Source organism: Epinephelus lanceolatus, chromosome 12 (assembly GCF_041903045.1).
Source record: "Epinephelus lanceolatus isolate andai-2023 chromosome 12, ASM4190304v1, whole genome shotgun sequence".
In the NCBI taxonomy this organism is placed as follows: domain Eukaryota; kingdom Metazoa; phylum Chordata; class Actinopteri; order Perciformes; family Serranidae; genus Epinephelus; species Epinephelus lanceolatus.
Genome location: NC_135745.1, coordinates 7126973 through 7245661, shown reverse-complemented (window position 1 = coordinate 7245661; position 118689 = coordinate 7126973). Strand labels below are relative to the sequence as shown.

The following is a 118689-nucleotide window of genomic DNA, read 5'->3' as shown; positions in this document are numbered from 1 at the left end:
TATTTGGCTTATTTACTTCGAACGAGTAAAAAAGGAAGAAAAAAGAACAGCAACCCTTTTAATATACAAAATCTCATAAACAACATCAATTTGTATTAATAGATAATTACATGTAAGGAAAATGTATATTGTCCTACCCCTTCTCTATAAATCACACAGTTTACTCATCATATTTACAACAGACACATTTTTGTCTTTTTATTTATAAACAAATATTTTTAAATAAGGACATATTAATTATTATTGATAAACAATTATTATTATTGTTATTATTATTATCATCATCATCATCATCATCAGCTTTCTAAGAAGGCACAAGACTCTATTAAATAGTTTTCAGTACTAAAATCCCAAAAAAAACAGACATCTGTTTTTTGGAGCAGGTTTTTCTTTGATCATTCATTAAAAATTATTGGGGAAGCAACTGGGGTAGTATAGGAAGTTTTAGACTTTCCAATTCACAGTCTAACTACAGGCTTCTCAGGCTTTAGACAATGTTGCTTGACCCAGGACTGATCAACAGTTCCCTGGTGAAGTCCATTGTCATTTTTGGCTAAAGTATGTGTAAAATAAAGAAATAAATGAGATGAACAAAATACAACAATACACAAAACTTCACTTATGTGTGGACAACAGAAAGGAGACCATGACCATCAGGATATCTATTATCATCTGAATATGATATCATGCACATGGAGTTTTTGGTATTGCTGTAATCTTTACTCTAAAGTAAAAGATTTTGCACATTAAGAATATTAATTTATTCATCACAGGGAATATTACTCAGGCTGTTTTTTTGCTGTATCACAAATATTATCTTATTTTTATTCTTCATATTACTCGTTTTTCAAACCAGACAGCTGCAGTACACTCCAGTCCAGATGGCGGCACTGGTGCGCTTATAACCGCTCTGCAAAGCGCAGAAGCAGAACACCTCTCGGGCTCAGGGTGCAGACGGAGGGGAAAGTCAGTTCTTACAGTTTGTGTGAAGTTCCTCTGTGTGTGTGCAGTCATGTCGGGCAGCAAGCTCATGAGAGCCATCAGAGTGAGTGAGTTTGGAGCTCCGTCAGTGCTCAGACTGTGCTCAGATGTGCCTGTCCCACAGCCTGGACACAGACAGGTGAGACACACTCAAGCTGTTCTCAAGAGGAAGTTCAGCCAAGATTAAAAAGTAACGTTTACCATATTGTGCAAGAGTAGCACCACAGCAGAGCTGCCAGTGGCTGTAATCCACGGTGGTATCTTGAAGTTGATACAACATTAAAAGCCAAAATCTATTGTCACTTGTGTTCATATGTGTAAAACACATGCCTTACTTTACAGCTAAGCTAATCAGACAGAGCTTCAGCTTTGGAGTTTGAAAGATTAGTCGTGTATGAGGAAACTTTATATATTAATGCTGTTAATAATTTGTCGCACAGTACAGTGTATTGCCCACAAACGTAAAAAAGCCAACAGTGTGCATGTGAAAGTATGACATAGTGAAAACTTTATATACACTACTCAAAAAAGGGAACAGCTTAATCACACATCAGATCTTGATCAAGGAACAATTCAAGTTGAAAATCTTTACCGATGTACACGATAGGCTATAATTTATTGTGAACGAAATGACACAACAACAGTCAACGGACACTAAAATCATCAACCCACTGAGGCCTGCATTCAAAATCACACCAAAAATCAAAGTAAAAAATCAAAATCACAGGCTGATCCAATTTGTGTAAATTTTATCATGGCAGCTCATAATGTGACTCTGTAGTGCCTGTATGCACTCCCGACAACATCTGGGCATGCTCCTGATGAGTTGCTGGATGGTGTCCTGGGGGATCTCCTCCCAGATCTGGATCAGGGCATCAGTGAGCTCCTGGACAGTCTGTGGTGGTAGGTGGTGGCGTCGGATGCACAGATACATAATGTCTCATAAGTGCTTAGTTGGATTTAGGTCAGGAGAACGAGAGGGCCTGTCAATGGCATCAATGCCTCCGTGATCCAGGAGCTGCCTACACACTCTGACCACATGAGGGCAGGCACTGTCCTGCACCAGGAGCAACCCAGGGCCCACTCTACCAGCGTAAGGTCTGACAATGGCTCTGAGGATTTCACCCCAGTACTTAACAGCAGTCAGGGTACTGCTGGCTATGATATGGAGGTCTGTGCAACCCTCCAAGGATATGCCTCCCCAGATCATCACTGACCCACGGCCAAACTGATCATGCTGGATGATGTTGGATGACAGAATCATGCACACCAGTAGCCCGCTGGAGGTTATTTTGTAGGGCTGTGGTAGTGCTCCTCCTGTTCCTCCTTACTCAAAGGAGCAGATACTGGTCCTGCTGCTGGGTTGATGCCCTGCTACCACCCTATTCAGCTCTCCTTGTGTAACAGCTGGTCTCCATGCTCTTGAGACTGTGCTGGGAGACACAGCAAACCTTCTTGTGATTGCACATATGGATGTGTTATCCTGGAGGGGTTGTACTATCTGTGCAACCTGGTTGGGCTACAGGTACCGCCTCATGCTACCAGTAGTGACAAGGACACTAGCAGAAAACAAAACTAGAGAAGAATCAGTCAGGAAGGATAAGGAGAGAGCAACTGTCTGTGGCCACCACATGTAAAACCATTCCTTTTTTGGGGGTTGTCTTGCTTTTCCCTCTCCATTGCACCTGTTGTCACTTTCATTTGCATCAAAGCAGGTGAAACTGATTCTTAGTCACTTGTGCTTTCTAAATGGACAGATTGATAACTGAAGTTAACTGACTTGGTGTGAAACAATGACAGTTAGATGTTCCCTTAATGTTTTTGAGCGATGTATTATCATGTATAAGGATTAAACTAGAGACCATCTTGCAGTGGGATCACGCCAGTTGGATACAGCAATCAGCCACTTGTGCCCCACGGGTGTAACGTAGGGGTGTGGAAGGAGCACTGGCCCCTTCCCTACTTCTGGCGCTCTTGCTCGAACCACACCCATCTTCAATTTTAGCTTTCATTTTGATTTGAACTGCACACCTGTAGAGTTTCGTGACTGCATCTTGTAAAGTTTTGATGCTATGGCAGTGACATACAGGCCCCTACGAAAGCAGTTCAGCCTCAGACTCAGAAACAGACTCAGGTCAAAATAATACCAGCTGTTGGGACGTTGTCTTGGCTGGTAAGGCCGGTAAAAATAGAGCTACTGAGCAATTGCAATAGACCAATAGTGCAGGAATGAGCCCTAAAACCTGAAAATGAGTTAGCATTTTAACACTCCAAGTTCCCTCATCCTGAAGGCAATGGGCTTTATCAATGGGTTTGTGGTGAGATGCCTGAAAAAGGTCTGTGGTTAACACAAGCTGAAGAGATATTTGTGTTTCGTTCTGCGATATAAAACACACCAGTAAATATCACACTCTGAAATTTTTAGCCTTTATATGTCTTATAAAAGGTGGTTGCTAACAAGTGGGTAAATGAGAGTATGGGATGTCATCATGCTGAACACAGCTTGACAACTTCACTGTGTTGGCGGTGTTGAAATCATGCACCTGTAGTGTAATTTATAGCCTAATGTGAGCTTTTTTACTCCTGGCAGCTTCTTTTATGCTATAATAATCATAAAAGTGGTGTTTATTTGTGATCTTGAAGCTGAAGAAAACATGTAAATATCATAAAATGTTGTTTGCCGTAGAGCTAATTTTCTGCATTGATCCAAAATCCCATGGATAAACTCCATTGTTAGGCCAGCCAGGGTGATGCTAACTTCCATATCAGCCTAAAAAGAGAAATCTTCTCTGAGCACTCTATTGAACAGTGGTAATGAACAGTATGGGAACTTGTGTATTGTTTGTTGTGCCTGGCCTTTGGCTGTTGGCATGTTTTTCAATGTCTCATATCCCTATAAAAACCTTTGCATATTCATATGTCTCTCTGCTGTAGGTGTTGATTCGTGTCCATGCCTGTGGAGTGAACCCTGTGGAAACTTACATCCGGGCTGGGACCTACGCCCGTAAGCCCTCCCTGCCATACACACCAGGCACAGACGTAGCTGGAGTGGTGGAAACTGTTGGAGAAGGAGTCACTGCAGTAAAGGTCTGAATTTCAATAAATCTGAAATGTGGTTTAGTGTTTCACATGCCTTGTGCCAAGAGCGTAGAGGAGAGGAGGAGCACAAAGCTGCAGCCGCTGTAGACATCTGTTCTGTTTCTTGGATTGTTTAAGAAACTTTAAAGCTTATTGAGAGTATAATATTAACAATTAGTACATATGCGACTATTTAATGAAATCTTTTTTTTAATGTACATTGTGTAGTTTGTGGACAACAAAATGACATAACAACAGTCAATGGAAACTAAAATCATCATCCCATTGAGGGCAAGATTCAAAATCACACCTGAAATCAAAGTTAAAAAAAAAAAAAAAAATGAAGTCCCAGGCTGATTCAACTTGTGTAGATTTTATTATGGCAACTCATAATGTGACTCCGTAGTGCCTGTATGCACTCCTGACAACATCTGGGCATGCTCCTGATGAGTTGCTGGATGGTGTCCTGGGGGATCTCCTACCAGACCTGGATCAGGGTGGCAGTGAGCTCCTGCACAGCCTGTAGCGGTACTTGGCAGCATCGGATGCACCAATACATAACACCCCATAGGTGCTCATTTGGATTAAGGTCAGAGGAACGAGAGGGCCAGTCAATGGCATTAATGCCTCCGTCATCTAGGAGCTGCCTACACATTCTGACCACATGAGGGCAGGCACTGTCCTGCACAAGGAGGAATCCACGGCCCAGTTCACCAGTGTAAGGTCTGACAGTGGCTCTGAGGATTTCATCCTGATACCTAACATCAGTCAGAGTACCGTTGGCTATGATATGGAGGTCTGTGCAACCCTCCAAGGATATACCTCCCCAGACCATCACTGACCCACGGCCAAACCGATCATGCTGGATGATGTGACAGGCAGCGTAACATTCACCACAGAGTCTCCAGACTCTTGCACGCCTGTCACATGTGCTCAGTGTGAACCTGCTCTCATCTGTAAGAGAATGGGACACCAGTGGTGGACCTGCCAATTTTGGTGTTCTCTGGCGAATGCCAGTTAAGCTGTACAGTGCTAAACTGTGAGCACAGGTCACACTAGAGGACATCAGGCCCTCATGCCACCCTCATGGAGTCTGTTTCTACAGCCCTGTCCAGCTCTCCTCATGTAACAGCCGGTCTCCTGGTATCTCCTCCATGCTCTTGAGACTGTGCTGCGAGACACTGCAAACCTTCTTGCGACCACGCATATGGACACCCAGTGCAACCTGATTGGGCTGCAGGTACTGCCTCATGCATCAGTAGTGACAAGGACACTAGCAGTGAGCAGTGTAAATTACGCTATATATATATGTATACCAAATTTGGTGCTTTTAGTCACAAAATGAACAATTGGTCAGTTATGCCACCCAACCAAAAGCATTTATAGATGAAAAGCCAAGTCAGTAATCATGATGAATAAGTGGCTGATCACTATTCCATCTATCTATTCCACTCCTTATCTGTAGTCTCTAAAGGTGCTTTCACACCTGTAGTTTGGTTCATTTGGTCCACACCACAGGGAAAAAATAATATGGTGTTGCATTTAAGTTTTAGTTCGGTTCCTGTTCACACTGACTTTTTGCAAAGGAACCAAGATAAGAATACATTAAGTTTTACAGATTGACAGAAATCTGGTTGTTTGGGCAGTTTTTATGTTTGTCATCCTACGTCATCAGGACCCACATGGGGAAATCAAATTCCAGTGACTGACAGAAGTTTCTGCAGCAGCACTTTAATGTTCTTAAATGTTTATATTTATGTTTCCTGATGTCACAAAGAGCTCATAGAGAAATAGCTGATTGTAAGCTAGCTAACTAATTAGTAGGCTATTATTAGACTGCAAATTAATGGCATGTTATGAATAATGACTAACATAGTAAGAGTAAGAGTAAGATACCATGATGGCAGTTTTAACAGTTTTTTAATTAGTGAAAATAGCCTTACTGATGTTCATATCTGTTACCATGGTTACATGTATGCATTAACATAAACAGATAATGCGTTATACATGTGGTGTCTCTGAAGCATGGGTGTAGTGTGCCAGAGCAAACTAGAGTGACGTTCTGCCATTTTTTCCCCAAGTGAGGAAATAGCTTAGTCACAGTTTGCATAATTATTTCAAAATTCATCAAAATGTTCTAAGCACATAAAGATCCAGTTACTGTAATGCAGTGAGTCAGTATAAACATATGGAATGGTCAAAGATGTTAAGTTGACATTTAAGTTGTGTCAATTGATTCATTACTTCAAGTTGTGCATTGAGTAACATGCAACATTCCACCTTTAAAGTTTTCGGTAGCCTTTGAGTGGTACAGTGCATTATATATTGTTCTTAGTCTATAGCTAGCTAACTGTATACAAAATATGCATCACACTTTTAACAGTTTCTTTGTTTGTGATGTATTTTATTTAAACATGTCGCTGTAACCTCAGAGTGTTGACGCTAATTTCTCACTTATTTACATGTAAATAATTCTATATGTGTGTTTTTCAGGCAGGAGATCGTGTGTTCACCACAGCCACAGAGTCTGGAGCTTATGCAGAGTACACTGTAGCAGCTGACGACTGTGTCCACAAACTGCCCAGTGCTTTAGACTTCAACCAGGGCGCAGCCATAGGGATTCCTTACTTCACCGCCTACAGAGCTCTGATTCACAAGTAAGACCATGCAACCACAACAGTTTTATTAACCGCAGTGGTGGATAAAATGTCACCTCTTAAAGTAGAGGCGAAACACTGGACGCTGGTGACGTCACGAGAATGATTGTTTTACTAGGAGTGCTGCGTACAACACTGTACTTCAGATTAGATAAGTGTTGATACAAAGAGTTACTGAGTTTTGACAAAAAAGAAAGAGCTAGGGAGAAAGTAAGAAACAAATTGCCATTGTTATTTTAGGCAGTAATACCAAATATGGCAGTTGGAGCTGTTACCATGGAGTTAGACAACAGTGGCGAAATTGAAATTGAAAAGCTGCCTTAACTTGACTGACTTTAAATTTCAGGTTGTTACAGCTTACAAACCACTCCAAACACTTCTCTACAGCAAATCTACCATTGTCTCCATCAAGCTGTCAGAACACACGAACACAAAATGCTTACAATGTTATGTTAATGTTATCATGTTTATAGCCAGTCCATTTTCACAGGGTGATGCAATTCTAACCCATGACTCAGAGGTAGGAGACAACTTCTGTATGCTGCTTCTGTGAACTAAAATGGGTTTTTTTCCCTTAATTTCTTTTTGGTTACACTATTCCAAATTGAGAATGCAGTTGAGAGTGTACTTACTCTGATATAGTTTTGATTACTCACTGATGTCCAATGATCAATGATGGGCGGCTGTGGCTCAGAGGTAGAGCAAATCGTCTACCAATTGGAAGATCAGAGGTTCAATCCCTGGCTCCTCCAGTCTGCATGTTGAAGTATTCTTTAGGGAGATATTGAACCCCAAATTGCTCCCGATGAGTGTGAGTGTGTTAAAAACTGAGTAGCAGGTGGCACCTTTTATGGCTACCTGTGTGTGAATGGGTGAATGTGACTTGTAGTGTAAAAAGCACTTTGAGTGGTCGGATGACTAGAAAGGCACTATACAAGTGCAGGTCCATTTACCATATACCATATACCATATGACTCCTCATCAGAAGAACTGTCGACATTGAGTAACGCTTGAACTTGTCCCATTTCCCTTTGTGTGCCTGGTTAGATAGTTGGTAGTAGCAGTTTGGTCCTACATTCATGGGCCCATCCTCTTCTTGGTGTACATAATAGACATTTATCCCTGACATGGAGACACCTGCAAGATCTTGCTGTCTCTTTGTAAATGAAGAGCTCCCTCCTCAGTGATAGAATCGGCTTATAACGATAGGCTTCGCTTTTGATCACAAACCAAAAGTTTTACTCTGTTTACCCCTCACTGCGTTTGTAATGGCTCCTCTCTAGGTTTCATATATCCATATAGTAGCCCCAAACTCCAATTCTTCCATGAAACAGCAAATAAGGTGGACCTGCACCAGCAATGCAACATGTATTCCATCTGTCAGATGCTACGTGCGTTTCTGCACATTCCTGCACTACTCTTCTCAAAACATCCTATACGCTGGCTATAAAAAACACTGACAAACCAGCAGACAATAGGGACAAATCATTCTCGTGACCAGTGTTTGGTAAGGGTTACTTTAAAAGTAATCAAAGTACGTTACTGCGTTACTTTCTAAAAAAGTAACCAGTTACTTTACTGCGTTACTCCCTGGGTAAAGTAACTCAATTACTTTAAAAGTACTTCCAGCGTTACTCCCTGAGAAAAGTAACTCAAGCACTTTTAAAGTACTTTTGAGTATTCTACATTTCCTACTGGGCAATGGACCACAGGGCGCTAAGCCTACATTTTTTTGTCTCCAAAATTAAAGTTATGGACCACTTGCCCTTCACTGAGATCCAGTTCTCCCATCACAGCCGTCACTTTGACCAGTAGAAACACAGAATGATCTGCTGCCGTAGACAACTGTATGACAACAACACCCCAGCATTTTTAATATTTCCTCTAGGGATGTTACCACACAGAGTAAAAGGGGGAAATGATGGTGTGAAACAGCAGAGGCACTTTGTCAACCTGCTGAGTTAACATTAGTCATTAGCATCAAGCTAGCAAACAATGGTACATCTTCACGGTCGGACATAAAGTAATAACATTAACAAATAGCGGCGGGGCTTTTACTCATCACAACTGCAGAGGCTCCCAGCTTCATTTGAAACAAACTACATTATAGACGGTCCGTTATTTATTAATCCCTCTGTGTGTTTATATATTTACTTTTTATCCGCTCTGTTGTCTTTGTAAAGTTAACATATCGCACCGTCATTTCAAACTCAACACTTGTTTCAAATTAAAAGCCCTTTATAACCTCGGCTGAGAGAATCCCTCCATTTTCTAAATAGACTTTTATTCTGAAACATTTGTCAGAACTTCCTGTGGAAGATATAGTAGCTTGACAGTTTACGTATGACGCTTCAAATGTCGCTCCTGCCATCTGCTGAGCTTTTAGGTGACTACAACAACATGTCGGCTGGCACATGAACAGACAGTTCTGGCAGTGACTCAAATAATAGTAAAATAAAAATAGGACAAGAATAACCCGATGACATCACACACGCCGTGAAAGATGACCGGGGATAATTGGTGAGTACCAGCGTGTAGCGTGTATCAGGCATAATGCAAGTCCTGAGTCTGACTAACTGATGTCTTGTTTGAAAATGTATTTAAGTATTTGATTACTCAAACAGCAAACTAACGCGTTAGGTTACTCGGGTTTTGGGCAGAATTGGGTGTAACGCGTTACTTTGTAATGCGTTACTTTGTAACTTTGTACTTACTTTGTAACACGTTATACCCAATTCTACTCGTGACGTTACCAGCAAGCTTGTTCAAAGATGGCAATGCCCTGCTGGTGAAAACATGAAATACAAATTGGTTCTCTGCATTAAAAAAATTAAAGACACTGTATGTAAGAATGTGGCCAAAACGGTTACTGCACTCAAATTCAAAATACTGCCGCAAGTCGTGTCCGATGATTTTTGTAGGATGATTTTATGACTATTTGCTTTAGATTTCTTACATATAGCTCCTTTTAATATTAAATTTTAATTTTCCAGAACACTAAAGGTGAAAAATACCTACAGGCTCTGAAATGATCTTGACAATGAACATATTCACAATATTTTAGACCCTGTCTTGATCCCAAACAGTGCCAACAGGTGAAATGTTAGCACAAATAAGTTGTCGAACATTTGTGACAACCATGTTATGGAAGCATTAATGTAATGTAGCATCACACTGATGATTCACTGTTGTCTTCCTTAAACACTGTCAGTGTCATGCTACTGTACAGAAAAGGTTTATATTTTTCATGTCTATCTTAATTAGAGTTTGACAAATTGGGTGGTCTTCCTTTGCTGAGGATATGTGGTGTGTAGTAACAATAATATTTTGCACTAAAACCACTTGATTCGTGTAGACTTTGTACACCTCATATTATCTTCAGCTGAACACCTGTGGAATCCGTCACCATCACTTACACTGAAACCACTTTAGGAAGGGATCCCTTTGGTGCCAATACGGACAGCAGGAACAATTACAGCAATCAGTAATCCTTTCAATGTACACGTGGGAATATTTGTATTGTATAAAGATACATTTGAAAAGGTGTGAGCCTTTACCTGAAATGCCCAAATGTCAGTGCAGTTTAACACTTTCTCTTCTATTTTACTCTAATAATTTCATGGCTGCTCCTGTAGCACCCCTCTCGGGACAAACTATATTTTTAGGCCCGTTTGGACGTTTGCACCGTAAGTTTATGCCCACTAAAAATGCTTGGTTTTGCCACTGATGTGCTGACGGGCTCAGATTGTTGAGTTTATAATTGTCTAACAACTTGTAGAAAGGATCCCTACATAGATAGATCTTTTTGTTCAAGAGTAAGATCCTTTTTCTTTCAACCAGAAAGAGCCCCAAAATCACCATTTCCAAACCCACCAGGCGCTATATAAGATAAACAATAATTTTATTGTTGTAAAACACACTTCATTAAAGGTCATAAGCATGTTCACAGCCTGGTGCAAAAAAATTATTTTGGTCTCTATAGCTAGTTTCTCCCTTCATATACAGGGGGTGATTTTCATATAACTCACCCGTTTACATCTTATGAAGTTGGGCATAATTATGGACAAGCTGCTTTAAGTGAAAGGCTGTCTGCGATAGTGCCCTTTGGGGTTTTCAGTCAGATCCGCGACTCGCTCCTCCACAGTGCCAGCCTCTCACCCAGATGGTCACTTCTGGCTCCAAAACACCAAGATGGTGATGACTGAAATGCCAAACTAGAGGCTTCAAAACAGTAGTCCACAAAGTAATTAGTGATGCCACAGTGGCTACATCCTTTATTTTATACAATATATGGAAAATATTCTGGCTCTACGCACGCTGAAATCATTGTTCATTTAAATGGAGTCTAAAGGAATAGGCAATAGCGATTTTGGGGCTGTTATATGGTTAACAAAGAGGATCTCACTCTTAATCATAAAGGCCTATCTCTGTAGGAATTCTTGCCATCAGACACTTAGAATAATAATCTGAGCACGTCACAAGCACTTTTAATGGATGTAAATTCACAATGTAACCATGCCCAGGGTGGTTAGCCTGTTTCGCCGTTGATTGCTGCAGCCCTCTCTCTGAGCAATGGACCAATTTTGAATGAGTTCTTCCTATTAATCACTTAGACACATAAAACATGGGAAAATATGGTCCTAAATGAAAAATATTGAACTAACCCATTAAGAAACAGACTAAAGCATTGTTGATTTCTGCCTTTCCATTAGATTTGTTTGCAATAAGGAAATTATAGAACAACACTAGTTAATGGGGAATGTTAGAAATAAATATGTTGTTACTGATGTGTTGCAGAGCCCACACCAAACCTGGAGAGACTGTCCTCATCCATGGAGCCAGCGGAGGGGTACAATATTTTTGTCTTTTTTTTGTCTTCCTTTTTTCGTATCATATTAAAATTAGATGCCTTCTACATCCACATTGTGTGTATGTGTGTGTGTGTGTGTGTGTGTGTTTAGGTTGGTGTGGCAGCGTGCCAGTTGTCCCGTGCTCTGGGTCTCAAGGTGTTGGGGACAGCAGGGACATCAGAGGGAATGAAGCTGGTTCTCAGCAATGGAGCTCACCAAGCCTTTAATCACAGAGAAGAGGGTTACACACACAAAATCATGGTACACACACACACACATGCAAGGGAACACAAGAATTAGAGAAACCAAAAAGAAATGAAATTCACTAAGCTTTCAAACATTTAATATTTTTAATTTGTTGTCTTTCATCCTTGAAGCAAAAGCTTATCTTGATTTTATCGGGTGAGTAAGTTAGTTAGGTTAGTAATGGTTATAGAAATATGAACTCTGTGTTGATGTGTGTGTGTCTGTCTGTTTGTCTGTTCCAGGAAGCCACAGAAGGCAAAGGCATTGATGTGATAGTAGAGATGCTGTCAAATGTCAACCTCAGTAAAGACCTCCAGATGTTGGCCTTTGGAGGACGTGTTACGGTCAGTTGGATTACAGTACAGGAGCTGTATTCACAAAGGATCTTCTGTTAACACTTGCAGTCCTAAATTTCACAAAAAGTTCTGAACTGAGAGTTTCCTCTTCAGATCTTTTTCACAAAACTGCTGAGGGATGTTCTTACGAAGGACCTTAGAGAGAACCTAAGCTAAGAGAAGGGGTAGGGCTGACCCTGTTGCATTAGATGACATCACGTCGTCATCACTGCAAACTGTATCTTCCCAGGGTCCAAGTAGCATAAAGTTGCACATGTCCGCTGCTTCAATTTGTTAAAGAGCCGATTGAATCCTTTTTAAATGGTTGCTCAAATATGGATTAAAGTTCAGTATCATTCACTTTTAACAATACACTAACATGATAAGGAACATTACCTGCTATATATTACTGACTGTGAGCAGGTCTCAGTTACCTTTGGACTTTCTCTAACTTCTCCAGGGCTGAGAAGCTACTTTTACAGCTAAAAAGCTTTGTGAATTGCTCTCAGAACTAAAAGTCAGGAAAAATTAGGAATACAACAGGTGCTTTTCTTTTAGTCTGGCACTTGATTCAGTGAGGTTTAGCGGCACATTTTGAAGCACTGGCCCTTTAGAGGTGGTGAAATTTTAATGTTTTGTGATGTAAGCGTATTGCCTGTTATTTTATTTTTCATTGGCTTTTCTGACAGACAGCCGGCTAGCTGCGCTAAGATGCAGAAACATGTTGCCTATTTCCTACCCTCCAGTTTCCATGGGTTAGCTTGTTGCTATGCGCTTCGCACCTGTGGGGCAGGAGCTAGCCTGCTCATTCTTCAGTTACCACTGGCAATACTGGTTGCTGCATGGGCCACCCTCTGGTGACCCTTCAGGTTGCCCCAGTGTGTAAGCCACTTAATGTTAGCCACAAAACCCCTTTAGAATTGTTAGTTAATTGTGTTAGCACCACACTCAGCTAACAGGGCTAGCAGTGATGTAGTTAAAAATACAAAAGGGGTTTTGTAGAGAGTGGGATTAATGTTTCCGCAGCAATGCCACCATGGGTCAAAACGGCATTGCCAGTGGTAATTGCCACAACACCGGTGATGCTTTAGCTCCCACCTGATCACTTAAAGCACTTATACACATGTCATACATGTCATATTCAGCCATTACCCTTGCAGCAGAGACTACCATGCAAGGTGCCACCTGATGCTCGATGTTGAAAGAACAAAGCTTTTTTGGGGGGGCTTTTTGCCTTTGTTGGATCAAATAGTTCAAGTGTGAAAGAGAGAGAGAATGACATGCAATAAAGGGCCGCAAGCTGGAATCGAACCTCTGGCCATTGCGGCAAGGATATTGCCTTTGTATATGGCATGCTTTTTCTATCCACTAAACAACTGGGCGCCCTGAATAAAGCATATTTACTGTGCACAAGCAAACATTAACATAACATTACAAACTGTTTCTGCCTAATATAACATGTTTGTCTTGATCTCACTCCTCCTTGACTTTAGCCGTTTGCTTTCCTCACTTCTGTTTCTCTTCTCATGCACTGATTTACACTGACAATAAGAGTGATTCCTCTAACTGGTGGGCTCTGCCATTTACGATGCCAATTCAATATGCTAAATCAGCCGGAAAAAAAAAAAAAGCCAACAAGGGCTGACTAGTGCCAACAGTACAAGACTCACTGCAAAAACTAAGGTATAACAGACACTCACCGACATCCTTAGCTAGGCATGTCTGTCCTTAGTCAGAACTGTTAGGAGCAGCTGAATACTGCCTCAGATTTCTGTTGCTCTGTAGTAGGCTACAGCCCACCACCACTGCTATGCTTAGCTATCTAGAGTAGTGGTTGTATCCCAGTGTAGCTCATTCCTGTACATTCCTATATACACCTTCATCTCTCTTTCTATTTTATTTTAGGTCGTTGGCTGCAGAGGCTCCATAGAGATCAACCCCAGAGACACCATGGCTAAAGAGAGCAGCATCATAGGAGTGGCACTTTTCTTTTCTAAACCGGTACAAAGCAATGACATCACACAAGCCATGTTTGACACACACATATAGTAGTGATTGGATTTTATACACACTTTGGATGATTATATATGTGAGCATATGTAGCCAAGAAAAACAAATTCTTTTACAGGTTAAAGTACATGTTTTCTTCCATCCTCCTCTCTCAGGAGGAGACGAAGGAGTGTGCAGCGCTGCTCTACGCAGGGATGGAAGCTGGTTGGCTACGTCCAGTCGTCGGTTCCCAGTATCCACTTGAGAAGGCCGCCCAGGCCCACCATGACATCATTGAGTGTCCCGGAGCTGCTGGGAAGACAGTCCTGATTATGTGATGATATGATCGCGTCACAGGTCTAAGGTCACCCAGTAGGGTTTTGGCTGTTCCTAAAAGGGAGGCTCTTGCTACAACAAAGCAAACAATGATTCATATGGTCACATTAAGCTTTAAATGATTACTGAAAATGACCATGAAAATTAGAATACCAATGTGCTTATTTATCATCACTGCCAATATGCAAATCATGGATACAACAATATATGAAGGAAATAATGTTGAACTTATTGCTGATGACTGCTTGAGAGTTATGAACTATGACTATCTGTATTTGATCAGAAATTTTGCAAATCTTTCTGACTCTTTCTATGCCTTCAGCTACCTTTGTCGGTCACATGACCTTTGCCATGTTCGCCAGAGCAGTTCCTTGTTTAGCTGTGGCTGGGCCTTCAAGTCATTAAGGACTTAAATTCAGCTTAAAAGCTTTTTTCTTCATTTATAACTTGCAGTGCACCTTTAAAGCTACATTAATTGATTTTTTAGCCACTTGGGGGCAGCAGAACAAGCTGAAACCACAACATTAACATATTTTCACCTTGTAAAGTTGGTAGGTCAGCAAACAGTTACTTATTTCCATCCAGACACAGAGCAACATTAGCATTCATTTGGAATCATATTTGTGTCCACCAGTGTTGGTGGTGTTATTAAAAAGTGAGTATTACACATTACTCAGTACTTTTAAAGAGTAATGCATTACTAAACTCAATCACTCCTGTAGAAAGTAATTTGTTATACTATTAATTACTAAACTTTTGCAGTACTCCGCAGCATCATCTGAGACCAGTGTTACCAGTGTACAACAGTAATAATAACACTTTTTTCAGTAACAAGTAGTGTAATTAATTACTAATACAATTTCAGTTATAATAGTACAGTTACCAAATAACATATTACATTACTTTTGTAAACACGGCACTACTGACTTGAAATATGACAGTCACATCAGTGGTTTCATTTTTGTAATCATCACGCTGTGCTTGCACATCACAACACAGTATGCTAGTTTGGAAGATGGAAACACTTACCTTTAGCAGCTGGCAATATTCTCATTACTTTGGTTTTGTTGGGATGATAGATGACAAGAAGACTGCTGCTGCAGGTAGTTTTACTTAAACTCTTTCCCCATGAAAAACATGACCTGAAACCTTTGGTCTGAAACACCTACTAACAGCACAACAACATGAAGCTCCAGGAAATACACTCCACAAAAGGGGAGCCCTCCTTGGCAGCGGAGGATGTATCTAGCCCTACACTGTCTAAACAACCCAAAACTTGATTTTAATTGTGGCAGCTGCAGGGTACCAAGAACTAATGAGGCATGTGGCTGGATATGTTGTGGATGAAATGTTGCTCAAGGATTGACTGTCCGTCTTTTATGCAGAGCCTTGGGAAAATACCAGTTGCAGGCAACAGGAGGTTGAAAAAAAAAAAAAAAAAAATCTAGCCATAGCTACACTTACCGGTGATTACCCTGACATTAACATGGAGGCACAAGTGGAGTCTGAATTTGGAGGGGACACAATTCCAATTTTGTGGGGTGTAGCAGAAAAGTAATATAACAAGTAGTTACACGAATGACTGTTGGCAGAGAGTAGTAAGTAAAGAAATAATATTACTTTGAAAAGAGTAACAAGTAGTGAGTAATATATTACATTTTTAGAGTAACAAGCCCAACACTGCCTGAGACACAGTGTCACATACTTGCAAGTTAACAATACAAAGTTAAACCTGACATATGCCCACATATCAGAACAAAACAAGGCTCAAAAAGGCTACAACTGCCTAAAAAAGAAATTTAATAAGTATATTAAAGAGGTTGGCCTTCCTAACACTGCATAATACAAATATTAAGTGCCTTATAAGTCTTATTAAAAACATATAAGAAACTATTCTGGTGATGATAACATACTCAAAGAAAATGGTATGTGAATGAATTTTAATTGTCCAAACACACTCAAACAAACTCACTTGAGTCGATTGCTCACCAAACCATAGCTTTATAGTAGACTAGTCCAGCTTGACATATTCAATACTAAAGCAGCGTTTTTACCTCGTGAGTGTTCATGACAACCTGTTCCTCCATGGAGTCAGCACAGACTACCAAGGCTGAGGAGCCTCTCCACGGGTGCGCTACACAGCATCGCTATTGTCAGTATGTTTGATGATTTTTCTATCCGCCAACCATGCAGGTAATTGAAGAACTTCTGTAATGCAAGCTGCAACATAATTGTTTGATTAGTAGCTGTAATTTGATTACTGAATTTAGAACAGTGGTGCATTACACTACTGACAAAGGTAATGTGATTACAATAACACATTACTTTATAATGTGTTACATCCAACAATGGTGCCCAACTCATGGATTTAAGTCCAGCATTCACTCCCCCTTTAGTTCTGTTTTTGTCTCTACCTGAGGGAGTATCTGACTCTTGAGCTTCTAAATCCTCCACTATGTTCACCAGCAAGTCTTTTACTTATCCTGATAGTAGAACATAACAGAGATATTCGTTGTTCCTCTGGCTGCTCCTAATGGCATTTGCATTTAGAACAGCCAATCAGAGCTGAGGAGACTAACACAGTGTCAATCAGAATCAGTCAAATTACCTTCTGTAGCTTTAAGTGAATGTCTAAACTGGATAAGTATACACTGTGCATGATTTCCTTGATTGGGTCTTATGTAATCATGAAGGTGCTAAAGTATTTTTCAAGCTGACTGATGGTGACAAACACAAGCACTTGAGTTGTGGAATGAGAATATGGAATAAATTGTATTGCTGAATTAAATGATTCCACATTCATTTAGTATGTGTTACACTCACTGTTGATTTATAGAAGATTAGCAGTAAAAATACAGGCAAGCCTTTAAGCAAGTAATTCTAATATTGTCCTCGTTTGGTCACTACACAGACCAAAATCCGCAGTGTGATCTGTGCTCAAGAGTCCCCTGCTGCAGCTAAACTCAGTCATCTGGTGATATTATTGATTTCCTGCTGGCAGTGGACGATGTTGCAAACATGTATTCTTGCTTTGACATAACATATTTTCTACATTTTTGGTTTTAAACACACTTAGAAGCTGGCAACTATGCATACGTTTGATATCAAAATAATTCTGAAATAAATTGTGGATGAAAATAAAATGCATTTATAAAAACGACAATTTTTCAGAATCTTTGTGACAATCCTAATAAACAATATTGACATTTGGGGAAAAGGCAGTAAGGTGAGAGAGTAAAGTTAAATGCTAATTTCTGACACCAAACTGAGTCAGACGTGACATCTGTGCTTCTCAGGTGACAGCCGGCTCTATTGAGCATGCGCCAGAGAAGGTCAGGTAACTTAAGCCAGACACACACAGTTACACAGTATTTGCTACAGCACTGTGGCAACCAGTAAATGATGGAGCTCAGCTGAACTCCCCCAGCTCTAGAGAGTCTCACAGTGGTACGGATCATTCTTATGGATTAACATGTCAGTGGAGTGTGCCATACCATCAGCACGGGTGGATCTTTGGGTTCAACAGGTAAGCAGTGTGTAATGGGTTTTTAAATGATCTTGCACTCTAATCATTTTTACTTTGCTTTAGGTGTGCAGATGTTTATAAACTAAACTCAGGCAGGAAGCACAAAAATGACATTGCAGGAAAAAAAGTCCTCACAGGCAGCTGGTGCTCTCTTTGGTATGGTGAATGTTAATCAGCTGTGGGTATAGTTGCTCCTCTTAAACTATTTTAACTGTCTAGTCACTGATTCACAATGAATCACAGAGTGAGGCAATAGTTTTTGATGGGCAAAAGACTGAAAATATGGAGGAGAAAAATAACATTTAAATCTTATGGCTTATAGATTAAGATGACATCTAAAACATCTCATGGCTCACACAGTAAGTGCCTGAGTGAAATCTACTGTAATGAAATGGTTTGAGGTGAGTTATTAGTTTATTAACTGACAAGGATTTCTCAGCTCAGACCAAACCTGGATTACCAACCAGGCAAAGTAAGTAGGTAAAATAATATAGGTAAGGGCCCAGACCCTCAGGGGCTTGAAAGTTTGTTTGTGTGGAAATCACTTTGTTTGTATGGTATTACGCATACGAAAGCATGATTAAACATAAAAATGCTAATCACTTTAAGGTGGGTCATGCATTTTTACCCCATCTCCTAATACCTTAAATATAATTTTATATTATGTGTGCCTGTCCTTAAACAAATGGGGTGGCCTCCCTAGTTGGCTAAGTCAGCCTTGATGTAAACCAGTCAGAACAGACACATTGATGAACTACAGTCAAATAGGCTCCCAGGAAGTGTGCTGAGCTTTGAGGCCAATTTTTGAAGTGATCCAACAGTGTAAATTGTCATGTAATGCCATTAGGCCCTGAAAGACTTTTCCCCCTAGACTTACATTGTGAAAGAGACGTCTGTAAATCAGTGGATACCTTTATTGAGTGGTACAACCCCTGTGAAATGACTAGTTTCACTTTTAGGATTGAATCCATTCAGTCTGATAACATTTGGAAAGTCTAGAAAACCTGCAAGATCGAATCATTTTGTGTCCATTCAAGTTAATGGAGCTTTCAATAAGAGGTAGCTGGCTCAGGCGGCAGGAGTCTCTAATGCGTCTGCTCAATGGACCACACAGTGTGAAAGCAATGCTTATCATCTGAGCGATTTTACAAGCAGTAGTTCAACTTTTTTGGCTCCACTTGAGCCCCCAGGACATGCACCAGGCTTTGAAGCTAATTTTCATAGTGGTCAAACAGGGTAATTACCCCGTCACGTGATGCCCTGTGCCCCTCCTCCAGGATGACTCGTTTCACAATCAGGGTTTGATCCATTCAGTCAAATAACATTTGGAAAGTCTAGAAGAGCCACACAATCTAATCATTTTGTCCTTATTCAAGTTAGCGAAGTGCTAAACTGGAAGTAGCCAGCTCAGCCAGCGGAAGTCCGTAGTGTGCCCGCTTTATGGGCCACACAGTGCAGAGGCAGTGCAGATCATCTGGGAAATGTTATACGTGTCAGTTGAACCATTGGTCTCATGCTCTACTGAGCAACTTTCATAGGAATAAATGGGGCCTTGCCTCCAACACTGTATCCAGTGGCTCAGGTTTGGTCTCAGCTCCTGAGTAAAATTTCTATCTCTTTAGCTTCACTATAGTGCGGTGCCCATTTGTCCTCTGGTATTGCTGTTCGCAGCTTCTTGAGAACCACTCATCAAAACAACTTTTGGTTGGACACTGCACTTCCTTGGGTCTTAAGCAATACAATTACTATTACATAGTGTCGTTCCCTAACAATGGTAGAGCATATGCATTATTTGGGTGCTAAAGCCCGCACAAACATTTTATGGACTCAATAAAGTCGAGGACGGCTATTTGCGGTGACAAAAGCATTAATTCCTTAAGTTACACCACTAAAGCTTGAAATGTTTGAGTTTGCTACAATGTACCATCAGGGGTCTCTTTCATCATCTGTTGCTGGATGTACCTTAGTGAACGACAGAGAGTGCGTTGGATTCCAGGATGCATTACAGACATAGACATAGACACAGACACATTACTAATAAATATGTCTTGTAGATCTTAAGAACTTGCACTGCATTTCCTTAGGTCCTCAGAAATACAACCACCAAGTGTGAAGTTCCACTTTCTTCACATCTAGTTGCTAACTTTCTGTCATTCGGAGCTAAGCAGAGCTATCAGAGATTTTTTTGTTGGAAACTGCTGATTATGATTTTATATTGAGGGCTGATGAGAGCATAAACACACAGTCATGCAGTCTTGGCTCAAACGCTGTACAGGCACAGGCCCAGGGGCCCATGGGGCTCCTGGACTTCACCTGCAAAATGTCTGACAGAAACACAAACTGATAAAAAAAGACATGCAATTCACAAATATGTAAAAAAAAAAAAAAAAAAAATTGCTTAAAATGCTCTCAAATACTTAACTACTTAGTGCTGCAGGTTTAAGTGCAAGCTGTATGTAGCAATTATTACTCATATTTTTCTTGTCATTTGAGGTGAAATGGCTCAAAGTCTGTCAGCATACAACATCATCATACTCTGTTCTCAGGTCAGTCATGTTCACATTCTGTTGACCTACTCTGATTTATGGACTCTACGAAAACATTACCATTGTGGAGCGACTCATATTTGTTCATCGGAGGACAGCTCACCAGAGGAAAGTCCATTAGGAAAAGAGCTTTAGCAGAAACATGATAGGCCTCATTCTGCTACAAAGTCTGGCTGTCATCCATCAGTCAGCATCCTCTTGGGACAACCTTCACCTCCCCTAATGATACCACACACACACGCACACACACATGCGTCACGTCAGTTCATTGCCAACACATTTATCATTGTTTGTTTGCCTAGCAACTCAGAATAAACAGTGAACAAACATGACAACTGGCTCACTGGCGAGTCATCAGAGAGGTTCGCAAACTTTGGTGCAAGGACACAGTGAGGTTTCTGATTGGCCTAAGCAATCTGATGAAGAGTTAAATTCAGTTTCTTTTAATCTTTACAAACTAAATTCACATGTCCAAATGACAGTCATCACAATCTTTTCTTCAGTGTTACTGCACTTGTGCCTATTCTGAGCCAAGATTATTTATGATAATGGCCCGTGACATGTTTTGTAAACATGGAACATAGATGTATAATCTTCTGGACAAAAACACCCCTGTCACAAAATTAGAGGGCTTGAAGAAAAAGAAGAAAAAATTGGTTATTGTAACAATTTTGGGCAAGAGAGGTTTTTGCAAATCACTTGCAACCAAATGTCACTGTGGTCAGGAGGACAGAACCCAAAGCCCAAAGCACCAGCAGTGCCACTGGTGATAATGTTATTAAGTGCTGCTTTCAATCTATGAACAAAGGACATGTATATAGGGTCCTGGGGGGCTGGAGTCTACTCTCACCTGCACAGAGCTGAAGAGACGTGATACATGATTATGATGTAATTCCAAAAATGTGATGATATGTTTTAATTGGCCTAACAGATGATGATCATGACAGTGATGCAGCTGTATCAAGTTACTGCCCTATGAAAGAGATGCTACCTCATCACCATGTTACCTCGACTGTAACACAACATGACCAGTAAGTACCACACACAATGGATTCCCATTATCAGTTTCACGATAAACAAATAAGACTGTAAGACACTAAATGTGAAATAATATTGTGGGACATATTGTAAGGTGGAATATGTAAGATATGGCCAGATTTTTTGTTTAAAACATTCAAATCATGAACTAACATTATCAAGAGGATTTTAAGAAGTAACAATCAAATCAGCCAACCCAGGCCTGTTCTGTCTTATAGGCTAATACCATGTGTACCTCGAGAGGCAACAGTGAGTCATTGTAGCTTCCAGTATGCCCTCATTCCAACATGAAAGGACAAAGAAGTCAAGTCCAGCATTAGTTTTTGTTTCGAGACACCTGTCTTTTCCCTAGACATAAAGTTCAATGATCTTTTTATGTCCTAGACTTTTTCCTCCAAAGTTCACAGTTGCTACCCATTTCAACAGAGGTGGGGGCCAGATGCAGCCAAACCAAGCTAACCAGGCCTAGCTAGCCAGCAGGCTCACCAGTCCTGTTTGGTCAAGGTTTGTGTTCACGATCCAGACCAAGAATATATCCCAGTTCAGACGATCAGAGATCAGAAATCCACAACAGAGTGCTCCAGGAATGATGTTTTTCTGTAGGCCAATGCATTGGTTCTCCCATCAAAAAGCCTATGGAATTTTTCCATTGGACTCTGGATTATTGCAGAAAATCAGCTCTTTGGCAAACAAACATTCATGATACTTACACATTTTGTTCAGCAAGATAATCTTCACAAATGAACTCCACTTTTATGATTTTTGAATCCTAAATGCCACCCCCAGAAGTAAAAAACCATTGCCACCATAACAAGACTGTAAAGCCATATTTGGTGTGGCGCGATGTGATGATGTCTTGTAGTCTCATTTAGCCCTTCTTAGTAACTGCCGAGTGGGGTATTTACTGACATTTTTTATGTCATTCAAAAAAAGTGAAAGTCTCTTGCTTGTGTGAACCACATACATTATTTCAGGCATCTAACCATAAATCCATTCAAAAAAATTATTTGCCTCAAGATGAGGAAACCGTCAGTGGTAAAATGCTACATCATTTCTGGGTTTTAGGACTCAATCCTGGTGCACTCTACACTGGTGTGGTTGTGTCACTTCAAGCTTGTATACAGCCAAGCTAAGATAGCTAGACTAAGCTGGCTTGCAGGTTTACCTTTCATCATTCACTCAAGTCTGATCTTAAATCGTCTCAGTCCAGGTGCTGGTCAAAGCCAAAATATGTCCAGAACCAGATAATCCAAGGTTATATAATCTGTAAACCCAATATCTATTGTTTTCAGGCAAAGACCGTTGAAGAGGCAGAGAAACACAAAGCACAGACGGTGCAACTAATGACAACACAAACCACACAGAAAAACGTTCCAAATGGTTTTGATGTGGTTGTTTCTTGCTACTATGGTCTTGCCCAAACTGAGCAAAGCAAGTTATAAGGTAAACTATAGGCCGATGCCGCATGTGAAGATTATTAGATAGCAGTGTTATTTAACTGGATCTCAGAGTTTCAGCTGTTTGGTCAAATTTTGCATATTCTTGCCCTGCAGTTGGCTCGGAGGTGAAATGCTGCCCCCCCCATTAGTCTGAAGCATGTGGCCTGGCATTACAAGTTGCACCTTTAACAGTGACGTATGTTGCTTGACGTAGTTGAGAAACTGAAGATTTAGACAGAAGAAGAGCTTTAAGTGAGAACGAGTGTTGTTGCTGTTGCTAGCCAGTCATGTTGTGTGTAAATTGAGAGGAATGGCACATAAAGTTCCAGAAGGCTTATCTTTGACTCCCATGGTTTTCTGTACTGTTGTTTAACAGAAAAAGAGTGTACCCAGTGTTTAGGGACATTAATATACAGTAATTACCTGAAGTAACACTGCAAACTAGTTCGGTGCATTGACACCATTAAGAAGGTTTTCTTTTGCTAATTTCCAATCTGTCATTTTTCAAACAGTTTTAATTTGCAGAAATTGTGAATTTGTCTGCAGGTATTTTGCTGATGTTGCTGGTGACAGTCATCAGAGCCCAGCGTGTGACCCCTGTCCCATCATGCCCTGCTTCCTGCGTAGTTTGTTCTGAAGATGCCCTCATCTGTCACAGACTGGCTCATATTATTGGTAACACTCAAACTTACAGTAAAAGACAGCTTTTGTGTTTCATGCATCCTGTCTAAACAACCCCTGCACACATTGCAGTAATATGACAACCTTTAAAGCATATTACCCATGAGACTTCATGTTCAGCACTGTACTGTATGTGTTGACTGTGTGTGTGACCAGAGGCTCCAGACACGACCCAGGCCCTGCTGCTAACAGAAGGTTCCATCTCCACAGTTCAGCCTGCCTCCCTGTCTGACCTCAGCAACATTACAGTCATAGGTCAGTCACTACCTCTGCGTGTTAGTGTCTGTGTGTGTGCTCGCCAGTGTGCAGGGTTGTTGATTTTACAGTTATTCTTAGGAAGAGGAGAATGGGCAGATAACAACAAGGTAGCTGCTTGCCAGATTTACCCACCAGGAGGGAAATTCTACACATAGTGGTTTTATAAGGCTGCAAGTGGAAACTAAAAATATGTCTGTCTATCTTCCAGGTTTGAGTCATAACCATATCTCAGTTCTGGGCGAACAGTCCTTCAGAAACCTGCTGTTCCTCCATACCTTACTGCTGGACCACAACCTCCTGACCAGTCAGGCCCTACAGGGGGGAGCTCTGACCAATCTAGCCCGGCTAGAAGTCCTTGCCCTTGGTCACAACCTCATCAGCATGGTGGGTACATCTTCAGGGGAAAGAATTTAGGAAGATATTTGAAGTAGACTTTTTTTAGTAGGTTGCTGTATTTTTGGTTTAAAGAATTTAGGTGATCCAATGGGTGACATATTATTCTTTTACCACAGTCATGATGAGTGAAACCCACACAGGAGATGTTAAGTTTAGCTTCTTGTACTGAGAAAGAACCAACCCAGTCGCTGGAATAAACGTTGGCTTTGTACATATCTGTTACATTTCTACGTTTCATATCTGCTGTTTCATATTTGTTTAAACTTAATGTTTTAATTAAGGTTTAGGCACATAAGGTTAGGTTTAGGAAAACATCCTATTTTGGCTTAAAATACCAGTTTTGTTGTTAAAAAATACAGCTGGACATGTCCCAGATTGTTAAAAACACCTGCTTATGGGGCACCCTCTGGCCTAATTGGTAGATTGTGCACCCCATATAGGCCTTTGCAGCGCTTCAGTTCCAACACGTGGCCCTTTGCTGGGTGTTATATAATTACTGCAAAAAGTCCAAAGAATAATCTTAAAACACACACACACACACACACTCACACACACACACACACAACTTGTTGGTCTCAAGCAGTTGTCTGCTGCTCTCTGCAGCTTGGCAGCTGTCATATCACGCCACCCACCATCCCCTCCTCTACATCGTCAGAAACTATGCTCACATACATGTAATCTGAACTATACATCATACATATGAATTGTGCAATGCCAACATTGGCTACTGAGTTGAAAGAACTACATGCATTTGTATATAAAGCAGCTTTGAGTACTCTATGGGACTGAATAATATCTGTACCTTTTCCTATGTGCAGGTCCAAGGTGGCTGGTTTAAAGGTAGCAAGGCCTTGCGGAGCCTGAAACTGGAGGGAAATCTGCTCACCAGTTTGGACTCTGCTTCCTTCCCTCTGAATGATCTCGGAGATCTGGAGAGTCTGGATCTGTCAGATAACCTGATACATCATCTGCATAGAACCAGGTTAGTGTTCTATATAATCTTCCTTTTTACACCTTGTTTTTCATAATATATTGCACAGAGTGCACAGTTTACACATCACAGTTTTATATACAGTACATAATACAATAAATATCCTGATCTTAGCTTCAGTGGGTTGGCGAGCCTGCAGACTCTGGATCTGTCCAGAAACCGTTTGAGTTCTGCTCCTGCCGAGGCTTTTTCCTACCTCAGCTGGCTGACAAACCTAAACCTGGACCTCAACTCATGGAACTGCTCCTGTCAGCTGCTGGAACTGGCTGCCTTCCTGTCTACCTTCATACAACAACCCGACAAGGTGAGCAAGTTCTTTTTCAACGTGTACACATCTCCAGGTTTCAGGAACTGCTGTATTAAAATAAAAGACTGAAGTCATAAAAAAAGAGCAGAAACATATTTTATGTGGTGACTGCGAATTATACCAGTACTATATTCCCCAGGTGGAAAAAAATGTAAAATGATATTATGTGAAAAAGTGATTACAGTACATTCTATTTTGAATCAAGTGACAGTTTTCTTATACTGGCGTACTGTTCAGTCTTTTCAAAGTTCTGTCATTTGTTTCTTAAAAAAAAATCCTCAAACTTGGTAAAACTGTATAGGAAACAATTGAAAATAGACCTGCAACTTAAGAGATCTTACAGGACATATCTTTCAGTTGTTTTAAGGAGAAAATGATCAGTTCAAGACCAGCTAACTTAAACCAGACCTCTTCCCCTTCGCTGCTCTCAGACCCTCTATAATGGTCGTAGGATGGTGTGTGTGAGCGCTGACAACCCAGCAGTAACCACAGTGCTGGAGCTGACTGAGGCCAACTGTGTCCCATCCAATCAGAACATCACAGTGCAGATAGAGGCAAGAGGCAGCGTGACACCTCAACGGTATGCTCAAGATCTGGCCATCACTGCAGTCATCTGCTTCATTGGTGAGAATGATATAAAACACTTGAAGTTGTGCCGTGATGTCACTGATGAATTAATCTGAAAAAAAGTTGAAGAAAATTGGATTAGTAGATTAGAAATAACATCAGCCCAGAAAACTTTGAAGACATAATTTTTTGCTATCCTCTCTTTCACCATATTAGTCTATGGGAAAAAGAAAGAAAACGGCATCACATTACAGTTTAAATACACTGTTTGCCCATTAACAAAAAATTGGCTTCAAAGCCTGGCACACTTCCTGGGGCCTGAGACACGTGGGTTGTGCGGTGGTTAACATTTGTGTTTGCAGTTGCTAGCTGTTATGTGTGACCATAACATTGGCTTATAATGTCAACGGTGGCTGCAATAAACAGGTTAAAGTTGCATGGGATATAAACATATGGTGCAGATAACTGTATATACTGTATTGTTTAACTGGTCAACAAGCTGGTTGGTGAGCTAGCAGGGGTGCTGAATAGTAACATACAAGTTAGCTTATAAAACAAAGCACCTTGCTGAGCCAGCTAACTTGCTAACCACCAATTAGCAGGCTAGCCAGCTCAGATACTAATGATTAAATTGATTTAATTTAGGGAAACCTATTGCTCACTCATATCTCACAACTGACTTTACACTACGTCACCTATGTGGAGCTACTCGTAGTCTTGTAGGACAGGGTTAAGTGGAGTAAGATGCTGGTACACAGTTGATATGATTGATGCAATACCTCTGCAGATTTACTTTGCTGTTGTGAATGAACCATCTGACTGCTACAATTTCATTCCTATGAAGTGAATTTGATGCAAAATGACAAAGAAATGCTGCTCTCCCCAGGCTCTTAGAAGAAAATCTTGAATTGATCGGACTGGATATGATCTCAATCAATATGTAATGTAAAACATGCTACACAACACTACTTAACACTGTGAATATGGTTAATTAAAATCCTCTCCGTCCTGTGGTGCTTCAGGTGGCATTGGAGTGACCCTGCTGGTGGTCTTGATCTACTATCAAGTTTCGCGGAGGAAAAGACTGAAAGAAAATGAAAGACGAAGTGAAGTGGAAGAGGGGAGCGGCACAGTGGTGAATCACCACGTCAATCACATAGATGTTAGTGAAAAGAGGAGGGACCTCTTCCTGCAAGCACCTAGAAGCCAGCCTTGGGACAGGGAAGCCATGATGTTGGATATGAGGACAGATGGCCATGGGGGCCAGTTTGGGTCCAGAACTGATGAAAATGGCCATTTTAGGTGCCCAGACTGTAGCACCAAAGGACAGAGAGAGATGAATCCGATGAGATGGAACAACAGGATGAACGGAGGGATGGAGATAGAGGAAAGAGAGAAGGGGAGAATGAGGATGATGAATGAGGAGGAAAGGAGGAGGCTAAGGACTCAGCAGGGAATACTGAGCAGGGACATTCCTAACAAGCTTCTTTCTCATGGCAACACTAACTCTTCCTCTCATCCACGGAAAGAAACCTTCAGTCAAAGAACAGACACTCTGGCTGCTTATAGGACAAACCGAGAAATGGGTGAGAGCTACAGAACTGACATGGAAGGCAAGAGCATAGGACATGAGACTCTACACTGCGAGAGCTGCCACAGGACATACAGACCACCAGAGCAGAACACAAGACAAGGTAGGATTCATACCAACATGAAAGACTCTGCTCTGTGTGATGGCTTCCCTTCTCAGTACAGACCGAATGACACAGGTAGGAATATTAACCGCAACCAATTTGACATGATGATAAACACAGAGTTGAGAAGAGAAACAAGAAACGTAACTTTTGACCTGGAGAGTTTAGGAACCCTAGAGCAAGGACGCAGTCAAGGCGAGGACAAGAGGGAGGAAAAGGCAAAGAGCTCCGGAGACAAGGAGAGAGGAAGAGTAAGAAAACACAAAGCTAAAGTCCAGTCAAGCCGGTTACTGAAGGTTAAACTAAACTTGAACCCGCTACTAAAAAGCAAAGTCCATCCTAAAAGGAAAACTGAGCAGGGCCACTCAGAGAAAAGCAGCTCAAAGAAGAGTAAAGATAAAAGGCAGGATGGACAAGAAAGAGGAGAGAGGGAAGGGAAAGGAAAGTCTGGTAAGAAAACAAAGGATAGCAGTGAGAAAATGAAGAAATCGTCCAAGACTAAAGGATCGACTGAGGATGGTGAGGAAGAGAGGAAAGACGAAGATGAAGGAGGACAGAAAAACAAAACATCCTCTAAGCAGCAAAAAGGCAAGCAGGAAAGTACAGAAGGTGAGGGAGAGAATACACACCTTGAAAACTCCCAATCTGGTGATGTAACCAATACTGCCGACCAATCAGCCTCTGCCCTTGTCATTGGACAGGGACAAAACTTGCAGGGTATCCCATATCAGGGAGCTGGACTGGTTCTGGGGAATGCTCAGTTTTCCTCGCACCATCCCTTATCCCTCTCTGCCACTGACAGGAATCGCACTGCCAACCTCTCGTTGCTTGGTTCAGCAGGCTCACAGCTGACTGGCAGCAGCCTTTCTCTTCAAGGAGGGAATTTTTTGCTCAGCTCCATGGCTCCAGGATCTAATGCACTGTTCCCCAGTGGTCCAGCTGCTTCTAGCATAGCCATCAGTGGGCCCAACATGGCACCAAGGGGTGTCCCAGACAACTTCAGCAGGCAACCAGGGGTAGGCCTCACTTCTCCTGCTGCATCTCTTCTGACTAATACTGTACATGCCAACCCTTTGCAAGCAAGTGCAATACATACCTCTCCTCTTCATACCTCCCTACCTGTAGGAGTAACCTCAAGTTTAGCAGCAAACCCACCTGTTAATTCTGCACCTGTGCAGTCCTTTTCACAGAGCAAGCCACCCCCTGATAGCTCTCATCTTGTAGCAACACTGAAATCTGATCCAGCCCAAGGACCGGGCCTTCAGACTGGGGAAGTTCTACATCAGAGCCTCACTATTCCAACCCAGGCACATCCAAGTGTGGATGGTTTGTCTGGGGTGACCCCTCAGGCTGGACTAGTGACTACCGTGGAGAATCTGTCTAACAATAACAGCCAGACAGAGACCAGGCGTGTGTATGGTGGGCCCACAGTCAATATGTCAGCTGGGGGTGGTGCTTCAACTGAGGGACTTGCAGCAGGGCTGTCAGGAGGCAGCATGCAGGCGGCAGATGTGTCTGTATCAGGTGTCACTGCCCCCAGCATGTCTACACAGAGTGGATCCTCCACAGGGGATGCAGTTGCAGCTGCTGCACTGTTGCAGCAGGAGTACCTGTCAGAGGAAGGAGGATCCTCCCCCAGGAGGAAGCTGAGGCTAGTGCTTCCTGAGAAGACGTCCAGCCGACCACCCACAGCACTGGAGAGGAAAATACGCTAGCTACTCATATCATATTCGATTAATGACATTGTATTGATCGAAGTGTTTTAATTAAGTTAAAGTAAATGTCATTTTTGGGTGTTTTACAAATATTTGGTATAGTTTTATTTTTCTAATTATAAACACTGAGTAAAAAGAGTTTGGTGTTATTTTTGGGTTTTAAAGATTATTGTTGACTTTTGTAACAGCAGTTGAAAAAAATCTCACCTCACCTCAGGGATTTAGGAGCTGTGCTGGGGCTTTGAACTAAACACATGCCCTTCATCAGCAGATGAAGTGCAGTGAAATTAACAGTTTTAAGATGACTTAATTTGCTGAAGATCATATGGTAAGAAAGCTCAAGAACAGCCACTAAATGGACCTTGATGACAGTGTTTGTCAGGTGCTGTTATTTAGTATGATGTAAAAATTCCCACAGAGAGATAAAATTGGACTTAACTGGACTAAAATGTTTAAAATTGAATTTTTGGATCCAAGTGTTCAATCTTGAGTATAGTATATTAAGTACCAGTGCTGACACACCTAAGTCCTTAACACCAAAAAACTGAGACAAAATTAAAAAAGAGTTGTGAAATACACTTACAGTCCGAGTTTTAAGAAATAATCCTTACAGTTCAGTAATCAAGGCAGCACATGAACCTGAGCAGGAGACAAACTGAAACAGCAGAAACTTTGATCTCTGTGCTGATTGTAGCAGGTTTCCAAGGCTTCTTCGTGTCGCTGCTGGATTGGGTTTCAGTTTTGGCACCAGGGTGGCTGTTTGCAGTGTGTTGGGTTTCACTGGTCACACTGCTGACCTCTAAATGCTGCCAACAAGCAGTTCGGTTTACATGTACCAAACCTTTACTGTCTGAGCGTCTTCACCAGAGCTGGTGTTTCCTCAACCCTCTGCTGTCAGAACCCTGAGTCATCGTTATTTGTTACACTGACCCTTCTTTTATTGTTTCAGGGTGCTGTGTGCAGTATTCCTAACATCAGTGTATCATTGTCAAATCAATGGTGCCACCTTGGTAGAATTTAATGAGATCATAAGGAAGATATTTTCCACCAGGAGTGCTCCCAATTCTCAGAGTTGAGACCACATTTCTCAGAAGCTGAGTTGTTACATGTTGCAAAGTGTGCAAACAAATAAAAGAACATCAATCTCTTTCTGCTTTGTGCCATAAGCAATCCAAGAGGTTTCCATTCATCAAATACACAAAGTAGTCAACCATCATTTAATTGATTGATTTATTGATGACAAAATGCTACGGACAGCTACTCAAAGCTGCATCAATAGATTTTTTGGCCACTAGGGGGAAGCAAAACTTATGTAAAACCAACAGACTGTGACCTGAAGTTCTTTGAACAGTCACTTGAGGTTGGTTCCAATAACGAGTCAGTCCTCACAGACCCTCTTGTTAAAATGCCCACCTTTACAGCATGTTTACAGCCTGGTACAAAAGCTGGTACAAATTTCCCTGCTCATGACAACTGTATGGGGGTAAGTTTTTATATAACTCACCCGTTTACATGTTTATTAAAATTATGCATATTTAAGGGCAGACAGCTTTGAGTGACAGGCTGTCTGAAGATAGTGTCCTTGACTTCTCTGTCAGTTACACCCGTCACTCTTCCACAACTCTAGCCTCTCACCCACATATGGTCACTTCTGGCTCCAAAAAAACAAGGTGGTGACAGTCAAAATGGCAAACTTGAGGCTTCAGAACGGGATTCCATGAACCAATGGGTGATGTCACAATAGCTAAATCCATTACTTTTACAGTCTATGGGTTCCACCAATGTTTTCTTAGGACAGAAGTCTGATACAGATTCTTTTGTACTGAAGCTCCTGATTAACAATATTTTGCACAGTGTTTAATATCTTTAAATATGACCACGATAAGTATTCATTGTTAATCAGAGAGCTGTACTCTGGTCAGAGGGGAAAAGCCTTGGAAGCAGCATTTTACATGAAGTAGGCTACTCACTGTTTAACCTGCTCCTAAGACCTTGCACCTCTTAACCTTCACATAAGCATCAATACTGGGCCAGATTGGACCCTTTGGCGGGCTCGTTCTGGCCCCTGGGTCGTACATTTGACACCACTGATCTGTAATGAGTTGGATTGAGGAGCATGTACTATAGCTGCAGTTCTCACTTGTTGCCATTGGGGGGCAGTGTGTACCTGCTGACACACAGGCAGACTGTTCATTATAACTGAAAGCTTTGACATGAACAGAACTGAAATGGCACTCTCTGGACACAAAATGTAATTAAAGCAGAAAATAATCAAATTCTGCTTAAACACATTATTTTTACAAAATGGCTGATATATTAATTTCATTGTATTTAAGAAAGGCTGACAGAATAGAATGAAACCAGATATTTTTTATATTTGGTATCATCTTTCAAACATCAGAATGTCAAATGTATACAGCTGTCACTGAGGAAAAACAGAAAAGTGCTATATTTTGCAGAGCACAAGGTTTTCCTGAACAGTTGAATATTAACGTTTAACCATACCGACTGTGGTGCTGGTCAGCATGTGACTGTGACTGTTGAGAATAGACACACTTAAAGTATGGAGCTCCTTTTTATCAGAGAAAAAAAACATAGATAAATAAAGTTAGGCAATATGAGTGATTGATGTAACTAAATACCAGCCTGCACTGACATCAGGACAGCAACACCTTGTATTGTTAGCAATAATGTAACTGTGTCCCCAGGCATGTGTGTGTGAAATGCTAATGTTGAATGCAGGAGAAGAAAGGCCTGGTGGGCTCTGACTCGCCCCCACACCCATGCTCGCCTTGTTTCCACTGAAAAATGGAAATAAAGAACTTGCGATTTATACACACGTCAGAACCAGAAGTGTCCCCTCACCTCTGGTGCAGTCTTGGCTCTTCATTATGCACCAGATGTGTCTGATTATTAATCATAATGGCTGATAGTGTCAATCAGACCAACAACCATCAAGAAGAGGATTGCTGTAAGAAAGGAGCTCCTGTTGTTTAAAGTATAAACATATGGATACATCACAGTGGCTCTTAATCTTAATAACGGCAATAACAAGAGACATGACACTGATGCTCATGTTACCTGACATTTGGCGTTTCCCAAAGTAACAGATAGTTGAGTCTTTAAGGAATCTGGAAATACCTTTGAAGAAGTGCTAGGTGCTGTTAAACGACCTCCTGGGTTTTCATTTTGGATTTATCTTTCAGTTAAACGAATGGTGAGCTCTGTAACTCGAATGGAATGCTAACATATGAGGCACAAAGTGGGGCTAGACCAAATTTAGCCAACATTTTTCATGAGGACTCACAATCAAAACAAGACTTGGAGCCCACTGCTAGTGAGGCTGTAGGGGAGAACAGGGTTGGTTGTCACATTCATCAGATCTCGCTCCATAGAGGGCGCTGTCTGAAATATTGAGAATTGGGGTCAGAGGTAATCTACAGGATCATTTCAGGAATAAAGGCCTAACACACCAAGCCGACTGCTTGGCTTTTTCGGCTGATTCAGCATGATAAACTGGCAAACCTGTGGGTGAATGCAATCACTGACTGGCAGGTCAGCTCAGTGTATAAGAAGAGAAACAGAAGTGAGGAAAGTAAACAAACCTTAAAAGGAATTGAGATGGAAAAAAACCTTTTTAGATGAGGTAAGATTATTTTTCTTCAGCCATTGAGCTCCTCGGCAGAAACATTCAATGATGGTTTTGTCTTTGCTCACTGACGTGCAGTAAATATTCTATTTTTAACTCTGGATAGTGTTTTAAATGTGCTAACTGGCTAACTAGCATCAACAATGTCTTCTAGTTTCCCTTATTGAATGACGAATACAGATGACCACCGTCTGCTGTGAAGAATATTTTCTCTCACACAGGCGCTTAACAGTGTGTTCATGTGTAACTTTTGGGGGAGACACAGGCGATGTTAGGCCGTTACTTCTTTCATGTTGGTTTGGTGTGTCTGGACCTTAACACACTTGGCACTAAGATAAGAGGACTTGTAATGATTTTCATGTCAAAATATAGCTCTGTCAAAATATAGCAGATCCAGCTCTTCTGTGTTTCTCTTCTGGTTACCACATCTGGTGTCATGACCTTGTCCAGCTGTGCAGATGGGAATGCTTGTCACATGTATTGTTCTTTGTAATGTTTATATTATTAGGATAAAAAATCACTTATAGGCATAATTCCTGTTTATCTTCTCTCGATGTAGAAGATGTTAGGTTATTGCATTTCAGTTTCAAATTAAATGAATTTAAACTTTTAAAGTTAATCTTTTTTAAATTGCCATCCCTTTTGTTTTATTTCCCCATTAGAATAACTTAGGAACAAGCAACCAGATAGTGTGTGACACAAGTGCACAAAACATATTTGACAGTCCAGATCTTTTAAACTGATAAAGCTTAAGGAGAATAATATCACTCCACTCCTACCTGACACTTGAGGTTTCCATTACACATTGAAAGGTAATCTATTAAGGACATAATTTTTGAGGGATTCAAATTAAAGTAAAAAATGAAAGGACAAAGTGACCTGGTGAAGGTGCTAAATGAAAAGTCTAATGGTCACCAACAATTTACCTGTACATTAGTTTTTGCTACTAAATTGCAATCAAAACTCACCACAGTCAGTAGGATTAATTTCCACCTCTAGCACAGACACATGGCATACATAGCAAACAAAGTGTTGAGAACAACCGTAATGAAATTTCTGTTAAAACTATTTTGACAAGGTCCAATCTCAGCTAACAGGAGGTTAAAAATACATATCTTCAGCGACTTCAAAGACATTTGTTTTGCAATTACAGCTTAGCTACTTTGCATAAATGCAAAGGCCGGGATTCAAGAACAGGGTGTACTGTGTCACAGGAGCGGTAAAGGTTTACATTATTATGTGCAGTTAATTAGAGCGCCTGTCACAAACTGTTCAGAAATAAACAAAGGACAAAGGAGGCAGGTAATGACTGCACATCAATGCAGCACTGACTTTATTCTCAAACACATTATTAGAATCTAAAAATAAGAAAATCTTCATGGTTGTTGTTGCCCAGGGTCCTTTCATCTGCCAAAAAACACATTAATACAAAGAGATACAGAGCGAGAGCGATGTGTCTCTCATCATCATCATCAACACTAAAACAAAACTTGATTTGATTAAAAAAACAACATTAAAACACAGCCAACCCAGCAACAGTTATAGATTCTTAAATAGCCTCTGTGCACAGGGAAATAGAGATGACAAAAGAGACCATGCAACCCAATCAACCACTCTGCCTTCTCATTAACACTTCACTCTCTTTCTCTCTCTCTCTCTCTCTCTCTCACACACACACACACACACACACACACACACACACGCAGTTTGGATCCAAATCAATATTATCAACAGACATATGCCAGGAGGAGGAGCTGTCATTGTACAAAGGAGTATTTTTGTTTCTTTTTTTTCTCAACAAAGAATTATTTGACATTTCATCATTTCAAGGACTAAAATACACTGAATTTCTACCCTGCAGATCTGAGCCTCACTGCAAGAGAACAATGAAAGTTCTTTAATCGTACACACAATTATTCACAGCCAGCGCCTGGTTAAAGAGGCGACAAGCAGCTTCAGGTGCTGTTCCACCTCTTTCTCTTATTTATCTTCAGCTGGATCAAGCAGTGTGAGCTCAGTCGTTACTACTCTGTTCAACACTGCTAAGTCTTCTGTCTCTACAGTGTGTGGGACTTCAGACCATACTGCATGAAATTAAAAGCTTATATTCATATAATTAAAGAACCAGCGGGGAAATGATTTGTGTATTATTTGGTGATCAACCTGTGTGCTGTGTTCTCTTGACTTTGGCCATAGAAGGATACAGCAACTAAAAGGTCAAAGACCAAAAATCAATTGGCTTTAAATTGACAGCTCAACTATTATGTTACAGCAATTTACACTTGCTCTTCAGAGCCTTTTGGAACTGACGGTTAACACCATCTTTACAAAATGAGGAACTATATATGAACTTTTTAGGGCAGACAGGAAATTAGACAGAATATCCCTTACTGAGGGAGGTTGGAGTATATACACCTACTATCATGGTTCACAGCACAGGACCCGCCCACCTCTCCTCACTGGTATACACAACTTCAATTCAAAGCATTGCATGTCTTATGCTGTAAATGGTCAGTAGAAAAGATACAGCCATAACAGACATCAGCCCAGCCATGGGACCCGCAGAAACTGGAGGAAAATATTCCTTCATGTTTTTAACACTGGCCTATTGTTTCTGTGGTAGTTATACACAGAAATGTCCCATTATTCTACTGATTGGGCTTTTGTTAGAAGTGCTGAACCCAAGTTTAGTTCAAGTGTAGGTGGTCTGTTGGTTAAGTCCTTGGTTGGTCATGGTTGGACGAGGCTGGCCTGGGTTCATGTAGAGATGAGGTTAGAGGTTCCATGGTGTGGCAGTAGAAGGGCTTGGTTGAAGTTTGGTGTCACGTTGTCCTGAGATTAGCTCAGATAGAGAGGTTTGTCTCTCTGCAGACCGCTGCGGGTGGAGAGGAGAGACAGAATGTGATGATGAAGATAGCAAAACAACCTGCCACAGGAACCAGTACAATGCTACTTACTGGATCTGACAGGCGCTGACAGGAAAGGCATTCTTTTGTGACATATTAAAATGCTGATGAGCTACTTTAGACAAGACACAAGTAACTGAAGCTTTGTCCAACTTATTAAAGTGTTTGTTTATTAGTAGTAGTATCATGGGCATCAGAGGCTGTACTCAAACAGAAATTCTGGGAGAAACACTGACTGAATTATTAACCCCTCAACTATTGGCCATTGCACCTAGAAGCTAAATCCACATTAGTCTGATAGCCAGTGGGTTTGGAGATTGTTCCGGGTAACTTCATAGTGGGTTAAAAAGCAGTGTTTTGCTGCCCTCTATGGCTGCAAGTTTCAAGCCTGTTTTATGCTTTATCACACACCCAACAGTGATGTCACAGTGTTCCCAAGTACACCTGTACAAGACTGTAACCGAGGAATTAACATCTGGGGGACCCAATCTGCCAGGGGTCCCAATGAAATTATAGACTGACTACAACTGATGGGAACGGATCCTAACTTCACACAAAGCTAGTGAGTGCACAGACCCTTTTAGAGCCGACATCATGATGACCTCATTTTATTAGCTGGAGGCAAAACACAACTCGCCACCACAGGGCTGTAGGCTATATAGGAATCTTAAAATGTTGTCTTGTTGTGTTATTGGGAGCCAGAATAAAGGAGTTATGACTCAACTAACTAACTAACTAACTATGGTTAAAAAGACAAAAGGACTGGATGGAACATCATCAAGATGCTCACATGTGCAGTGTTCACTTCATGTCAAGTTAGGGAAAAATTATTTACTGTTGTAGGGATGAATAACATTATGTGTATTAAGGGTTATCGTGTCCACCTAATCAATACTGTGGAGGTGTTAAGAGGAATATTGAATTTCTCTGTAACGCTAACTTGTGGCACATTAGCTCACGTTAGCTGCGACAGCAAAACAAATCAGTGTTGTCCTTTGTAAGACTGGCATAGTAATCAACCACAAAGCCTGCCATCCCACCTTCAGCAATCGTGTCAAATCATCCAGCCACTGACTGAAAGCATACAGGTCAGCCAGTCTGGTCCCATTGGTTGGTGTTTACTTATTCAAGTAACACTCACGGTCCCAGAGAGCGAGTGACCTGGCATGGTGTATTCGTAAATTCAGTCTGATGTGCTACACTAAAATGAGAGCCCTGTTGGTGGTAGAAATGGAGCCTTATATTTCTATATGAATTAAGAAGTTAATCACACATTCACTCCACTCGGTGCTCTGCTGCACCGAGAGTGCGGTTCTCTAATAGAGCATAAAGATAATGATTCACAAAATTATAATTTTACAAAGACAATCACCATAAACACTGATATAGCCTTCATAACAAACCACATGCAGAACTGCAGTACAACGTAATACCACAACTAGCAGGAATGATAATTTATTAAGTTTATGATTATGATTACATTTACTAATGATTACTGCAGACAGTGGTGTGTGGTTGCCTGTCCTAGCATAGCAAGCTTTTTTATATATTTATATTTTTTTGAATATATATTGCACCTGTACATAATGACATCAAGGTGAGAAAGGGGAGGTCAGAAAAAACAAGGTTTTCAACGTGTGTTCAGTAGGGATGCACCGAATATTTGGTAACCGAATATATTCGGCTGAATATTGCAAAAAAACACACATTCGGTATTCGGTGGAATAAGTGAAAAGCAAGGCCGAATAGTAGCGGCGTGTTTTGATAACGCAATCAAACAGCGTGCGGTGACGGACGGAGTAAAATGTCGGCAGTGTGGTGATATTTTACTCCATCCGTCACCGCACTCACATTTGCGACTAAAAATAGTTTTGTGCAAGCAAAATACATCATTCAGCACGCTTTGTGAGTACAGATTTCAAGCAGCAGCAGCAATACGGCGGCCATAGTGCTCTGCAGCGCAAGATAAGCCTTACCGGCGACGGAGAAGTCTGGCTCCAATAATGTCCTCTTCTTGGCGTCATGACTGCCCTAGTCTGAGTGGGCGGAAGTCCGCTGCATAGATCAGCCTCTCATTGGGCGGAACGAGCCACCCGCTGAAGTCCCGTCCTACCACCTCCGGTTGTGTAGCAGTTTTCAACCGTTTTCAACACGTCCTTTACTAACTTTTGCAGTGTTTGATCTTGCGGGGATGTAGCCATTTTTCTGCCATGGTTCGCGTCCTGTAGGCGGTATTTTTGTGGGCATGTTACACCAAAACCTGTTTTCCCCCGGCAATATTTTTGCAAGCGCACCGTTGCTGTGGCATCGCCCAGAACGATTGTGATTGGTTGAAAGAAATAAAAGCAGTCGGGGCATTTTTTCCTCCAATCTTAAAGTGAGAGTTGGCCCAGCCAGACCTTTCTTTTCTTGAGAAAGGTCTGGTGAGCGAGACTATGATTGCCCAAAAGTACCTGGACAGCCAAGCCGTGGCAGCACACAGGTATGTGACGTGTCAGAGGAGAAACGAGCTGTTCACATTACTCTTTGTGGCAGGTAACGGCCCACAAACCTCACCGCACTTTAGGGACTGTTCTTTACTTGTCAGGGGAGGAGGGTGGCTGGTTGATTTTTATTTTATTAATTTATTTCATTTCAATCCCCCCCTATGTTAATCACTGATTGATGCTGTTTTTGAAGTATAAATAAGTCAATAAGTAATTTATTCCATTGAAATATCATTGATGTATTACAGAAAAGTGATTTATCTTTTTATAAATGACAAAAGGCACATCTGCCTCATTTTCGCTGTGGTATCATGATACTACTCAGAACCATGATATTTTCATTGGTATCGTACAGTGGGTCCCAATTTTGGTACCGTGACAACACTAATCTGGAGGGGGTTCATCTGCAAAAACTAATGAAAAACTAAACAACAGTATTCGGTATTTGGCCAAGCATTTCATTTTATTCGGCCACAAATTTTCATTTCAGTGCATCCCTAGTGTTGAATTACTCTTTGAAAAACTTTAACAAACAAACCCTAATACCTACCCATTGCCATGGTAATCAGTGCTCCAGTCCAGAGACGGGTGGTGGTGGTTAGGCGTGTGTCGACCCATCTGATGGTAGTCCACTGATGATGACATCACTGCTCCACTATTAATCATACCTCCTCCCATTGACTGGTAGTCAGACTGGAGAGAGGGGTGGTAGCCCTAAAATAAAAAAACAAACAAACCAACCAACATAGTAAATAAAAAGAGAAAATACATAATAATTCATCATGGATGCAGAGTGTGTAAACAGCTGATCACACTGAGAAAATGAAAATGAAAACGAAAGAGGATGGCTGGTCAGTTATGTACAGATATGCACTCTGCCAACATGAGCTTGGAAAATCCAGACAAATATTATTCCAGTTGCTGTTGACTTAGATACCAGATCAGCAATACTACAGCAGTGGCAAGATGCATTTGTGTGTCCTTGTAATATTAGTGATACTGTTGAGGCAGTAAAGTTGTGGAGCAGCTGATCGTAGCATGGAAATAAAAGGGCGGTTTTGTGATGTGCAGGTCTATCTTTAGATTAGAGGTTTTCAAACTGTGAGGCGAAAGATGAAGTGTGCTGAGTGATGGGAGGCAAAAATGCTGTGTGAGGTTAAAGGATCTTGTGGCGTTCAAAAACAACTGAAAGTTCGTTACTGTAGTGTGACGCACTGATTTTGCACGTTTGCACCAGTGATACTCAACTTATAGCCCAGACAGGATACCACTGGTCTGCTGACCATTATTGTTTGTTTATTGATTAGCCCCAACCTCCTGTCATTTTGCAAAAGTGGCCCCTGGCAAAGCAAGTTGAGTATCCCTGACCTACACAGTTGGCAGTTGGAGCTTAAAAGAGCCGTGTGTACAATTTAGTGGCATCTAGCTGTGAGCACTGCAGACTGCAACCAGTTGAAACTTTTCATACGTGCTAAGCGTGAAATCCTGGTTAGAATTCCTTCACTGTTCATTTTTAAGGAGGTTTTAACCAGGAGCTGACATGTCTGAAGAGGTCTTTTCCTCTCTAACACAAATGGGACAGCAGCCAGCCCATCACCTGCTAATGTGTCACCTTTTTTCTCTGATAATTTAAGATCTAGATGTTCAGGAGGTTTTCACTGGGAGACAAATTATCAGCAGAAGTATCTCCCAAAACAAACGGAAACAGTGATTGAAATGTAAAAACACTGAACAAAGTAGTTGCACATTAAAAATAAAAATCTGTGTTTTTTCAAGGCTGTTCTGCGCATCTTGAAGAGGCTGCGAACTAGTGAAAGGCCCCATCTAGAAAATGCAGATTAACATGCCAGTCTTTAAGGATGAGGACATGTCAATTCTTATATCACATTACTTATATTATATTCCATTGTATTTCCCTAAATCCTGCACACTGAACATTTAAAGTTCTTTAAACTTAGTGCCCGATTGCCCCAATGAAAAATCACTTTCTAGGAGTCATAACCACACAGACATGATACACATATGTTTAAATTTAGTGTGACGTACTCTTTATGAGGACCAATTTGAAATCATAGAAAAAATAATCTAATCTTTTAAAGTTTTCCTCGGTATCAAAGTAATCCAGTGATAGCTGTCTGCACATTTGTGGGTTCATTGTAAATAGGAACTGCTAATAGCTAATTCAACTTTAAATTTGCCAAAATGTAAATACAGTATTAGACTTAGAAAACCCGTTTTACTTTTTAACCTTTCTCTAAATTGAATTTTGTGGGCTATATTTTCGACTTATAAAAAGTCATGTTTCTTGGCAAAAGTGGCTAAGAAGTTAAATCCTTTACATTCATCACAGAGCTATGGTGCAAGTTTGAATGTGAGATGCCGTTGCAGTGATGGTGGCTTGTTTATGTCCTCCTTCAACATGAATCAGCCTATAGACTGCTGATGGTTTTATCAAACCAACCTTTAGCACTTGTTTGGCAAAATGGTTTCTGATGAACAGGGACATGAATGAATGCAGCTGAAGTGAAAAGGAGACAGACATCAGTCACAGGTTCATCAGCACTAATTATAGAGTTCTGAGTATCTTGCTGATTTTAACATCTGCCAGGGGGGAGACGCAGAGCTGTGGACGAGTGAAGAGGAGATGAAAAGGTAAGATGGGAGGAGGAGGAAAAGGAGGTGAGTGTGTCTCTAACCATAAGATATCTAAGGGAGAAGAGAGAGAGATGGAAAGAGAGAAAAATGAGTGAGTGCAGTGACAAAGTGCAGGAGTGTGTGTGCCTGTGAGACACACACACACACACACACCCACACACACACACACACAAACAGAGAGAGGCTGAAAGGGAAGTTAATCTGAGTGTTGTGAGTGAAAGAGGAGAAAGAGGAGGACAGCAGGTGGTTGGGTTCTCCCCCCCTCCTCCCCCCCTCCTCCTCTACCTCACCTATTCATCCATTGTTGAGCAAATTCTTCTCCTTCACTCCTTCACAAAGACCCCATCTGCCTCTTTTGTCTCTCTCTCTCTCTCTCCCCTCTCTTTCCCTCTCTCTCTCTCCCTTCCCCCATCATTTCTCACTCTTCACTCAGAAAAAAAGTTTAGAGCTCTGTCACTGTTTCCTTTCCTTTTTTTCTGTCACTTTTTCTTTTGTTTTTTTTTGTTCTTTCTCATTTTTTCTGCTAAAAATATGCAGAATGGAGGAGAGAGGATTATGGGAGAGTGGGATTTAAAAATGCTCTATAAAAAGGGGGATAAAATGGGAAGTGAGAGTGAGTGGCGATCTAGCCTCCCATTTGAACTATTTGGAGGAGAGACACTCACAATCACACCGACTCACATCAGATGTAACACAAATTCATATCTCAGCCACTTGTCTTCCTCTTCCTCTTGTTCTGATAGAGCAGCAGACACTGACAGTGACAAATGGATTGATGGATTGATTGACTGTATTTACTCATTCTTGAGAAGTGGGACAAATCATGTCCTGCCAAAAAAACACTAAAATGATGACTTACCAACACACTAATTAAGGTTCTGGGTCAAACATTATTTTTAAATGATTTAATTCTATGAAGTAAATATGATTTATAAAATATTTTCATCTGCTTTCATTTTATTTTACTTTTAAACTTGCCCTTTGCTGGGGAAAAAAGTGTCATACCGGACAAGAATTCCCAAATAACTTCAAACATTTAAAAATGTGTTAAAAGTGCCTTTAAAATCTAAAACTAAAAGTAAGTACTGATAACATCGGTGTAAAAATGTACTGTGATATTCATCATTGTTTTAAAATATATTTTAAATCAAATAGACGTTGGCCCGTTAAAGATGTGTCCAAGATTTTTTGCAGCTCCATCAGATTTCTACAAAAACATCATTAAATCATCGTGAGGACTCCTGTCTCACTTTCTGGTTTCCAAAAAGGCAGGAACGCTGCTCAAGTGCTGATAAGCTTCCTATTTTATGATAAATTCACTAAAGGTGAAGTGTGTAAGATTTTGGGGGAAATTGGTGGCATCTAGCGGTGAGGACTGTAGATTGCAACCAGCTGAAACTTCCCCTAGTTAGGATTCCTTCAGCGTTCATTGTTCAGGAGGTTTTTACTGGAAGCTGATATATCCGCAGAAGTCTCCTCCTCGCCAAAACAAACAGACCAGGTGATTAAAACTGCTTAAAACACAGAGTAAAGCAGTTTCATTTTAGAAATTAGTGGTCCTCCAACACTGTTCAGCATCTCAGAGACGGGTAGTTTGCCCACGTTATTGTGTGCTCACCCCTTTTCTCTCACATATTACTTTGTGCTCACCTTTGTCTGATCCAAACATTTAGAAGTTTTTTACCGTGAGCTGAATTACCCCCTGAGGTCTCTTCCTTTCCAAAACAAACAGACCAGGTGATTTAAACCACTGAAAACACAGATTAAGGCAGTTTCACTTCACAAATCAGTGGAACTCCGGCTCTGCTCATTGCAGTTGGGCTTTTTACTACAGTGGCAGATACGAAAACAGGAAAATGCAAATGGCCTTATCTAGAGACAGTGTTTGATTTGTACATTCTGAGTTACTGTAAAAACATGGCAATCTCCGTAAACGAAGACAGGCTTCCTATGTTGATATAAACAACTCATTCTAAGGTAATGAAAACTCAACTATTCTTATTTTCAGGTCATTATCCACTAAAGAAAACATTAGAATATATTCCATTTCTGCCAACATATCCCTCTAAATCCTACACACTGGACCTTTAAATAATATTGCTATTGGGTGTGTCTCAACCATGACAGGTCAACTCCGTAGCCCTTTTAAATCAAAACTAAGTAAGGACTCTGGTTTATAAATGAGTATTTGATTAGCATTAAGAGAACTTCGAAAAATAAAATGGCTCCTCACTGTGACTGCTGTTAAATGAATAATTACATATTTTTGTCAACTCTGTAGGACATCAACTCTGACATCCATCATATATACCACTCAAGAAAAAACTGAATCACTGGGAGGTTGGCCCAATACAAGGTTTAATAGTCGGGACACTGATCTTTGAAAATATATTTTCCCAGCATAACTGAAGAGTTAAACCCTAAAAATAAAGTTTTGTCCCATTTCTCAAGAATGAATGGTTACATGAGAGACAGGTAGATGGAGAAAGACAGAAGACGAGAAACAGACAAGTCAGAGCAAAAACTGAATAAAATATTATTAAAAATTGATTTTCCATGAGAAGATTCAAAACTTTACTATTATTATTGGTTGATATTGTAACATCCAATGTCTTTCTACTAGTCTGTATGTTATGATGACACTTCCATTCCATAGGCACACAGCAAAACACTAATCCAACAGCATAGCATAGCATGATTAATGGAGTTAGGAAAGGCTGGATTTCACATCTCAGTTCAATACCTTTATTGTATATTCAGTACTATGGTCCTCAAGGAGATGCTGATGCATTCTCTCCCTCTCTAGCACCCATCTCATCTCCACTGTGAGTGTGTGAGTTTTGTCTCTGCTGATATATTCATCAATCTCCATTCACCTCTGTGCAGCTTTTAAATCAGCAACATGCTGTTACCTCGAGGAAATGGGAAAGCTGACTCTAGAGTGTGTTTAAAAAATGGTTTGATGACCCAGAGAGGAAAATACAAATTGAAGACTACTGAGGAAACAATAGCTGTGTCCCAACTCCAAACTAAAGTATTCACACTGGAGGAGTGACATAATAAAGTAAACTCCAAAGGGTCTGTCTACATGCAGAAATATGGTAGAGCTGAATGGAAATGGAAATTTATATTAAACAGTAAATAGTGAATAGCTGTGAGGCAGCTCCTGAAAGATAAGGGAGACCTGTGATCGATATGAGACAATATCTGTAAATATCCTCAGTGTCTTCTTGGCTGCTTACCATAATCTGTGTTTGGATGTTTAGGTGGGAGGTTTGCTTGGAAAGAAATGGTGACACAAACACGCCATGGGAATTTCAAAATAAAGGCATATCTTACAAATGATCCAGATTGATGCATTGTTACACCCTTAACAGTTAGTTTTCCAAATGGATTTTTTTTGGACACAGCAGAATCTCAATAGTAGTATATAAAAAATAAGGTTGGTGAATATTCTACATTATTTAATATTGTCAACAAATCCCAAACCAAGTCCAAAACCAATGAAGTTTTTTATGTTTATCAGAGCCAGGTATATCTTCTTCCTCTGTGAGCTCCATAGTTGTCCACAAACTATTAAAAACACATCTGTGTGCCACACTATCGCACTGGGTGACATGTTTTTTCATTACCATGAAAACACACACACACACACACACACTGGGGTTTATTCTGACTAGTGTTGTCAAAAGTATCGATTTATGGATACATATCGCTACTGAACATTTGAAATGGTTTCAATACTCATCCTCTGCAGTATGGATACACCATGCAGTACCAGCTGTGCTTTCTTGCTCTCTCTTATTGTTAATGTTTCCTACAGTCATTCTACTGTTCTCTGCTACTAACTAAGAAAAGAAAAGGTATTGCTGATACATGTGCCAAAACAGTACTTTTAAAATGGTACTGGTGCTCAAATGGCACATACATTTTTTATTTCTATTTTTTCAAAATAAAGCACAAAACGATGATCAATGACATGAAAGAAAGTTGTCATATTTATTCACTAACTAAAAGTCTAAACTGTAACTTTTTTAAGGCATTATATTTAAGAAATTCCAGTATCCTGACAAGACTAATTATGACTCAATCCAACATACCATATGTGGATTAAACCGCAGCTAAAAGCAGTCCCCAACAAATGCACTTGCTGTTTAATTAACGTTTTCTGAAAACTACAGTGTCCAGTTTAGTCCAAACTAAATATTTGGGCTTGGGGTTGAGTGATACAGACAGTGCAGGGAAGTCTTAAAGTATTCAGAGACGGACTAATGCATTATTGGTTTTGGTCTTTTCATAGTATTTATCCTTTCAGACTTCTTGTCTAACTTGCTGAATACTATGAACTAGGGTTGTCATGAGAACCGATACTTCGGTACCAACTCGATGCCAACAGGCAAAAAATACGTCGGTACCTGTTTTTTTTTCTTTTTTCTGTACCGTAAGTACCGGATACAACTTTGCCCTCAGTGGGCCGTGTCGATTCCTGTTGGAACTGACAGGGGCAGTATACGCGCGTCAGTCTGTGCCAAGGACAAGCGCCGAAGAAGAACGCCTGTTCTCCAAAAATCCAAACTGACCCGACCTGAGCCCGTGCATGTTCTGTCTGAGCCCAGCCTGGCCCGTCCCTTTAACTGTAATTATGAGCCCGAGCCCAGTTTAAACCCGACTTTTTTTAAGGATACGAACGTGGACATTGAAGGCTGACTTGTCTTTCTCTCTATGGCAAGCCTTCGTCATGTACCTCTTAAGTGTCGAGGTCCCCGTCTTTTTGCTGTCACATACCAGCACCGTGCTGCACTTGGTACACTCGACGAAGCCAACGCACACGTGGTCACCGTTAACAACTCACATGTGCACAACCAGTGGGGCCGTCAAGGGGGGGCCTGATTTTTATCGTGGTATCAAATGAGTATCGAGAATCGTGGAAATTCACTGGTAATGGTACGGACTACTAAAATTCTGGTATCGTGACAAGCCTACTATGAACAATTAAACAAAGTTTACAAAGTTATGAAATGTACATTCAGTGTGTGACTGACCTGTGTGATAGCAGGGGAGTGTGTCATTCCCAGTGAGTGTCCACTGAGCTGCTGGTGCTGATGGTGTGGACTGTGCAGCCCACCCAGGTGTGCCTGGCTGTGGAGGGGAGGGCTGACCTGGAGAGGAGGGGTGGATGCCGCTGCCATGTTGCCAAGGGACAGAGCTCCCTGGTGGGGGACGCTGGGCCGAGGCACGGTCCCTCTGGAAGACAGAGCCTGGAGCTGGGGGTGGATCTGGGTGTGAGGAGGGGGCAGGTGTGGGCTGAGGCCAGGGCTTGAGGCGTGGGAAGGGTGTGATGGGTGAGGGTACGGCATGTACATGCTCGGGTGCTGGTGGGGAGGGAGAGGGTGAGGGTGGGCAAGTGAGCTGGAGGAATGGTGCTGGCCTGGGTGACCGGAGTACACTGAAGGTTTGGGTGTGAACATTGAGGTAGAGGAAGAGGAAGATGTGGAGGAAGAGTGGGGTGGCTTCATTTCAGATGGATCGTTGTAACTCTGTGGAACAAGAAAAAACATAACAAAAAGAAATCATTTTGCAAGTTTCAGATTGACCCATTCACTCCTTTAAGATTGGAGTTAAATGCCAAGAACTTGAATTATAACACAAAAACAATGTGTATGTGTGTGTGTGTGTGTGTGTGTGTGTGTGTAGTACCTGTGAGACCAGGCTGGCTCTGTATGCAGCCAGTTGTTTCAGATACTCCTTCTTAGCTGTCTCTGTCCTCTTCTTGTACACCTGAAGCATAAAAAACATTTGACTTCTCTACCAGCTACCAGACTATCAACCTCTATTGCAGTTCACAGCAACTGAAAAATAATTTCTACAAATTATTTATGACATTTATTAGCGGTACATTATTTGTCAACTATTTGTAAACAGTTAATATTCATCTTCAGTGAAGTGTAGCTGTGGATAAGCAACAATGTGCTGTGAGAATTTTTCACAGCATTTAATCATAGCAATAACGTAACATGCACTCAGGTTTAACTATTGTGGGGCTCATATTTCCCTCTGCTGACACATTTATCTAATAACACATAACCATAATAATGAATTCCCAAGGTATCTACTACAACTCTTCTCTAAATCTGAACTTCTCAAAATTCTGTTGACATGCCACTTCAGGCAATTTTGGGAGCCCAGTAATGATTGGTAGTCTCAGCGGTATTGTTAGAGCTTATGTTTCACTGCAGAACTTTTGATTCCTGTCACAAAGATAGCAAAGCTGCTTGCTGCCCCTCTCACTCACCCTATAAGGTTTTACTGAAGAGGATAAACATGTTATTTCTTTTTTTTCCTTTCATCTGCCATTGCCAAAATTCAGAGACAAGACTAAGGATTTAAAGCCATTTTAGCTTTTCTGTGAGGCTGTACTTGTACTTTGTATTTTGATTACTCACCCCAACTTTTTTTCTCGCATGCCTATGATGAACGAAGAATCCATAAATTAACTGAAGTAAAAGGGGGCTGCTTAAACGTATATTGTTTTATTGTTAAACCTACAGTACAGGCCAAAAGTTTGGACACACCTTCTCATTCAATGCGTTTTCTTTATTTTCATGACTATTTATATTGTAGATTCTCACTGAAGGCATCAAAACTATGAATGAACACATGTGGAGTTATGTACTTAACAAAAAAAGGTGAAATAACTGAAAACATGTTTTATATTCTAGTTTCTTCAAAATAGCCACCCTTTGCTCTGATTACTGCTTTGCACACTCTTGGCATTCTCTCCATGAGCTTCAAGAGGTAGTCACCTGAAATGGTTTCCACTTCACAGGTGTGCCTTATCAGGGTTAATTAGTGGAATTTCTTGCTTTATCAATGGGGTTGGGACCATCAGTTGTGTTGTGCAGAAGTCAGGTTAATACACAGCCGACAGCCCTATTGGACAACTGTTAAAATTCATATTATGGCAAGAACCAATCAGCTAACTAAAGAAAAACGAGTGGCCATCATTTCTTTAAGAAATGAAGGTCAGTCAGTCCGGAAAATTGCAAAAACTTTAAATGTGTCCCCAAGTGGAGTCGCAAAAACCATCAAGCGCTACAACCAAACTGGCACACATGAGGACCGACCCAGGAAAGGAAGACCAAGAGTCACCTCTGCTTCTGAGGATAAGTTCATCCGAGTCACCAGCCTCAGAAATGGCAAGTTAACAGCAGCTCAGATCAGAGACCAGATGAATGCCACACAGAGTTCTAGCAGCAGACCCATCTCTAGAACAACTGTTAAGAGGAGACTGCGCCAATCAGGCCTTCATGGTCAAATAGCTGCTAGGAAACCACTGCTAAGGAGAGGCAACAAGCAGAAGAGATTTGTTTGGGCCAAGAAACACAAGGAATGGACATTAGACCAGTGGAAATCTGTGCTTTGGTCTGATGAGTCCAAATTTGAGATCTTTGGTTCCAACCGCCGTGTCTTTGTGAGACGCAGAAAAGGTGAATGGATGGATTCCACATGCCTGGTTCCCACTGTGAAGCATGGAGGAGGAGGTGTGATGGTGTGGGGGTGTTTTGCTGGTGACACTGTTGGGGATTTATTCAAAATTGAAGGCACACTGAACCAGCATAGCTACCACAGCATCCTGCAGCGACATGCCATCCCATCCGGTTTGCGTTTAGTTGGACGATCATTTATTTTTCAACAGGACAATGACCCCAAACACACCTCCAGGCTGTGTAAGGGCTATTTGACCAAGAAGGAGAGTGATGGAGTGCTGCGGCAGATGACCTGGCCTCCACAGTCACCGGACCTGAACCCAATCGAGATGGTCTGGGGTGAGCTGGACCGCAGAGTGAAGGCAAAGGGGCCAACAAGTGCTAAACACCTCTGGGAACTCCTTCAAGACTGTTGGAAAACCATTTCAGGTGACTACCTCTTGAAGCTCATGGAGAGAATGCCAAGAGTGTGCAAAGCAGTAATCAGAGCAAAGGGGTGGCTATTTTGAAGAAACTAGAATATAAAACACGTTTTCAGTTATTTCACCTTTTTTTGTTAAGTACATAACTCCACGTGTTCATTCATAGTTTTGATGCCTTCAGTGAGATTCTACAATGTAAATAGTCATGAAAATAAAGAAAACGCATTGAATGAGAAGGTGTGTACTGTACTGTATATCCAAACATCCGTTTACAAACTCTCACACAACTCATGCAGTATGCTCCAAGTCTCATTTATCTAGTCGTATAATGCTTCCCTGAGCAGACAGTTCTTTCCTACAGGGTACTGAACTAAAAGTGAAACCTATCTATGCTCTCTTCAAAGCCAGACTCCACTGATAAAAGGAGTAATTCTACCTTGCAGAACATGGAAGCTGCTGGTCTACCGCTACCTTAGTCTTTTACTTAGTTTGTATTATTGTGTGACCTTGATGTTTTTAAGGGTTAGTTTGGGTTCACCAAAGTCACAAAATAACACAAACGTATTACCAATACAAGCACTGGTAGACCAACAGCTCCTGTGTGTGGTTAAATTACTATTTAGTTCAGCTCCCTGGGTTTAAGTTTGGGAAGTGGACTGGATAACTGAAACTTGGATTATACTTAGGGCTTGAAATTAACTTTTTTACATGGTAGCACTGGTGCTCCTAACTTCAAAAAGTTAGGGGCACCAGCAAAATTTTGGGAGCACCCACCATAATGGAAGAAGCACCAACAGTGTAATCAATTTTTTTAATGCAACAAAAAGTAGACATTATACTGTATACATTGCATTGTATGTGTATAGTACACTTATCATGAACAACTTTTTCAGTTGAAGACATTTTTAGAAAAAACACCACGAACACCACTGTGAATGAAGGAGATGATGATAATACTGATCATCATCAGTATTATCATCGTCATCTAAGGTTTCCAAAACGGTCGCAATTTCGAGCCCTGATTATACTGCATGACTTGTGTGAAAGTTTGTAACGATTTTTTTTATATAGTTTTCTTGTTATTAATTCAGACCCCAGTGACTTCAATTCAATCAAGAATGTTTTCTGGTTTTGGATGCTGTTTCAGCATTTGTATGCGAGAAATACAGTTATCATCACTAATTCAAAATAACATGCATTGAGTAATTGATATACAAATGGTCATTTAGGGGACAAAGCATTCCTTTAAGCAGGTGTAATGTTTACCATATTCACCATCTTAGTTTAGTGTGTTTCGTGCTCACATTTGATACTAAACACACAGTGCAGCTGAAGCTGGAATAGAATAGTTTTGGGTATTTGGTCATAAACCACCACATTTTTCAAGTATCAGCACACACATTGAGTTGGTGGTGGTGCTAAATGAAAATTTATGTGGTTTCCAAAGTTATTACAATTCTTGCTGTGGGGATGAAGAATACATAAACCAAATTTCACTGCAAGCCGTCAAATTTTTGATGCAGAATAGACACTAAAGTCTGGATCTTGATCTGGTCAGATGTGGACCGACCAACTCTGCCAACTTTAGAGGCATGCCGCTATCGTGGCCAAAAACTTTGTGTTTCTACGTGTCACATTTTACAATTAGTGAATCATTACTAATTAATATAAATTCATTTGCATAACTTCCATAGAGATTGGCAAGAAACCTGGTATTTTCTATCATCATATTTATATTTATACCACATCAGTTTTGGCAGGAAACTTGGAGAATCACTTTCAGGTCCTGGTCAGTTTGATTGTAACAATTAAGATGTTGATTTAATTTCACAACTATTCATTATGAACAGTTACAGGCCAGCAGAAAGGCACATAGCCATGCTTAATTACACATAGAGCACCTACCTGTTTCTGTTCCTCTCCCAGACCGTCCCACATGGAGGCCACAATCTTTGACACCTCCCCAAAGGTGGCGTTGGGGTTCTGGGCCTTGATGTTGGCTTGGGTGTCCCTGAAGAACAAGGCATAGGCAGACACTGGCTTCACTGGCTCATTAGGGTCCTTTCGCTTCTTCTTCTTTGGTGTTTTGGGTTTCTTGGAGATGTCCACTGTTGCTGGCCTCTTCTCTCCTCCACTGCCCAGCTAAGAGGAATACAAGAGGTTGAGTAGGACACTGGTAGGAATGATAAGGATGAATTTATGGATGGACAGAGAATGGAGTTCAGTTTTGTAGTTTGGTTGCTAATATTAAAAAAAAACAGTATTCTTTTAAAAGTAATTATTCCCTTCAATTACAACTTATCTCAATTTAACAATTCACACCTCTAGTCGTGTCTTTGATCACCTCAACCTTTTCTTGTTTGATGTCAAGCTGTGACTCAACCACAGAGATCAGATATGGGGAAACTCAGTCAGTCTGAGAAGTGATGAAGCCTCTCAGATGACTGGTTCAAAACCACCAAACAGTGTCTACATCAGCCACACAGCAAAAGCAACAGCCTATCAGTGTCAGATTCTTTCAGCCAGAGTACTGTTTAGAAATAAAGTAAGCAGTCATAACCGAATACAAAATCAATGCAGTTTCATGGATGTAGTATATTCAAAAAATTGTTTTGACACCAACCAAGAGAGACACACAAAAAGAGCGAGTGAAATGAAAGTAATTCCCTAATGATTTCACAGGATGTTTTCTCAAATGAACCATGTCATTTGGCACTAATTGCCAGTAAAATAGAGACAACGTTCAACTGGTGCACCTGCTTACCAATTAATATATTCCAATTAAATGCTAAATTAATCCATCAGTAGTGTTTAAGTGCACAGCTGGTCAGCTGACCAGGCAGAAATGTGAAAAATGTCTACAGACAACATATGATTCAATAAATGAAGAATAAAGTTTCCAATCCTAGAAATAAATGATGAATACATTGTGGAAATCAACAACAAATGACAAAGTTCTTTACAGGATATTTTCTAGCAATCATGAGGAAATATTATACCTGTAAAATAAGACACCAAGATTTGCATTGATTAAAACTGTAAAAAACCCAGCTGTTTATGACTTAATAAACTAGATATCCATGCCCTGCAGGACTGAGACTTGCACATTCTCCTGATTTTCACCTTTATTAGTCATAGGGATAATGTGTCTAATGTATTGTCGACTATTCTTACCAGTGCACTGTATCAACAGCTTAGTTTACCTCCACCACCCACTCGTGTTTTAAAGCTATGTAATAGATGCTGAATTATAGCTCAGCTTGCTATCGGAGCTTATAAAGGCATGTTAGTCACAATGACATTCTTGTATAAAACACAGTCTGGATTTCTTGACCTTTTACAACATGATATCATGCAGAGAACAGTTTTAGGAGTTCACTGCTAAAGAAATTCAACAAAGTGCAGCTGAGGCTTCACTTTGCTAACTGTGAGGATAGATACTGAAACATGATGGTAGGAAATATATATATATATATATACATACATATATGTGTTTTTAAATGTGAGTGCAGCTTATACTACATGTTGTGTAACTCCATAAAGCAGCCATTGTTTAGGTGTGTAGAAGTTTAATGTAAAGGTATATGCAATGCCTATTTTGTATGCTATTCCCCACCGTTCCTGAAGCAAGTACTACCTGTGTACCTGCTTATAATGTTGCCCATATGCAAGTCATTCTTCTATACATAACCAATGAGAATGATAAGTTTGCTAAATGTTTTTCAGCAGTACTGCGATGGTTTCATTTCTTCAGAATATGAACAGTCAGATTGGTCCAGACTGCTTTTTTCATAACTAATTGATACGCAGGGAGAATGGGTCTACTATGACACATAACATTAACATAACTATACACTGTCTACCCACCCACACACACACACACACATACATACATTCAGCAGCCAAGCAAGATATGACTCAGTAACTCATAAAAACAGGAGGTACAGTGTGACTGTGTGTTTTGCTTTTTTACCCTGAGTCCATCATCATTCTCGTCCTCATGTGCTGAACTGGAAGGGGATGGCGTGGCGGATTTACTTCCAGGCGGTGAAGGAGAATTATGGGTAACAGAGTTCCCGCTCAGCCCCAGCTGGGATTGGTTGATGGTGGACAACTGACTTTGTTGGTTCATGCCTGATTGGCTCCTCGGTCCAAGCGCAGCTTCAATTGGCTGTTGGCTGCTGGTAAACCGAGAATCAGAATTCACCATCTGCTGCATCTGTGCAAAGACACAGGTGATAATGACAATTAGTCATGAGGGCAATAACCACATTTCATTTGGAGTTTGATGACTTGATGGGTATGTTTGTTTTTGCAACATCTACAGACATCTACAGTCTATGCTGTCCATTGACCTTGATTATTCCACCTGGGGTTTCATATCATTTACAAAAAGCTATTTGGTGCCATTATTTCTTGTAGATTTTGATAAAGCAACTTGCACAGACTTTTTTTTCTGATATTAGCATGCCAGTCCTACCCCGCTGCCCAGGTCCTCCTGAGTCAAACACAGTATTTGTCTTGATAAGCCATGTCACACTCAAACAACAGTCTGCAAAGGCTGAGGTAACTGCCACCTGCACCTATAAGATCTTAACCAGCTATGTGTAACTCTCAGTTGATTTAAATGGGCTCAGAAATTACCCCATGCCCCATGCTTCCAGTATTTCCCTCTATTTATCTCAAACTAGTCTCGCCACCAGACAATCAGAGATCTCCGCCTTCTGATAGTCTGGGGACACTCCTTTCTAAAGTGTGTTTAACACACCGACGAAAACGGCTGGCAACAAAGCAACACCTCTTGCATTTTTGAAAAGGACACGCACTCCCGGAAATGTGCACTCCCCCTTTTCTCGTCCGCAAGGAAACAAACACACAGAGAGCTTTTTTTTTTATCAAACGTGTGCTCATCCGTGAAGAAAATGTCTTAGTTACAACAAGATTGAGCTAACTGGAGTAGTTTCATGTCGTATCCGACAACGGGAGGCTTTTAACAGATGACGTCCTGATGTTAGCTTTGCTGCTGCTGTTAGCTATCCCTGTCAGCTGATCGTGATTTCCCAAAACTGAATAAATACCACACATAGCAACACATAACTGCTTTGCTAGCTCAATCATGTTGTAACTAAGATATCTGCTGGAAAAAATATTTTTTTCACGGACCGTTTAATGAGTTATTACCTATTACAGACACGGCTAACGGCTAAGAAATAGTAATGTTTGTTTAATCATTGTGTTTATAGACTTAACAAACATCGGATTAGTCTAAATGGTGATACAGTGATGTGAAAAATGTGATATATCGTTTTATATATATATATATACATATATATATATATATATATATATATATAGCTAAAAGCTCTGCTGGTTTTCTACTCAGAAGTATTTGTAAACAACAAGGCCTTGTAAAAGATTATGTTTGTTTCTTTTAGTTGGCGAGAATGTGTCGCCGCAAACGCGACAAACATTCACTAACTTTGACGGAGTTTTCTGCGAGCGCGGCTGAGCCATTTTGTACCGCTACACGTTTTTCTAGTCGGACTATGTTTACAAGAGTTCAGCGAGCCACCAAAGGACCGCCCTGCGGATTTACTATTGGTTCTGCAACGTAGGTAGTTTTTTTAAACTCTGAAATTGTATCCGCCCATCTAAACACAAAATCAGGGAGAAAGTCATCAGTCTTTAGTTAAGCAAAGCATCTAAAGACTGACTTGTGAGTCTAATCTCAAACTGATTCTGGCAAAAACAAACAAACAAACAAACAAACAGTGGCATGTCACATCATCTACACACCAGTAGATTACATCAGTGGGAATAATGATACATGTGAACTAATTTACATCGACATCACACCAGTGTGTGAAACTAGATGAAACCAAGGGGCAACAAAAACGCTACACGCTAACACAGCATTTAGGTAGCCATTCCCAACTGACTCACACAGAGCAAAATAAATTGCCAAGGCAGTTGTTACATCTACAGCCGCAGATATGAGACTCGACTCTGTAGTAGAAAACGTAGGCTGTACAAAAATGTTCAATGTAATTGAGCCCCATTACACTTTTCCTTCACAAGACCATTTCAGCCAGACTGTAATTCCTCCTTTGTACAAAAAAGCAAATTATCAAATTATGATGTTAGTTTTATGATTAGGGTTAGGGTTAGGGTTTAAAACAACACGGAGATTTCTCTAGTAGATCATACTTTATGATGTAAGATTTGATAAACAAATGAATTAAAGCAACCCTTACCTTTCTGGAAATTTTACACTTTTCTTTGTTTAGATTAAAATGCTATTAATAAGCTGATGGCACACTAAAATGTAAGTGAATTCCACCAGAGATGAAAACTCATCATTATACCATTCTCACATGGTTCTAAGAAAACTCCGACCAATCATTGCATTTGGACGCAATGATTGGTTGGAGTTTTCTCCTGTCCTGTCTGTCTTCCCCACATGGAGGCCTCCGACAGACGTAACCACTCGCGTAACATCCTCCCCACACCCTCCACCCCTGAGTCTGTGAGACAACAAATATGTTAGAAACAGGCTTGTGGATATAAACTAGAAACAGGGAGGCTTGTGGATATAAACTAGTAACAGGGATGCTTGTGGATATAAACTAGTAACCTGAGGTGACCATGGTTTCGCCTGGAGCTGTCACGAAGGGAAGATGCCAGCAGCGCTGTGACAGGACACAGGAGCGGGGGGAGCGCCAGAGGGGTTAGCTCTATGCTAACAGTTAACCCCGTCAAACCAGCTGTTCCCAGCAGCCTTCTGGCGAACGTCCGCTCGCTGGACACGAAATGGATTACATCCGACAATGGAAATCCACTAACTGAGGAGTGAGGGACTGTTGTGTCCTTGTGTTCACTGAGACATGGATGAATGGTAACATATAAGACGCCGGTGTTGAGCTAAGGAGGCTAACACTACATATAGAGCAGACAGGGAGGCTGCATGACCTGGTAAGCTCCGTGGTGTATACACAAACAATTCATGGTGCTGTGATGTGTCTTTCTTATATGTTGCACAAATTGTTTTTAAATGTTTTGTTTCTTTATGCTTGTGGATGTTCAGATTTTTTTCTAAGTGCTGTGTGAAATGCAAGAAAGGTAAGGGTTGCTTTAAGATAATATAAAATTTTTAAAAAATGTCAAGGAAAATTTTCTGGCATTTCTACTTTTTTGCTGTATTCATTTTTAATTTAATTTTATATACTTTATTAATCCCCCTGAAGGGAAATTCAATTTTTTCACTCCGTTGTCATTAACACACAGGTCTGAAAGACACACACATGCACAAACAGGACCTATACTGTACATGCACAAAGTAGAGAGATGTCAGAGTGAGGGGGCTGCCTTGGTCAGGCGCCCCGAGCAGCTGGGGGGTTCAGTGCCTTGCTCAAGGGCACCGGGCAGTGCCCTGGATGTGAACTGGCATCTCTCCAGCCACCAGTCCACGCTCTGCATTTGGTCCGGACGGGGACTTGAACCGGCGACCCTCCGGTTCCCAACCCAAGTCTCTATGGACTGAGCTAGTGTCGCCAAACATACAAAAGTACTGTGCTGTGACACCACTGTGTTGTATCAAATCGAACCAAGAATTTTATAAACCGTTACACCCCTTTGAGTACCCATAATGCTAGTCACTCAATAGTTTATTTTGAAAATGATCTGCTGTATTACATTTCTGAACTTAGATTTGATATGTCATTTAATGTCATTGTAGCCAGTTCACCAAAATTTTTCAAAGTGTGAATAAATCCAACATTTCACTTGTTTGCTCTGACTAGCTCCTTATTTAAAATTACACTGATCAACAGTTTATTGTTCAACTAACAATGAATCAAATGAATACAAATAATCTGAAAAGAGACACTTGTATTAACAAACCCACAGAGCATTATCACCATGCCTGCAGTTCCTCTCAGTCGTGGAGTGTTTTAGAGTATTTCAGCTAACTGTTTTGGTTTTCTGGCCTGTATGTGACTGTTCTGGTTCAGTCTCATAGCTCTCATCATCGTCCTTCACATCGGCTGCTTTTAACAACTAGAACTGCAACAGCAGGAGTCTCATGAGTGGCTGGAGGCAAAACAGAGCTAAAAGGAGAGTGAACATGGAAACAAGAACGCTTACAGTATGTTGCTATGTGTCTGCTGGATGTCTCAACAGACAGCTGTTTGCTAACACGTTCATCAGACCAACTTTATGAGAGGACTAGCTTGTGAGCATAGTGGTGCATTTATTAGCTAGAGAGCCAGATATTTGGCTGGGAGGTGGTGGGGGACAAAACAGCCTTAAACCTAATGATAAAAAAATATATAATATAATGATAATATAATATAGACATATATAATATAATAAAATTATTCTTAATGTAAAGTTTCATTTAATAAAAAAAATGAATGAATAAATAATGTGTGTTTAAGCAACTGTTTGCCAACACGTTAATACAACATAACAACTTTATAAAATGATAAAATGTCAAATGTTGAATTCACAGCTTGTTCCACAAATTAAAAGAATTATCAATGCTGCTTTAAGAATCACTGACAGAGCTTGTACTTTGCTCTAAAACCAGGTTGGTGTGCCGAAACAGTATCTGTGCTACATAAGTCTGCCTTTGCTTGACAGGTTTTGTACAGTGTGCAGCAGTCCAGGATTCACTAATAATGAAATCTGATAGTAACCGTGGCAACAAGCAATACAGGTCAGACAGTAGATGGGATCAGAAGTCATAAAACATCAATTCCCGCTCACGTGTAAATACATCAATAGAGATTCTAAACTCCATTTACTACACTCTGCAGAAGTTGCTACCTAACTTTATCTGGAGGAGACGTTATGGTGTCCACAGGTGCCTGAGATACAAGCACTGCTTTATTTCCTCGTGCATCCCATGTCCTCAATAATGTGTCCGAAAGCTGATGTACTGCAGGATATAAAGTGACCAGACTGTTTTACTGTCACACCTGTGTCACGACTGCATAATGTTTCATTGTGCATTGTTGTCTTTCAAAACAAATGTCTCCCAAGAGACACTGACTACGCTTACATGCACAAAATATTCCAGACAATATTCCTACTAAACTGTTTACATGGCTATGAAAAATGAATATTACACTAATATTCCCATTTTCATGCAGCTGTGCAGACTTTGATTAACGTGCCCTTATGTCATTAATCACATCAAAATATAGAAAAGTGGAACGGCTGTCACTTGTACCAGGATTTTTCAAAGTTTTACACTGGTGGCGGACTTGTTCAACCAAGCACAGCCTCCCTCTTTCATTCCTTCAGCCACCTTCTTGAGAAGGTCAGCACTTTGATATTGTGCATATCCAAAAACCTGCTGATATTTAGTCTTTTATAATGTTCAAAAGTAGCCATGTTTCTCCTTCTAGGGGCGGCACAGTGGTGTGGTGGTTAGCACTGTCGCCTCACAGCAAGAGGGTTCCCAGTTCGATCCCGGGTGTGGGAGCCCTTCTGTGCAGAGTTTGCATGTTCTCCCTGTGTCAGCGTGTGTTCTGTCCGGGCACTCCAGCTTCCTCCCACAGTCCAAAGACATGCAGATTGGGGATTAGGTTAACTGATAAGTCTAAATTGACTGTAGGTGTGAATGGTTGTCTGTCTCTGTGTGTCAGCCCTGCAATAGTCTGGCGACCTGTCCAGGGTGTGCCCTGCCTCTCGCCCGATGTCACCTGGGATAGGCTCCAGCCCCCCCGCGACCCTCAAGAGGATGAAGCGGTTAGAAGATGAATGGATGGATGTTTCTCCTTCTCACCAGAAATCCTGGCTTTTTTTTTTTTTGGGCATCTCTATCCCAGCCTTGCAAACTGTTGGCTAGTTGGTTTGTGTGCAATGCAAAGAGCCGACTGTAAACAGGCAAAAGAATTCTCCTAAAACCCAAATGGAATATGATGTTTATAAATTCAGAATATTGACACATTCGGAATAACAGTGGAATACTGGTGCACATGTAAATGTAACCATTGAGGTAATGATAAATCTCATATGAATAAAATGTCAATATGCCTGAATTATTCCGTATACAATCAAACAAAGTGAATGGCATCTTATACAAAATGTTCATTTATGTCACATTTTAATGTCACATCAAAATGCTTGTTAACATAAAGCAGCTTCTCTGCCACAAAGCAAGCAGCTATTTATGTGTAAAGTTTAACGTAGCGTTGGCCAAATAGGAGAATGTTACTTCATGGCATATTTTGGTGTTTGATCTTTCCTTTTTATGAGTCCCTTCTGTCATCCCCTGTGTAGAATAGTTCAGTCTTAACTGGCATTACCAAAATATGAGCTGTCTCATAGTGAGTCAGTCAACAGTGATATTCTATCCATTTCTCAGGAAAACAAAAGCTAAACAAAAATGTTTGCTTACACCGTCAGCATGGGAACTTTGACACCTATTATGACAAACATGAAGACGGGACTCGCTTGATGATGTGTATTTAGAGTTTCCTCTTAGTAAGCATCGAATAATAGCGGATGTGGTCTGGTGCGCTTTGCCCATCTTGGGAACATATTACCTGAACTCTGAACTCTGTTACTGGCAGCAGCTTCTGAATAGTCCTGTGGTATTCAGATAGAACACTGAGTGACATTTGTCTAACACGGGAAGAAGTTTCAGACTGACGTACATGCAGGTTGAAAGGCTGAAAAATAACAGTTGTGGTTCGGCATTGGTTGGGTTGGGACTGCAATAAATGTCATATTAGTACCGTCACAATTTTCCAAAGAGCTTCTACTCCTTGTCAAATTTCTACGACAGCTTGTCTTGTTTAGATTAAACTGTTTAAATAGGAACTGTTTGACGACCTGAGGATCAAGCTCAGCTGTTGATGATGCAATGTTAACTAAGAAAAATACTTCAAAACTTTTTTTTCCTTTTTACTAAAAAAAATTTGGAAAAATGTTTTTGACATTACATGTTGTATTATTAATATGATTGTATGTATTTTATGATAAAACTGCCTGGCTTAGAATGTCAGATTGATACTAAAAATTGTTGACTTAACAAAATTAAAATGCACTAAAGAAAAATACGGAGTAACAAATGGAAAGAATGGAAAGAACGTGCCAATAAAACTTAGCAAAGGTTTTCAACTTCTGGAACTAATAATATTACAAATGGAATTAGGGGGGGAGTCAGACAAATGTTTGTAGCAATGGCCGAACAGAGGGGGAACCCCTGACAAAATCAGGGTGAGTATTGAGTGACTCATGTCACAAGAAGGGAAAAAGCTTTGGCTACAAACAGAACTCTCACATCTTCACATAGGTGTGGTTGATGACAAGATTTCAATATGAAAAGTACAGCAGTACAAATCTGAATCAGTTATTGCTTCTTTTTAATTTATTTTTTTATTTCTGGAAAATAAGCGTTTGCATTTTGTGTGTGTTTGTGTGTGTGTGTGTGTGTGTGTGTGTGTGTGTATGTCTTTATGTCTATGTGAGAATTTTGCTGATCATAAGAAACTACATATGTATATTTTCTAAAACTAAAATCAGTATTCAAACATTGATACATTGCAAAACTATATGGCTAGTCAAGGCTTAAAGGGCAGAACAGCCATCTCTATGTCCTGTAATGTAAAACCAAGAAAAGCAGCAAATACTTGTCATTTTTGCTGAAAAAACTATTTAAACCATTAATGGATTATCAAAATAGTTGTTAACTAATTTTCCACTGATAGATTTGTTATTGCAGCTCTAATTAGGATGGTGACTTTAAGTTGAGTTGTTTTATGGTTGACTAATTTGACAGATATTACACTAAAAAAAAGAAAAATCAGAGTGTGTTCAGAATAGGGGTGTCACGATATGCCGGTATTAACTTTAACTGTGATATTTAAACATGAAATATTGATATCATGTCAGTAATACATGTATAAAAAAATACTGTGTCAATAATCCTAAACCTTTTAAAACTTTTCCGTTTCTTTCCTTTGTCACTTTGTCTCCCTCCCCTGACACTATCTGCTTGCCTTTTAACTATCCCTTTGTACAATATTGTACAGTAATGGTTATAGACTCTCTCTCCCTACACTCATATTTTGTGTGCTGAAAAAACAATAAACAGAGTTAAAAATGGGTTTGACTAAAGCATTATTATTACTTCTTTTTTCTTCCAGGTTTATAGGTATCGCAAAAAAATCTTTATTGTGAACTCTTTCGGCTACAATAATTGTGTAGTGACAATCTGATATCGTGCCAGCTCTTGTGAGACCTGGTAAGACCATCTTGGTGACTTGAGCTCAACATTCTGTATCAGTCTGGCCCTGCTGCCGCCCCAAACACGTTCAGTGAGAGGAAGTACTTGCCTTGACAGACAGACTCCTTCAGCCAATCAGTGGCAAAATAACAATGAACATTGGATTTGAACCGGAGAACAGTTTAGCAACGAATTTATTCACACCATCAGGGTAAAAGCAAGAAACGTATTTAATTATATTATATTTTATTCACATGCATGCTGCGCAGAATAACAACAGTCCACAGCTCCTCTGCTAAGTCTCCCCCTCTCCTTTTGTGCAGCAGCACTGAGCAGGTACCAGCTGGGCCTGGGGCAGACACTGGGTGAGCATTGGGGAAATGTCCTTCGTGACTGAGCCTGAGCAAACTAACTAAGAGTGCTTACTCTTGTTCTTGTTTAATTGTAGTTATTGCTGCAATAACTTTACTTATTGCTGTGTTCACTCAACTAAAGTTAAAATTAGGGACGCACCGATATGGATTTTTCCAACCAATACCATAACCGATAATTTCACATTTTTGTATTTTTAAAAAAGGTGTATAAGGTCATTTATGTACACGTGAGGGTAAGAGAGACTAAGATGTAGTGAGAAAATATGGTTTATTTAATATTCCATAGCCCTGGAACTGGAATGTCTGTTGGTAGCTAATCTATCAAATGAAATACCTGTAATATTAAGATCCTTCATCACATTGACACAGATGGCAATATTTCCATAAAGCACCTCTGTGATTTGCTATACTGCCAACAATAGCCTAATAAAACTAGAGATATTAAAGCGATAGTAAACTTGGTCTACAAGATATAGAAAAATCTCTGACACCAGTCTCACAGTAAACAGTCATATTGCGAAACCATACTGTAATGTATTTGTCCTTGCATTTTTAACAATGAATTTTGCATTTCTGTAGGGCTGTGCTCTTTCCTTTGTTCATCCATCCATACCACTGCTCATGAAAACTTCTAACACTCAGTTCTTCTGTTTGTTTCAAACAGAAGAACTGAGTGTTAGTAAGTTAATCCCATAAACCAGGAAACTTCTTGTTACATCGTTACATGTAACATCAGTACATGACAGACAAAGAAAAACTGTCACTGCCTATAGTTTAATGTAATCATCAATGATTATGACTGTGAACCAGGTAAGGACAAAATCACCAAAAGCACAAAATGGAGTTCTCTAAATGTGTCATTTTAGACATTAACCTTCATTCAGATGGAAGCCAAAATAAAAAAGTCTCTCTTAGTATTAACTGCAACTGAGTAGTCTTGCCTCTTCTTGGAATAATGCACACACACATTGACTTGAATCTTTTTAGCCCCCCACCCACCCCGATTAGGCTGAGCCAAGCACGGTTGCTAGGCAACCATCATTCATGGACTGGCAGTAAATGAATGTTAGTATGAGAATATAAAAGCAAGGTGGAGAGATGGCGAGAGAGGGAAAAGGTAGGACTGAGACAGACTGAGATGGAAAATAAGACCTTCCCTTCAGGCCACTGAAATAATTACCTCCACTGTCACACAGTTAACACACAGGTTAGTCACAATCAAAGAAAAAGAGAAAAAATATATCTGGATTTAATTAAGTTATTGAAAACAGTCTCTTTTATGGTGTTTTATAATCATTCTAATTCAGCCACATTCAGGGTTGAGAGCTTCATCATGAGGTTTCAAATTGACACTTCATATTATAGCAGGCAGATTTAATATGGAGATGGAGACAACAGACAGAAAGATTGAAAGATCAAGAGTGGGAGGTGACAAGTTTCATTCTTAATAAAATGGGAGAAATCTTTATTACAGATACTGACACATGTATACCTCTGTCACCCCGCTGAACACTCCGTTTCTATGACAGTTGAGGTAACTCCGGGTCTGTGAAGGTGAAACTTTCATTTCTTTACTGTATGACAGTCAGCCACATCTGAATGTCACAGCTAAAAGCAAGATTTTCACTTTACTGTGAAATGGAGACTTAAAATATGAAGAAAAATGTCACATCGACCAGCTGCCACGATTCAAATAACACTGCCCCAGGCAATATCCCATTCCACACAGTTAAACTGAACAAAATATGAAAGAATATAGTTAAAATATATCAGCTGGCTGTCAGTTCAAATCTTAAGACTCACTGAGATCCTCAGCTTTCTTCCATTAGGTAAAGTCAAAGTATCTCTGAGCAAGATACAAAGTGATAGTCCATCCTAAAATATGTCTTTTGAGTATCGAGCATCATCCAAGGTGAGTGTTCAAAGTGGTGACTGTTAGGGAGCATCAGCTGGTCAGTTTGAATTCATCTCAGCTTCAATGGTTTCATTAGTGAAAGGTTTTTACAGTAATCTAAACCTTCATAGAAATGTCTGAAATCACTCCTACAACATCATGCACCTCTCCGCTGTCTATGATCCGTATGGACAGTATGTTCCTAACAAACCAAATATTTCCTAACAGACTGCCTCTGGCAGTTTTGATATTTCACTATCATCCTTCAGCTGATCTGTGACCTGTGATGGTGGGGCTGTTATCTGGGCAACTCCCAGTTAATGTGTGAAAAAGGGTGTTATTGAAAAACAAGAAGCTTGAGGACAACCACACACAACTGACAAATCCATGACGGAATACTCCATTTGAAATTCCACCAGCCAAATATACTTAACAATCTGTTCTTCTGTGTCCTTGATTAATTTCTCTTCCACAATTATTTCCTTTCTTAAATCTGAGACATCTAATTACTGCCCTCTAACTAGGGCTGAGAATCTTTGTAACCTCACGATTCAACTCTGATTCTTTGGCTCAAAATTGATTCCTGATTTAATGAATAGAAAAGGGGGGCAAACTTTTCAGTCTCTTGCTCCAGTATACTGTGTGCCAAACCATTCGCTGGTGTCCTTATTACAATAAAGTACAATATGAAACATAACAGGCAATTAAGATACATGGTTTGCTGCCTTTCTATTTAAGGAACTTAACTGTTGTATATGTATATATATATATGTATATATATATATATATATATATATATATATATATATATGTATATATACATATAATTATTGTTAATGTTTCTGCAGATCACTGCTCTACTCTGTTAACTTTAGTTTCTACTGCTTCTGCCATGACCCCCACCCTTAAGGTTATTGAGTTCCACCTTTTTTGTTCCGTCAACATCTTGTTATTAACTAGCATTTAGAAAATACATTTTTGACATTAGTGTACTAATGCCAACTCATTTACACCTGCTTCGTAATGCATGTAAAAATATATTTTCTCCCCACACCAACCTCTAACTGCACTAATACCATATCTCTTTACTGTTCTTTTTGTGCAATCGTATCTTGTTTTTTCTTTCTATTTAAATTTTATTTTACTCCTCACTGTCTTTTTTCAACTGTTGTTCTTATGTTTTTCTTCTTTACCTAAGCACTTTGATTTGTCTCTTTGAATTTGAAAGGTTATATACAAAATAACTTTACTGCCCACTGACTAACTTGCTGTTCCCGCTAAACAAAAAATTAAGCAATCTTAATTTTAGAGAACATTTACATTACAATGGTTCATCACCTGTCAAAGTGCATTCTCACCGCCTGTCTCTCATCTAAGCTACAATTTATAAACATTTCTTTCGAATAAATGTGAAAAAAACCTTCATCCAATGAAAGTAAGTTTTCACATATCGTAATAAGACATAAATGAACTTGTCACCATGCAAAACCTGTTGCTATGTCAAAAGTTTTGTGCATTTAAACATTTTTTATGGATTCAAAATGTTTAATTAAATGATAAATTCATACTACAAAGTTGAGAGGGATGTTTTGTATTATGTAGAATTTTTAAGCTTCCACACACCCATGTCTGTCAGTTAAACAGAGATTTCATGTATTTCTCTGAAGGACTGTGTGGACATGCACAGACTGACTGAGTCTTTCTCTCTGTCTTTTGAAGCCCCCCTCCACTCAACTGTTTTTTTACTAATTATTGTCCCTTCACTTAGATGTTTGACCTTCACTGAATAATGTATGTGCAACTTGCACAAGTGTGATGTGGAAACTTCAAACCTCCAGTGCATATACTGCACATTATGACTGGACTTTTCATTGACGTACGAGAAAATATACACCCACTACACACGTGAACCGTATAACCACGCAGAAGGAAGCATGCATCTACTGCTAGCTCACCAAACATCACCAAGCTGGTTAACCTTACAGCTCATCCGCAGGATGCCATTCATGTTTACATCTCGCACTGTCACAAGTTTCTCGTCAATGAGTAGTACACTTTATTCTGTGCGGTGATTCGATTGGCGGGTATAGTTCAGTACAAAGAAAAGAGTTCCTACATGACACTGCTCACAACAAGGTCTGTGGATTATCTTGAGTAGCCAGGTCATGATTTATGGAAAGAGACATTGCTGTAAAGTTTTTTAAATGTATTTTTTGGTGCTGTGAGCACTACAAGCTTAGTGCCATCTAGTTACGTTATACTGGAGAGAAGACAGACATCTCTACGGCCAATATCTCCAACACTCAGTAACTCACACCAAAACTATCTTGGTTAATAAATAGCACTACAGGTTAGGGTTGCAGCAGTATACTGGTTTCAAGTTATACTGTGATATGCAAACTGACGGTTATCATACTGTGTTCATTTGCTTATCTGCGGTATTAATAAAATGCAACTGGATGGAGAATCTCACCTTCACCTTTAGTTATTTTCAAAAGAGAGACTGTTTACACATACTTCCATTAAAAAGAATGATTTCAGGTTTCATTTGTAGCAATAAAACATTTGTTCAACCCAGGTAAAAACCTTCTGTGTTCATTCCTTTAAGGGTCACTGTAACTGATAGTAATAATAATTCTGTAATACCATGACACTGCAATATTTTCAGAGACAGTTATCATACTATGAAAATCTCATACTGTTGCAACCCTTAGTTAAGAGAGACAAATATGTATTTTTGATTCTGGAGTGAAATATCCTTAAATTTTAATTGCACTCACTCATGTAGTGGTTTAACAGACAAAAGGTCATGTTTTCTAATGTCATGTATATAAATCCAACTTCCAAATTTTACTTAATACCAAATCATTCATTACTAAAGCAAACTTATCATTAATATGTGTAATTATTTATGTTTGGCACTCACCACAGACAGTGTACTGGTCATTGGGCCACTATCTGGACTGAACGTGCCACCATCTTGGTTCAACATAGCTGTTCCATCTTGGTTCCCAGGCATGCCAGGCAGATCCATGCCCTGCAGCTGGTAGGGGTGGTGTGGAGCTGAGCTGGAGGGGGGGTCCAGAGGGTGGTACGGTCCAGAGCGGGAATCGTGGGGGAGATGGGGGGGTAGCATGTGGTCTGGCAGGGTGGGGGGAGTGATGGGCGGGATGTTGAAGTCCTCGTCACCCAAACCACCCACTGAGTAGGACTAAAGAGAGACAGAAAGAAAATATGATTAAAAACACCAGTATTAAATTCCATTCTTTACGGATGCGGGACAAAGTCAAGTTTGGGGAGGCTGACATATTGTGATACGGCTTGGCTGGATGGGCAATGTTGCCCTCAGCAGAGTGACAACTTGGAGAAAATCAATAAGAATTACATAGGGGACTATAAGAGACCAAAGTGTCATGAGACATTACTGTCAGACATAATAAATGGAAGAGATGTGAAAGTGCCCATCACCATTAACCCAGTATACTTTATCCAGTCTGAACTACATCTCTGTGTTGTGTCATGTAGTCATTCCTCCTCAGTCAGAGCTCCTATCACAGACTAATTAGCACTAATGATATCCCAAGCCTTGAGAAAAAAAACTCACTCATTCAGCAACAGAACAACACAGTAATTTAGATGTACAAGCCTCCTTTGCCTGAGAGAATACGCACAGGCAGATCTTTGTGTGTAAAAATACATCAAGTGCTAATCTGACATACCAAAAGAAAACCAGTAGCAGCACCGTATATGATAATGAATTATTCTGAGAGCAAAGACAAATGAGAGGGAGACATGAGGAGGGAAATGGAGTGAGAGAATCATGCAAGAGAAGAGTGAGAGATACGAGGGTGAAAAGAAAGAGAGAGAGGCAGTGTTAGAGAAGCCCTCTCATACTAATCTGACAGAGGAGATCTTTTATAGAGACTGACAGCCTTTTCTGCTCGGCTAGCCACACCAGTCTCTCCCTTTCGTACTCCTGTGCTCTTCATCTCTCACCATCCTTCTCCTTCCACCCCTCTTTTGCCCTCTCTCTTCTACTCTCATCATCCCATTTCTCTTTCATCTCTCTCCCACTCTCTCATTCTCTCACTCTTTTCTACTCTATCTCAAACCCATATGCAGTGTCGAGTTATGAGTTGCGTGACTTGTGAGCTGAGTGATCAGTTAGGTGTGGAGTTATGTGATGTTTACGCTCACTATATAATTATCAGCCACTGTGGCAAACCACCATTTGAGGTCATAGTTTCACCACTTTAAAATAAGATGGAGGAAAAAGGAAAATAGGAATGTGCAACATGGAATATTATCACACCTTTCATTCCAAAAACGAAAAAGAACTCCCATTATCTCCTTTTCTATTGTTGACTCACCAGGATCAAACCAGGCAAACATTCAATAATGCACCTGACACCTGACATGGGCAAACTGGAAATGTTTCTTTCCTTTAGAGGTTATGTGAAAAGCCATACCTGGAAGGAGACCAAGAGCGCCAGTGCTTGGAATGGTGGAATGAATTTGGTGTGTGAGATATCAGCACAAGACGTCTCCTGTGTGCATGTTTCACTTTAATACAAATTTTTAGTCACATTTACATTCACGTGTTCTTAAGTTTAAGGATAACTCTGGTGATATTCTCTGTTTTGCTTTAAGTCAACAAATCTCTCGTGCAGACTCAAACCAACAGCAGGGTTTCCTACACATTCATTTATTTCTGGTAGCCCACCACAATAACAACATCTAACGCCAGGTATTGATTTTCTATTTTTGGAGCGGGACCAAGCGCTATTGGAATATACATGTATACTGTTTGATTATTTATTGCACCACACTCGGAGCGCAGAGCGTACTATGGGGACAGATGAAGCAGCAGAACTGAAAATTAAATTAAGTGTTCATTGTGCCGGGTCTAAAAGTTTGCATTCACTTGCCTCTGCAGTGACTCAAAATCCACAAAGTGTTGCTGAGGGAGAAAAGAACTCACCAAGACTTTGGCCTGGGCTGTGTTTACAGACCTGTAACCTCAGAATTTAGAAAGGTGACACAGAATGATCAGATCGACACACGGGGGGGGGGGGATGCTGACAGACATCTCTCTCATAATATATGTAAGTCAATGGGAAAAGTCTTTTTGGGCCCCATGGCATCATGTGACAGACTTGCAGGTTGTTTGGCCACTGTGTCAAATTGGCTTGAAAACCCAGTGCTGTTCCCCTGGGGCTTTGGGCTAGCAGCCAGTTGGAAGTAGCATTAGCTGCTAATGCTAGAGTTGCTTGCCTTGTGTTGACTGATCCTTTAGGCTCATACATCACCTTCTTAAGATTGTTTTTCATTGTTTTTGCATTTTCACCACCATTTGACAAATGGCAGTGTAGAAACAGGAGTGAGAGGAGAGGGAGTTGGGGGGGAATTACATGCGACAAAGGTTCCAAGGCTCACATCACAATGAGTATGCCACCAGCATATTTTATGATACTGCCACACATTTTGAAGATTGCAAATGCAATGATTTTAGGCAATGTGACACTTGAAGGTCCCAACATGAATAGATTTACAGATAGATTGTACGCTGAACAAAACTCAAAACGTTTGCTTTTGCTCCCATTTTTCACAGGTTTAAGTTCAAGATCAAAGACTTATTTCTTTCTAATTTTGGTCGCAAATTGTTTAAAAACCACGTTAGCGAGCACTTGTCATTTTCCAGAATAATCCAGCCACCTAACAGGTGTGGGATATCAAGATGCTGATTACACACCATCATAACTACAAAGGTGTGCCTTGGGCTGGTTACAATAAAAGACCATTCTAAAATGTGCAGTTATCCAACTATTATCTGATCATTAAAAGCAAATGTATGTACTTTATAAGTACTACATATGACAATATTATTGTGTCATATATTACTAAAGGTCAGGTGTAAATGACTTTTTTTAATTCTTGTTCAGTCACTGAAGTACTTTAGCCATATTCTGCAATCATGAATATAATAAATAAATTTCCATTTAGAGACATCCATCATGTCAGTTAGTTTCAAAAAGTGAATCCTCATGTGTTTGACCACTAACTTCTACTACATGAGTTTTTGAGGCTGACCACGTTGTCATGTGTATCCAACACTGTGTTTATCAGGTTCTGACAAACCAACAAGTCCAACAGTCTGTTTCTTAGACACAGTGTCCTGCTGGAGCTCTGAGCTCTGCATAAATTACACTGTTTGTCTTCTCTCTCTTCCTCCCTCATCTACTCTCTCTATCATTTCTTCAAGTTCTGAATAAATTACTCTTCTCTCTCTCTCTCTCTCTCTCTCTCTCTCTCTCTCTCTCTCTCTCACTCTGCTCTTCCATTCATGTCAGTACAATAGCCTGTTCCCTGTGCACTGGGAGCTTCTGGGGAAACTAATGTAGTCAGGATTAAGTCTTTTCACACATGTTATGTTCACATTACACACTTCTCACACCTCCGTGTCTTACAATATGAAAAAGCACACAGGTTTGTTGGAAATTAATGTGTGACCATCAACATCAGTTTCTATGAAATAATAGTGATTAAATGTGTCTAGGAGGAGAAGGTAATTGATATGTATAGATATCTAAAAGTTATTCAATCAGATTAGAATTCTCTGAAATATAAATACATCTCTGTGTTTATAAGATGAAACAGTACATTTTCTGGGTATATTTACAGTATGTACATGATGTTTGTCAATCTGTTTTCTTTTGTTTTTTTTAAAAAGATATTTTTTAGGGCTGGATTCGAACCCGGGCCGCTGCGGCAACAGCCTTGTACATGGGGTGCCTGCTCTACCACTAAGCCACCGACGCCCCGATGTTTGTCAATCTGTTGACACTGACTTGTAATGAGGATAGCTGGTATATTTGTATGTTCTGGACAAATTCTTTTTTTCTTACCTGCATCTGCAATTTTTTGTTTTGTATAACAAGATAACAAGGACACCTGGGCCACATTCTCTGCATGCTGTATTCTCTTCCATCTGTGTCTGTTTTATTGTGTTGCTGTTCTACTGGGTCTGTAATGGTTTGTGCATTCATACTAAACCATCACTGTACGGGGATTACAGCAGGGTGCACGCAGCTACATGGTATGTAAGTTAATGCACATTATGTGGAACCAAAGTTCATAGGTACAAGTTCCACCCTGAAACTGCTAGCTGCAACCATTAGCAACTTTTGCTGAGGATAGCATGACGAGCTGATTGGCATGTGAGCGCAAATTTGACACCAGAATTCGTACAGTGTACTACATACGGGTTTAAATAATAATACATTTTTATAATAAAAAATGAAAATTACCAAATTGACAGCAGTCAAATGCAGATCCTCATGCATTAGGGGTTTTTGCACTGCACTGAACTCCCCCCTAAACCAGAGTATGACCCAAACCATGACTTTTGTGTACCATTACACCACTACTATCTACCGTAGACTGTATAAAATAATGGACAAAGCTACCTCGACCAATTGGTTTGTAGGCTCCCATTTTAAAGCTTCGAGTTTGGCATTTCAGCCGTAGCCATCTTGTTTTATTTGGAGCCAGAAGTGACCAAATTGGATGAGAGGGTGGAGTTGTGAAGGAGCGGGGGGTGGATCTGACTCACAGCCCGTGGTGACACCTTGCAGACAGCCTATCAGTCACAGGGACCACAACCTTAATTATGCGTAACTTTAAGCCTTAATAAAATGTAAATTGGTGAGTTATATAACAATTCATCCCACGTACAGTTGTCATGAATGGGAAATACGCTATTAAGACCAAAACTTTTTTGTACCTGGCTGTAAACATGTTTATTTTGGCTGTGAAGTTGGGCATTTTAACGTCTTTGCGGAATGACTGGCTCCTAGAGCCAGCCTCAAGTGGCCATTACAGGACCTGCAGTTTTTGGCATTTTCACCCTGATTTCATGTATCAGCCCTGGAGGTTCTTTATCCCCATACAGTAGTTGTGGATCTGATGATTTGAGTAGTGTCTGTCTACTTAAACAGCTGCACTGATGATGTAAATCGTTCCTCTTTATTCATCAGTATAGCCTATCTTCTGAGAAGCGGACATTTTAAATAGATTGTAAATGCTGATAAGCCAAAGAAACAGACAGACTGAATTATCACAAATGTATCCTTTGAGTGCTGCATATAAACACACACACATAGACACACTCATACAGAAGGTACAGTATGTGTTTGATGAATGCCTGATCTACATGTTCCTCATTCCATTTTCATCATTGTTCTCTGAATCAAATAATACTGTCTGATAGAGGGTGTGTGTGTGTGTGTGTGTTTGTTTGAGAGACAAAGACAGAGATAGATGACATGCATTTTAATGGACAGAAGGGCAGCAGAGAATATAAAACATCAAGTTTTCTTCATTTGTTTGCATAATACTGTAATAATAATGTGTATGCATGTGTGTGTGTGTTTTGTATGCAAGTGTGGTGCAAGTTGGGGGATTCCCTCCAACCATTTTGGTGGCTACATGTATCACCACTCAGACAGATATTTAATCCACAACATGCTATGTTGTGAGGCCTGTTGTGATACCAGTAAAATGGCTCCTATATGAGAGCTGAGTATGCACAAGTTTGGAGAAATAATGATCAAGCAGCACAGCACATATTTCATGTGAATGATAACTGGGATTTATACTTGGGTTTCTTCTTTTTCTTAAATGTGCACTACAAAGATGTAACCTGTGTGTTAATTTAGCAAGGTTATATTTTATCAAAAAATTAATTTGTTCATTTTTTTGTACTTCTTTCATATATTGTTGATTATGTGTACATTTGTTTTGAGGAGCTTTTATTTTGTTAAATGTTTTCGACACTGTGATGTCATCACCTCCTGTAGATTCACGCTTCTCTTCTCAGCTCACTGGAGGCTATCCCGAGGAGAGGTAAGATTATATGGTTTCTCTGTTGATAATGTGTTAAACATGGTTAAAACGCAATGCAAAGGTTCAAATTGTGCTTTGTGTAGGTTACACATTACAACCTCTAGTTTTATACTATACTTTATTTCACTGTGTAAAAGCACTTTTGTCAAGTGCAATACTTACATAAAGAACAAATTTAGCCAATCCCAGAGTAAGGTAATGCAGGGAGAAGATAGTTTATTATGCGGTCCCTGTTGTCTCCCTCTCTTCTTAAAGGTGTGTATGTTTAAGCACAGAACAGGAAGTTGCTGTCCTCATTATTTTAAAATGCTAAGTAGATGCCAATGCAATTGTAACTGTCACTATACGATCAGCATAAAATTATACATTCAGTCCGCTAAAGGCTACGCTGGGGAGAGGTGTGAATGTTTAAGCACAGAACAAGTAGTTGCTGTACTGATGATTTTGAGTGTTATGCACAAAATAAATCCCCTCCAGCTGGCAAGAATTTGTTGTCTGACTCATTCTCCTACACAACACACAACGCAGAATGTTTAGCAAGATGGCATGTCAGTTCAAGCTGGCTACGCACAACACAGCTGGGTTCAGTAATAAGTTCATGGCATAACCATAAAATCACACAAGAAATGGCCGTTTGCCACAACATTTTCAGATACTTATGTAACGGTCAAAGAACTGACTGGTAACTCACAAATTCGCTCAGACTACATGGCAGGCTACAGTTACTCATGTCAGCCCCGCTTACAGGAAAGGACAGTAGTCTTGCATTCACACATACAGACTCAAGCACTTGATGCACGACAAGCTGTCATTCATTCAAAGTGTAGTTTCCAAATAACCTCCTAGTCCTGCCCTCTGCTATTTAAGACTCAAAAGTTGTCACATGGTGCTATCCAGAAGTTGAGAAATGTTAAATTTCATGCAAATTAGATACGACCAATCTTGTCCTTGTCAATAAACTCAGGAAGTAGACACACTAAGGATGTCTCCATCAAGTTTTTTGAGCCCTGTTCCCGATCCAAATCCTTTAATGTTGGGTGTCTCTAATTCTGAGTCTGATCTGACACTTATATTTACCTAAATGTTGATTACATATGCATCTGACTCAATGAAATAACAGGTGCAGGCTTCTCATTTCACCTTAATTCTCCCGAGGTCCTGAAGGCCTTGGTTCACTTGTACTTGATAAGTGTATATTTTTTGACATTAAGCATAGTTTTTTTTTGGAAGAATGCAATTTTTGAAAATTGACGTGAAGGAATCTGTTGGAAAAAAGCTGTATCAGTGTGTAAGAGTTGTTGGGCCTACAGAAACACTCTGTCCACTTGTGATTGTACAGTGGTGTTACAGAGTGATGCTTTTTTTTTTTTTTTACTACCTTACAAACAATCTTGCAGAGAGCACTTAAACCCATCAACAGCCAAGTTTCATTTTGGCCCATCAACAAGTTTGTTACTGAATTAATGTTAATTACAGCTGATAGGCAACATTTGTCATTTTAACCAGTCAAAGTGACAGTTAGGGCCAACTAAAATAAAAAGCTGCTCTTTAAAGAGAAGAAAGGCAAAGAAGAGAAAACAGATTTGTTACTGTTGGAGCTTCATGAAATTTGCCAACCTGGAACAGAGTCAATCACCGGTGCAATCACAGTTGTTCACATTCAAAAACTAATTTTAACTCTCATATGGGATTACTCTCACATTTATTTTTTCTTTGGACAAATCAAATCTTGTCTTGTCTGCCTTCCTTGCCTCTTGAAGTAATCAAACAGAGGACACATGATGACATTAAGAGCAGTGTGAACACACACTTAATTAGCAGCTTAAAAAACAAAACAAAAATGCAGTTGTAACACTTCTTGAAGCAGTGTCAACCATAGACTGTATGTGAAGATGGACAATGCATCTCCACTTCCTCCCACTATTAAAACAAACAAACAAACAAACAACAACAAAAAAAAGCACCAAAATATCCCAGATACGGCCATCTTGCCATCCTGCACTGGTGATGTCATTTTGATTCAGGGTCCTGCCCATACACACATCCAACTCAACTGTAAGCAGAGCCATTGTTTGCTAGCACAGTGATTGACACTAACAGCTGTCGCACATGACGTCTCACTAGGGCTAGGCAATATGTAGACATCATATCGTTATCGAGCGATGAGACTATATATCATTCATCATATTTGATTTTGGATATCTTTGTATCATGATGTGGCATAAGTGGTGTTTTTTACCTAATTTTAAAGTGATGTAAATTTATCAACTTGCCAAAGCTTTTGTTTTATTGCTTTCTTAACTCACTTAGCTGTTATATCCACGGTATTGATGATTACTGATAAAAAATCTCATTATTGGGGAGTCGGTGGCTTAGTGGAAGAGCAGGCGCCCCATGTACAAGGCTGTTGCCGCAGCGGCCCGGGTTCGACTCCAGCCTGTGGCCCTTTGCTGCATGTGACTCCCTCTCTCTCCCCCCTTCACACTTGTCTGTCCTATCTATTAAAGGCTAAAAATGCCTTTTAAAAATACTGAGATATTTATCGTGTCTCGAGATGAAGCCTAAAAAGCCCTGCGTCTAACCATCATTTTTTATAGCATCAAATAACTGCATCCACTAACATGGAAGGGGCGGGGTTTATGACAGCCACCAGGGGGCAGTTGAGATGTTCTGGCCTCACTTCTGGGAAGCTGCCATGTCGTCCATCTTTATATACAGTCCCTGATGTCATTTGCAGAAGCTTTTACTGCCATCCCCTATAGACAGTACATATCAGCTTGTTTACATCTGCAGGTCTAAACTGCTGCCTCTGTTATCTTCCTTCCTGTTCAGCAGCAGGTGGTGCAGGTTGGAGTAGACCTGCAAGTCCTGTTCTGTAATGGGATGCTATTAGCTGAGCGTGCTTTTTGGTGCATTTAATCAATGCTCTTTTTTTAAAAAAAAAACAAAAAAACCCGACACTGTTGGTTTGCTAGTAGTGTGACCATTTAAGCTCAGCCTTTAGGTGTGAGTTTCAGTGTTATAAAATCACCTGAGAGACAAGTGTTGCCTGGAAAATGATGCGTTTGCGTGTGTAAGTTTTGTGTGTATTTACCCAAGGCAGACGATGTGTGTCAGCCATGTGTGTGTCCCTCCTCCAGTGCTGTGAGGGCGGGTTGGGTGGCGTCACCTTACTGAGAGGGTGAGGGGGCTGTGGCACACGAAACTGTGAGAAGAATAACAAAGACAAACAAAAGGTTCAAATGGACCCAAAGGCCAGAAAAAGGTCAGAGGTCAAATGAAAAGGTCATGAAGAGGAGCAAGGACAAAGCGAGAGGGAGGGAAAGATTTCACAAGAGCCCTCGCTCACACACACACACACACACACACACACACACACACACACACATGCAGTCTCCCTAACACAGGTCAAAATATTTTATCTCTGTGGCAGAGTAATATTGCTTTTACTTTAACACAAACTAACAGCTACAACTGAAATAAGTTGAAAGAAAGAAGAGAAATAAAATGAAAGCGTGAGAGCTATTTAGAGAAAGAAAAAGATAAGAGAAAGAGGCTGTAAATAAATTGCTTGTTCATTCCCTCCACAGCTAATCCCTGATAAGAAAAGGTTACATCGAGTACTGTACAGCTGCAGTGAACGAAGAAAGACAGACACATATTAACGTCATAAAAACACATAACAACACTGGCACCGACAGGCTAGTTAGGCTGAGTAGTTCATGTTCATGTTTATATTTTTCTTCAGGAAGAAGTGTGATGATTAACATGTTCTCATGCTGCACATTTACTAATATCTACACAGTCACACCTGGAAGCCTCACACTACAACCACAACCACTGATCAGCTCTATAAAGCTGGGCAGGCAGACATTATATTGATTAAAAGAATAGTTCAATATTTGGGAAACATGCTTATTTGCTTTTGTGCCAAGCATAAGATGACAAGATCAATGCTACTGTCATAGCTGTCCATTAAATATGAACTTGGAGCCAGTAGCTAGCTAGCTAGCTTAGCTTAGTATAAGGACTGGAAACGGGGTTATGTCAAGATAACCAGAGGAGGCTGCTCGTCACTCTTCATTGGATCACAACTTATTGTTTTTATGTTGTTTTTTTCCAGTATTTTGGTTTATGACCAAATACCTGCAGAACTAATTACATTCACATCAACCTCAGCTGTACTTTGTGGTTACTGTCACTTAGCAAATGTTAGCATGCTAACATGCTAACCCTGTATGATGAACACTGTAAATATGTTAAACATTTGCATGTTAGCATTGTTAGCTTTCTGAGCATCTCAGCATGATTACATTATCTTTCATGCTAACATCTAGGGCTGCACTGATGAGTTTGAAGCTTCATTCATAATGTTGACATCAGAATTTTAAATCAACATCTGAATGCTGCATAGGATTCTTTGCATGTCTGTTCATTCTGTGAAAATGTCTGCTGTCTCCCTGTTTCAGGGTAAGATCAGTTACATCACACTGCTGCTCCACTGACGAATAAAAAAAAGACAAGAGTGAGGGTCAGACTGGACTAATATTGGTCACATCCATCACAACAACCTTTGACTTTATGGAAGCAATGCACTTCAATAATAAAGCCATGAATTCTTATTCCACACACCACTCCCTATCTTCTTATGGCACAACACTATGAATAAAACATCAAATCATAGATTCCTATACCACACAATATTCTCTACATTGTACTCTATGAATAATGTATTTCCAGTGGTGTTTCTTATTAATATGGGCTTTGCTTGGTGGTGAGGTAATTCTGCACTAACAAACACACATCTTACTCTCTAGAGGCTTCACTAGGCCTCTAGAAACTACACAGTGAATGCAGTTACACCCACAGCCATAAAAAAAACAGAGTTTGCTGCATAGTGCTGTTCCAGGACTGTTGCTTAGTGATCTAAAAACAGCTGATCTTTAACATGTTGGTCATCGCACTGAGGTGACGTAACACGACAGCTGTACATACACCATGAACTACCTGTAAACCTAGATCTCAGTTTATGCAATGAATGCGATGTTCTCAAGTGGAAATTTCCATCCATGTATTTATTCTCCACGCTTCATATCCTGTTTAGTATCTCAGGGGGCGGGAGTCTTAATCAGCACTAATTTGGGACAAATTAGATGTTTTCAAGGAAATTTCTTCAATAAAAAACATCAGTCATTAAGCTCACAATTTTCATTCAGATAACATGCAAGCTAGGATGGAAATAATGATTATTTTGATTATGGATTAATATTCTAATCCTACAATTAACTGTTTAACTTAAAAAAAACATTCACATATAAAACACATACATTAGCCAATGTGTCAATCATATACCATACTCAGCAAGTCCATCTAATTTTCTTAGTTTGATGGATATCCATTGTGTATTGCACTGTACATTTTCATTATGTATGCACCGATTTATTGGCTGAACATTGGTATTGGCCAACCTTGCTGACTGGCCTACTGGCAAATAAGATGACAGGCACCGATGGCAGTGGCTAATGTGTTTCGTTACATCAATTTTGTGAAGGCTAAAAAGCAGGGCTCAAGGCTACTATGGTTCTAGAAACAATAGAAAACCTGCTTGGGAAGAACAACGATCTTCCCCGGGACGCCTGCAGAAAGAATGCAGTAAACTCATTATCCACACATCAGAGGATGCACTCAATTCTTTCCCTGACAATGATACATTGTGATCAACAAATCTTTGTTGAAATCAGCAGAGCTAGTTAACATTAGCTGTTAGCCAGGGTCTCCCACACATTCATTTGTGGCAGCCCACCTCAATTAAAACATCTGCCGCCACATTTTGATTTTCTATTTTGGGGGATGGACCATTCATTAGAAGGGCTGCTGGAATATACCGTTCTCTTATTTATTGCTCCACACTCTCGCAGTATTATTTTTACGGTTCTCATTGGTTTCTGTTTTTTTTTTTTTTTTTTTTTTTACCTTCACTTATTTCTTTTATCATCTACTGCATTTCCTATTGTTTAATTTTGCTTTTGTTTTAATGTGTTGCATCTTTATTGAGAAGCACTTTAAGGTAGAACTCTTGTATGAAATTTGTTCTATAATAAGTTTCTATATTCAAGTTTATTAGGGTCCAGGAAGCTAAGCTGCCGGGACACTATTGTAATCCTAGGTATTCTTCTTCTTCTTCTTTCTTCTTCTGAGGAAATCATACTTCCCATGGGTGAAAACTCACCAAACTTTGCACAAAGGTCCAGTCTCATGCCAGATATCATCAGCTGTAAACTCAAGCCAATAGTCCTGATAGTGGTGCTACAGCAAGCATCTAAAGTTCAAAACTTTGAAAATTCATAACAAATCAACCATATGTGCTACAACTTCACAACTTTCATCAAACTGTAGCCCCAACACTGAAGAAACTGAAGAAAATTTATGAAGTTCATCACTCTGTTTTTTTTCAAAAACTGTAAAACTTCTTAAACCTATCTCCTCCCACAATTTTTGCTCATTTGACACCAAACTTGCTACAGAGCATCTTCAGACTGTCCTACAAAAACTGTTTCTCAGATTTTTGATTTATCAAAAATTGAGCCTACAGTGCATCAAAATGTTTGACTGTAAATGGTACTGTAAACATATACATGCAAATTCTCGCTAAATAAATCTTCAATGTTCATGAAAAAATGACAAAATTCTAGAGTCATGGTAGATGATGTGTGGCAAATTTCAGAATTTTATCTCAAAAACTGAATTTTTGACAGCATTTTGAATTTTGCTATAATGTGAACAATTGGAGTCAATGTAAAAATGGCAATTTTAAACATCAGTTTTTCACTTATGGAGCAAATGAATCATTGTTACAAACAAATTACCAACATCTCCATGCTGTCTAGATGCAATATGTGTATTTTCAGATTTTTGTCTGAATAACTGAATTTTTTTTCAATGGTTTAAAATCTGCCTTTCCATGCAGGGATGGCTGCTTTCCTACACAACAATGAATGGCTTACTCAGTTTGTGAAGCCACTGTTGAGTTGCTACTTGCCAATTAGCTCAGAGCGGTAGATGACCGTCTTAGGTTCCAGAGATTGTGTGTTCGAGCGTCAACTGGTGAAGGATCCAGTTGAGGCTTAGAATGCTTATGCTTTTTTTGTTTCGATAACTGAATTTTTTACAGTGGTTTGAAATCTACTTTTCCATGCATGGACGGCTGCTAAACCTGCACGTCTGGCTTAGTCAATTTGTAAAGCTACACATGAATTGTCACTGACTAATTAGCTCAGTGAGATAGAAATTGATCCTTAGTCTCAGCGGTTGTGAGTTCAAGCCTCAGCTGATGCAAAAGGCAGATTGTGTTGCTAAATTCGGACCCGACCCATCGCTGCGCAGCAGCTATAATTATTATTAGTAGTAGTAGTAGTAGTAGTAGTAGTAGAACTAGTATTACAATATGAAGTCAGTCAACACAATCTAAAAGTGTAATTGACAATGACAGATTCATTTATATCATTTGGAACTTGAATATTATTTTCAAGCTTGTTAAATAAATATAATAGTGAACTGCCTGAAAAGATATCATCAGTTTATAAAGCAAACTAATGTTATGCAAACATAAAATAAAGGAACTACTTTAAACGCCAGAATTGCATATAATAAGTAACTCCTGTGGCAGGCTACACTTAGAGCTCAATAATCCTACACAGTACTGCAGTAGTTCTCTATTTAGCTTAGAGATAGAAATTCATTGTAATGCTTTCTGTGCCTCAGGTTGACTGCAGTAAGTGATATTGATTTGTGGAACAGGAAGGGAGGAAAGTTGATTTGATGCAACTGGAAATAACTGCAAAGACTGAAATAGCTAAAGGTGAACTCAAAGACACAGAGGGGCATGATCAAATGATCATAAAGAAAGATAATATCATTAATGCACTACGCTGTAAATTAATCGCAACATGTGCATAATGGCAACATTTTCTCGCCTCTCCAATAATGCTCTGCAGTACACTGTGTAGTTGCTGTTATTTAAGTGGGGCTCTTCAGAGCTTTGGGTTTGAATGGCATTCCCAACTGTCAAGGACAATAAAGCCTATGACAGTAGAATCACAATAGGAAGTAGTTTCTTGAAGCCTCAGATATCGATTACCACTTCATGTCTACAGACAGAAAATAGAACACGGTCTGTCTCACGATATATGTATATATGTATATGTGTATATATATATACATATATATATATATATATATATGTATATTTTAGTTTTCCACCATAATTGAAGGGATATTTCACCCCAAAATCAAGACTACATGTTTTTCCTCTAACCTGTAGTGTTACTTATCAATCTATATAGTGTTGGTGTGTTCTATGCAGTGATACAGTTAGCAGGTATAGTTTGGTACAAAGAAAATAGTTCCTGCATGAAACTGCTCACAACAAGGTCTGTGGATTTTCTGGAGTAACCAAGTCATGATTTCTGCAAAGAGACATTGCTGCTGAGATTTTTAAATGTGTTTTTTGGCGCTTTGAGCACCACAAGCCGAGTGCCATCTAGTTCCATCATACTGGAGAGAAGGCAGACATCTCTACAGCCAATACTTCCAACACTCAGCAACTCCCATCAAAACCATCTAGACTGATAAACAGCACTACAGGTAAGAGTAAAAATATGTATTCTTGATTTTGGGGTTGACTTTCCCATTAACAGCTAAATTGTAACTGATATTGGGGAACCATTCCGCCCAATGGACTAATGTTCTTCCTTGCAGGGACAAAACAGCAGCACATCCATTCATAAATATCACATGTTTGGTTCCTTTATACTTCCCTAACCATATTAGCAAGGGGACAATATATAAGAATTCCCTGCTAAAATCATGTGAGCATGAAAATGGATTTGACATGTCTGTATCAACGTGATGATTGCTTGCAAATTAAAAGAATCCTCATTTGCTAATTTTGTGCACACCTGCCATATATTTGTTTATGCTTGCAACAGATTGTTTCACATTTACATGTCAGTAATTCCACTTTTGAAGAGTGTTTTGACAAGATACAGCACATCCAATTCTGTTGGGAAATGTTACAACACGTTCACAACCAATTAGTTCCATTTAGAAAAGAGCTCAATGTAATTAGAAACAAGGAAATGTCAGAGGAACGGCTTCATAGGGCAATCACTCTGTCTATGTCTCTCACACACAAATGAACAAAGTAATACACACACAAACCTGATTGGCTGAGGGAAAGTCAAGGCCTGCTTCTGGCATACCCAAGAACATGGTGTCCCCATCCAGCTGGAGAGAACAAAAACGCAAGAGCAACAATGTCAACAAACTATAACCATACACAAAGGAGGAGCAGGTCTGGGTCCTGTTCTACAGTAACAATCAGTCTCGAGAACAGACCTAAACTGTCTTATTGGTCATCACACAGACGCTGAAATTAGATTATTTTATCTTAACCATCTGTAAGCCAAATATTTGCTATAGCCAGGTTTTGATGCGTTGCTTTTCCTTTGAAACCCTCCCAACATGGTTTTGTGAGGAGATCATATGTAATTAATAAATGACTCCTTCCAAACAGAATAATGACATCATTGACAAGTTTGAGGGATATTGTGCAGCAAAACAAATTCCAGCTGAAATCACAGAGAGAAACTCACAGTATTACCTTACCCACATGGGACAACAGATAACTAAATAACATGGATGGTTTATTAATTGTTTGATATGTATTTCTCTGTATGATCATGGCTCCAGTTCCCATTCTCTTATCTGTCTTTCTTAAAGTGTCATTGGATTTTAATATATACATTAGACCTAAATACATATATGCAAGGATATGACCCAATACAATTTAAATTGAATTAAACTGTATTCTTGCTACCAAATAAATAAATAAATAAATGCCCACATAAACATGTGAGGGAGCCTCCTTTTCCCTGTTCCTCCAAGGCATCTTTCCACTCTCTCCAGCTTCTTTAACTGTGTCTCAATTCCATACTCATTATTTAACCCCTTACTAGTGATTTTCAGTTTACATTCATCATAAAGATGCATTAATCTGAGATTGGATTATACAATCATACCAATGTATGTCAGTATACATACTAACAAGTATATGTGTATGCCTAAAATGTCATTTTTTGGCCACACGTTTTCACACTGGGAAAGTGTCCCAACAGAGAATACTCAAACTGTCATTGTGTCCACTAAATCTTAATGGTTGATTGTGCTGTTGATACACAAGTCGCGGTGTGATTGCCATTTGTTGGCTTATTTCCCATTACACCATTTCTTTTCTAAAACAGGAAATTATTGTGCCATCGTGTTTACTATCAGCATAGACTGTACACTATGATGATATACTGTATGTTATACAGCATACAATGAATGGTATTCAGTATGGGCTTCAATTTCCTCATTTCCCTCTCTTATCTCCCCTACACTTCCTCCTGTGGGGCCCCTTCTCTCCTTCTTCCTCCATTAGCTCTTATTTGTCCTACACTACAGACAGCAGTGAAGAACAAAGGTTTGAATGTCACTGTCAGAGGTACCCAGTACCACTCATATCACCACATCGCATATTCACTTTTAAGTGACTAAAAGCAGCTTATGTCATCTTCCTCTGATAGGATAAAGGTTATTGTTCATTCACTGTTAGGCAACATTATATACTGTCAGGAGACACATTTTAGTCAATAATTAGTTTAATAAATCAAATTAAGTCTCTCTTAGACACAGTAATGTGTGGCTGCCTTTTTCCTGCCAGTGAATACTGTTTGTAGCTGGTCCATCTGTCTTTAAAAGCTGCGCATTACAGAGTCATTTCATTAGTTTTAACCTAGGGTCTTAGCTCTCAAGTATGAAGCAGAGATCATGTCATGGTGTTTTTAACTCTTGCTGGTTTGTTTTCACACACATAAAATCGTAGGAGAATATGCTTTTGCATATTACTACACTGAACTAAAATGTCAAAGCAACACTTATTTTTGCTCCCATTTTTCACAGGTTAAAGGTAAAGAGCTAAGACATTTTTTTATGCACACAAAGACTTTTTTTTCCACATTTTGGTCATAAATGAGTTAAAATCTGTGTCAATGAGCACTTCTCCTTTTCAAAGATAATCAATCCACCTGACAGGTGTGGCATATTAAGATGCTGTTAAACAGCATCATTATTACCAAGATGTGCCTTGGGATGGTCACAATCAGCACTACTGCAGACCGCTGTTCGAGATCAACAAACAACAAAGAGTCATTACTGCGTTTCCAGTGGCTTTTTAGGTTTTCCTGCCTAAACCTGACCTCATGTCAACCACGGTGTTGTTGAAATGTAAAGTTTCAACGAATCTATACATAATAACCTACATATACGTATCTGCGGTTTGCAGAAATGTACAATGCCAACATTTATTCTGGAGATAGTGTTGACAATACAATAACATACATACAATATGCAAAATTACTTTAGTAAGTGCATCCAATGTCATCTTCAACAACACAGAGGGCTGACATTACAGAGCTCTTAACAGTGTGCGTATGAACTCAGTGTAAGAACATTTTCAGTAAGGTGCAGAAATTTTAGAGCTTTCATATTAACACTCTTTCAAACTTTCGTAACTTTCGTAACTTCTAAGATCGATTGCAACATGTCACCATAAAAACAGTCAAATTCAGGGCTAAAACTAACAGTTCTTTTCATTAGAGATACATCCATTTGTTTTTTTAATTGATTTATCATCTATTAGTTCATTAAGAGCCCAAAGTGATGTTGGCAAAATAGTCAAAGAACCAAAAATGTTCTATTTAAAACAGATAGGGCAAGTCCTGAATTTTTTAAGCTGCAACCAGTAAACATTTGGTATTTTTAGTTAATAAATATTAATCATTTACTTATCATGACCAAAATTATTGACATTCAGTAATTACTATGTTATTCTATTGACCAAGGACGCTGGCTGACACAGTATTAGTTTTATGTCTTTTATTGTGATTTGTGTCTGTGTATATGCTGTACTACAGCCTCTCTGAGGACAATAAAGTTTTCGAGTAGACTTGACAGTTATAGCAATAGTCAAACTAAATGTACTGAACACTGGCACTGCTATTGGTAGCTTCAATCTGAAAGCTGTAGTATGAGCTGCAGTAACCATGACTGGCTAAACCCTACAGCTCACACCAGCAAAACATAACAACAAACATATTCAAGAACGTTTGAACAGGTGGGTAGAAGCAAAGCACTGTCATGTACACACATACCCAGCCTTACATACACACGCGCACACACACACACACACACACACACACACACAATTACAAACACAGGTGGATAGGCAGACAGACAGGTGTAACTGCCCTATCCATTCACCAGCTGTTGGGTATTATGCAAATTAGGTGTAGGTTTACAGAGTCAACAGAAAGCTAAAACAGTGTTGTACAGACATAAAACACACACACACACACACACACACACAGTGTGGCTTTAAGGAGTTATTTTTACAGTTATTTTCATTGTTTTATAAAATAACTAACAGGAATGATGAGAGCAGAGGATGAGATTTTCACCTCTCTGTCTCGTCTGTATGCAGAGGAGAGGGAGAGAAGAAAAGACATGCTGACCTCACTGTCAAGTTAGCTTCTTCAATTTACCTTTGACGAGTTGATACACCACATGGATCACACACAGACACACACATACGTTGTATTGTGGTGCTTGCATGTACAGACACACACAATAAGCTCAATGTAACACTATCACAAAGCCTTTTAGAAAAACTAAAAATGGGGGGAAAAAAATAAGAACACAATAACTATTAAAAATGAAAAGACTGTGAGTAAAATGTGAGAAGTGTCTTTAAACCCGTTTCCCAACACGGAACTGACCCACATGTTTTTACAGCAGAGCCTCGTCTGGGACACATATCTTTCTCATAGTTTCTCATTGCTTATTCCAAATGTATTGTGTCTGTATTGTACTATCTCTGCCACTTCAGAATTTTATGGAATCAAACCCTGTTTTTAATGCTATTTATGGTCTGTCTTTTTTCAGCCATTACCAATGTACATGCTGTAATTACTGATACTGCTTTCCTTTACATCATTCAACAGGCCAACCAACATTAACATTAGGAGTAACCAACATTACTGCAGCCTGCTGCTACTCGCAGTGTACAGCATGAAATCAAATCATGGTGTGATGGAAAAATGCCAGTTACTGTTTGACTTTTTTATAAAAAAATGTGTTTTTGCTGCCCCAAGATTTGTGGGACTTGAAATATAAAACTGCATTTGCTGTAACCACCATAACCATGGGTGTCATCAAGTCAACCGGGACTGAAATTTTAAGAATTAAGGTTTATTTACACTAGAGCTGGGCAGTATGACCTAAAATTTATATCACGGTATAAATCAAATCCCTTCACGGTAACGGTATATATCGCGGTATAAATTTAAGTGTAAAAGTTATAATAGAAGTGTTTCTGAATGGGTTTTGTAGTCCCTTAGCAAAGCTAAATTGATAAAAAAAAATCAACAACAACAAAAGCAAAGATATAATGTATTTTTTAGAGCCTTTATTGTGCAGAATGCAGATCTCAAAACTCAAAATTAAAACCCAGTACTCTATGGTGCAAAATGTCCCCAGGGATCTATATCAAAAGGTAATTTCCTTCTTTTAGCAAAATCCTAAATGACTGAGTTGTGTTTTTTCCACCTGGACCTTTATGCTCTGCCATTTCTCCTCTAATCATCACGCTGTAACCTGTGACAGGCTGTTATGATACCACAACTATCACACATTCACATATGGAGTTTTTTGTGGAGCCCCTAGCGTCACATAGGTTTACATTACCAAAGGTTTATGACAAACTCTCTTGCCGAAAACCAACTCCCGTGTGCGCACGGCGAGAGAGGAGAGGGAGAGACGCTGTGCTGCTGCCAGAGGAGACACTGAATGAGTTCCCTCTGAGCGGTAAGTCGCTAAAAGAGTCTGAGAAGTCCGGGGCTGTTCATAAGACATTAACTCACTCACTCACAAGTTCTCCAGCAACACATGTTGCACGTGCTACGCTAAATCACGGATGTGAACCAGCTCCTCTTGCTCCGCTGTCTCTGTGCTCGCAGCCATTTTCCCACTGAGGTAGGTGCGATGACGTCATCGACGATAGGACGGTAGAGCGCAAATCTCTACCGTGGGCCAAATTTATATCATTTCTACCATCTACCGCATATACCGTGCAGCCCTAATTTACACAAATGATAATCAGTTTTAGTGTACACTATATTTGGAATATTTTCACCTCTTTACCTTGCTGTCGGACAGTCCTTTCCAACAGGGAACTGAAGCAGTTATCTCAAAGCCACCGGACTCCATTGAAAAAAACAGTAATTTTTCTGCAGAACACAGGAGTTGCTGGTCTACTGTGGCCTTGATTAGTTAGCTAAAATACGTTTTACTGACACTGTGTAACCGTCAAATAGAGGCAGGTAGATGGCAAGCAGCCAAGAAAAAGATGATGAGAATAACGTTAATTACTCCGTTTATTCACCTGCTAACTTCTGGCAGCAACACAGCAACATGACCTGCTCTGTGCTGTTCTGCCAGGAGATGCAGTGACTTAAACTAACGGTGAGTGAGAAAGTATAAATACTTCGTTATTTGTTAAGCTATGAGTAGCAAAAACCCCCGCTAGCCTCTAGGCTTATTTATACAATGTTTTGTCTATGAACCTTGACAGTTATTACTGAGGTAAGATAAGTTTGCCTTCAGGGCTTTGAGGCAGGTACCCTTAAGTTTTAGTAAAAAAGATTATGGTTTGGGTTAAAATTAAAAGATTTCTTCCAGAAAGGCTGACTTACCTCATGTGCAGTTACAATTATTTACATAATTTATAAGTTGTTTTTATGTTTTATGGCCAAAGCAAAAAGAAAAAGGGGTGGCAGCTTCTTCTGCAACAGACTGTGTTAAACGGGCATTTAATATAATCTCATATCCATCGCAACCCAAGTTGAATCAAACTGAAATTGTATCCTGGCAGAATCTGTGATATTGGCAAATATTGTATTGTCCAAGGAATCGATATAATATTGTATCATGATGAAACTAGCTATTTATACCCCTAACATGTACCATGTTTATCATGTTGCCTGTGTGAAATCTACTTGCTTACGAAATACACCTTATCAGAGCCGGTCCTACATAATACCTGTCGCACTGCTTGCGCTGTTTGGAGATCAGATAGATTCAGACACAATACCTGCTACCTCATGTGTTGCATGCATCCATCCAAAGCAGGTTTCCCTGCCCTTGCTGCCAGGTAACACCCCTCACACCAGCACAACCTAATGGAGCACAGCCAGTGTGACCACCTGCCCCTGCCCTTATCAAAACCATCTTAACCTGCTTAATGTCACTGGATGGTCAAGTCAAGTTATAAGGTTTTATCATTGGCATCAACAATAACTGTACATCACAAAAAAGGATACACACTAACTTTTTTAGAACTACTTTGACACAGATACATATTGCCAAGTACACTGACAAATCTCATCTTAAACTGAATCAGGCTTCAAAATAGAGTCATTTGTAGATGGTAAGCTAAGTGGCTAAGGTGTTCCTGCTATCCCTAGGACAAATACAGCTCTCTGGCTACAGTAAGTACCATCAGAGAAGAGCAGAGATAAGAGGGACAGAGGACAGAGAAAAAAACCATAAGGGAGAAAGAGTGATGATTTCTTTTCAGTAAGCGCTCAGTGTGAGAGGCAGAGTGGAACATATTACACTCTTCATCAGTCCTGAGAGGAACAGACAGAGAGACGGACAGCCAGCCAGACAGAGAGATAGGTTCTATGAAGGGATCAGAGTGGCTGACAATGACGTAAGCTTCATGTATGCCAGGTCACTCAACACTCAACAGTTGTGATGCAGTTGGGATGAAATGACACAATTTCATCCAAAACATTTAGAGTTTTGTTTTGTTGAGGGCACGGGCAGATCATGGCAAATGCATGCTGGCTTTCTCGTTAACAACTATAAGGTTTGATGGCATTAAGCTGCATCAGTGTTGATGTTCATGCAACAGACTAAATTTCAGGGAAACACCACAGATTTGTTTGTGTAGTGGATTATGTGAGTCATAGCTGGTTTTCCATACAGAAAATGATTAAATGTCTGGTTTCATTTACCACGTTAGATTTTTAAGAATAAGCCAAATCCATTTAAAAAGACTTTTGCTAAGATTTTATGTCACCATTATAAACTATATAAAGATGGACAACATGTTTCCCTTTACCCTAACTGTAAAAAAAATGAAGCCAGAATATCCTGGATACAGCCGCTGGCACTGGTGATGTCATTTGGAGTCTGTGCAGTAGCAATGTCTCTAGTTCCTGCCTGTACACCTGTCTGACCAGTGCAAGCAGCACCATGATCACAAGCACACCAACTGACACATATAACTGTCAACCGTGATGTCAGACCTCCTTTTCATAGCAATAAATAACTAATTAAAACCAAACTTATCTTGAATGGGTTCTTGTTCTTCCTTGGCCTTACTTACTTCCACCAAGTTTCATGAAAATCAGGTTGCTAGTTTTTCTATAATCCTGCTGACAAACAAACAATCCAAGCCCCAGTTTACAGCACACAGTGACAAAGGGTTTTTTTTTGCCACAAAGCTCTTGGATCCAGCCCCAGTGTTGAAATAAGTAGAACACAAAAAATGGTTCAACTATGTGTCTGGAGTGTTGTACGTATTTTCAAAATGTATTTTTCACCTAAATGCTAACAGTACAGATTACTTTTTATCTAATTTTCATTCCATTTTTTAGTATTTTGTACCTCACAGTCAAAGATTTTGATATGAATTTTTAAAAAAGCCAGCACTATCTGTACTATTCATACAATATAACACACACAAGTACAGACTATCACAACACATAGTAGTGTTACATATGGAAAGCACGTTTAAAGAGAAGCGGGGGACTGTGGCAAAGTTATATTGATCCAGTAAGTATTTATTTTTGTTATTACAGAAATTATTAATACTGCAGATACAAAATACATTTTTGGTGGCCTACTAGCATGACAAAATCAGTCCACTATATTTTGCTGCAATAAAAATGACTTAAAGTGATAGTTCAGGTTTTTTGACATGAAGTTGTGTGAAACGCTGACCATCTGTAGCTCTAATGTGACGGTGTCACTACTCTCAACAAGCCTCCTGCTCTGAGAAATCGCCCGTAGCTTACCGGAGAAAAAGTAGTTCTGAAGATGCACGGGGGACACGTAACCAAAAGGTTTTAAGCTACAAAAAAGTATGCATGTGTTTTGTTAGACTATTTCAATAATTTTAAAACATTTTCACTATTTTCTGGCCAGTATCACTCCGCCGTGCAGGCCCGCAAGACAGCAAGGCAACAGAAATCAATAAGACAGTTCATCACCACGCCGTGCAGGTGCGCAGGATAGCAACGGCTAATGAAAACTTTAACGGCTGTTTCCAACAGAGAACCAGTAGGCTATTATTAGTGAGGAAAAAGATGTACTAGCCCTATATATACCTAGGTAGGCTATTATTAGTGAGGAAAAAGATGTACTAGCCCTATATATACCTAGGTATATATAGTGACCTAATACCTAGTGGTATTATTAGTGAGGAAAAAGATGTACTAGCCCTATATATACCTAGGTATATATAGGGCTAGTACATCTTTTTCCTCACTAATAGCCCTAGCCCTATATATACCTAGGTATATATAGGGCTAGTACATCTTTTTCCTCACTAATAATAGCCTACTGGAAAAAGATGTACTAGCCCTATATATACCTACTAGTAGTAGGTATATATAGGGCTAGTACATCTTTTTCCTCACTAATAATAGCCTACTGGTTCTCTGTTGGAAACAGCCGTTAAAGTTTTCATTAGCCGTTGCTATCCTGCGCACCTGCACGGCGTGGTGATGAACTGTCTTATTGATTTCTGTTGCCTTGCTGTCTTGCGGGGATGCTTTAAAATTATTGAAATAGTCTTAACAAAACACATGCATACTTTTTTGTAGCTTAAAACCTTTTGGTTACGTGTCCCCCGTACATCTTCAGAACTACTTTTTCTCCGGTAAGCTACGGGCGATTTCTCAGAGCAGGAGGCTCGTTGAGAGTAGTGACACCGTCATATCAGAGCTACAGATGGTCAGTGTTTCACACAACTTCAAAAACACAACTATCCAAAAACCTGAACTTTCACTTTAAGTGAGAAACCCTCTCCATAAAACGTTATCTTATATGAAAAAAACAATACTCAGCATGTCACAAAATGTTTGAAAAAGCAATAATATTGTATGGTGTCCAAAGTTTCATGATAATATTGTGTCGTGAAGCCTCAGATGATTCCTACCCTGAGTAGTTACTAGCTTTTCTCCCACAATTCTGACTTGTGTAATGTGCTGGCTGGTGTGTTAGCTGGGCTCTAGTATGATGCATGTCTGTTTCACATCCTGTGATCTTCCTTGGGTGGAATTTGTTTAACAGATGAGGTGCTGTTTTACCACCCTGTTGACTGAAACATGCTTTAACACCCCAAAAACACTGCTGTCATATTTTCCATCATAGAGATATAAGATCATGTAAGTCACAGCCGGTGCTGAGGCAGAGTATACGTGTAAATTAGTTTTCCATTTTAAAAATAAATCAGGGTTCAGTGGGTCACAGCTGAGGCAGCACCGCCACCTCCTTCTAAGTCAGGAAAAACCCTCTCATCATTACGCTGGGGCTTTTCCTCAAAAAGGTGTTGTTTTGGGTGTTTTAGTCTTTCACTTTACATGTACCGGTAAAAGCCCCAAAGGAGAGAAAAACAAAGTATCTATGTTTTAAGATATGATTAACAAAGCTGCAATGGTTCAATTAATCGACTAGTTGATTGGCAAAAAATGAATCGCACCAGTCATTTCCAAGAAAAACTGCCAAACGTTCTCTCTTGTCAGCTTCTCAAATGTGATAGTTTGCTGTTTTTCTTTGTCATAAATGACAGTTAATTCAATATTTTTAGGTTTCGGACCATTAGTTGGAAAAAACAAGCAAACTGAAGACATCGCCGTGGGCCCGGATAAATTGTAAATGCCATTTTTTCAAACATGTTTTTAACATTTCACAGACTAAATGATGAAATAATTAATTCGAGAAAATAACTGGCAGATTTATCAATAATGAATATAAAAGTTAAAGGAAAAACCGAGCTGCCTCTCAAATAAGCACTTTTACAGTATGTGTCGTGAGTGTGTTGCAAACCTTACAGTGAGAGAAGTATAAAGAATAGCAAGGTTTGTAGTCAAACCAAATTACACCCTCTCTCTCTCTCTCTCTCTCTCTCTCCTCTTCATGCCTCTGTCTCTCACTCTCTCATCTCTGCTGCTCCTGTGCGTGTGTGTGTGTGTGTGTGTGTTTGTGTGGGTAAAGCAATGGTTTGAATAACAAGCAGCCAGCTAAGTGGGTCAGGGTCGGAGGAAGGGGGGAGAAAGGGGGAGAGAGAGACTATTAGGATGACAGACAAGGACAAAGGAAAAGAGAGAAATACAGTGTATCGAGGAAAAAGGGAGCAGCCCAAGGAAGTGAGAGAAGGAGAAGTTGGGAGAAATGAAATGTAAAGGATAAGATGAGGAGATGGAGAAGGCTGTAAAGAGGGGGAGAGAGTGACGTGGAGTTAGGTAGGGAGTAACAAGTAAATTGGATGAGTGCGATGTTACACCTTGTGACCCTCAGCTAATATTCTGTTAAAATTGGAAATATTCATTCGGGATTTTAAAAGTAATAATACAAAAGGCGATCATAAATGTTTATATAAAGTAGTAATTCTGCTGTTAAAGAGAAAATATCTGACCTCACTGCTGAAAAGAAAGATTTTTTAAGCATAAAATTATAAATCTGATTGAACTATAACTAAAATAGCATATAGAATGATTACAGATGTTAAATGGGTAATGTGCTGTAATAAAATTCCTGTGGTCTATAACCATGACAGCAAAATGTTTGCAGTGATGTGTTTGACTTGCTCTTCAAATAAAGTCAGTACCATAGACGGAAACATGACGTCTCCTCGGGGATGTGAGGCTATCTTTGTGTAAATGTGTCAAAAAGACAGTCAAATTGCTGGCGACCATTTTTATCACCCATGGGTTTGGGTGGCGTGTGAAACTATTTGGCTGGACTGGACTGAATGGATTTCAGTTGACTCTAAACTGCATCAGGGGACATAAATCAAGTCTTTACAGTGAGCGATAGACGGAGAAAGAGAGTGGAAGACTAATGGTGACTGTGTGTTTGTGTGTCTGAGAGAGAGAGAGAGAAGGGAGATGCACACAGCTGTGGCAGTTCAGCTCAGCAATTGTTTATCTGTCTTATCACTGTCACCATGACAGCAATATAAACCAAGTTTTATTGGCTAAACTATATTCACCCTGACTGTTAGTCTAGATTGTGTGAGCACAGAGGATCACTTTTGTGGTTATTTCTTACAAGTGTGTAAGAATACTTTCACTAAAGACAGACAGGATTTTAATTTCATCATTTGTGAACTATCCTTGATTAAATTAGAACATCTGAATTAATCTCTAGGTACTAAACTCATTTTGGAGTTTCTCAAATATTTTTCTATCCACCAGTGAATAATGAAGATTTGCTCTACTTTCTTATGAAGTTGTTTCAGACAAAGCACTGCGTTGATGTCTTTTGACTGATTTACTTCACCATTTAGAGCTTGACATTAACGCCTACCTGGGGCAAATAAACTCTGTGTTCAGGCGAGTGAAATGCCTCATGCAGTCGTCCAATCCATAGACTGTAAAAACAATGGACATTAGCTACAGTGATGTCACACATTTGTTTGTGGACTCCCGTTTTGAAGCCTCGAGATCAGCATTTTGGTTCGTTTTCCCCTTGGTAATGAAAATGGTAGGGAAACACCAATGTTCAAATTCTTGGCTGATACCAATACTTGAAAATAACAATTTGGCTGATAACCAACACCACTGTCTTTATGTTGTTTATTTAGTTTTTTTGTATTTCTTTTCCACTTTTTCTTTTTGCCAGGGAAACAAAGAAATCTACACTATAAAAAATAACTACATTTTAACTACCTTTAAAAGAACACAAATTCAATCATACAAATTTATGGAGCAACGTTTAATTTAAACTTTCACATGAAAAACATCCTTAAAGAAAAAAATAACTGATTCAAAAGCCTATTTACTATGTATTATATATCATAATTCCCTCTTTAATATCTGTCGGATATTTCCATGAAAACATCAACAAATTCCTTCATCAAACTGCTGTATTAATTCAATTTCTCACCAAAAATCACATTTCACAAGATTACTTGAACACATCATGAGAACATTAGAGTTTACCTTCGCCTTGTGCTAAGGCTGGGTATTGACACTGATTTCCCGAATCGATTCGATTCACAAGGTCACGGATTGGATGCTAGGTGCTGGATTTCTGATATAATTCCATGCAATATCGATTCGATTAGGGATGTTTCACTTACAATACCAATTTAGCTTGAATGTGAAAGAGATTCATAGAGAGCTAATGCTGTAAATGTACAAGGTATTGTTTTAAAAAAGACAACATTCAGAACAGGATTTGGATTTCAAATATAACTAAATGTTGTTTCTAGAGCAGCAACAAGTACTTGACAAAATCTCAATGGGAACACATCTAAAGTGTCAACAAAATACATCATGTTCCTGACATTAAACAGGCAACTGAGTGACATTTAGAAAGAATGAATACAGACATCAGTCAGCATCAGTCCTTCCTCCTGTCCTCACTCCTCCTCCCTCTGCTGTTGGATAAATCACTGCCTGCAGGTAACACTGCCTCTGGTAAAACTAAGCTAAACAGTTAGGCCTGCTCAGTACCAGCAAGACTAACGGGGTTAAAGCTTCACCCATCTGACGGAAAAGGCATACTTTCAAAGATCGATCTTAGATGTTATAAATCGATATTGGTTCATTCAAATGAAGAACCATTAGAGTTGGATGAAACAATTATTTTAACCCAGCCATACCTAATACCAATTTTTACCAAACAGAGCTTGAACGCATCATAATGTAACTCAATGCAACCTCTGTGAGCTGTTAATTGCGGACACCGGCTGCTAACAGCTAATGTTAACTAGCTCACTGCCTGCCAGTTTAAGCACAGAAACATTGTTCGTTGTAACGTTATCATGGAAACAACAGGCTGTGTCACCTGACATGACGATAATGAGTTTGCTGTGTCCTTTCGTCCCCAACAGGAAGATCTCTGTTTGTCACAACCACGTTTTCTATTGTTCCCGGGGCAACAAGACGCCGCCTGCTACTAGCCATCTCTTCAAACAACAGTAAGATCACAGAACCCATGTACCAAACAATCATTGTACTCTTCTTGTACCTGTTTATTGATTTGAGTTTGTGGCTATTAGTTCGGAGCCCTGCTTTTTAATCTGCACAAAATTGACGTGACACAACAGGAAAACATTTGCCACTGCCCTCAGTGAATGTCATTTGCTGATAGGCTGATAGCAGTGTACAAGGCGAATATCGTCCGATACCAATGTTCAGCCGATAAATTGGTGCATCCCTACAAAATAGCATTCATTTGTGTAAATTAGAAATTACAGTATCCTGACATCACTACGTAATACAACTGCTGACACATCTAAACGAATCCTTTTAACTGCTGATTCCTGACAGCAGGACTTGAAACTCTGCAGCGCAAAGTTCTTTTTACTCAAATAACATTTCTGTAAATGAAACCTGCCCACAAACAGAGCAAAACATGTAGGATTATACAGTAATTTGCGGGTGTAATTTATGATATTGATCATATACCACAAAATTTCACCTACTCACAAACAGGTGGCATTCAAGTTAAGACAAGCATTGACGGCGAGGTTGTGAAACAGGTTTGCTAAATCCGACTTACACCTGTACAAGCATATAAAAATTAATAAGAAGTAGCAGATAAATCACAGATTAGCAGACAGCTTTGTTTAGGTTAAGTTTATAATAACACAAGGAAACAGTCAAAACAGACATGAGTTTCCACATCTCAAATGTGACTTGTTTATTTTATTCTATCCACAGCAATTAGCACTACACCACCACAGTTATCATTGTATGATTGTGAACAAAAGCTGAGGGCCGCAAAAACTCCTGAATAATTCCTCAGGAACTGATCCAATTTCTTCCACCACAAGTTAATTGATCCAAGTTATTGTCACTAATACTGTACACACACAGACACACAGACACAGACACAGACACACACACACACACAGAACAATGCAGCAATGATTGCAGTATGTGATTTGATTGCAATATGTTTGTTTTGGAAACGAAATCCTAATAATTAGTCTCTTCTGGCAGCGCTCGATCTCTGCCCATCTGTTCCATTTGGCAGCCCTCCACCAACCAGGAGTCCCTCATCGCTCCGTCCCCATGATTCAACTAACTGAAACGCTTTCAGACACCGAAACACAAGCAACAGTGCTGAAAGTCACCCAATCATCAGCAGGCTGAAGGGGAAGGGAGGGGGGTCTGGCGAGGTGTTCAGTAGCAGGAATAGCAGCCAACATGGACAGACGGACAGACAGATTGACTGGTTGTGTTCTGATAGATAATTAGATGAGATGCCGACACTGTGGCTGGTTAGAAAACTGTAGGAGGGGACAATGGGAGTATGTGATACCGGGGAAGGGGCCAAAGAATAAAATAAGATAATTTAAGATAAGATAGGATAAAAGATTTACATTTCCTGGTGATACATCACAAGAAAAATTCAAGCAGACGAGCTGAGAGCGTTATGTTAAATACATGACAGGCCATTTTACATATACTGACAAATCCATTCCAATTAATTTTTGTAATCCTGACTGACAAAAACTGTTCTTTAAAAATGGCAGTATTGCTGTGAGGGTTTGTTGTAGAGTGGAAGATCCTGTTTATACCATGGAAACTTGCCAGTGATGGTAATATACAGTATGTTCTGTCAGCCAACTGACAGTGTGGAGCAGATTTATTGTTACATGAACACTGAGGTTACCCCGCAGGTAAACACTAAGCCCCAAGTGTGATCATAATAAATTGTCACCCAAGGTGATTTAGAATCAGAGCTTACAGGTTGACTCAGGGAGCGAGGCAGGGTTTATGAAATGCTATATAAACAGCAGCAGTGTTTCAGGAGTGTTTCCAAATGAGTTGTAGCGCAGCAGCACAAAGGACAAAGAAATGGGCAGAAACTTCAATAGAACCTCTTTTAGTAAATGTTGCATGTGAAGCAAGGACATAGGTTTCATTTTAACACTGGGGGGACACAGGCTAGAAAACTTTGAGCATCAAACACTACATTTCCTGCATTCTGCTGAATTTTTATGCACCGATTTGTGCCTTTTCTTCTTCAGGTTTTGGTGTAAGTGTTTTTAAAAATACATTATGCAAGATTTTCCTAAAAAAAAAAAAATAAAAAAAAATGTATAGACTCACTTATGACCCACTCTCAGTGTGTGGTGGTGTATTTTTCCGCAGAAACTTTGCCCTCTGCCTGGATTTTCTTATTTTCTTCATATTTTCTGCGTTCAGGATTATTATGAGTATGTACCCCCACAGTGCTAAGGTGAAGTCGCAGCTACCTTGTGACTGACAAGTCACTACCATTGCAGCCTGCCAATCAGAACAGGCATAGCAATGCTACCCTCCCCTGTTTCACCCTCTCATCCAAATATGGCTCAAAACTACATGCACCAGTGCACATAACTTTCCAACTCAAGCATCGACTCTAGGATTCATGTAACTGAAACTTTTCACATGCTCTTTCACCATAATCTGTGCACACCGCACATCCATGTTCTCACGCAGGGAAGAACATGAAGTTTTGCTGAGCAAAAATAGGACACTTATAGTGCACACATACAGATGAGATAGAGCAACGCATCTTAACAGCAGCACCATGTAAACTCTGCAATCAAGCCAGCTGTGGCCACCGCACTGAGGCGAAGTTAGTTTAAAGTTGGACATTCATCCTGAACCCAGCAGCACCCTCTCACTCAGTTTGACCCAATGTTTGCTGTAGGAGGACAATTAGCCCACTGTCAGGCTTTTATGTTCAACTGCTGGGGACTGACTGAGGGATTATCAATGTATTACAATAAATAACACAAAAATTATGTATTTTTAATACATTCCTGCTGACTTGTTGATTTTAGTGAAAATCGTAATTAAAAAATATACTTAATTGGTTGTAGGAAACTTATTTTCAATATTAATGTGTATTTTATTTTATTTAATTTTATTTATTTTACATACATATTTTAACAAAATGCAATGGTAATTGTTTCAATAACTTCCATGAAATGTGTTCCAGTGACTCAGATTTATATTTTTCAAAATATATCACTACACAGGACAAATCTTTATATGGGTTTTTAGTGCTTTTCAATTTTTTTTAAATAAATATTTTTATTTAAAAAAATCATGATTTCATCCCCAAAAACTTCCAGCATCCCATTTAATCTCAGTCATATTCACAAACAGCATTGAAGGCTGTTGTAATCATGAGAACTTAGAGGTCAATATCCAGTCCATAATATTAATTAATTAATTCATACCACAAACTTTGAGAGGTAAGTTACTCCCGTCCCACAGAAAATGAACAGCACCCAACTTGTGTCACACTGTGTTCAGTGGATCTTCACTGACACAGCAGAAACCAGCATCTTTTCAGTTATGAGTATTATTTGAGATGATGATGAGACCAGAGCCACGCACATATCTGAGTGTAGATTAAAAGCCAAACTGATGAATTAATACAGTCATTTGCATGATTTGAAAACAATTCATGACTATCGTAACCATTCTACCAAGTTTGAGTGGTGAACAGTTAGACCTTCAACCAGTGTTACAGTTCTTCCTGCTCTTGGTCACTTTCTCACTGTGTCCTCTATTTGAAATTACTCTGTTTTATTTGTATCCCTTCAGTGCTTCTCTACATTTTTTTAAAATCTCATCCTGTCCCCTGACTGCTTTTTGCTGCTCTCCTTCAATCTATATTCTCCTGTTCTTTACTAAAACCTACTTTGTTCCTCCCTGTTCTCTCTTCCTCTCTATTTGCTTTAGAAATACCTCACCCAGCTTTCACAATCATCATGTTTACATTAGGCCCTCTCTCCCTCAGTCCCTCTTGCACCCTTCCCTTCCTCTACTCTACCACTGATTCATCCCATCTCTTTTCGTCTCACTCTCTTGTTCTTTCCTTCACAAGCTGTAATTCAATAGTTATCTTTTTAAACTGTTTCACCACAAATACTTGTGTAATTTCACACAGATGCTGAAGTCACCCCATGATATTGCAATGTTACAATCAATAAACTTTTGTATCAAATGAATTGCTCCTATTCACATCTGTGGAGACTCATTACGAGCACTGTCATCCAATCAGAGCTTAGTGTGGCCCACTCACTTCTGTTCATCCAACCAGCCCTCCATGTGACTAAACTGTGCACGTGCATCTCAGCAGCGACACTGAGTCTGAAACCTTCTTTATGGTAAATTGCTTTGTTAACAATGTTAGTAAAAGAAAAGGTAAGAGCCACCAAGTAAGGAAAAATACAACACACACAAAAAAAATATGCACCGCTATTTGTTATTTAGCACAATCTATCAAATGTCAGCGAAGAGTTTATAATACTCAAATCCTGTAATAATACAAAGTATAAAGTAAAACATTTTAAAATTGCACACATAAAAGATCAGTGAGTGATTCATTAGGCCAAAACAGAAAAATTTATAGAACTGAATATACCTTACACGTTTTGAATCACCAACTGCTTCAATAGAACAGATAGATACAGTGATTATAGAACAGTGATAATATTTTCATTTAATACAGCATGTGGTCGCCTGAAATAATTGTCACCATGTTTACCACCATCTTTAGACTATGACTCAGCTATGACTACTGTTTTTCACTGAGTTTTCCAGACAGACCTTCCTCTTTGGTTTCACTAAAATGCTCTCTTGTTCAGTTGGACTGGTAGACCCCCACACTCGGCCTTAGCAATATGATGAGATTATTGTTCAACCAGGGCTGGACAATATGGCAAAAAAATATTTTCACACTTGTTTTTTCCATATTCATCGATATCAATATTTATCACGGTATCTAATTTGATCATGCTGCCAGTTTGAACAGTAAACTTAAGAATATAGTTTATTTAACATACAAAATAGAATAACAAACAATGTGCAAACATGGCATGGTTTAAAAGAATATGTTGAATGGCATCTGAATGTAAACATTTAACTTTGCTAATATGCTATCCGTCTGAACAAAACTAAACAAAAAAACACAAAACAATAAAAGTTAGCTTGTCTTGTAACATATTGAAATAATGGTGTGGTAAATGGGATGGTACCTTTGAAAACTGAAACTGGCGGTCATCCAGAATTCATAGAACCCTAGTTGCATCAATAACTCTCGATTTGTTGGGTTTCTTGTCTTGATTTGCACCAACTATCCCCATATTTTGCCAACCATGCTTCTGCACTTTTGAGATATCCAAACCACTTTACAACTGACGTGTTGTTTGTGTTTTTGTCAGTGAGAGAGGATAATGAGAGTTCACTTTCAGCATGTTAGTACAGTAACCTCTGTGGCTGTGTAAAACAAACCGGGTGTGGATTAAAAGGAGGCAGTAAGTTACAGCAGGCAGAATTTCTGCAAGTTTGTTTTCTGCTTGGTCAACTTGTGTTTGATAAATTGATAATTACTGTCTCCCTTTTGTTGTATTTATGGATAATGAGCATTGTTGTCTGTCAGCAGAAAGGCTGTTGTCACGTGACAGATCATTTCATATCAAGTTCAAATGTCCAAAGTTTATCATTGTTATCGACATGAATTTTATCTCGATCCCCGAGATCGTTTCATAGCCGAGCCCTGCGTTTCAAACGACATTGGTTGGCCACGATAATGGTCGTAACATGTCCACAATAACACAAAGATATTCAATTATGTAATGCCTGTTATGAATTTTGTGCTGTCAATCTTTTTCTCTTTTTCTCTTGCCTTCTCTATGCTTCACCGCATTGTTATAACTTTGCATCTCAAAAGAAACAGCATACTAGCACACTTCCTTTGCTGTACGTGATTACCCATGAAATCCTAACTTCAGCCGAAAAGATGTCCGTTCTTGTTAGCAAAAAGAATGCAAATACCCCACTCTGGCAATTCTTTGGTTTTAAACCAAACAAGAAAGAAGAGCCAGATAACATAACTAAGTGATTTGTAAGCTGTGCAATAAACAAATTGGGACTAAAAATGGAAACACCACAAATCTCCCATTTTAAAAATAACCATCCAACGGAATATGCAAGGGCGACACTGACTCTGTCCACAAAGAGCAGCCAGACCAAAACTCCGACAATGGTAAGCAATTAACCTTCCGTCACTGAATATAAATGTGACGGTAAACGATGGCGAGGGCAGTTAATCTTGTTATTGAGTAAAAATTACCTCACCAGCTGATTGGTCTGATTTATCAATCTCAGCATTCCCTTTTGTAAAATAGAACTTATTGCCTATACAGTGTGGGTCTATGTGTATTGCAACATATACGTGTCCAGCCCACAGATATTTACATCTATGTGGGTCTGTCTTCAGCATTTGTTTTTAAATGATAATTTCGGAAATTGTAGTTTTTTCTGAAAGCAATATCTTTAGTGGGGGAATATCAATATCGCCCAACCCCACCTAGGATCAACTATCACTGTATCTGTCACGAAATTCAAATAACTTAAGTCATTTGAATGGTAGAGCATATCGGAGGCGGTACACAGCTTGGATCTGGTCTGGGAGGCTCATAACTATAGAAAGGTTTAATCATGCACATGCGGATGTTATTTATATAAATCTATATATGAATTTCATTTTTGTGAGACAGGGTCAATTTAATTCATAATTAGGTTCATAGGTGTCAGTACAGTACATTACAAATTTTCACCGCGATTGCAGAGGATCTTGAGAGCCACCTTGGGTTGGAGGTGAGTCGGCAGGTAGTCTGCCACGACGAGTCCTCATGTGTGAACAAGCCTACGAGCAAGTCACCCCCTCGCCTGTGACTGGGACTGGATATCTGGCATGCTAGAAAACTGGAGAAGTCTGATACGACTGACAAAGAGCATCAGCCAATGAGAGGCAGGATATGTCCCACATCAGCACACCGGAGGATGGAAGAAATGTGAGGAGGACAAGCCGAAGGGTTGCCAGGTCTGCTTATTAGCCCCGACTTTGGGCTTGTATTTTTGTAAAGTCGCTTACAAATAGTGGCAGTTGCGGGTTGGGGTTTTTTGGGCTTGTTTCTTAAGTGGAGTTGCTTATTTGGGCTTGCTCTCTAAACGTCGCCTTTCTCTATATATATCCGTCGCCCTGGTTGCTTGTAGCCCTGGTTGCTTGTTTCTCTCCCAAGATCTGGCAACACCGACAAGCCGGCAAGCAACAACAACAACAATGGCGGCATCCACAGGATCATGGGGAGCGCATTGTGTTTGGACCCAGGCCATGGAGGCAGATCTGATTCAACACTGGAAAGAATATCCATGCCTTTACGATGTGTCGTCTCCAAGTTAAAAAACGTAGTTTAGTGACGTCACTGCATTATCTGGGGCTCTGTCTGCGAGGGCTCGGTGGAGAAATCTTGTGGTGTGCACACAGGTCATAACGCAGTTGGGGAGACTCCCCATGACAGAAACACACGTCGCCAGGTATGAACACTCAAAAGATTACGATAGTCTCCGTGATGCATTTTGCGGGGTGAAAATCGTGTAATGTGAACTAGCCTTAATGCAGTTCCTATAAGACTGGTACAGGGAATGTAAAAGATGCTGCTGAGGAAAACGAGAACTAAATTATTTTTTTTTTCAGACTATCAAGTTATTTCTGGTTATAATGGTTTTTAATGATGCTTTTGTTCATCAACAGCTATAAGTCACAGTTTACCCACTATTTTCACCTAATACAATCTGTTTTACAACACAATCAGTTGTCTCACAAATCATTATAGAGTCCATTTCAACGAGATAAAGAACAGATTTACATCTTCTGTTTACATACAAGTACAGATGAAAAATGAAAACAGTCTATCTCATTTCTTAAAGGCTCCTCCAGATGCAGTGAAATACTAGAAACCTGAAATACAAGGTATTATAGCAATGCAATCTATTTTTGAGTGATTGGGGGAAGAGCACAGCAAAGCTAAACTAATGTATATCTTATGTATCAACTACTTATCATAGTTCCTGGTTAAGGGCACACTATATTGTGAAATAATACCTTTTCAGAGGTAACTGTGAAGAGAATTTTCTCTATTTATTTGAAATGGAAAATGTAGACCACCACTGGTATTATGTCTTTAAATGCACACATCTGTAGGACCCACCTCTCTCTCTTTCTTACACACACACAGCCACTGCCTCTCTCATTCTTTTTAACTCAACCTCTCTCTGCTCTCTTCCTCTTCTTTGTTTTTTCTCTCATTTTGTTTCTTCTGTGCTTCCTTCTTTCCTCTCCTACTTCCTGTCTCTCTCCCTCTTTACTCTGCTATGCCTTTCTCTCTCCCTCTTTTACATACCCTCTCTCACTTTCTCTCTCTGTTCTGTTCCCCCACACAGTAATATGATCTCTTCTATCAGGCCGACACAGCCGTGAATCAAAAGACACAGAGAGAGAAATATAGTACAAACCTTAGTGGCCCCACCCCCACTTCTCTCTTTCTCTCTCTCTCTCTCTCTCTCTCTCATCTGCAACATCCCTACCCCCAACAACCCTCTTCTCTCTCTCTCTCTCTCTCTCTCTCTTACTCTCTCTCTCTCTCTCTCTCTCTCTCTCTCTCCCTCTCTCTTCAGTCCCTACCCCCAACCACACCACACCACACAGCTCTCTCTCCCTCTCTCTCTACATCCCCAGCCTCTATCTTCTATCTCTCCCTCCCTCTTTCTGAAACAAATATGCTCACTGACAACAACACAAAGCAACACTGGATGATTCTGTGTGCAGAGCTTTTTTGCATATTATGTTAGATTCTGAGCTGAAAAGCAGCAGGTTGGCATACAGCACAGTGAGTGCAGTCATTAAACGTGACGGAAAATGCAGAGTGTTAAATAAAACACAGTAAATAGCTCATAAAGACACTGATGTGATATTCCATTCAAGTCCAATCAGCACATATTGAGGTCAGAGGTCACAGTCAGCTAGAAAACCAGCATGAATAAAATGCTGTGCCTCAATTACAAACTACATAGTAGGGCTGGGCAGTATCAATATTATATCAAAATCATGATATGAGACTAGATATGGTCTTAGATTTTGGATATTGTGATATTGTGTTGTCTTTTCCTGGTTGTAAAAGCTACATTACAGTAAAGAGAGGTAATTTTCTGAACTAACCAGACTGTTCTTGCTGCTCTATTATTTGCATTTAGCCACTCAGTCATTATATCCACATTACTGATGATTATTTATCAAAAATCGAATTGTGTAAATATTTTGTCAAAGTAGCAACAGTCAGCACTACAATATCGTGCAATATTGATATTGAGATAAAAAAAATACTGTGATATTTGATTTCCTCCGTATGGCCCAACCCTTCTACATAGTAAATGTATAGAGTATCTACCACATAATAATGGTCACAATACTTCATCAATCGTTTCTATCTTCAGAATAACACCAGCAATTACATATTACAACTGGACAGTTAAATGTTTTCTCACAGATTTAATTTTTGTTTTCTGAGATCACTTTGGAGCTGTCTCTCCACAATCTTCATACAAGTTGTAGGTAGTGTCTCCATTTTCTTTGGAAATTGGATTATAGAATTTAGTGATCATTGCGCATGTAACAAATAGCATACATTAACAGCAAACTCAAAACACACTACATGCCCAAATGTTGCTTAAAATTAGTACTTAATAATTAACCAAAGTTAGCACAGCAGTGGCACTTAGACGGGTGCTCACTAGCAGAGAGTCTGAGCGCAGTATTTCTGCTTAAAGCAAAGTTCTTGTAACCACAACATCACGCTATTGTTGCTGCAGGGTTTAACAGAGGAAAGGCAGCCTGTCAGTGACGCTGTGAGGGAACAGTTAATAAATGTGAGCAGGCAGGGCAGGATCAGACAACCGGCCTGTGAATAATCAAATAAATCATTAAATTGTACACCAGCCACTCAGTGATGACAGTGTATATTCTGACATCACTCAATCCACCAAGTCCATAACAGAAATAGATTATATTTTAAAAGCAGCCAGTAAAAGAGAAGAAAGTGGTCCCCCAAGTACCGTAAATGTTAATAACCCCTGGGCCAGCAGTGAATAGTAATAACAATTGGCTCAATTTTGGTCTCACAGTGCAAAAATAAGTAAGTGATAAACTATGAGCATGAATTGTAGTCAGCAAAGCTTCTTACCTGGATATTACATGCCTTCCTTTTGTATGAATACATGTTCTGCTGTGTGTCTGAGGTGAGTATTTGGATTATTTTCCTTTATATTCTTAAGCAACACAAATACATTTGCTTGTCATACCAACAAAGCTTGCTGAAATATAAATTAAAAATTAAATTAAGACAGAGGACTCTGTATAAGGAACAACTGCAGCTTGCCACAGTCTGACAAGTAAAACTAGTCCATTAAAGCGATTTTAAAAATGACATTTTAACATTGTTTTGTACTGATAATAGGAATGTATTTTTCTGCATTAATTAGTGGGAAAATGCTTTAATTGCCTTTTCCAACCAAAAGACAAAAAGAATGTGTTCCATTTTATTGTGCTAAGATTGAAGAGTAGTTAATAATCTGTCATTTACTCTAATAGCTGCACTCATCAGTTGCACATAGTTAAATAATTAAGCAATTCATCACTGTCAATGAGCATGGTCCCACTACGTCTTCTGTGTGTCTTAAAGTACCCAGACTCTGGAAGAAAATCACTTTGCACACAGACATAGATAGATATTCAGATGGATAGATAGATACAATTTTGAGACCAGAGGATTCATTCATCCTGCTAAAGAGGAGTCTTACAGTAAGACACTGGATCCCTAGCAGCTCCAGCTTTCAGTTGTGACTCTGACCCTGACCTTTGACCTTGCTCTAAAGGGAGAAAGACAACAGAGCTTCCCAGACACCAATTAACTGATGTATCACAATACAGAAACAAGAGGCACTGTTGTGAACTCCAGAGAATATTAACTATTTTAAGCATACCAAAAGATAACAAGGCATGCTCCTCTAACTATGACTTGCCATGTAATCATTCTAACCACAACTCCTCTGGTGTACTTGTACTGCTGTGCATATTTAAACTTAATTACCTTTCAATTACCAGTGGTGCAGTTTTAATTAATGGTGTCATTACATCACTGACTACAAACTGGGAGTAAAATTACAGCCAGTGTATCACCTAGTGAGTGAATGGATGTGAACACAATAAATGAGCAACACTAGAATGTAGTTACCTTCAATGTCTGCCTTAATAACTTGAGCCTAATAAAGCAATTAATTACCACTTAATTGGCAGGGCAAGACAGATGGATAAATGGAGAGAAGCGATGGCTAAGGTAATCACTGTAGCATCGCACAATGGTGTCTTTCATCTCCAGACAATGGGAAATACAAGTATGCAGTTTCCCTCTTTCCTTTCTTACCTTGTTGGTCCCAAAGGCCGGGTCAGGGTAGGAGAGTTGCCCCAGCCTGGTGTGGTCTGATGCGGCCAGGGGCTGAGGAGGAGGCGGGTAAACTGTTACATCCATGGCTGGAAATACATCCACTTCTCCCTCTGTCCTTCCCTTCGTCTTTCTTTCTTCTCTTGTCGCTGTGAATGTCTGAAACCACTCAGACAAGCGTAATGTTTTTTACAAAGTTGGAAGGTTTTTGTCGAGTCCCTGAGGAACAGAGGAAAACACGGTCCAATAAAACAAGCGTCTTTTGGAAAATAACTGCAGGTGGTACAAAAAACTCAGAACCATTCAAAAGTCTAAAGCAAGCTTATGAAGTCAGTGAAGTTTAGACTGATGCTCTCCTCTACACACCGGCTTTCATGCTCCAGTAACTGCCGCTGTGAGTAGCAAACTTCCTCGTAAACGCACTTCTTAAATACCTGACGTTGAAAGCAAACGGTAATGGAGCACTTAAAAATGCGTCGTTTTCCCTCCTTTTTACGTTGTGTGTATCCAGTGGCGGTGTGCGCTTCGGAAAGGGGACAGTGTAGGACCCCGGGTGTCCCTAGTCGGGACTGTGTCTTAATGCTCCTCCGTCGCTGGTGCTGCAGCGCGTGTGCTCGGTGCCGAGGCGCCTCGCGGACCAGTGATACAAAGAGCTCCTGAGTCAAGCGAGCACGAGTTAGACACAACAAACCCGGACGTACATTTCCCCACAAAATAAAAGCGCAGATTTTATCACGTGTAAAAACAAAATAATGGGGAAGACAAAACTAACACAACTTATTCAGACATCCACGTGTCATCACATTAACTACATTAACAAACTTCAGCGGCGTTTGGTAAAAAAAAAAAAGAAAAAAAAGAAAAACAAAACTGTAGCAAAAACCTCTTCGGCAAGCGCTTTTATTTTGTGAGTAATCGACACATCAGTTTGTGTCCACCTTGACAAGCTGGATCCAAAGATGCTGAATGGCAGAATGTGCTCCATCTAGAGGGGGAGAGAGTGTCAAAAGGTCCAGCCAGGTGTTTCTGTGGCCTAAAGAAACTCAATTGATTGAGTGAATGGGTGTTTTAATTATAGAGGTGAGCAGTGGTGGGTGAAGTACCTTAAGGTCACACTTGAGTAAAGGTAAAGATATCTTACCAGAAAATGACTTTGGTAGAAATTTAAGTCATTTTTTAGAATATAACTCCAGTAAAAGTCTTAAGTATTCGTATTAAAAGTATTTCTATTATATCAGATTTAATTATTGAAAGTAAACGATTATGAGGTTGATCTCTTCTGAACATCTACACCACCTTAAAAATGAAGCGTACATTACACACACAAAACAAGGAATTCTTCACAAACTTAAACGACTTAAAGAAAACCTTTGACTTTTCAGGGCTGACACACTGCAGTGAGTCAGTTACTGTGCTGGTACCAGTTACAAATCTTTATCTTCTTGAATCATTACTTGCCCTCTCTGCTGTGGGATGCCATTTTCTGCTCTCATCATTACGTCAGTCGTATTGTTGAGTGAAACATAGTCTCTAGCATGTAGCATTTAATTTGACAGGCAGCTTTGGCCTGACTGGAAATCCAAACTTTACTGTGGGTTTGAGAGTACTTGTCTTCACATAACCTGTGATCTAATTTGCAAGCTTAGACCACTAATTCACCAAACCTTCTCATTTTAGCAAATGCTCAGGACACAGAAATACATAGATACTGGAGCATAACTGGAGCAAAATATATTTAGGTACACATTCTAATTAAAAAAATGTAGTGGAGTAAAAGTGAGAGTTGACAAAAATAGAACAACTCAAGCAAAGTACAGATACTCCCAAAACATATTTAAATTTACATTCAAATGGGGATGAATGTAAATGTTAACAGTCAATGGTTTAACAGAAGCAAATATAGTATGATATACATGTCCATAATATATATTTTAGTAAAACTACAGCAAAGCATCCATTCCCAAACTCAAACACAACTCGTGCAGTACAGTCCAATATTCATTTCTCCAGTCCTATCCTCAGTATTGTACAACCTGAACAAAAGTGACACTTATCTATGCTGTCTTTAAAGCCAGACTCCATTGACAAAAACAGTAATTTTACCTCATTGAACACAGAAGCTGCCGGGGATTTGTTTTTTTAAAGGGTTAGTTTGGATTTAGCTAAGTCAATAACACAAACAAACCCCCAACTGAGGCAGTGGTAGATAAAAAGCTCCCATGTTCAGCGAGGTAAAATTACTATTTTTGTAAATGGAGTCTGGCTTTAAAGACAGCATAGATAAGTTTTGTTTTTACTTTAGTTCCCAGTTGGAAAGGGCTGTCTGTTTCGGAAGTACTGAGCATATGACTGGATAAATGAGACTTGAATTATACTGCACAAGTTGTGTGAGAGTTAGTAAATGGATGTTTTGATATACTTTGATATACCACTAATAACGTGGACCCCTATGACTTCACTTCACTAAGAATTTTCTCAGTTTCGGGATGCTTTGTTCACTGGAGGCATGCAAGAAAAACGCTACTTTGTCATTTCAACTTAACATGGGGTGAGTGATTGATACACAAATGGCCATTTGGGGGCTTAAGTATTAATGATGTGTCTGCTGTCTGTGGCGCTAACACTGCACAGAACCCACTCCCTAACCTAAAAGCCCAGGTCCACTGTGTGTCAATCAGTCCAAGTATTGATTACTTTATGACAATTTCCACACAACCACAACCACCACTGAACTTGTAGTGCATGTATAGTCTGCTGTGGTCACTGTGTCTGATGGGGATTTGGAGGTTATAGGGTACATATACACAGACAACTGGAGGCATGGCAAGTCGATATGGGTCTAACAGAATTTCCCCCCAGGGCCCCCTAACAGGTTAATCCAGCTGCGGCTCATAGTGTCTTGTGTTTGACTTTGACATCTCAGAATCTCTTCCATTCCTGCACCTCTTGACAGTTCCTTGTGCAATCCAAGCTGTGATTTGACTTCCAACCCAACAGATTCATTAACAAGAAAGACAGGGTTAACCTCTCTCTTCTTTGGCTCACTTTCTCTGTCTCTGTCTGAGCTGAGCTTGGCCTGGGTCAACTGTCTTCCAGTCTTCCAGTTTTCTCAACAGATCATGAGAGCTGGAGGATGCACCAAGCACTGAAGGGGCTGCTGAGGACCCATCTGTTACTCAAGCTGGACTTCCACACTGTTGTGTCTTTCTTGGGAACATCCTTGCTTGCTCCAACACTGAGACTGACAAGAACAAGCTGTATATGGTTCTGAAGTGGGCCCAGCCAATTACATTCTGCTGCCATGAATGCAGGCTTCAAAAGAGACCACCTAATGCTTTCCACCAACAAGTGTTGTAGAGACTGATCTATCTGAGGTGTGACAAATGTGTTGTTTGTGCAGCATGTAATACTCTTACTGGTGTTAGTGGAGTATGTCCACCACTCTTATCAGTCCTCCACCAGTATGACATCATTATTCTAAAGACAGACTGGGTTCCAGCAGCTGCTGTTCAATCACCAAGAGACTGCTGTGCCAGCACTGAAGAGGTGATTAGTGTTGAAGTTCCTTGTTGTTCACCACGTCTCCATTGAGGAGAAGCTGTTAGTTGATTTTTTTGTGCTGTAGGACCTTTAAGGAGATTTCACAACGCTGTCTGGTCTTGTTATTTACCCTTTCTATATGTGTTTATCTTGAGTTTCCTATACCAGAAGACTAGTGTAGAGGTAAAGGTCCCTCTGTTGTCCACCATGCTTGCTCCATCTTCTCCTCATCTGGTAGATGGACAGCTTGTGCTCTGTGTGCAGAACTGTGCTCAGTTATTGGGGTCTTGAAAGGATCACCAGCTACATCAATGACTATGCCTGCAGTGCATGTTCTTGTTCAGGACTTCATCAGGGAGTTCAGGCAGTCAACACTTCATAGCACATCTCATTCTTATGATTGCAATATCTCACTTCAAATTTATTGGAATTTCCTTAAATTTTGTCCTAATCTCTACTTGGATTCAACAATGAACTGATTGGAATAAGGTGGTCAAAGGTCAAAGTCATTGTGACCTAACAAAAAATGTTTTTGGTCATAACACAAGAATTCATATGTTAATTATGACAACATTTCACACAAATGTCTAATGATATATAATGATGGAGTGATAACATTTTATATCCAAAAGGTCAAAGGTCAACTTCACTGTTCTCCAAAAACACTTTACTGGCTGTTTTTCAACTTCATATCTCAGAAGGGGAGACATTTGGTCAGATACTGGTGACTCTAATCTTGGGTGTCCATTTTGAAACTGTGCTGATTGTACAGATGTTCTGCGCTGTCGGGTTCAAGATGTGTGTGAAACTTTTAGAACCTGTAGCAGTATTGTCTGCTGTTGTGACTACAAATGAGTCTGGACAGGCATGGATGTAAACTGCAATTGACTGGTTGGTGGTAATTGTATTCATTTTTCTTAACTTATCATTATAAAGTAAATGTTGATTTCACAACGTAATGGCTCTAGAACAAAGGGGCACCATTGGCGTTTAAATTGGTTCGCTGTAACTCTCACTTTCAGTTCTACAATTCTGTCTGGTACAATCTCCCAGGAAAATGGCAGCACCATTTACAGCTCATAGGAAGTGCATCAACCATTGTGCAACCAAAACAAGTATGAGGAAAGCGCTTTTGTTTTCCATGGTAGCTGCCAGTAGCTATCCCCAGCAAAGACCATCAATGTAAGTTCTTTGCAGTTACTATCTCCAGCAATGAAAATTGTGGACGGTAGAAACTCTACCCTGTAAAAGAAAAGGAGCCTCTTCAGAGCCTCTTTGCTCGGCTCTGAGGAAAACAGAAAGCGATACGGTCGTCTTTGCAACAGCGGTGCCAACAGTAATACCAGTGGGAAACACTAGGGGCACTAGGTTGAAAAGTTGTGTGTTTATGGCAAGCTGTTTTAACATTTAATCACTAGACTGGATATTCATTACTGATATCTGCAACATAATTTTGCCTAGTCAAAACTCTTATTCAAGATATCTGTAATTAGATTTTGCCTAGTCAAAACTCTAATTACAGATATCTGTAATTCAGTTTTGACTAGTAATATTCAAACTATTTTTGCCCTTCATGTGTATGGGGTTTATCATTATAGATATCTCCAATGTAGTTGTGGATATCTGCAATTGTTATTGCGGATATCTGCAACTGAATTGTGGATATCTGTAATTCCAGTTTGAAATATCTACAATTTAATTTTGACTAGTCGTAATTCAAGTTCAAGATATCTTTAATTATCATCAATTGAAGATATCTACATGGTCCTTTCTAGATATTTTGAATTGAGTTTCAGATAGTCAGAATGACGTTGTAGATATCTTGAATTTGAATTATGACTAGTCAAAATGACGTTGTAGATATCTGTAACTGAAATATGACTAGTCAAAATGACGTTGTAGATATCTCAAACTGGAATTATAGATCATAATCATAATGTAATTGTAGATATCTATAATGACAAACCCCATACACATGAATGGCAAAAATAGTTAAATCTTACTAGTCAAAACTGAATTACAGATATCTGTAACTATAGTTTTGACTAGTCAGAATGACATTATAGATATCTGTAATTCAGTTTTGACTAGTCAGAATGACGTTACAGATATCTTAAATTAAAATTCATACTAGTCACAATGACATTACTACTAGTAAAAATGACGTTATAGATATCTATAATGGTAATTCCGGATAGTCAGACTTAGTGATTAAATGTTAAAACGGCTTGCCATATGTGTTTCCACTTTTACTATTTCTGTCACTTTTTATGTGAACAATCAAGAGCAACACCGTGAATGTCTTCCAGGAAAGCCTGTCTGAAAATGTACATCGTTATCCTCATATTTAAACAATATGGCATCAACCCTCTCTCACTATGACAGCCAGCTTCTCACTCTGCTTTTCAGTGTGGCTGTAGTTGTTTTGGCGCATGACCACACCCTGAGTGTCAACATTGCCTTCAAGTTAAACTCGACACGAATGTTTTTTAGTCTTTGCTCTGTGCAAATAATCACATAGATTCATGTTGGCATATGATGTTGATGTATAAATTCATATTGTGTGTTAAAACATCTTTTTCAGATGAAACAATGAAACAGACTGCGTGTGTTTGAGAAACAGAGACTATTCAATCCTCAATAACCAAAGTAGAATGGATGTTTTCTGCCTGTCCAGATGATCTTCAATGACAGAACAACACATTCTCATTATCTGGAAATAAATACATGTATACAGATGCACATAAACAAAGAGAGTCTCTCCCACCCACTCACACAGACACACACAGACACACACACACACACTGATAATGCACATCTCACTGATTCACACACATACAGAACACTTCAACAGATGCTCGTAGATGCATATCAAATATCAAAATCCACTCACACACATAAAGTACCTGCAGAAATACACATAATTATACTCTATATAGTGGTAACACACCCACACATTACAAACATGTACGTATTTGTATACAGTCCAAACACACATTACATTTAGATACACAAGAATATAAAATTGCACATACACACTGCAGAATCTATGCACACACCAGTAGGTATCATAAAATGCATTTTCTCTCTTTCATGCATTCTCAAACACTCTCGCTCACTCTCTCCCTCACACACACACACACGCCACAAACCAGCCCACACATACTTAGTGAACATACATACAGTGGGCGTTCCGCCCATCCCCCACGTACACACATACATATATGCACCCCTCCCTTCTGAAAAAGACATAATTCACTTGCACATTCTCCTCCCCCACACACAGTTCCTCTCTATAAAACTCCACACACACACAGTATACACACACTAAACCACCTGCACATATACACTAAACCAATCAAACACACTACACACTTAAATACTCTACATATACACTGACACGTACACACACAGACACATAAACACAGATGCAAACACACAACTGCAAACATATACATACCATGCCTATGTTGCACCATATGCATGTCAACATGCATTAGCATATAACACAAACACACACATATACATATATATATGCTGTTTGTATATACAACACACACACACACACATAAAGAGACATACTCTCTCCCCACCACATACAGTTCTCAGATTTCCATGCATGAGCTTTCCAACATATCTGATGGGTTGAAATAGTAATGTACTGTAGCATTTGAATGATGTGTGTCTCTTCATGTCGGGGGATTACATTATAGATTCATAGCACAGCAATCCACTCCAGGGTAAAAACAGGCCAGCCCTTTAGGTATTATAGCTTTCCAGTATGAGAGAGGAGGTGCAAAATGTTAGAGGGAATCAGCTGAAAGGAGTTTATTAAGCAAGATGCTGGGTAGAAAACCTGAAATTTTTAGATAAAATATTGTGAGATTTTGTTATTCCATGTTTACGAAGAGCAACATTTTATATATTTGATAGGTCTCCTGAGATGATCTATATCTATATGCAAACAGGTTTAGTATAGGGGTTCTAAATGTAGATGTTTTGTGCATAATTTTATACACATTTCTTCAAATTTAGCTAGAGAGATGTGGTGTATTTGGAAACTGGAAAATTATTATTAAGTCCTGTGGGTTTGAATGAAGTTTGTATGTATGAAGTTGTAATGACAGTGAAACAGCCTGTTGTGCTGGTTGGGCTCACTTGCAGTGGAACAGAATAGTAATTTTATGCCATATAGTTAAAATAATAACATAGCCCTGAATTTTTAGTTGCATTTCTTTTGCTTGGTTTATGATCACCAGAGGGGTCATAACAGGAAGGTATAGTGTCCTAAATCCAATTCAAACCACATGCTAGATCAAACACTTCTCCAGTAATTTCCAGATTTACAGTCCATCAAAACAAAAATAGCTTGATGTGAAGACTGAACCTGCTGAAACAATTCAATTCAGCAGTTTAGAAACTGAATGTTATGGTCACATGTGGTTAGTGTTCTGACCAAGACACATTTTCCAATGGACCAGGCTCCACATTTAGACCAGCTGTCATTTTAGAGAGGACAAGCAAATCTGGCTCTCAGGTTTGACTGCAGCCAAGATGATTATAGTTCAGCTCTGGAAACCTCCCCACAAGTTATCAGAAGAATTGTTATGGTGTCTATTGGATATTTTGTACATGGGACTGACTTAAAGGTCCAGTGTGTAGGATTTAGGGGGATATATCGGCAGAAATAGAATATGATATCCACAACTATGTTCTCATTAGTGTACAACCACTTGAAACTAAAAATTGTTGTGTTTTTATCATCTTAGAATGAGCCGTTTGTATCTACATACAGAGCGGGTCCACCCCTATGGAGTCCACCATGTTATTGCTATAGTAGCCCAGAGTGGACAAACCAAACACTGGCTCTAGGTAGGGCCATGCGTTTTTGCATTGGCCACCGTAGTTCTTCTACATGCTTGGTTCACCACTAAATGTCACTAGATCCTGCACACTCGACCTGTAAAGAGACAGTTCACCCCCAAATCACAAAAACATGTTTTTCCTCTTACCTGTAATGTTGGTCATCAGTCCAGATAGTTTTGGTGTGAGCTGACGTGTGTTGGAAGCATTGGCTGTAGAGATGTCTGTTCTATCTCTGATCTCCAATATAATAGAACTAGATGGCACACAGGTTGTGGTGCTTAAAGCGCCAATAATACTTTTGAAAAATTCAACAGCAATGTCTCTTTTCAGAAATCATGACCTGGTTACTCAAGATAATCCACAGACCTCATTGCGAGCAGCTTCATATAGGGACTATTTTCTTTCTACTGAACTACACCTGCTAACCGTTTCACCGTATCAGGAGGAAGCATGCATCTACTCATGGACAAGAGGCTTGTGCTCATGACATGATCTCTGCAAAGAGACATTGCCATAATATCTTTGCAGTGGGTCCTCATCCACAGAGTCTGCATGTTATTTCTACAGTAGCCCAGAGTGGACAAACCTACACTGGCTCTGGATAGGGCCATTGGTGTTTTCACGTTTAAGTATCAGTCACCGTAGTCACTTACTTGGTACACAGGAGAAGCTGATTGCAAGCTGCAACCTCACAACTAGATGCCACTGGATGTTACATACTAGACCTTTAGGTGTCTTAGTTGTCTTAGCACAACATCAGGGCCCTGGAACATGCCCACCCAAAATGGTATGTGGCCATCCTTAATGTTATTAATTACACCTGTTTCTTGCTGTGTTCAGTCAAAATGTCTGCTGTGGGAAAAAAAGGTATATTGACAAAAGAAACCTAAAACTGAGAGATGTTTGAGTCTTTGTTTGGTTATTTTTTTGTTGTGTTATTAATAACCCATATGGTTAATCTAATTTAAGCAGCTGAGGGAATGTGCAGCCAAGACAGTGCCATTGGGGGATGATATGGCCACCTGGTGTAGTTGGAGTTTCCTGGTAAGCTGGTCCACCTGTGAATCATCTATGTATTCAGCAACACCTGTCATATTCTGTCTCTGTCCTTTTGTCCAGTCACATTTCCACTTTTCCCAGACCCCTTTATTCCTTTTATTACCATTCTCTACCTGTCCACCAAGTGCCCTCTGACTTTTCCATCCCTCCCACATTCCCCTTCTCTCTCTTCCCTCATTTCCTGTCCTCTCTTTACTGCTGCTTTAAACAAGGCTGTGAATCTTTTTTTCTTTTCTTTTTTTTTCTTTTTTAAAATGAAGTTCAGTGTTTTAACTTGGGTGGACAGCATGCACTGAAGTTTTCAACAGAAAAAATATAAACCAATGTATGAAATAATGTATATTATATGAAACTTTGAAATAATTTAATACTACTAAGTTACATTCTAATTCCCTGCAGATAAAGTATTTTCAAGAACAACAAAGTTGCAATATTGGCATTAATTGGTGTTAAAATATAGCCAGCGAAGCATGATGTCCAAATTAGTGGACAGATGATTAACTGTTATTTCCTCCCAACATAAAATCAATACTTGAAAATTTTACCAACTGTTTTACTCCTTAGATGTTACTTAATCCTATTTACCTGCAAGGGTTTGCAATTATAGAAGGACAGGCAAGATAATCCTGCACATTTCTTGTATTCTTTCAGCCATCTTGGTTTTGAGAGATTTGTGTTGCACTTACAGAGACTGGCCAATGGGTGGCAGTGTATGGTATGACACGCTAGCGTCCACAGTAGTGCTATATATATATATGCTACTAGCATCATAATGCATATGCAAGAAAATAACTTTAAAATAGCTGCCCACTGTAGTGACCACTATGTGTGAAAGGATTTATCAACATTTATCCAGACCCCTTTCAAGTGAAGTTGTAGCAACCTCAAATTTCAGCATTTAATAGCCAAGTCAAGACACAGGTTACATTTCCAAGCACTTTTACAAGTTGCGGATAAAAGGGCTGCGTGGGAAATTTGAGAAATTAAAGCGAAACATTAACTCAAAAAAATAAAGCTACAGAAAGAACATTTTCTATTAGTAATAGTCATTTCCCTTTTATTATATATAAGATAGATAGAACTCATTTTCTCTTGACATATAAATTGAAGATGAAGTGATGTTATCAGTTGTACTTGCCATACTTGCTTTCATTTTTGGTTAGTAACCTTCAAGAAGAGAGTTAAAGTACAGGCTGTGAATGAGCTCATGTTTTCGGTTGGTTACAGTGATATAGAGCACAGTATAAAGTATAGGCTATAGTCACAGCGCTGAGGCTTTCTTTCAATGAGTGTTGAGCATACTTACATCTCAAGTGTCACCGCTGTATGCTGCTCCTCACTGTTTCTCATACTGTAGCTGTCATAGCTGTCCTCCCCCACTGGATTTCTATTATTCATATGTTTCGATAAAATAAAACCTCAGAGACCTTTGAATCCATACGTTTAATGATTGAGGCTTTTGTTTCCACTGTCTCCTTGTAAACCAGAGAAAACAAGGTGCTGTCAGGAGCTGACAGGCTCAGATCAGTAGATGTCAGCTGGGGCCAGTGCCCCTGTGGGCTCATCTACAGCTCTGCTCTGATATAAACACCATGTAGCATGACCTTCAGTATCTTACTGCATTTAAATTTTTCATTTTAGCCTACTGACCACAAACAAGATCCCTATTGGCAAGAAAAAAAACATGTCTTTGTTTATTCTTAGTGAATGTGGTGAATAAAGCACTGAGATATTGTTTGAGTTTGATGTATTATTAGCAGTCCAATTTATAGTTCATTTGTAATATAAAATAACTAAAAACCCTCAAACTTAAATTCTCAGTCTGCGGGTTTACCATATGATCTTAAGGGTGTTTCCACTTTTGCCAACAAACTATAAAAAATGTAATTTTGTTAGAATTTAATTTCTACATTTCTGTTCTCTGCACTATTAATACATAGTTCTGTTTCCCAGAAATTACATTTCTATATTACTAAATTGTTCATAATGACATTGCGGTGAGAATGTAATCACTGCCTGGATTATGATCAAAAAGACATCATTTTTTTTGAGTTAATGAAACACTGTGTACCACACTGGAATCATAGAGAGGTGGTCAAGGCGGGTTGTGGAAATGCAAAGTGCAGAATTGTGAAACCAGAATCATAGGTTTGCGTCCAGACTCCTGTCTGTGGGTAGGTTTAGGCAACAAAAACTAAAAGCAGGGAAAGATTATGATTTTGGTTAAATTTTAATAAAGAAAAAGGTAATATGGTGTGCAATGAGTAATCAACATAGTTGACAAAAATTGATGACCACATTAGTTGCCAATGAATTTAATCCTTGCTTAGTTGGTGACGACTAGTCCCTAGTGTGGGAGCTTTTCACTGTTAACTCTGTCAAAAAAGGCTGTGAACTGTAACATTTTTTACAAGCTGACCTTGCCTGGGATGGGCGCACATCAGTTATGCATGAGCATCTGAAGGGAAGAGGAGGCACACTGACTCTCCAGATGATGAAGACTTGTCTTGTAAGTTAGTTAGCTAGCTAACTAGCTTAATGTTAAAAACCAAACATAAACATCGGCTGCAACCCAAATCAGTGTCCAAAGAGATATAAAGAACTATAATGTCCTTTGTTTCACTGAGACTTAGCTGACACTCAGACTTCCGGACTGCACCATTCAACCAGGTGATTCTTTTTCTATATCTGACTAGTAGAGGAATCTGGTGAGAAAAAAAGCAGGAGGTGAATAAGTACTTACAGGAATATTGACATGCTGTCCCATTCCTGCTCACCTTTTTACCAAGACACTTCTACTTTTTCAGTTGCGATAGTGCTGCACAAAGCAA

The 118689-nt window shown here is 39.7% G+C and overlaps 3 protein-coding genes across 6 annotated transcripts; 2 read left to right on the top strand and 1 right to left on the bottom strand.

The window, feature by feature from the left end:
- The first annotated feature begins 922 nt into the window (after nt 1–922).
- cryz (crystallin, zeta (quinone reductase)) lies at nt 923–14616 on the top strand. Its single transcript, XM_033651400.2, has 8 exons — nt 923–1120; nt 3916–4068; nt 6553–6716; nt 11514–11565; nt 11678–11827; nt 12055–12156; nt 14053–14148; nt 14313–14616. Exons 1-8 carry the CDS (start codon nt 1013–1015, stop codon nt 14472–14474), a joined length of 987 nt encoding a protein of 328 aa, XP_033507291.2. The 5' UTR covers nt 923–1012; the 3' UTR covers nt 14475–14616.
- A 3245-nt stretch (nt 14617–17861) lies between these two features.
- Nucleotides 17862–32607, top strand: lrrc53 (leucine rich repeat containing 53). Its single transcript, XM_033651322.2, has 9 exons — nt 17862–17998; nt 21476–21575; nt 23568–23696; nt 23859–23957; nt 24169–24344; nt 25175–25338; nt 25462–25651; nt 26086–26278; nt 27244–32607. Exons 2-9 carry the CDS (start codon nt 21569–21571, stop codon nt 29628–29630), a joined length of 3345 nt encoding a protein of 1114 aa, XP_033507213.2. The 5' UTR covers nt 17862–17998; nt 21476–21568; the 3' UTR covers nt 29631–32607.
- A 1970-nt stretch (nt 32608–34577) lies between these two features.
- tox (thymocyte selection-associated high mobility group box) lies at nt 34578–107036 on the bottom strand. Of its 4 annotated transcripts, none has more exons than XM_033651309.2 (11): nt 106760–107036; nt 106376–106612; nt 81865–81930; nt 75740–75850; nt 66668–66952; nt 53209–53454; nt 51141–51377; nt 47024–47104; nt 46369–46863; nt 39222–39385; nt 34578–36154 (listed from the first exon to the last, which is right to left on the bottom strand). In XM_033651309.2, the coding sequence occupies exons 2-11, from the start codon at nt 106478–106480 to the stop codon at nt 36118–36120; spliced, it is 1827 nt and encodes a 608-aa protein (XP_033507200.1). In that variant the 5' UTR covers nt 106481–106612; nt 106760–107036; the 3' UTR covers nt 34578–36117. The 4 variants fall into 4 exon arrangements, with proteins under 4 accessions (XP_033507200.1, XP_078029039.1, XP_033507199.1 ...); XM_078172913.1 differs by having other exon boundaries at nt 106828–107036; XM_033651308.2 differs by having other exon boundaries at nt 106376–107036.
- Nucleotides 107037–118689: the final 11653 nt, after the last annotated feature.

Coding starts and splice junctions, on each gene's coding strand:
- cryz (XM_033651400.2), top strand. CDS start 1,013: ATGTCGGGCAGCAAGCTCATGAGAGCCATCAGAGTGAGTGAGTTTGGA. Junction 6,717..11,513: donor TACAGAGCTCTGATTCACAA/GTAAGACCATGC, acceptor GATGTGTTGCAG/AGCCCACACCAAACCTGGAG. Junction 12,157..14,052: donor CCTTTGGAGGACGTGTTACG/GTCAGTTGGATT, acceptor ATTTTATTTTAG/GTCGTTGGCTGCAGAGGCTC.
- lrrc53 (XM_033651322.2), top strand. Junction 23,958..24,168: donor CAGCAACATTACAGTCATAG/GTCAGTCACTAC, acceptor TCTATCTTCCAG/GTTTGAGTCATAACCATATC. Junction 25,339..25,461: donor CATCATCTGCATAGAACCAG/GTTAGTGTTCTA, acceptor TCCTGATCTTAG/CTTCAGTGGGTTGGCGAGCC.
- tox (XM_033651308.2), bottom strand. CDS start 106,480: ATGGATGTAACAGTTTACCCGCCTCCTCCTCAGCCCCTGGCCGCATCA. Junction 39,386..46,368: donor ACTCCCCTGCTATCACACAG/GTCAGTCACACA, acceptor TTTTTATTTTAG/GGCTACCACCCCTCTCTCCA. Junction 36,155..39,221: donor ACTGATTACCATGGCAATGG/GTAGGTATTAGG, acceptor CTCCACCCGCAG/CGGTCTGCAGAGAGACAAAC.